The sequence below is a fragment of the Pristiophorus japonicus genome, chromosome 16 (assembly GCF_044704955.1).
Source record: "Pristiophorus japonicus isolate sPriJap1 chromosome 16, sPriJap1.hap1, whole genome shotgun sequence".
Taxonomy (NCBI): domain Eukaryota; kingdom Metazoa; phylum Chordata; class Chondrichthyes; family Pristiophoridae; genus Pristiophorus; species Pristiophorus japonicus.
In genome coordinates this window covers 117,367,923-117,512,101 of record NC_091992.1, presented here as the reverse complement: position 1 = coordinate 117,512,101, position 144,179 = coordinate 117,367,923, and the positions used below count along the sequence as shown (strand labels likewise).

Sequence of the window (144,179 nt, the reverse complement as noted above, 5' to 3'; positions counted from 1 at the left end):
ACGTAGTGTGTGTGGTTCCCTGCCCTCATGATCCAACAACCAGCAAGCCTCTCGACACTGAAGGGAAACCAGTGTCCGAAGACACCGAAGATAGAAGAAACAAACCACCAGACTGCAGAAGGCACAGTAGTGAGTATAATCTCTGGTCCCTGGAACTCCCAACTCAGTTCGGCCAGGAAAGGTGGGAGGTTGGGCATTGTACTGCTGAACTTGTGTAAAGATTTTCGTTGTGTCCGTTTATTGGGATTTAGGGGGATTGTTTTGTTGGTGTATTGCTGTTTGTTGAGATACACCTTGTCAAATAAATTGGAAGCCTAAGTTCCTCTTGGAATCACCTTGTTTCAGTTCTATTGTATTACATCTCCTGATCATGAGTCTTATGTCAGAACAGTGTAAGGGAAGCTAGGAGCGCCTCGAAAACGCTCAACTGTGTCACAGGCTAGGGAAGAAGAGGTTAGGAGTGTTTGACACTCACAGGTGCCTCACAGGCTAGGCATAAGCTGTGGGGACGCACGAGTCTCAAAACCCCCTTCATAAGCTGTGGACACAGTCTCTCCAGGGGTGCTCTTGCAGCACTCAGGGTACCTCAAAGGCCAGGCATAAGTTGTGAGGGCAGAAGCCCAGAGAGAGACACCCAAGGCACAACAACACTCCCTGAGAACCCCTTACACCGCCCTTCTTTTTCATTGGAATATATTTATGTTGAGCACTATGAAAGAGCTCCTTAAAAGTCCTCCACTGTTCCTCAATTGTGCCACCGTTTAGTCTTTGTTCCCAGTCTACTTTAGCAAACTCTGCCCTCATCCCACTGTAGTCCCCTTTGTTTAAGCATAGTACACTCGTTTGAGACACTACTTCCTCACCCTCAATCTGTATTACAAATTCAACCATACTGTGATCACTCATTTCGAGAGGATCTTTTACTAGGAGATCGTTTATTTTTCCTGTCTCATTACACAGGACCAGATCTAAGATTGCTTGCTCCCTTGTAGGTTCTGTAACATACTTTTCTAAGAAACAATCCCGTATGCATTCTATGAATTCCTTCTCCAGGCTACCCTGTGCGATTTGATTTGACCAATCGATATGTAGGTTAAAATCCCTCATGATTACTGCCGTTCCTTTTTCACATGCCTCTATTATTCCCTTGATTATTGTCCGCACCACCGTGAAGTTATTATTTAGGGGCCTATAAACTACGCCCACCAGTGACTTTTTCCCCTTACTATCTCTAATCTCCACCCACAATGATTCAACATTTTGCTCATTAGAGCCAATATCGTCTCTCACAACTGCCCTGATATCATCCTTTATTAACAGAGCTACCCCACCTCCTTTCCCTTCTTGTCTATCTTTCCGAATTGTCAGATACCCCTGTATGTTTAATTCCCAGTCTTGGCCACCCTGCAACCACGTTTCTGTAATGGCCACCAAATCATACCCATTTGTAATGATTTGTGCCGTCAACTCATTTACTTTATTTTGAATGCTGCGTGCGTTTAGGTAGAGTGTTTTAATACTAGTTTTTAAACCATGATTTTTAGTTTTGACCCCTCCTTCAGCCCCTTTATATTCATACATATTGTCCCTTCCTATCACCTTGTGGTTTACACTTACCCCAGTGCTACTCTGCTCTGTTGCCTCCTGCCTTTTGCATTCTTTCTTGGGGTCCTGTTCATCTGCGCTCTCACCCACTCTAACCAGCTCAGAGCCCTCTCCTGGGTTCTGAATACTCCTCGCATTGAGGCGCCGAGCTTTCATGCTTGCCTTTTTATTACACTTTGACCCTTTAGAATTTTGCTGTACAGTGGCCCTTTTTGTTTTTTGCCTTGGGTTTCTCTGCCCTCCACTTTTACTCATCTCCTTTCTGTCTTTTGCTTCTGTCTCCATTTTGTTTATCTCTGTCTCCCTGCATTGGTTACCATCCCCCTGCCATATTAGTTTAACTGCTACCCAACAGCATGAGCAAACACTCCCCCTAGGACATTGGTTCCGGTCCTGCCCAGGTGCAGACCGTCTGGTTTGTATTGGTCCCATCTCCCCCAGAACCGGTTCCAATGCCCCAGGAATTTGAATCCCTCCCTGCTGCACCACTGCTCAAGCCACGTATTCATCTGAGCTATCCTGCGATTCCTACTCTGAGTAGCACGTGGCACTGGTAGCAATCCCTAGATTACTACTTTTGAGGTCCTACTTTTTAATTTAGCTCTGAGCTCCTTAAATTCGTCTCGTAGGATCTCATCCCTTTTTTTACCTATGTCGTTGGTACCAATGTGCACCACGACAACTGGCTGTTCTCCCTCCCTTTTCAGAATGTCCTGCACCTGCTCCGAGACATCCTTGCACCAGGGAGGCAACATACCATCCTGGAGTCTCGGTTGCGGCCGCAGAAACGCCTATCTATTCCCCTTACAATTGAATTCCCTATCACTATCGCTCTCCCACTCTTTTTCCTGCCCTCCACGGTGCCATGAACTTGGCTGCTGCTGCCCTCCCCTGATGAGTTATCCCCCTCAACAGTACTCAATGCAGTGCATCTGTTTTGCAAAGGATGACCACAGGGGACCCCTGCACTACCTTCCTTGCACTGCTCTTCCTGTTGGTCTTCCATTCCCTATCTGGCTGTGGACCCTTCACCTGCGATAAGACCAACACGCTTCACGTGCTACTCACGTCATTCTCAGCATCGTGGATGCTCCAGAGTGAATCCACCCTCAGCTCCAAGTCTGCAACGCGGTCAGTCATGAGCTGGAGGCGGATATACTTCCCGCACACGTAGTCGTCAGGGACATGGTACAGGAGGAGCATATCACATGACCGAGCTCTCCTACCATGACTTAACCCTTAGATACGCTTAATTTGGCGACAACAATGTTAACAGGTTACTTACTGATATAAAAAAGAAAAAGAAAACAATGTTAACGGCTTACTTACTGATACAAAAAAGAAAAAGAAAAGCTACTCATCAATCACCAGCCAATCACTTACCCCTTTGGCTGTGACATCACCTTTTGATTTCTTTCTACTTCCTTTTTGCTTTTTCTCCGGCTGGAGCTGTACAAGCTGTAGGCCTCACCACGCACCCCGGACTCGCGCTACTCGAACTGCCGCTCCTCCTTCGACGTTGGCCCTTTATAGGCCTCACCACGCACCCCAGACTCGTGCTGCTCGAACTGCCGCTCCTCCTTCGACGTTGGCCCTTTATAGGCCTCTCCACGCACCCCGGACTCGTGCTGCTCGAACTGCCGCTCCTCCTCTGACGTTGGGCCTTTATAGGCCTCTCCACGCACCCCGGACTCGTGCTGCTCGAACTGCCGCTCCTCCTCTGACGTTGGCCCTTTATAGGCCTCTCCACGCACCCCGGACTCGTGCTCGAACTGCCGCTCCTCCTCTGACGTTGGCCCTTTATAGGCCTCTCCACGCACCCCGGACTCGTGCTCGAACTGCAGAATTGATCCTCTAAACTTTGGTAAAAGGTTTGTAGAGCTGTTGCTCCTGGGCACGGCCAAGGGGGCCAACAGCTGGTCCAGGCAGCAGGCGGTCGAGGGGGTCGTACAGCCCGACTGCCTGCCTCTCTTCCGCGGTTACATCCATGCCAGGGTATCCCTGGAGATGGAGCACATGCTATCCACCGGTACGCTCGTGGCCTTCAGCGAGAGGTGGGTGCCGGAGGGACTGGAGTGCATCATCAACCCCAATAACCACATTTTAATTTGAACCATGTCCAAATTTTAATTTGTTTAAGTTTGTCGGTTTTAGTGCCCCCCCCCCGCACCCCCCCCCCCTGCTTTTAGCCAGGGGGCACTTGTATAATTTGTGTTTTTCGTGCCCCCCGCAAAAAAAACAAGGGGGTACTTGAAAAGTTTTTGCAGTGTCCCACCCACCCCCGCACCCCACCCCCGCTCTTTAATCAGGGGGCACTTGATTAAAGTTTAGAACTAAAATAGTTGTGGAGCTGTTGCATTGTGAGTGGCTTAGCCAGTCACAAGATGTTCATAAGACTCAATAAAACCCCAATCAGTTGGGTCTAGGTCATCGACAATGAGGGATGCAGTTGTGAGCCTGGTAGATAATCTGGTAATGTGTAATATGATTGTTAAACCATTGTTCATAAACCAAGAACCATGTTCTTAATAGCAATGTTTTGCTTAAACAATTCTTAAACAAATAACCCATGAAGCAAATACATTACAAGTTTCATACGTTTAAATAGGTTTGTGATATGTCCTTACTTTACAAATAAATGCACACGAGGCTCATACTTGAGGGAAGGTCACTCTGTTGTCAGTTACCTTTATTACCAAGACCTCAAGTGATGAAGGTGGGTGGAGCTTCCCCTTTTATACCTGAAAGTCCAGGTTCGGAGTGTCTCCCACAAGTTCGCCCCCTGTGGTCAATGTTCTCAAGGTGCACAACTTAGGTCAGCTTATAAATGGGTTATAATGATAGTTGAATACATGACATCACCTCCCCCGCCAAAGTCTTATTGGGATCACAGGTTAAGTCTCTCTGGTGGTTTACGCTTCCTTGTAGAGGGCCTGAGTTGGGGCTCCGGTTGTTGGGCGCTGGCCTGAGTGTCTGCTGTTTGCGGTGCCTCAGGCCTGTCCGGACTGCCCACAGTGACTTGGCTCTCCTCCACTTGGTTCCGGTGTTCGGCCACCTGTGGTGGAGTAAACTCTACGTCGTGTTCTTCCTCTGCTTCTTCTATGGGGTTGCTGAACGCCCTTTTAGTTTGATCCACGTGTTTGCGGCAGATTTGTCCATTGGTAAGTTTAACAACCAAAACCCTATTCCCCTCTTTGGCAAACACAGTGCCTACAAGCCATTTGAGCCCTGCAGCGTAATTAAGGACAAAACCAGGGTCATTGACATCAATACATCACGCCCTTACATTCCTGTCATGGTAGTCACATTGTGACTGACGCCTGCTCTCAACGATTTCTTTCATAGTAGGGTGTATAAGGGATAACCTGGTTTTGAGCGTCCTTTTCATTAGCAGCTCTCGGGTGGAACCCCTGTGAACGAGTGTGGTCGGGATCTATTGGCCAACAGGAGGCATGATAAGCGGCTTTGTAGGGAACCCCCTTGGATTCTGGCATCCCCTGTTTGATTATCTGCATTGCTCGTTCCGCCTGGCCGTTTGAGGCCGGCTTGAATGGTGCCGTTCTGACATGATTGATTCCATTGCCTGCCATGAAGCCCTGGAATTCAGTGCTTGAGAAGCACGGGCCATTGTCGCTGACCAAGACATCCGGTAGACCATGGGCAGCGAACATTGCCCATAGACTTTCTACCGTGGCAGAGGATGTGCTTGAATTTACAATGGCACACTCAATCCATTTGGAGTAGGCGTCTACGACAACCAAAGACATTTTTCCCATGAAAGAACCTGCGTAGTCCACATGGATGCGTGACCATGGCTTGGCGGGCCAGGACCAGGGGCTAAGGGGGGCTTCCCTGGGTGCGTTGCCCAGCTGAGCACACATGTTGCACCTGCGAACACAAAGTTCCAGGTCTGCATCTATCCCTGGCCACCAAACGTGTGACCTGCCAATTGCCTTCATCATGACAATGCCTGGGTGCTCAATGTGAAGTTCTCTGATAAACACCTCTCTGCCCATCTGCGGCAGGCAATCGGCCTGAATCGAGAGTTCATCCTTGCGCCTATGAAACGGTTTAAATTCCTCAGGGCATGCCCCGTACGTGGCTACTCAGTCCCCATTCAGGACACATTTCTTAACTAAAGACAGTAGCGGGTCTTTAGTTGTCCAGACTTTAATCTGACGGGCTGTCACAGGTGAGCCTTCGCTTTCAAAAGCTTCAACAGCCAAGACCATCTCAGCATCATGCTCAGTTGCCCCCTCAGTGGTGGCTAGTGGGAGCCTGCTGAGTGCATCGGCACAGTTTTCAGTGCCCAGTCTGTGCCGAATTGTGTAGTTCTAGGCAGCTGACGTGAGTGCCCACCTCTGTATGTGGGCCGATGCATTCGCGTTTATAGCCTTGTTGTCAGCCAAAAGGGACATTAGGGGTTTGTGATCTGTCTCCAGCTCAAAACTCCTGCCAAACAGGTACTGGTGCATTTTTTTTACAGCATATACACATGCTAGCGCTTCCTTTTCTACCATCCCTTTCTGCCTGGGACAGACTTCTGGAGGCATAAACTACTGGCTGTAACTGACCATTGGCATTCACATGCTGCAACACACACCCGACCCCATAAGATGACGCATCGCACGTTAACAGAAGTTTCTTACATGGGTCATATAACGTTAACAGTTTGTTGGAGCCTAACAAATTGGGTGCTCTATCAAAAGCCCTTTCCTGGCTGTCCCCCCAGATCCAATCGCGACCTTTGCGTAGAAGCACGTGTAGTGGCTCTATCAGCGTGCTCAATTTGGGAAGAAAGTTACCAAAATAGTTCAGGAGCCCCAGGAATGAACACAGCTCCGTCGTGTTACGGGGTCTGGGTGCTCTCTGGATCGCTTCCGTTTTGGACGCAGTAGGTCTGATCCCGTCTGCTGCTACCCTCCTCTCCAGGAATTCTACCTCTGGAGCTAAGAAGATGCACTTCGCCTTTTTCAGTCGCAGCCCTACCCGGTCCAGACTGCGTAGCACCTCCTCCAGGTTGTGGAGGTGTTCTTCAGTATCGCGACCCGTGATGAGGATGTCGTCTTGAAAAACCACCGTCCCTGGAATCGACTTGAGGAGGCTTTCCATATTGCGCTGAAAGATCACAGCGGCCGAACGAATCCCAAATGGACATCTGTTGTACTCAAACAACCCCTTGTGTGTCGTGATGGTGGTCAGCTTCTTCGACTCACTCGCCAGCTCCTGGGTCATGTAAGCTGAGATCAGGTCCAATTTTGAAAAATTTTGCAACCGGACAGCGTCACAAAGAGGTCCTCCGTTCTCGGTAGCGGGTACTGGTCTTGGAGTGATACCCGATTGATGGTGGCCTTGTAATCGCCACATATCCTGACCGACCCATCCGACTTGAGCACCGGCACGATCGGGCTCGCCCAGTCACTGAATTCGACTGGCGAGATAATGCCTTCCCTCAGCAGGCGGTCCAATTCGCATTCTATCTTTTCCCGCATCACATACGGCACCGCTCTAGCCTTGTGGTGTACTGGCCTGGCATCCGGTTTATGTGGATCACTACTTTGGCCCCCATGCAAGTGCCGATGCCGGGTTGAAATAATGAGTCAAATTTGTCCAGGACCTGTGAGCGTGATATTCGCTCCACAGAAGAAATTGCATTGACATCGCCCCATTTCCAGTTCATGACAGCAAGCCAACTCCTCCCCAGTAGTGCGGAATCATCCTCTGAGACAATCCAGAGTGGCAACCTGTTCTCCGAATCTTTGTGGGTCACGACTACCGTGGCACTACCCAGCACCGGAATGATCTCCTTTGTTTATGTCCATAGCTGTGTGTCAATCGGCAATAATTTTGGCCTCCTGGCCTTGGATACCCACAACCTTTCGAACTGTTTGATACTCATCAGGGACTGGCTGGCCCCCGTATCTAGCTCCATTAATACTGGGATGCCATTGAGGAGCACTTTCATCATTATCGGTGGCGTCCTGGTATATGAGCTGTATATGTGCTCCACATGAACTCGCTGAACTTCAGCTTCCAGCGATTTCCCCCAGTATTCATTTGGCCTCGTAGGGCTTACATCGGGCCCATCCTCCTCGTACATCAACCTGGCTGCAGGCTTCCTGCACATACGTGCCAATTGACCGCTGACGTTGCAGTTTCTGCAGGAATATTGCTGATAGCTGCAAGCTCTGGCTGGGTGTTTGCCCCCACACCTCCAGCATGAGCTGGAAGCCCCGTTGTTGGAAACAAAAGGTCCATTACCAGTCGATCGTCTCTGACTGTCTCTGTGACTGTCCTTAAGCGCACTATTAACAGGTGTTGATGGCCCCATTACTGGCCGCATTGTCCATTGCGATGCCATGAATCGCCGTTCAGCTAGCCATTGTCTCTGTTGAATTCCCCCTTTGGGCTCGACTACATGCTGGGGCATGTCCGATTGCCCTTGTCTGCCTAGAGAACTGTGTGTCGCTTTAACAATGTTGACTCCCCCCTGGTCGTTTGTCAAATTTGAGCCAAGATTTTTGTCATACATCATTCTGGTTTCTTCCTCCCCTGAGATAAATGTCTGGGCTATCACAGCCGTCGCTTCCAAGGTCAAATCTTTGGTCTCAATCAGTTTCCTGAAAACCCCAGCGTGCCCGATGCCCTCAATAAAAAAAGTCTTGCAGCATCTCCGCTCTGCATGCATCTGGGAACTTACATAGGCTCGCCAGTCGCCGGAGATCTGCCACGAAGTCTGGAATGCTTTGCCCTTCTCGCCGTCGGTGCATGTAAAACCAGTGTCTCGCCATGTGCATGCTGCTCGCCGGTTTAAGGTGTTCCCCGATCAACTTACTGAGCTCTTTGAACATCTTGTCCGCCGGCTTCTCTGGCACTAGGAGGTCCTTCATCAGGGAGTACGTTCTGGATCCACAAACTGTCAGGAGATGAGCCCTGCGTTTGTATGACGAATCCTGTCCCAACCATTCCTTGGTGACAAAATTTGCTGTAGTCTCTCAATAAAGTCGTCCCAATCATCACCAACGCAGTACCTCTCTTCTGTGCTGCTAGTGGCCATGTTCGCGTGGTTTAAATCCCAGTTTATCATCGCCAATGATATGTCCTTACTATACAGTATAAATGCACACGAGGCCCATACTTGAGGGAAGGTCACTCTGTTGCCAGTTACCTTTATTACCAAGACCTCAAGTGATGAAGGTGGGTGGAGCTTCCCCATTTATACCTGAAAGTCCAGGTTAGGAGTGTCTCCCACAAGTTCACCCCCTGTGGTCAATGTTCTCAAGGTGTACAACTTAGGTCAGCTTATACATGGGTTACAATGATCGTTGAATACATGACAGTTTGCATTCTGTCTCACACCATTTAATCATAAATCACAGTCCTAGCATTTCCCTAATATTAGGAACTGTGGTCTGTCGAAGGAAAGTGTTCGATGGGCACGTAGGTTAAATTGCATGAGGAAATCTTAGATAACACTTTACCCTTGGAGGGAACATCCGGCTATTGAACTATAAATGCACATTAAATTAAAGTGGAAAACGGATCAGCTGGCATTCCGATCAAATGTGATCAGTATCCTCTGTTCGGAGTCGCACTTGACATTGTAGTTATCCATGGCACAGACTCCAAACAATGAAAAATTGAGCCCACCTCAGGCTATCAGATCATACATGCCAATGCCATTTCACACTGAAATCTGTCTTGATGACCACCTGCCCACAGACGACCAACATTTCCCAATAAATAAAGTAGTAATTCAAGCATTAGATCACCTGGTGTCAGCCCAAAGCTAAGCAATTTCCCCAAACAACACTCATTTGATGTAAGCAGCTTCATAAAACTTGAGAACATTTACTTGCATCATTTACTTGTCCCGTGTGAGTTGAAAATATACAAAACACTTGGATGTTTGTCTCCCTCTGTACTATCTTCCCCTGCAAATCAAAGAAATTAATAATTAATTTCTGCACAGGGCTGTGGTAATATTGCATTCATCCATGGGGAATAGCTTTGCAGTTGCGCACTGATAATGTAATAATTTCTTTGTGTATTCAACAAATACTATCAAGTAGGTTTCTGAAAATATGAATGTTAATGTCACATGTAATTTCTCAGTTGATGGTAGTCTGTTTGTAACAGTGCAAAGGACCTGGAAGTTCTCATTTTGCACGCCTAACTTCCCATACTGAAAATTCTCTGCAGCTTTCTAAATATGAGCATATTTTCGATTACATAATTTGCAAAAATGTCTTCCCATAATTTTTTTTCCAGCTGAATATTCTAAGTACCTTGGGGAAAATGTGCAGAAACAGTGGGGGTAATTTTAAACCCCCAAAACGGGTGGGATGTTAAAAAGTTAAAAATCTGAAATCGGCACACAACCCATCTCGAACTCACCCACTTCCGGAGGCGGCACAAGGGGCAGGCAACCAATCCGCTCACAGGAGGCGGGTCATGTGTAGAAACCTTTTAAGGCGGCTGTGTGCCTCGATTTAAACAGTTTTTCAATGTACAACCACAGTCGGACGGGTTTCCCAGGCCTGGGGAAACCCGGCAGGTAAAAGGAGGCGAGGAGGGCTGGCTCCAGAAGGTAAGTGTCTTTACAGCACTGCTTGTGGGCCAGGTGGAGCAGTAGTATTCCCTCCAGGTCCAACAAGCTTACCTGTACAACCACCCCGGACTCCAACCCTATGATCGGACCCCCCACCACCATTTGCTCCTCTTTGACCATGTTCTAATCCCCGACCACCATCTCCCTGCCCCTGCCCCCCACACACCACCGTGATCATACCCTGACATCATCATTTGCCCCCCCCAACCATGTTCTACCCCCTGACCACCTTCATCCCACCGCCCCCCACAAACTCTCCCACCACCCATCACCCCACCTCCCGCACCACTAGAGTCTCAACAGCGTTCCCTCCCGACCAGCTGCACCGCTGTGTCCTTCTGCTGCAGGCTTTCCTAGCTGACAGGCAATCAGCCTGTCAATCAAACTGGCTGTCTAGCGGGAATCCTGGTGAAAACAATTAAAAGGCATCCTTGCAGGACGTTTGGGAAACCCGAAATTCTGGGTTTCCAGTAACTTGCAGTACACTAGGATTGTAAAAGTCTTGTGAACACCCAAAGACCTTTTTCAGTTCTCAAAATATCTATTTTCATCTAACATCTGCCAAAATGACTCCATCAGATTTCAAGAGATGCATGTTGTTAAACAGAAAATAAAATCTACAAAGCTAAACAATTTTGCTAAATCATGGAATGAAAATTCTACAAACGTCAAATACCATCTAACTTGACCACTTGACATGGTTACATCTCACAGAAGATGGTTGTTCCTGATTTTGTGAAACAAACAACCAGGAAGAACAGTATAGTTGCCAGCACCGATTACTCATGTTGCCGTGCTGTTCCGCACGATGCCAGCTCTGATCATGTGAGTCACAATGGCACAAAAGACTCAGTTTTATGCTAGTCCCGCAGCAAATACGTCAGTCTGTTTTAAACTTGTGGATTTGAGCATGCCGTTTACTATCAAATCCTGCTCAACAAGATAAACAGGGAGAAAGGAATAGAGGGATATGTTGATGGGGTTCGATGAAGTAAGTGGGAGGAGGCTCGTATGGAGCATAAACACCGGCAAAGACCTGTTGAGCCGCGTGGCCTGTTTGTGTGCTGTAAATACTATGTAATCCACCATTAATTGAAGTCCAACCAATAAAATATGACTAGCACTTACTGTATTAGCATCTTCATGACAGATACAACATGACCCTTTGCCAGCATGCTCTTTGATGAATCATAGGTTCAAAATGATATTCATTGTTTAGGCTGCATCATTAATACAGAAATCATGTAAAACATGGCTTTGCAGCACGTTTATTGCATGGTTTCCAAGGACAATATTAGACAGAATATTTTCTATATATGTATCTTATTTAGTCAAAAAGAGCAGTTTGGGAATAGATAGGAGTGTACTCACTCCTACTTAGCTTCAGTACGCTTATAAAAAAAATACATCTCACATTGGTTAAGATTTACACACCTCCCTGTTAAAAACACAGCAATACACAATAAAATTAATGATGTAAGTTTGTAACACATTGAAAGCATTAAAAAGAGATGGTTTGAAATGATTGAAATCTTGGCTTAACTTCCCTGTGAGTGGGAGCCAAGCTTTTAAGCTTTTGCCATACACCCCTTCCTCTCAGCAAGCAGCTAAGATGGAGACCATACACCCTAATCCCATTAAATGTGCACCAGCTACTGTCCAAAAATGCTATACAGCTTCTCAGACAGGACCGAGTCTTTCCTTTTACAATGCATTGCTCATTTTTTGGCAGGAGGCCTTCAAAAGTGGTTAATGATTCAGCAACCTGCAGCTGTTTGAGAGCTGCTGCAATGGCATCATAGATTCAGATATTAAGTCGAAAGTATGCAGCTGGATGGAATAACAGTAAAGGAAGTGTACAGCTGCTGGGTGTACTGGAGTCTGCAATATAAAAAAGCAAACAACTGAGAAGTGTTTAATGATTCTGTCATGCTGGAAGACATTTCAAACTGGAATTTTCTGGAAAAGATAGGTGTAGGTTTTGCTGAGTTGGAACAATGTTGAAGAAACTATAAAGCAGCAACTCGGCCGTTCCGACCAACTGACGTCACGGCACAATGCCAAGCAAGACAAAGCAAAACAAGGCCGCGAGAAGCTTCTCTCTCCCACACAAACGCCAGCACACACATTCATCTTGCAATAACTTGCACGTAGCTTGCAGCATGTGCACAGTGCAGTAACAATGAACGAAAAATATGCTACAATGCAATGGAGTGGTACGAGTGATTTCCCCACATGCAAAATTCCTGATCTTTGTCAGGGCAGGTGCTACGAACAAACATATCACTCTATCTGCAGCATCCTCGTACTGACTCGCATCAGTTCACAAGAGGAAACATCGTTAATATTTCAAGGTTATTCATTCAATATTATAATGCAATGGTCCAGAATTTGGGGTCGGAGGCTTCCCGCAGGCGGATCCCTCCGACCGCAAAAATTTCTCCGAAAGTACCTGGTGATCCCCGGAGGTTCGGAGACTTGTGGTCCTGGGCCTCTACACGAAGGCTGGTGTAGAGGCACATGTATCCCAGGAGCGTAAGGGCTTCGTACGCATCACTGGGATCACATGGGCCGGCCCAACCGATCAGAGTAGGGTGATCCCCATTGATACATATGGTAATTCCGTGGAACCACCATAAATATGAATGGGAATACCCACAAAAACACACAAACACTGAAAATATATAAAAAAACATCATCACATATTTCAAAGTAATCAAAATGGAATTTAATTAATTACTTAAAACAAAAATTTAATTTTTTGAAAAATAAGTTTACATATTTTAAAAGGGTCTAAAAATAAACTTACCTTATGTAACAGGATTTTAAATGTTTAAATTATTTTTTTAATGTATTTTTCTGTAAGTCTTACGCTGATAAAAGCAGACCTTACGCCTGCTTTTATCAGTCGCAAGAATTTGAAGGGCATTTGCTGGGCAGGAGTTGGGTAAAGAGCCCAACTCTCCACCCGCGGAGGCCCTTTACCTTCACGTGCGTGCGATCTGTCGAGAGGATTCTTGACAGGTCGCAAGTTCCGGGTTTAGGCGCTTGCCTCGTACGCGCCCGTAGGTGCCGCAAATTCAGGCCCAATAATATAAAATAGGTCACCTGCCCCAACATCTCCTTATACGGCTCGGTTTCAAATTTTATTTTTTGATAGTGCTCCTGTGAATTTTATTTAATTAAAGGTGCTATATAAATGTCAGTTATTGTTGTTGCATGAATGGTCCAATGACACGCAAGGAGGAAACCTCTTTCTGGGGACGTTGGCAGAAAGTAAGTGGTTTAGATCTGAAATTAGATTTTGGATCATAAACTGTTTCCTAAGACTATGGGGTGGGGGGTGAATTTCCACCCATCAGCTCACTTGGCACACCATCCTCCAGTACTATGCTGGGTTCCAAATGAGCCAGGGAAACAGGAACTCCTGACGGAGGGAGACCCTGTCCCTGAATCCGGCCCCCTGATTACATTTGTCGTAAAGGGCGCGGAAAGGTTCTGCTCCTTAGAAGGCTTGCGGGAATATTCAGGAAACGGCGTTGACTTGGGGCAACTAGATCCTTTGAAGTTTTCCAGAGAGTTCCATCAGAATTACAGTGGGAGATTGGCGGAACTCACGCAAAAATTCAGAGCGAGATGAACAAGCCAGGCGTTGAAAATGTAGCTTCAAGGAAGCCATCAGAAAGGGATACTACACTTTTGAACTGACTTTGCATAGCGCAGTGCTCAACAAAAATATATTCCAGTGAAAAAGAAGGGCGGTAAGAGAAGGGATAACCAGCCGTGGATAACCAAGGAAATAAAGGAGAGTATCAAATTAAAAACCAATGCGTATAAGGTGGCCAAGGTTAGTGGGAAACTAGAAGATTGGAAAAATTTTAAACAACAGCAAAGAATGACTAAGAAAGCAATAAAGAAAGGAAAGATAGATTACGAAAGTAAACTTGCGCAAAACATAAAAACGGATAGTAAAAGCGTTTACAGATATATAAAACGGAAAAGAGTGACTAAAGTAAATGTTGGTCCCTTAGAAGATGAGAAGGGGGATTTAATAATGGGAAATGTGGAAATGGCTGAGACCTTAAACAATTATTTTGCTTCGGTCTTCACAGTGGAAGACACAAAAACCATGCCAAAAATTGCTGGTCACAGGAATGTGGGAAGGGAGGACCTTGAGACAATCACTATCACTAGCGGGGTAGTGCTGGACAAGCTAACGGATCTCAAGGTAGACAAGTCCCCTGGTCCTGATGAAATGCATCCCAGGGTATTAAAAGAGATGGCGGAAGTTATAGCAGATGCATTCGTTATAATCTACCAAAATTCTCTGGACTCTGGGGAGGTACCAGCGGATTGGAAAGCAGCTAATGTAACGCCTCTGTTTAAAAAAGGGGGCAGACAAAAGGCAGGTAACTATAGGCTGGTTAGTTTAACGTCTGTAGTGGGGAAAATGCTTGAAGCTATCATTAAGGAAGAAATAGCGGGACATCTAGATAGGGATAGTGCAATCAAGCAGACGCAGCATGGATTCATGAAGGGGAAATCATGTTTAACTAATTTACTGGAATTCTTTGAGGATATAACGAGCATGGTGGATAGAGGTGTACCGATGGATGTGGTGTATTTAGATTTTCAAAAGGCATTCGATAAGGTGCCACACAAAAGGTTACTGCAGAAGATAAAGGTATGCGGAGTCAGAGGAAATGTATTAGCATGGATAGAGAATTGGCTGGCTAACAGAAAGCAGAATGTCGGGATAAATGGGTCCTTTTCGGGTTGGAAATCGGTGGTTAGTGGTGTGCCACAGGGATCGGTGTTGGGACCACAACTGTTTACAATATACATAGATGACCTGGAAGAGGGGACAGAGTGTAGTGCAACAAAATTTGCAGATGACACAAAGATTAGTGGGAAAGCGGGTTGTGTAGAGGACAGAGAGAGGCTGCAAAGAGATTTAGATAGGTTAAACGAATGGGTTAAGATTTGGCAGATGGAATACAATGTCGGAAAGTGTGAGGTCATCCAACTTGGGAAAAAAAACAGTAAAAGGGAATATTATTTGAATGGGGAGAAATTACAACATGCTGCGGTGCAGAGGGACCTGGGGGTCCTTGTGCATGAATCCCAAAAAGTTAGTTTGCAGGTGCAGCAGGTAATCAGGAAGGCGAATGGAATGTTGGCCTTCATTGCGAGAGGGATGGAGTACAAAAGCAGGGAGGTCCTGCTGCAACTGTATCGGGTATTGGTGAGTCCGCACCTGGAGTACTGCGTGCAGTTTTGGTCACCTTACTTAAGGAAGGATATACTAGCTTTGGAGGGGGTACAGAGACGATTCACTAGGCTGATTCCGGAGATGGGGGGTTACCTTATGATGATAGATTGTGTAGACTGGGTCTTTACTCGTTGGAATTCAGAAGGATGAGGGGTGATCTTATAGAAACATTTAAAATAATGAAAGGGATAGACAAGATAGAGGCAGAGAGGTTGTTTCCACTGGTCGGGGAGACTAGAACTAGGGGGCACAGCCTCAAAATACGGGGGAACCAATTTAAAACCGAGTTGAGAAGGAATTTCTTCTCCCAGAGGGCTGTGAATCTGTGGAATTCTCTGCCCAAGGAAGCAGTTGAGGCTAGCTCATTGAATGTATTCATGTCACAGATAGATAGATTTTTAACCAATAAGGGAATTAAGGGTTACGGGGAGCGGGCGGGTAAGTGGAGCTGAGTCCACGGCCAGATCAGCCATGATCTTGTTGAATGGCGGAGCAGGCTCGAGGGGCTAGATGGCCTACTCCTGTTCCTAATTTTTATGTTCTTATGGATCCAAAATTCAGTACCTGGTATGAAGATTTATTACTGGACAAAAAAAAAACTTTTCATCGCTCTTTTAAACTTGTAACAGAAATGTACTAACTCTTCACTCACTTTAACTTTTGATTGTACTTGTAATTTTTTAAGGAGGGTGAAGGGCACTTGGAAAGATTGGCGTAGATTTTCATTTTTTACCTCTTTGGCTTTAAGCTTTGTCAGGGCAGAGCACAGAAAGGGGAATCCGCTGGGAAGGATCACAAAATGATCACTAAACCTACTGGATGCTTTCTTCCATTGATTTCAATAGAAGGAAACTGAGGTGGGCCTGTTACTGGAGTGCCATCCTCCCTGCCAAATTTTCCATTCCCCATTCCGCCCAGGCGATTTACCCCATTGTATTTGTCAATTATGTGCCTTGTTGTGCAAACACAATCTGTTTTTTTTAAACTCTAAGGATAGTATGATGTTGTGATATGGAACATTTTCAATTGATGTCATGATGCCTTACACTGGTTTTCTGCATAGGTGCATGGGAGCACCACCACCTGCAAGTTCCCCTCCAAGTCACACACCATCCTGACTTGGAAGTATATCACCGTTCCTTCATCGTCGCTGGATCAACATCCTGGAACTCCCTCCCGAACAGCACTGTGGGAGCATCTTCACCACACGGACTGCAGCGGTTCAAGGCGGCTCACCACCACCTTCTCGCTGGCAATTAAGGATGGGCAATAAATGCTGGCCTTGCCAGCGATGCCCACATCGCAGGAATTAACAAAAGAAATACTACTCCTGTGGTGTATGTAGCACACAAATCACTGACTCCACACAGTCTGGTGTAAGTCTAACTGCTGTGACCTTCGTCCTTTATTGTTCAGCTCCAAAGTGCCTCCCAGGTGTGGGGGTCACCCTTATATAGTCCTTCTTACAGGTACTACCAGGGTTTCCCACCGCAGCGCCCTCTGTGGTGTGGCATAGTACTTACAATACATTTAAGGTACTGGGACGATACACACATCATTACATAACATCACCTTCCCCCCCCACCTGGACGCAGGACAATGATACACATATCATTACATAACATCACACTTGTCCAACGGAAGGCAGGTAGGCATAGACAGTGCGTTAGTATGGTACATATTATCTGGTACATTAACTGGTTATTGACTGGTAACGGAACCTTGATTTCCTTGTTAACCGTTATCATTAATTGTACTTCATCCATTATTTTACACAAATACAGTGGCCATTCAGCATAAAAAAAGTAATTCTTATTATAAATTCACTATCTCACATTAACATAGCTCATTTTAGACTCGCTCTGCCAAACAGAAGTCCTTTGTGGGGACCACCTCTTTGTAAGGCCCTTTTAAGACTCCCGGGTGCATTTCCTCTTTAAGGTGCCATCTTTGATGCAGGAGGATTCCACGAGGCTTCTCCTTGGGCGCCGCCATCTTTGATGCTCTGCAGCTCTGACACGATGCCGCCGCCATCTTCTTCTCCGCCGCTCCGAATGCCCTCCGCTCCCCTCCGGTGCCACCTGACTTGCCGCCTCTCCTGCGGCCGTCGAGGCCTCTCCAGCGGCCGCACTTGCCGCGTCCCCCGCGGCCTCCGTAGCGGCCTCCCCTGCGGCTGCCATGGCCGCCGACCGACGCTACCAGCTCCTCTGCGGGGCCTCTTCCTCTGCGGGGCCCTTCCGAACCGCCGGCCCCTGGATCTCTCAGCACCCCGCCCGCAGCGCCCCGCCGGCTCAACCCCCACCCCCCCCTTGGGCCCCTCTGTGCAGGACTGCTTGCCTGTGGGGGCTGGGGCTGCAGGGTCTCTGTGTGAGATTCGGGCCTGGGTCTTGCCTGTGGGGGCTGGGGCTGCAGGGTCTCTGTGTGAGGTCCGGGCCTGGGACTTGCCTGTGGGTGGATTGAGGCTGCAGGGTCTCTGTGTGAGGTCCGGGCCTGGGACTTGCCTGTGGGGGCTAGGGCTGCAGGGTCTCTGTGTGAGGTCCGGGCCTGGGACTTGCCTGTGGGTGGATTGAGGCTGCAGCTCCAGCTCGGTCGGCGCTGCTCTCTGGGGACCCGGGGCACGGCAGCACCCCGGGGAGCAGCAGCCTGTGGAGGAATGAAGTCTTCCCAGTTCTCACGGACTGTCCCCATCCACCTCCGGCCGAGGAGTGTCGGCCCATCGCCTGCAACAACCCACAAAGGTAAAGCGTGCGTCTCGTCCCGGTGGGATACCTGCACCATCGTTCTGCCGAGAACAGGTATTAGTTCCCTGGTGTAGGTACGCAGCTTCGCCGTGACCGGGACCAGCTTGGGTCGTGCAGCTGGGTTAATCCACAGTTTATCAAAAGTTCTCCGACTCATCAACGACGGACCCGAGCCCGTGTCCACTTCCATACTCACTGGGACTCCGTTGATTTTTCCTTCACTTATCACTGGGGGCGAATCGTCGGTGCACGTATACAGTCCAAGCATCTCATCTTCTTCTACCTGCTCCTCGCTGAACAGTGGATCATCCCCCATCTCCTCAGCCACGCGGTGAGTCCGATTTCTTTTACACATATGCTGAAGGTGGCCTTTAACGTGGCAGGTATTGCACGTGTACTCCGCAAACCTGCACCAGTGAGCCCCATGGTTTCCTCCACAGCGCCAGCATGGTGCTGCTTGATTGGCCCCCCTCGGCGGACTCTGAGCTCCAGGATCCCGAGGTCCGTGCTCTCTGCCCCGGGCAGAGCCACGTTCTGCAGTTTTGTCCGTGGTGGGCGCTATCCTGTGGACAGTGCCTGCCGGGTTCGAGACTGTGTGGATCATTTGCTTGGTGCTGCAAGTCGAGGTCATATATGCCCGGCTGATGGCGATGGCCTTTGTCAGAGTGACTGTGGGTTCCGTGGCCAGCAGCTTGTGAAGGAGGCCCTCGTGGCCAATCCCCATAACGAAAACGTCCCGCAAAGCCTCATCAAGGTGTGCCCCAAAATCACACGGCGCCGCGAGTCTCCTGAAGTCCGCAGCATATTTGGTGATATCCTGGCCCTCGGGTCTGCAGTGATGGTAAAATTGGTATCTGGCTGTGACGATGCTCTCCTTCGGTTTCAACTGGTCACGAATGAGTTCAGTCAGTGCCTCGTATGACTTGTCCCTGGCGCTCCCAGGTGCCAGCAAATCCCTGACGAGACAGTAAACCTCATCTCCACAACTGGAGAGCAATATCGCCTTACGCTTATCTCTCATTGCGTATGTGTCCTCCGTCAGGTCATTTGCTGTGAAGTAGTACTCGAGCCTTTCCGTAAAGGCCTCCCAATCATTGCCCACGGTAAAATCCTTTAGCGAGCCCAGAGTAGCCATGGTTGCGTGGAGTTCGTCCGCTTCCTCGTTGCCAATGTGGTGTATGTAGCACACAAATCACTGACTCCACACGGTCTGGTCTAAGTCCAACTGCTGTGACCTTCGTCCTTTATTGTTCAGCTCCAGAATGCCTCCCAGGTGTGGTGGTCACCCTTATATAGTCCTTGTTACAGGTACTACCAGGGTTTCCCACCGCAGCACCCTCTGTGGTGTGGCATAGTACTTACAATACATTTAAGATACTGGGACGATACACACATCATTACATAACAACTCCAGTACTAGGAATGCCTACTTCTATTTTCTCTTTGGAGCTGGGTTAGTGAATAGGAGAGTGATTTTCACTTTAACATTATGATGCTACTACCATAAATCTGACCCAAGTATTCGAGTATAATGTAGGCACAGGTACAGCTATTTCCGTTGCTGGGGACGAGCGATCAGTGACTACTGGAAGAAAGGAAATGAAAGAGTTAAATGAAGCAGGACTGATGTGCATATTAGTTGTACATACTGAAAGAATCATACGAACAGAATTTAGAATTAACCAGCCATATTGTAACAATCTCCTTTTTTAATCATTAATTGTATCCTGCTGTTGCAGCCCTCATTCTGAAATGACGTGGTTTTATTTGCCTTTTAACACATCCCAAAGTTTTTAAACGTGCACCTTAGCATCGGTGTTCTGTCAGTTTGATTTTAGTGTTTGCCCTTATACTCAGCGTAGTTGGTAGTATGATTCTATGTAACAATAAATCCTTTCCCTTTCTGCTACTCCAAACTTACAGAGTTTTCTTTCACCTGTGGGCAACAAATTACTTCCTTGTATCAGAAATTGCTTGAAGGTATATGAGTAAGCCTTCTGAGGCTTTGATCTGTATTGATCAGCTGCACTGGGAGTGCAGGATGAAAAGCAGGAAAAATTATTTATTTGGATTCACTTTACATTGAGCTTATAAATCGATTTCTCACAGTGTTTTCTCAATGGAGAAAGGTCAAAATGATAATGCAGAACTCAAAGAACATGAATTCTATGGCAATGCAAGAGAACATTTCCCTTTTCTAAGAATCATCATCAACAACAATTTATATTTATATAGTGCCTTTAACATAGTAAAATGGCGCTTCACCGGAGTATTATGAGATAAAAAATTTGACACCGAGTTGCATAAGGAGAAATTAGCGCAGGCGACCAAAAGCTTGGTCAAGGAGGTAGGTTTTAAGGAGCTTCTTGAGGTAGCAAGGCGGAAAGCTTCAGGCAGGGAATTCCAGAGCTTGGGGCTTAGGCAACAGAAGACACGGCCACCAATGGTTGAAAGATTATAATTAGGGATGCTCAAGAATTAGAGGAGCGCAGACATTTCGTGGGATTCAGGGGCTGCAGAAGACTACAGAGGTAGGGAGGAGCGCGGCCATGGAGGGATTTGAAAATGAAGCTGAGAATTCTGAAACCGAGCCAATGTACGTCAGCGAGCACAGGGGTGATGGGTGATTGGGCCTTGGTGCGAGTTCGGACACGAGCAGCCGAGCTTTGGATCACCTCCAGGTTACGTCGGGTAGAATGTGGGAGGCCAGCCAGGAGTACGTTGGAATAGTCAAGTCTAGAAGTAACAAAAGCATGGATGAGGGCTTCAGCAGTGGATAAGCTGAGGCAAGGGCAGAGACGAGTGATGTTACGAAGGTGGAAATGGACGATCTTACTTATGCTGCAGATATGCGGTGATCGAAAGCTCATTTCAAGGTCAAATATGACACCTAGGTTGCGAACAGTGTGGTTCAGCCTCAGACAGAAGTTGGGGAGAGGGATGGAGTCAGTGGCTAGGGAACGGAGTTTGTGGAGGGGACCGAAAACAATGGTTTCAGTCTTCCCAATATTCAATTCACGAACCTGATGACGAAAGATAAAATAATGCATTCTGATCCACTTTCATCGCACAGCACACCGACCCGAAACAAGCATGTACTTTAGTGGGACGCCAGCCGTGGGTTCATGAGGATATACCTGCTGTATATGAAACAGCTCAGTGACAGCAACACAAGACAAGCCCAATGTTAGGCGTCACATTGAGTTCATCTGCAGAAGAAATCTGCAATTAGGATTATAGCTCTTAAACCTATATTGATATTTTTCTGGTAATGACCTTGGGGTGAATGTTAACGTTTGGGCTCACCGGGAGCCGAGGGGGCGGGGGGGTAACCCAGTAGCATGCAGGAAACCTGGTAGTCCGGGTCTCCCCACACACTGTGGAGGTTTATCTCCACAGCGGTGTGTGATGTCACTGACAGTCACGTCACTCCCCACCCTCACTGGACAGGCTTGACCTCCAATCGGGTGGGAAGACTGGGGAAGAGGCCGCAGCCCCAAGTAGGAGGTCCGAGCCCCGACCCCGGGGCAGAGTCTGATCCCGGAAGGGGTGGGGGCGTTCAATCCTTAACCAGCGGGGGGCGGGGGGGTTCGATCCTGGGGACTGGGGAGGGGGGTTTGTATGGGGTGCGGGGGGCTGATGGTGAGGGAGCTTGGGGGGACAGGGAGGAAGCACTCGTGCTCCAGCAGGCCCAAAGGGATTTCTCCCCGAGACTGTCCTTGCCTTGCTGCAGCTGCCGGCCAGAGTTAAACCTGCAAAGCAAGACTTCCAGCCTTATTATCATATTTAAATGGGCAACCCGCCTCCTGGGAGCAGGTTCGCTGCCTGCCCTCTTCCCGTCTCTGTTAAAATCAGGAATTGGGTTGGAGGCAGGTTGGGGTCAAAATTCAGATTTATAACACTTTAACCTCCCGCCCGAGCCAAACACATCGTTTTTTGGGGTTAAAAATTCTCCTCTTGTTTCCACATGTTTACATGCACATCGGGAAATAGCGTCCATCACACCAAGTGTACAATTGCTTCACCTGTGCCTCACAGCGTAATCATGATGAAAAAGACTCTGGTTGTCTCTCTCCCCAAACAAATATATCACTTTTGAATGAAATCAGTACAGCTTTAAAATTAGCTGGTTGTACCCAAATAGCTTCCAATGATCAGACCTCAGCTCCATGTGTGGCCGTGTCTGCATGGCAAATATTTGAAACTGCCATTGCACATGTCATGTGTGTGTTTACTGAATGAAATTGGCCAAAATGGTCATCTTTGCTCCAAATATATTATTGAATATGCTGAATTGAGAACTGTAAATTAAACAAGAATAAAATGACATTGCCTGAAGATTTGGTTATTCGATCACGAATGAACTATTCTTATAATTATTGTGTGTATTTCTTGTTTAATTAGGAGAATTAAAGCAATTTTCTTTTTGATTGTTATATGCAAATTGATATATCCCAAAAATAAAGGTGGAAATTGCCTATAGTTGCCCACGTGTTGACCTCTAGGAATCATCATCATCATCATAGGCAGTCCCTCGAAATCGAGGAAGACTTGCCTCCACTCTAAAAGTGAGTTCTCAGGTGACTGTACTGTCCAATACGGGAACTACAGTCTCTGTCACAGGTGGGACAGACAGTCATTAGAGAAAATGGTGGGTGGAGAGTCTGGTTTGCCACATGCGCCTTCCGCTGTCTGCACTTGTTTTCTGCATGCTCTCGGAGACGAGACTCGAGGTGCTCAGCGCCCTCCCGGATGCTCTTCCTCCACTTAGGGCGGTCTTGGGCCAGGGATTTCCAGGTGTAGGTGGGGATGTTGCACTTAATCAAGGAGGCTTTGAGGGTGTCCTTGAAACGTTTCCTCTGCCCACCTGGGGCTCGCTTGCTGTGTGGAAGTTCCGAGTTCATTCAGCGCTTACTTTGGGAGTCTCGTGTCGGGGATGCGGACGATGTGGTCTGCCCAGCAGAGCTGGTCGAATGTGGTCAGTGCTTCGATGCTGGGGATGTTTGCCTGAGCAAGAACACTGACGTTGGTGCGTCTATCCTCCCAGTGGATTTGCAGGATCTTGCGGAGGCAGCGCTGGTGGTACTTCTCCAGCGATTTGAGGTGTCTACTGTATATGGTCCACGTCTCTGAGCCATACAGGAGGGCGGGTATCTCTACTGCCCTGTAGACCATAAGCTTGGTGCCAGATTTGAGGTCCTGGTCTTCAAACACTCTCTTCCTCAGGCGACTGAAGGCTGCGCTGGTGCACTGGAGGCGATGTTGGACCTCGTCGTCGATGTCTGCCCTTGCTGATAGTAGGCTCCCACGGAATGGAAAATGGTTGTTCAAGGCTGCGCCATGGATTTTGATGAATGGGGGGCAGTGCTGTGTGGCGGAGTCAGGTTGGTGGAGGACCTTTGTCTTACGGATGTTTAGTGTAAGGCCCGTGCTTTCATATGCCTCAGTGAAGGTGTTGACGATGGCTTGGAGTTCAGCCTCTGAATGTGCGCAGACGCAAGCATCTTGTTTATGTACTCAATGACTTTAGAAGCAACAGAAATGTTCAGTAAATTAGCTACTTAGCTACCAGCTAAGCGTTCAACTTCATAAAGTGAGCTGAAATTTCTAGCCTGGCTTTTAGGCAGATTCAAATGATGGTAAGATGTTCCTCCCTCCCCCCCCAACCTGTTTTAGGTGGGTACTTCCTACTCCCAATGGACTATGCACTAGAAAGAGTTACATGTTACAGATCTCCGCCCATTTTAGCACTTAGGATAGCCTGATTTATAGCCATAAATTGGATGGACCCAGTTGGAAAATGCAACAGGAAAAGCCAGGTGTGCTTTTCCCAACTGAAGTTTATTATCTGAAGGAATTGAGCAACTTGATAGCTCTGGTCCTGATGATTTCTGAAAGTCAATACTCCGCCATCTTGTATTTCCTTGGTAACATTACAGTACATAGGGTTGTGAATCTAAAACGGCCATTTCCCATGATCTGTTTTGGGCAAAACTATGGCAGGTGGAGTTCAATGTGTAAGACCATCCATTTTGGATCTACCAAAGACAAATTGGAATATTTTCTTCATGGAGAGAGACTTGGAGCTGTGGGGGAGCAAATGGATTTCGGTGTCTATGTACACATATCACTAAAAGCTAGTACATAGGTAAAAAGTGCAATCAAAAAGAATAATTGCATTTTGGCTTTTATCTCTAGGGGATTGGAATACAAAAGTGATGAAGTGATGCTTCAGTTGTACAGAGCTTTGGTCAGACCTCATCTGGAGTACTGCATTTATTTTTGAAATGGAAAGATATATTGGCCTTGGAGGGGGGTCACTGGAATGATATTGGGGCTTAGAAGATTAAATTATGATGAAAGGTTGCATAAACTTGGTTAATATTCCCTTGAGTTTAGAAAGTTGGAGGATGACTAATTGCAGTGTTCAAAGTGATAAAAGGATTCAATAGGTTAGATGCAGAGAAACTCTTTCCTCTGGTGTTGGAATTCAGAATAAGGGGAAATAATCTTAAAATTCGAGCGAGACGAGTTAGAAGTGAAATCAGAAAACATTTTTTCTCACAAAGGGTAGTTGAAATCTGGAACTCTCCCCCAACATGCTGTGATCGCTTAGTCAATTGAAATTTTCAAGATTGAAATTGATAGATTTTTGTGATATCAGGGTACCAAGGGATATGGAGAAAAGGCAGGTAAATGGTGTTGAGTACAGTTCAGCCATGAAATAATCGGCTGGCAACAGTGGGTATGGCAGCATCGTGGTTATGTTACTGAACTAGTAATCCAGGGGCCTGGAATAATGATCTGGAGACATGAGTTCAAATCCCAGACCATTCCCCTGTATTATGTCCCGGTTCAGTGCGTTCCCCTGGAGTTTATATCCTGGGCCATCCCCTGTATTATGTCCCATTTCAGTACATTCTTCTGGAATATGTATCCCGGATCATCCCCTGGCAGCAGAGGAATTTAAATTCAATTAAAAATAAAATCTGGAATTAAAAAATTGGGGGTCAAAATGTCGATGTTGTGGGCCTCCCGTTAGCGCCTCTGTGGACGCTAACAGGGCGCGAGCCTGTTTTTGCATGGGGGCGGAGCTACTGGCTCCTGCGAAATTGCATGGGAGTTAGCGGAGGCGCGAACATGGTAGCGCTGCACCCCGCTAGTAGTGCTCCGGGCCGCCGCGCTTGGTGATGTCATTGCCATGCGCAGCAATCCCTTCCCCATCCCCCCCCCCCCCCCCCGTGGCAGAAATTGACTAGCCCCCCCCCCCCCATGAGGCTGCCAAGGGCAATGTCAGCGCCAGCTCACGAACCAGGCCGACCTCAGCTCCCGGGACAGAAGTGAAGGGGAGGTGTTCTGCGCCGCCATCATGCAGCCCAGCACTCCGTATCAGTGCCAGGCTGCGGCCATGGCATCACGCAGACCTGTGCAGACAATCAAAGGGCCTGCAGAGTTCACAGCAACCCTCCCCTTTAACGGACGGAAAGGGCTGTCGAAATGCACTAGCGCTATGCAGAAATGCCGCGGAGCACTGCCAATCTGTGCCCCGGACACCACTCGAACAGGAAGTGGAGCGCGCGACTTTGCACTCCACTTCCTGTGAGGGGCGGTAACCCGAATTTCGCGGCCGGGCGTGATTTCCGCCCGGACTCGATTACCGCCCCCAAACGGGGCGCAGGGCAATTTTGGCACCCTAGTATCAGTAATGGTGACCATGAAACTACCTGATTGTCGTAAAAGTCCACCTGGTTCACTATTGTCCTTTAGGGAAAGAAATCTACCGCCCTTACACACTCTGGACTATATCTGACAATCGACCCACAGCAATGTGGTTGACTCTTAACTGCCCCTCTGAAATGGCCTAGCAAGCCACTCAGTTGTATTCAAGAAGGTGGCTGACCACCGCCTTCTCGAGGGCAATTAGGGATGAACAATAAATGCTTGCCTTGCCGGCATCCTCTGAATGAATTTAAAAAAAACAAGCTTGAGGGGCTGAATGGCCTACTTCTGTTCTTGTGTTCCCTTATTACTTCAGGTCAACTGTACGAGTAAAACAAGCATTTGGGCCAATCAGGAAACACATTACTGCAAGAAAAACTCTAAGAAAAAAGTTCTGATTGAAATATAATTCTAAAATTATTTGATTCAATACAGATCCTTTGAAAGAATAACGAAGATATATGCTCAACAGTGCGATATGAATACAGAACTATAGCCACCAGCTGATTGAGAGCACAGTTATTAACCACTTTGCAGCAAAAATGGCAAGCTTCATTTATACTCGTTCGCCTAATAACAAATAAGATAATTTGTATGGTGCATTATCAATTTAATAAAATGTCAGCTAATATTTATGAATCATGGTTGATGTATTTATTTTAAAATTGCAAATGATGACCCGTTCAGCTGAAAACCTTTAACCTATGAGATTGAATCCACACACTTTCAATTAGCACTCATACTTTGCAGGACTATAGAATAATAGAACTTTATAAGGGGGGGAAATTTGGCTGCTTTGCGCCTCCTGTAAGCGCCTGCAGGGGGCGGTAACGGGGCGCTAGGGGGTTACCGACCCGGTGCGGCAAATTCAGCGATGCCCGCGAATTTCCCTGCCAGTTTGGCGCTGATGCTAACACTTACCACCTCGGTCTCTAGCGCCCTGTTGATCGTGATGTCATCAAGTGCACAGCACCCCGTTACCGCCCCGGATGTGAAATTCGCTGCCGCCCCCTGCAGCATCGCCCGGCATCAACAATGGCAGCAAGAGGCGACGTTGTCACCTCGACTGGCCGCTCGGGGAGCGATAATTAAAGGCAGTGGTGTTCAGGTAGGCAAATTTTATTCTTCGCACCAGTCTGGTGCCTGCTGAAAGTTTTTGAAGTTTCATTGCTGCGCGATGTCTGAGCCCTCCACTCTCTGAGAGTGATTGGGGCTGTAATGGCAGTCGCGCAGGCCCTCTGGCCCCACAGAACTGAATACAAGAATGTTGCAAACCACCATTGGCCCTTCCTTTTAAGCGAGGGACGGAAGCTCTGATGCTGGTATCACTGCACTGCACATTGTTCAGCGCTCTGCCACTACCGCCCCTCTCACACACTTTAGCGCCCTCAGAGAAATGCTTAGCACTGAATTTAGGACTCCACTTCCCTCTTGGAGCGCTAATGCTGAAGGTCCCAGGGTTCAAAAAATGATTATCACCTGGCAATACTTTTTACAGATTTCAAAAGTTATCATCCCAAATGGGGTGCAATGGAATTTCTAACTCTTAATCTTAATCTACTTTAAAACTTAGCTTGGGTCTATTCAATCGGAAATATAGTCAAGACTATATTGAGATGGCAGAAACTCTGAACAAATATTTTGTATCAGTCTTTACGGTAGAGGACACTAACAACATTCCGACAGTGGATAGTCTAGGGGCTATAGGGGGAGAAGAACTTTACACAATCACAATCACTAAGGAGGTGGTACTCAGTAAGATAATGGGACTAAAGGCAGGTAAATCCCCTGGACCTGATGCCTTGCATCCTAAGGTCTTAAGAGAAGTAGCGGCAGGGATTGTGGATGCATTGGTTGTAATTTACCAAAATTCCATGGATTCTGGGGAGGTCCCAGCAGATTGGAAAACTGCAAATGTAACGCCCCTATTTAAAAAAGGAAACAGACAAAAAGCAGAAAACTATAGATCAGCTAACCTAACATCTGTGGTTGGGAAAATGTTGGAGTCCATTATTAAAGCAGCAGTAGCAGGACATTTGGAAAAGCAAAATTCGGTCAGGCAGAGTCAGCATGAATTTATGAAGGAGAAGTCATGTTTGACAAATTTTCTGGAGTTCTTTGAAGATGTAACAAACAGGGTGAATAAAGGGGAACCAGTGGATGTGGTGTATTTTGACTTCCAGAAGGCATTTGACAAGGTGCCACATAAAAGGTTACTGCACAAGATAAAAGTTCACGGGACTGGGGGTAATATATTAGCATGGATAGAGGATTGACTAACTAGCAGAAAAAGAGAGTAGGGATAAATGGTTCATTCTCGGGTTGGCAACCAGTAACTAGTGGGGTGCCGCAGGGATCAGTGCTGGAACCCCAACTATTTACAATCTATATAAACAACTTGGAAGAAGGGACTGAGTGTAACGGAGCCAAGTTTGCTGACGATACAAAGATGGGAGGAAAATCAATGTGTGAGAAGGACACAAAAAATCTGCAAAAGGACATAGACAGGCTAAGTGAGTGGGCAAAAATTTGGCAGATGGAGTAAAATGTTGGAAAGTGTGAGGTCATGCATTTGGCAGAAAAAAACAAAGAGTAAATTGTTATTTAAATGGAGCAAGATTGTAAAGTACTGCAGTACAGCGGGACCTGGGGGTACTTGTGCATGAAACACAAGAGGTTAGTATGCAGGTACAGCAATTGATCAGGAAGGCCAATGGTATCTTGGCCTTTATTGCAAAGGGGATGGAGTATAAAAGCAGGAAAGTCTTACAACAGCTATATAAGGTATTGGTGAGGCCACACCTGGAATACTGCGTGCAATTTTGTTTTCCATATTTATGAAAGGATATACTTGCTTTGGAGGCAGTTCAGAGAAGGTTCACTAGGTTGATTCCGGGGATGAGGGGGTTGATTTATGAGGAAAGGTTGAGTAGGTTGGGCCTCTACTCATTGGAATTCAGAAGAATGAGAGGTGATCTTATCGAAACGTATAAGATTATGAGGGGGCTTGACAAGCTGGATGCAAAGAGGATGTTTCCACTTATGTGGGAGACTAGAACTAGAGGGCACGATCTTAGAATAAGGGGCCGCCCATTTAAAACAGAGATGAGGAGAAATTTCTTCTCTCAGAGGGTTGTTAATCTGTGGAATTTGCTGCCTCAGAGAGCTGTGGAAGCTGGGACATTGAATAAATTTAAGACAGAGATAGACAGTTTCTTAAACGATAAGGGGATGTGGGGAGCGGTCGGGGAAGTGGAGCTGAGTCCATGATCAGATCAACCGTGATCTTATTAAATGGTGGAGCAGACTCGAGGGGCCGTATAGTCTACCCTTGCTCCTCCTTCTTATGTTCTAATGACTTACTTCTCACCTGACAAATGCTTCAATCGCTGAGCGGTTCCTGATTTTCTCGCTGCAGGAAGTGAGAGCCACCATGCAAGCCAGCTGCAGTTCTTCCAATAATTATCTTTACTTTCAGTTATTTCAAAGATGCGATTTGCTGTGACACGCTTCTAAAACATTTTTATGGAGCAGACTACGTTGGAACCTTGATCTTTTTTTAATATCCCTGCATTGGCTTCAGTTTATACGCTCCCTTTAAAAAAAATCTTTATGTTAGATTTTCAGATTTAATGCCAATTTTTTTTTTTAACCTGCAACAGGTAAAATAACAAGCTTTACTACTTAAAAAAATCTTTAAAAAGCATTTAGAAACGGTAAAGCTGTTTAACAGCGAGGGCGAGTTAAATATTTTTGTGGCCTTAAAATGGATGATTAGGTTCAGCTATGCTCTGAATTTGAATGTAAAAGGCATTCAAGTGAAGCAATGGCGTCCGGGAGGTAAAAGTGAACAGTGATGGCTGGAGAAGTCACTAGTAGCCAAAGACATATGGATCAAGAAGCAGTGATCTAATTGAACCTCCTGCCACCTCTGACCTTTCTACCAGCTGTTATAGTTTGAGTCGACTTGACTGTGCAAATTATCACCAATCAGAGCTGGACAAATGATGCTCCCTGGCTACCAGTTAAGAGTGTGGAAACACATTTCATCCTGAATAGTATTTTCTGTAGTAGGTGGATGATTTATGACAGTAATTTGGGCCTAGTTCGACAGCCTGGATGCCCAGCCGAACACCTGTGGTGAAGATTAAGTGCTAATCAGCAGCTCTGTGATGTGAAGCTCCATGGAACTGATGCACTCAGTTATTCCCTGGGGTACATTGCATCGACTGCATATTAAAAATGATTATGGTATAGTATTGCTGCAATGGCATCTGGAACGCACAAAACATTTTCTTAATCTGATGTGGCATTCAAGTGCTTAAAACTAAACTACTGCTGTACAGTTCCACAGAAAAATACATAAGAAAACTGAGTAAATAGTGGGTGAACAGTGGGACTGAATGGATAAGAGAGAACGTGAATATAAGGATAAAACGAAAGACCAGTCAGGCAGAAAATTAAATTAGCAAATTATTTTATTTATACATTACGTAAAGTGTTTTGACCAAACATTGCCACCTGTACTGACTTATGTATTGTTTTATGGACTTAATGAATAGGAACTTAGATAAAATAAATCTCTTAGCCAAGGAAAAGATGTGGGCACAGCACTTTGATACTTATCTTAAAGCAGATTATTCTAAGAAACAGTGTATAAAAGAAGGGGAAAATCAAACTATAAAAGATGGAATGAACCGAACGGGTATAGATTTACACGTTAAAAATATGATAAATGGGATCTTCAATGGAGGAAGAATGGAACCTAGTGAGAAATGCTTTTAATGTGAGAATGTAAGATGTTGCAGCCAGGTTGTAAAAGGCCAGAAAGTGTTAATGAAAATTCAATTTTTGTTTGCTTTCCGTAACTCTGTAACCCAATCTCTTTAATCCTCAAGGAACATTTTAGCATCCAACAGCTAACCCTGACAAGGTTAGCATTTTTCAGCTTCTTTCAAGATGACTTTTCGAATGATTTTTTTTTTCTTCCATGCTAAACCTCTGCAGTAAAGTTTATTTGTCTGGCTCTTTCCCCACCTCCGAATATATTATATACAATAACGTCTAAAGTGAGCTTCCGACAGAAAAAGCATGGGAACTCTGCTTTCTGCTTTCGGTCAATGTATCGAAATGCAGTGTGAATTCTCTTTTTCAGTACCCTGTACCAGGAATACTTTTAATTTTTCTTCAGGATGCATGCTGGATTACAGGAATCGGCTCCCAGAGACGTTTAATATTGACTTTTTGCAGCCTGGTACATCACACTGAGCTTTTGCCTGAAGCAACACCATGGTGGCCACCCCTGGCTCCAGCCAGACTCTTCACAACTGTTCCTTTGAAATACGTTTCATAACACAGTCGCTAATGCCCTTTGTCCATCACTTTCATTTGTCTCGTCTTTAAAGAGGCTATATCTCTTTCTGATGGGAGTGACGACGGGGAGGACTGCATGTCAAGTGTGACTCCCAAAGTACAAATATCGTTGCTTTTTAACGCTTTGTTTTGTTATTAAGAAATCTATTTCACCGGCCTTCTTCCCTTTTGACGGCCTCTTAGTCTCAACAGTCATCTAGGCTGGGATGGCAAAGAAACAAAGCAACGGAGGACTCCATGAATTGATACTTAAATCGCCCTGAAGGAGGTGCATTGGTGTGGGATGATACAACAGGCACCTGAGGTCTAATTTTCTAACCAGTGACTCGAGACTCGGGGCCTGAAATTGGTGGCCTTACCGCCGGCTGCCGCCGCGTTTTGCCGCCGCTCTCGTCAGATTCCTTCAGGCCGAGAGGGGGGTACCGCCGGGAACTGCCCGCTGACAGCCGCTGGCGGCCAAGTCGCGCAAGTGTCCTCCCGCCCGCCGAGCTGGCAGATTCCTCCGGGCGGGAGTCGGCGGGGGTCATGGGCAGCAGGGGAAAGGACCACTGCGTGGAGGCAGGTCTAACCCCGACGGTAAGCAAGAAGACCTGCAAGTAAAAGTTCGCGAACATCTTTAAATTTTTTTTTCCCAGCGATTTATCTGTATAGGGTCCCCTGATGGTGTTCCACTGTTTTTTTTTTTAAAGATTTTTATTTTTAGGTCTTCCCCCCCCCTCCGCGGACCCGACTCAATAGTCGGCGGCACTTTGGCGAGGATTGCATTTGCCGTCGAGATTAGGAGTTCCCGCCCACTGCCGCCCAGATTTACGGCGTAAGTCATTATTTTGCCGTCGGGCGGTACTGCCATCTCTTTTAGAGGAATCTTCCTGGCAAAGTACCACCCGGTCTCTCGGTGGCCATTGGCAGTCTTTTGGGCAGCACTTGGGCGGGCCTTGACTTTGACCAAGTTCGGGCCCATGGTTAGGCCCAAATTTGCAACAAGAATGTAATGGACTTTGTTCCACAAAAAATAATTACAGATCATTTACTATTTTCTTTGTTTTGCATTTATATTTTTAATCACAATTTATTGCTATTATTCCCTTCATCAGATCCCCTTCCCACACAGGATATGTGCATAACTGTCCCACTGAGAAAGCAAGTGGATAACCTGCTCCCAGGGTTCTACTACTGCCTCAGGAGGTAGAGTGAGAGCAACTAGAGTTGAATCAGTGTCCAACTGTCTCTTTCACTCAGTGAGAAAACATTTAGAACTTCACTCAGCGAGGAGAGCGGCTGATATGCATCTATTTAAATTTGGAGCCAAGACTGGATCTGGCTGCTCACCCAAATATTACTGATGAGGCCCAAGGCCCAATTTCAGGCTGGCTTTGGGCCTTCCGATTGCGGGTGTGTGTGGAATAAATTTCAGGTCTGAAAACAGGCCTAATATTGCACCCCCAAAGTGATAAACCACTCCAAATACCGAATATCAGAAATGTTTTTACATGGGTTCTGATCCTTCTTGCTTTTTGATATTCTCCTTTATTCCCATCCATTGCCCATCTGCGAGATGTCCTAGGCAACTTTTGGATTTAAAAAAATGTGAATCGCTAAAAATGAGCAATTTGCAACTTTGGTCAATTTCCAACCAGCATTTGCACATTCTCTGGTGGTAGAACAAGAATCTTTGTTTGGACAAGGTGGGGCTGAAATTCAAGGTCCAGATAAGGCCCATTATCGCCATTTTGTGGCGGTCATGTGGCGGAATCCAATGGCCGCCGATTTCTGGTCAAATGGCCGCCGCAAGCTAAATTAGGCAGGGTTTTTTTTCTGGTGATCCCCACTTCCGCCCCACCACTGCCGAGCGGCCATAAGTGCGTCATCAATGCGCACACTGCCGGGACCACCTACCTCCGTCCATATTCAGCCCGAAAAATCAAATCCCCGCCAAGCGGTGCCCCTGACAGCTTTTTCTGTCGGTGCACCTTTTCTTCTCACTGCGAGCCCTGGCTGCGCGGCTGCCATTAAAGGTAAGGGCCCACTGCCGCGGCCGCCATTTTTTTTTTTTTTTTGCAGCTCGACTTCCACGCCAGCCGGACAATTATGCCCCCGGGTTCGACCGGGCCGCCACAGGCAGCCTGGCACCCCCTCTTGGGTGCCAGGCCGCTGGCCGGCCGAAACCCTCCCTGGTGGTCCAGTGGCTGACCCTAAATATTCACCGATTATCTCCCCTTTAAAGCAGGGGAGTTACGTGGTGACACAGACGTGCAATGATGTCACCATCGCTCCGCCACTGAGTGACAGCGGCGGAGAATCTGTCCCGCCGCCACTTCCGCCCCTCACCAGCACTTACCGCCGCACTTCCACCCACATTATGGCCGGCTTCTGGTCCGCTCCAAAAAAAAGGACAAACAGGTGAAAATCGATTGAGAGCCCGCCTCACGGACCGACGGTAAAAACTTTTTAAAAATGGAATGTTCGTCCGCAGTGACTGCACACAGAACCAGAAAATTATAGATCTTTGTTACTGTGGTAAATTTCAGCAATTTAAATACTCCAAGTGTGTGTTATCTCATGATTCGAGTTTCCTGAATTTAATTTTAATTCAGTCATGGGATGTGGGCATCGCTGGCAAGGCCAGCATTTATTGCCCATCCCTAATTGCCCTTGAGAATTGCTCCTGAAACAACTGACTTGCTAGGCCATTTCAGAGGGCAGTTAAGAGTCAATCATATTGCTGTGGTCTGGAGTCACATATAGGCCAGACAAATTTCCTTCCCTCAAGGATAATAATGAACCAGACGAGTTTGTAACGATAATCCAGTAGTTTCATGGTCACCTTTACTGACAGTAGTTTTTTGTAAATTCAAGATTTACTGAATTAAATTTAAAGTCCACACTGCCTTTGTGGGATTTGAACCCGTGTATCTGCATCATTAGTCCAGGCCTGTGGATTGGTGTTCCAGTAAAATAACCACGATGCTACCAGACCCCATCTAAAATATGGAGCCCTGAACACCTTTGGGGAGACGAAACAATTCATTCAAGAATACCACCGTCCACATCCTTACCCACTCCAAGTCCTGAATTTCCATCATCCCAGTTTTGTGCCCTTTCAAATCAATGTCAAAATCTTTGTCCCTACTTGTGCAGCCTCCTTTAGTCCTGTGGCTGCACTCACACCCTTTGCTTCTCCGACACTGATCCGCGTCTTCTCCAGTCAGCTATTTCGGGGCCGCTCTTACATCCACTTTCAACCCTGGCACTCCCTCTGTCTTACTTTCTGCTTTCAAGAGCCGATTTAAAGACCTTTCTTTTCACTTACTCTTTTGGCCCCATTCTCTAATTCCATTTCTACTTGTTCTCTTTCTTGCTTAGTGTTCATATTCTTCACTGCTCCATAAATTACTCAGATTTCTTTCTGCTGAGACAAACATTATATGAATGTAAATTGTTAGAATTTTTATGCAACTCAACTTCCTTTGAAGCATTAAATATCATGGCATATGTGAATTATTGCTGATTCCTGGGATGTGGGAGGGGTAGGGGGGTTGTCCTCTGAGGAGAGAGTGAGTAGACTGGGCCTATATTCTCTAGAGTTTAGAAGATGAGAGGTGATCTCATTGAAACATGCAAAATGTTTACAGGGCCTGACAGGGTAGATGCAGGGAGGATGTTTCCTCTGGCTGGGGAGTCTAGAACCAGGGGTCACAGTCTCAGAATAAGCGATCGGCCATTTAGACTGACATGAGGAGAAATTTCTTCACTCAGGTGAATCTTTTGGAATTCTATACCCCAGAGGGTTGTGAAGGCTCAGTTGTTGAGTATATTCAAGACAGAGATCGATAGATTCTTTTATATTAAGGGAATCAAGGGATATGGGGATAGTGCAGGCATGGAGTTGAGATAGAAGATCAGCCATGATCTTATTGAATGGCGGAGCAGGCTCGAGGGGCCAACTGGCCGACTCCTAATCCTATTTCTTATGTTCTTATGTTATTTTTAACTTGCGATTGTGTTTCAGTCTGAGACGATGGAAGTATTATAATATGAACCACTACTCAATGACATCAAGTCGGAGACAATTGACGGAATTTCCTCAGGGCTTCTCCAGTTGTTCCGCTGTAACTTTGCGAAACTGGGGTTTCTGCCAAAGTTACAGCGCAGAGGAGGAGAAGACTTGAGGAAATTTCACGGCGAATGTGATCTCATATTACAATGATTGCTACTGCGGTTCAGAATAGAGATTTTGATTTCATTGACCACTTAGAGCAAGCTGTAAACAATTTGAGCTGTCTATTGTGACTCATCAGTGAGAATGAAGACTGCAACTCTGCTAACATTTTGTGTAGGGGTGACATGGTCACTGACTAATCCCAGTCATCTTATCAGGCACAGAGCAGAGGCTTTCCCTGAAGTGAGGAACTGCCTCGGAAGGAAAGTCTGGCGTCTCTCTATGAACCAGTGGAGGTGAATTACCCTGACCTTGTCTAGTGCAGCTCAAGGCGACTGTTCACATAAAGATATTAGGAGACACTTGGGAGTAAGCTATCTGGCTGTGATTTCTGCTGGTCAGTGGTGCATTGTACAGAAGACTTAATGGCCTAGAAATATGATGGTGCCATTTTTTGGGCCCTAAATGGGTGCCTATGCCTCCAATAAGATGAGCAGGAAGCATGCGCTCATTACGCGCCGCCCGCCTTATTGCTGTAGGCAAAAGAAATAGCATCCAGTGCCCTTGCCTGAAGCAGGTGTTAGGTCCTTTACATATTCAAAAGGGCTTAACATCTGTTTGAGGCCCTATCTGAAATATTGGGTTCAGGAAAACCGGGTCTACGCTGCCTATGGGGCTGCAGCAGGCCACAACTAACAAGGTAAGTGTTGCAAATAGAGCAAGAGTACACCTTCCAGCTCCACATTCAAACCCAATATTGCATGAGCCTTGGGCCTATCCAGTCAGGTGCACTGCAACCCATTTTTGAGCGCACTCAAACTTACATGCCGAGAAATGGGGAGGGGAGCTAATGGGACCACCAGCAGGCATATAAAGACTTGCATTTATATAGCGCCTTTCACGGTCACCGAATGTCTCAAAGCGTTTCACAGCCAATGAAATAGTTTTGGAGTGTGGGCACTGTTTTAATATAGGAAACACAGCAGCCAATTTGCACACAGCAAGCTCCCACAAACAACAACCTGATAATGACCAGATAACCTGTTTTGAGTGATGTTGATTGAGGGATCTTAGATCTGGTCCTGTGTAATGAGACACGAATAATAAATGATCTCAGAGTAAAAGATTCTCTAGGAATGAGTGATCACAGTATGGTTGAATTTGTAATACAGATTGAGGGTGAGGAAGTAGTGTCTCAAACAAGCGTACTATGCTTAAACAAAGGGGACTACAGTGGGATGAGGGCAGAGTTGGCTAAAGTAGACTGGAAACACAGACTAAACGGTGGCACAATTGAGGAACAGTGCAGGACTTTTAAGGAGCTCTTTCATAGTGCTCAACAAAAATATATTCCAATGAAAAAGAAGGGCGGTAAGAGAAGGGATAACCAGCCGTGGATAACCAAGGAAATAAAGGAGAGTATCAAATTAAAAACCAATGCGTATAAGGTGGCCAAGGTTAGTGGGAAAATAGAAGATTGGGAAAATTTTAAATGACAGCAAAGAATGACTAAGAAAGCAATAAAGAAAGGAAAGATAGATTACGAAGGTAAACTTGCGCAAAACATAAAAACGGATAGTAAAAGCTTTTACAGATATATAAAACGGAAATAGTGACTAAAGTAAATGTTGGTCCCTTAGAAGATGAGAAGGGGGATTTAATAATGGGAAATGTGGAAATGGCTGAGACCTTAAACAATTATTTTGCTTCGGTCTTCACAGTGGAAGACACAGAAACCATGCCAGAAATTGCTGTCACAGGAATGTGGGAAGGGAGGTCCTGGAGACAATCACTATCACTAGCGGGGTAGTGCTGGACAGGCTAATGGGACTCAAGGTAGACAAGTCCCCTGGTCCTGATGAAATGCATCCCATGGTATTAAAAGAGATAGCGGAAGTTATAGCAGATGCATTCGTTATAATCTACCAAAGTTCTCTGGACTCTGGGGAGGGACCAGCGGATTGGAAAGCAGCTAATGTAACGCCTCTGTTTAAAAAAGGGGGCAGACAAAAGGCAGGTACTATAGGCCGATAGTTTAACATCTGTAGTGGGGAAAATGCTTGAAACTATCATTAAGGAAGAAATAGCGGGACATCTCGATAGGAATAGTGCAATCAAGCAGATGCAGCATAGATTCATGAAGGGGAAATCATGTTTAACTAATTTACTGGAATTCTTTGAGGATATAACGAGCATGGTGGATAGAGGTGTACCGATGGATGTGGTGTATTTAGATTTTCAAAAGGCATTCGATAAGGTCCCACACAAAAGGTTACTGCAGAAGATAAAGGTCAGTGGAAATGTATTAGCATGGATAGAGAATTGGCTGGCTAACAGAAAGCAGAGAGTCGGGATAAATGGGTCCTTTTCGGGTTGGAAATCGGTGGTTAGTGGTGTGCCACAGGGATCGATGTTGGGACCACAACTGTTTACAATATACATAGATGACCTGGAAGAGGGGACAGAGTGTAGTGCAACAAAATTTGCAGATGACACAAAGATTAGTGGAAAAGCGGGTTGTGTAGAGGACACAGAGGGGCTGCAAAGAGATTTAGATAGGTTAAGCAATTGGGCTAAGGTTTGGCAGATGGAATACAATGTCGGAAAGTGTGAGATCATCCACCTTGGGAAAAAAAACATTAAAAGGGAATATTATTTGAATGGGGAGAAATTACAACATGCTGCGGTGCAGAGGGACCTGGGGGTCCTTGTGCATGAATCCCAAAAAGTTAGTTTGCAGGTGCAGCAGGTAATCAGGAAGGCGAATGGAATGTTGGCCTTCATTGCGAGAGGGATGGAGTACAAAAGCAGGGAGGTCCTTCTGCAACTGTGTAGGGTATTGGTGAGGCCGCACCTGGAGTACTGCGTGCAGTTTTGGTCACCTTACTTAAGGAAGGATATACTAGCTTTGGAGGGGGTACAGAGACGATTCACTAGGCTGATTCCGGAGATGAGGGGGTTACCTTATGATGATAGATTGAGTAGACTGGGTCTTTACTCGTTGGAGTTCAGAAGGATGAGGGGTGATCTTATAGAAACGTTTAAAATAATGAAAGGGATAGACAAGATAGAGGCAGAGAGGTTGTTTCCACTGGTCGGGGAGACTAGAACTAGGGGGCACAGCCTCAAGATATGGGGGAGCCAATTTAAAACCGAGTTGAGAAGGAATTTCTTCTCCCAGAGGGTTGTGAATCTGTGGAATTCTCTGCCCAAGGAAGCAGTTAAGGCTAGCTCATTGAATGTATTCAAGTCACAGATAGTTAGATTTTTAACCAGTAAGGGAATTAAGGGATACAGGGAGCGGGCGGGTAAGTGGAGCTGAGTCCACGGCCAGATCAGCCATGAATGGCCTACTCCTGTTCCTAATTCTTATGTTCTATGGATAAATATTGGCCAAGGACACCGAGGATAACTCCCCAGCTCTTCTTTGAAATAGTGCCATGGAATCTTTCACGTCCACCTGAGAGAGCAGATGGGGCCTCGGTTTAACATTTCATCCAAAAGATCTCCAACAATGCAGCACTCCCTCAGCACTTCTGTGGAGTGTCTGGGTAGATTTATGTGCTCCAGTCCCAGGAGTGGGACTTGAAACCACAACCTTCTGACTCAGAGGCAAGCATGCTACCCACTGAGCCACAACTGGCCATATATTCATACATGAATCATGATGACAGTAAAGCATCTCAACAACAATCTACATTTATCTTTAACACAGAAATCATCCCAATGCTCTTCATGGAGGCGTAATTGAAAAATGGAAGCTGAGCCAAAGAAGGAAATATTGGGAGAAATGACCAAAAGCTTGGTCAAAGAATAGGTTGGAATAATGGCCTGAAAGAAGTTTGGAGATAAAGAGGCAGAGGTGTTTAGGGAGGGAATTCCAGAGACCTCGGTCGGAAATTTAGCTATATTGCTGCTGATTTCAACTTTATTTTGAAGTACTTCGAGTTAACCTTTTTTTCTTTGCACCAGGCTGTCCGGATCAAGGATGAATAAGTTACAAATGCCAGCTTATACCAAGTGCTCCTAGCGTCCTCTCTGCAGGGAAGTCTGGCTTATTAGAAAGCCTCTCTTACTTGACTTGCATCACTGTGACACAACTCAGTGAACATACAAGGCAGAACAAATGGTGACAATTGGTGACAAATGAACTGCATGAACTCCTGTGTCACAGTAGCCATGGAAATGAAGCTCGAGTGAAGCCGAGAGATCAGCAAATGTCAATAAAATGAATGTTATGGCCAGAAAGGAGACAGAGCTCAGACTTCAGCTTAACAGCTATGCAAGCACAGGTGGCTTTTTTTCCTTTTGAGACTGGAAAAAAAATCAATAGAGGATAGTATAAATATTCAATTCTATACATGGTCATCGAAGTAGAATAAGGAGAAGGGGATCAATACTTAACCCTTCAAATACTGAACTTCCTTTACAGCCGCAAGCACGTGTTCAGGACTCTCGACCAACTGCATTGCCAAAAGTGCCATGAAATCCTGTCATGTGCGGACGGTTTGTACAGATAACAAGAATGCTCTGATCAAAACAATTATCTTATCCTTTTTCACCTGAAGTGTCCTACTGGGAGTACTTTTATCAGGCAACAGGGTAACTACCAACCACGTAGTGAAACATGACCATGGTTGAAAACAAGAAGTGGAAGGAACAAATCTAACAGCAACATCAATGTGCATTTCTGTAGCACACCTCATGTAGAGGGAGACTTCTCAAAGTGCTCTACCAGTGAGAGAGAAAACTGGTGGGTGCTGAGCAGGGAGGATAAAGGGAAAATGCAGAAGGTAATTAGGTGGGATAGGGTGGTGGGGAGTGGGTGAAGTCATGTTTGAAGATGAAGTAGGTTTCTAAAATGAGAGAGGGAGGTGGCGAGGTGGAGTGACCTAGGGATGGAGTTCCAGAGAGTACGGGCACAACGGCTGAAAGAGTAGCTTCCAATGGTGAAGCGGAGAGTGTCAGAATAGCAGAGGACGCATGCAGGGAAGATGGCTGGAGGAGATTACTCAGGTAGAGTGGGGCGAGGTCATGGAGGGGGTTGAAAACAAGAGAACGTTGAAAAAATTATGTGTACTATAAAACATAATAGTTAGCAGAATAATGTGCAACATAATCACAACAGTTGCAATAACTTTGTAAACTGGGCAGGCACTTGCAGTTTATAATATCATCCGAACCCCTTGCCTGAGTTACAGTTTAGCAACACACTCCACACTGGCTAATCACAACAGAAATGGCTACACCAGAACAAAGTCAAGGACAAACAAGAGACTTGTAAAGATTTATTTCGATCAGATTTGCATATATGTGGATTGCGCAAACTGTACACATAAGTACATATTGATAATGTATTAACATACTGATTAACCCGTAGATAACAATGTAGTTAGGCTGGAAAAGTACATCCATAACACATTAAGGAGTCTGAAGGAGCTAAGTGAAAGCAGACTTTTTTGGCCAGGTTTTGACTAGAATTTCTTTATATAGTGAAAGCTTTCATATAGCCTTATGAGATCTGCAAAAATAACACCAAATGATTCCATGTCTTAAAAATTCATTCATGGGATGTGGACGTCGCTGGCAAGGCCGGCATTTAGTGCCCGTGCCTAATTGCCCTTAAGAAGGGGGTGGTGAGCTGCCTTCTCGAACCACAGAGGGCAGTTAAGAGTCAACCCCAATGCTGTGGTTCTGGAGTTACATATAGGCTAGACCAGGTCAGGACAGCAGATTTCCTTCCTTAAAGGAAGGACATTAGTGAATCAGATGAGTTGTTAATTACAATCAGGTAGTTTCATGGTCACCATTACTGATATTAGCTTTTTATTCCAGATTTTATTTAATTAACTGAATTTAAATTCCACAGCTGCCATGATGAGATCTGAACTCATGTCTCTGGATTACTAGTCCAGTAACATAACCACTATGCTACTGTACCCATTTGAGATTACTATAGCTGTAAAAGTACATTGCATTGTTCTGTTGCTGATGCTGGCTGTGTTCATTCATGTCAGTGAATTAAAATGTCCTCGGCCAATACGATTCAAAATTATGATGAAGCTGTATCAGAAAGTATCATGAAATTTGAGAAAAGGTTTATGATATACCGCATAACCAGAAGCAGGTCGAACCAGCATTTCGTCTTACCAAAAGTAACTAAAGTGGAACCCAACACATTTGCAGTTACCTCTGAGAAATTAATCCAATGAGGATTAGCATGTTTAACATTCTTATGTAGTTCCAATTCCGATACAATCAACGGTCTGCTAAGATAAACTTTCCCTTTGCCAAAATCGAGGTGCAACTTTACAAGTTGATGCTCTAACTGGGTGCTTCACCCACTGGGGTGTCATACTGGAAATTCAGTCGTGCACAACCCATGATTTAGGGACCATTCTATTAAAAGCCCATTCTATGGGTGTAATCTTTACACCAGGAACTTGAGCACAGAATTATTTTTCCAGAGAATGAGATTTAGGTGAAGCTTCATTGCTACCCAACCTGAAATTTCATTTGTACCGATTTCAAATTGAATTGATATCACAAACATTTGTAGAACAAGTTGGCCCAAATATTTCTGTGGAGTCACCACCCGATCATCTCCAGTGTTCCTCAGGATTCCATCCCAAGCGTCCTCTTATTCCTCGTCTGCATTATTCGTAAGCGAGGGCTCAGCTGATATGACACGAGATTTATCAACACCACTGAGTCCACGAGTGTTACTGCGCTTTTTCAATTGCTTGTCGAACATCAAATCATGGATTAGCCAGAACCTTCTGTAGATGTTCAACATTGGCAAGGCAGAAGCCATTATGTTCTTCCTCATCCAGAAACTTACTTTCGTCTCTGATTCAATTCCCCTTATTTAATCTGAACCTGACAGTTTGAGCATCATCAGGATACATATGGAAGCTGACCCCATGCTTACAGATAATATCGCTGAGAGGCAGCATGCAGATAAACAATCAGAGGGGGCAAGGGATTGAACCCACAGGAAACACTAGGGATGATCTTGCAGTCATTTCTTATGTAGCGAATGCTAAATTTTAACAGTTTGTGGCCAAGCTGCGTAATACAGTGTTGAATGGCAATGGAGGGATCCAACGAGAAAGGGAGTAGAGAGGGAGGAGAAGCTGTTATGAATAGTTCCACCTGCAAAAGCATGCTTCATGTCAGCCATTTATAAAACAGTATATCAGCAACTGCAACCACACAGCCCAGAATGTCCTACACTAACAGCTTAAGAAGATAGCATGGTGGATGGGGGAAGAGGCATAAACTTCAATAGTGGGAAAAAGGGTTAGAATATAGAGCACAAACAATTGATAAAACTTAGTAATGTAAAACCTGTTACGTTGTCCAAATGAAATTTGATCTCATTAGTTTTTACACAGCAATTACTCTTGAATAATATAAATGAAGCCCATGGAATAAAAGAGGCAGTGCAGCACGGTTATGAAATTGGCTAAGTGACAGGAAACAGAGAGTAGTGGTGAACGCTTGTTTTTCGGACTAGAGGAAGGAACTAGGACCACTGTTTTTCTTGATGTATATTAATGAGTTGGACTTAGGAGTAGAGAGCACAATTTCAAAATTTACAGATGACACAAAACTCGGAAGTATAGTGAACAGGATAATGATAGGCTTCAAGAAGACATAGACAGGCTGGTGAAATGGGCGGACACATGGCAGATGAAATTTAATGCAGAAAAATGAGAAGTGATACATATTGGTCGGAAGAACGAGGAGAGGCAATATAAACTAAAGGGTACAATCCTAAAGTGGGTGCATGAACAGAGAGACCTAGGGGTATATGTGCACAAATCGTTGAAAGTGGCATGGCAGGTAGAGAAAGTGGTTACAAAAGCAGATGAGATCCTGGACTTCATAAATAGAGGAATAGAGTACAAAAGCAAGGAAGTTGTGATAAACCTTTATAAAACACTGGTTCGGTCTCAACTGGAGTATTGTGTCCAATTCTGGGCACCGCACTTTAGGAAGGATGTGAAGGTCTCAGAGAGGGTGCTGAAAAGATTTACAAGAATGATTCCAGGGATGAGAGACTTCAGGTACATGGATAGACTGGAGAAGCTGGGGTTGTTCGCCTTAGAGCAGAGAAGATTGAGAGGAGATTTGATAGAGGTGTTCAAAATCATGAGGGGTCTGGACAGAGTAGATAGAGAGAAACTGTTCCCATTGGCAGAAGGGTTGAAAACCAGAGGGGACAGATTTAAGGTGATTGGAAAAAGAACCAAAGGCAACATAAGGGAAAACTTTTTTACACAGCGAGTAGATGGATTTGGAATGCACTGGAGGCAGACTCAATCATGGCTTTCGTGAATTGGATAAGTACCTGAAGGAAAAAAATTTGCAGGGCTACGGGGAAAGTGTGGGGGACTGGGACTAGCTGAAGTGCTCTTGTAGAGAGCCGGCACGGGCTCGACAGGCTGAATGGCCTCCTTCTGTGCTGTAACCATTCTATGATTCTATGATTCTCTTGAGCATATCAGACTGTATCACACTATAATCATCAAGTGAGTTGCTGAGGACATCTGAGCCAGATTTGAAACAGGAATTCAGATACTTAATTCGTATTGGTTGAATTTGTAGTCTATTTACTTCAAAGCTGGTTTGAAACCAAATTAAGAGGTGGGGATTTTCTGCCAAAGTATCCTAACTCGAACCAAATCCCGTTATCCCATCACCCCTGCGCTCGCTGACTTATAATGATTCCCGATCTAGCAATGCCTCAAATATAAAATTCTCATCCTTGTGTTTAAATCCCTCCATGACTTCGCATCTACACCATAACCCTCTGAGAACTCTGCATTCCTCCAATTCTCACCTCTTGTGCATTCCAGATTTCCTTTGCCCCAACATTGGTGGCTGTGCCTTCAGCTGTATAAGCCCCAAGCTCTGGAATTCCCTGCCTAAACCTCGCCGTCTCTCTACGTATCTCTCCTCATTTAAGATGCTCCTTAAAACCTACCTCTTTGACCAAGCTTTTGGTCACCCTGTCATAAATATCTTTTTATGTGGCTCGGTCTCAAATTTTGTCTGATAATGCTCCTCTGAAGGCACGATGGGCTCAAGTTTCCCCAACCCCTTTTTCTGGTGCCCTCACCCGAGGTGCGGCGCTTTTGTCCGCCTCCAAGCACGCCGAAAATCTTCCTCCCGATTCTGGCTGCTCCTCAGCCTCTCCTCGGTGGTGGTGTAGCGTGGCCCAGTGGATTGGGGGTGGAGGTCCCAGCGCTGAAAACAGGCCGGGACCTCTGCACATGCGCGCTAGAGTCTGTACACATGTGCAGTAGCTTCTGGCAGGCCGAATCTGTGTGTGTGTGCTGCAGGCTGTGTGGGAGGGGCCCGAAGCACGCCGTCCCTTGCCCTGGCCGAATGGGCTCCCTCATCGGCGGCCTACTCTGTTCTCTAAGGTAGGACTTCTATTTTTATTTGTTATTTACTGATTGATTGATTGCTTATTACTTTGGTCTTGGTGCTTTAGGTGCAGGGTTCCTTCTATTTTTTTATTTGTTAATTAATTGCTTATTACTTTTTGTGTTTGGTGCAAGTGTACTGCTTTGTTTAGTGCTTGGTGCTTTAAATGTATTTATGCTACTTTAATGTTGTTGTGAAGGTGTTTAGTGCTTTTCAAGGTCCCCTTCCACCCCCGCCCCCCCCCACCACCACCATCTCTGGCTGCCTGCGCTGGTTTCTTAAGTCACCGTAAGGTTTTTCTGAACCTACAAGAGTGGCCACTTACGCTGGCCTAAGTTAGTTTGGAGTAACTTTTAGCTGGCTAAACTTGCTTAAATGGCCAAAACAGGCATAAGTGGCTAGTAACGCCCCTTTTTGAAAAAAAAACTAAACTTAAAAAAAAAACCTAACTAACTCACTTACACTGGCGCAAATTAAATGGCCAGAATTGCAACTAAAAAGATATTCCAGAAAAATCAAGTTGCTCCAAAAAAAACGGAGCAACTCCTGGGGAAATTTGGGCCCGATTGTCGTTTTTGAGATATATGTGTAAGTAAGACTGTACGGGGCCGAAATTGGTGGCCTTACTGCCCACTGCCGCCGGCCGCCATCGAGTTTAGTCGCCGCTCTCCCTTCAGTGACAGATTCCTCCAGGTCAATGTCTGACGGGAGGGGAGTACCGCCGGGAACCGCCTGCTGACGGCCTCTGGTGGCCAAGTTGCGTAAGTGACCTCCTGCCCGGCGAGCTGGCACATTGGTGCGGGTGGGAGTCGGCGGGAGTCGGCGGCAGCAGGGGGAAGGACCGCTACGTGGAGGCAGGTCTAACCACGATGGTAAGAAAGAAGAACTGCAAAAAAAAGGTTAGTGATCATTTTTTTATTTTATTTTTTTTCAGCGTTTTATCTGAATGGGGTTCCCTGAAGATATCATGGTGTTTTTTTTTATTGTGAATATTTTTATTTTTCAATGTTCTCCCCTCCCTGGGCCCGACTCAATCCTCTGTGTCACTTTGGCGAGAGATTGAGAACTCCTGTCAGCTGCCGTCATCAGCTGCTATTTGGCCGCTGGGTGGTACTGCCATTCCTTTTAGAGGGATCATCCTGGCAAAGTACTGCCCGGTCTCTCGGCGGCCATCGGCTGTTGTTTGGACGGCACGTGAGCGGGCCTTGGCTTCCACCAAGTTCGGGCCCGAGGTAACTTTACATCCTGAATCAATCCATAGATCCAGCAAACAACAGCAACCTGCACATATATTGTGCCTGAAATCCCGGTCTTCCCGGGTCGGTACGGGGTGTGTACGGACCCGGCGAGGCATCGCAAAAGCCAGTTTTCCGCGCGCAATGCGCATGCGCCGAAAACCGGCTTTTCCAATCTGTCAAGTTCTGGCTTGACAGATCGCACACATCTCGGCAGGTAGGACATTCGCGAGGGCGAGATTGTGCTATTTGCCCATCTCTTGCCCAGCGAATGTCCTTAAAACTCTTGCGCCTGGTAAAAGCAGGCGCGTAGCCTACTTTTACCAGCGTAAGAGTTGTAAAACATATAAAAATAAAATTTAAGAACATATTTTTATGTTAAAAACCCTGCCCTCTAAGGTAAGTTTATTTTAAACCCTAATGACAAAACTTTTTTAAAAATCAGAAAAATATATTTTTTTCTAACACATTTATTAATTTTAATTTAAATATGTGGGGTGTTTTTTCTATCTTTTATTTGTGTTTAGGTGTTTGGGGGGAGGGGGGGGTTCTTATTCATAATCCTACTTACGGTGTTCCCATTATTATGAATGAGAAAATACTTTACCTTGATTGGATGTCCAGGCCCACGTGACTCCAGCTCCAACTCCACGTACGTTCAGGCGTGCACGTGCTCTGATGCGCATGCAGAAGAGGCCTAAAACCCCAATCGCCGTTGGTAGCCCAGAACAGGGATTTCAGGGCCAACGTGTCTTTGTCATGCCAAAGCATCCTGAGGTGTTTAATCAACAATGCTGTTGGTTGGAGGAACGAGAAACAAAAGAGGAGTGTGGAGAAGAGTTAGAGGAAGTGAATAAAGGTAAGATTGAAGGGGCTAGGTTTTGAGAATATATATTAGAATATATATATTAGAAATTTGGGAAGCGATGCTAGGTGGTGGGCTTAAGGAAGTCACTTCCAAAGTGCTGAGGCATAATGACTTTGCCGCTGATGGTGGAGCAGAGGAGAGAAGGGGGAGGAACACATAGCAGGCCAAAGTCAAAAGAACAGAGCATGCAAGCTGGAATAAATTGCAGAGGCAGGACAATCGAGGCCATGAAGGGATTTATAAACAACAATGGGATTGGCTGTTGTGTGAGGAAGGCGAGTGATGCAAGGCTGTCTAACGAAAACTGTGAGAAGATGAATGATTAAGCTAAACTTCGGTAAGCAAAGTTCATCCAGTTCTTCTTATTGCTACATCATTAGATCTTCATTACTGTAATTGCTGGTAATTGTAAGTTGCTGATTGTAATTATAGAGTTCTCAGCAGTTAGCCTGCTAACTGTCATTAAAAAATCAAAGTATATATAACATATGTTTTAAATATACTCAAGTTTTTCTCTGCTCAAAGTGAACTGTTGATAGAATTATGGATAATGATGATGCCTGATGCTGCAGTAAGGCCCAACGTAATTTCAGGGTTTGGCATGAACAGTAGGGTAAAAGTTTAACAAGGTAGATCTAGATATATCGACAATATATTAAAAGTCCTGCATAAATTTCATACTTCCAATAAGCTTCCTCGTATATACTGTCACACTCTATCCATCACACTTCATCTTACCATCTGATTCATTGTGAGCAATGCCATAAAAGATCCAGCTGTATTCTGAAATTGGCACATCTATCATGCTCTTCAGATACCCATCGTACTTCAAAGAAAGAAAAGACTTACATAGAAACATAGAAAATAGGTACAGGAGTAGGCCATTCGGCCCTTCGAGCCTGCACCACCATTCAATAAGATCATGGCTGATCATTCCTTCAGTACCCTTTTCCTGCTTTCTCTCCATACCCCTTGATCCCTTTAGCCGTAAGGGCCATATTTAACTCCTTCTTGAATATATCCAATGAACTGGCATCAACAACTCTCTGCAGTAGGGAATTCCACAGGTTAACAGCTCTCTGAGTGAAGAAGTTTCTCCTCATTTCAGTCCTAAATGGCCTACCCTTTATCCTAAGACTGTGTCCCCTGGTTCTGGACTTCCCCATCATCAGGAACAGTCTTCCCGCATCTAACCTGTCCAGTCCCATCAAAATCTTGTAAGTTTCTATGAGATCCTCTCTCATCCTTCTAAACTCCAGTGTAAAAAGGCCCAGTTGATCCAATCTCTCCTCGTGTGTCAGTCCCGCCATCCCGGGAATCAACCTGGTGAACCTTCGCTGCACTCCCTCAAGAACAAGAACGTCCTTCCTCAGATTAGGAGACCAAAACTGAACACAATATTCCAGGTGAGGCCTCACCAAGGCCCTGTACAACTGCAGGAAAACCTCCCTGCTCCTATACTCAAATCCCCTAGCTATGAAGGCCAACATACCATTTGCCTTCCTCACCGCCTGCTGTACCTGCATGCCAACTTTCAATGACTGATTAACCATGACACCCAGGATTCGTTGCACCTCCCCCTTTCCTAATCTGCCGCCATTCAGATAATATTCTATCTTCGTGTTTTTGCCCCCAAAGTGGATAACCTCACATTTATCCACATTATACTGCATCTGCAATGTATTTGCCCACTCACCTAACCTGTCCAAGTCACCCTGCAGTCTTTTAGCGTCGCCCTCACAGCTCACACTGCCACCCAGTTTAGTGTCATCTGCAAACTTGGAGATATTACACTCAATTCCTTCATCTAAATCATTAATGTATATTGTAAAGAGCTGGGGTCCCAGCACTGAGCCCTGCGGTACTCCACTAGTCACTGCCTGCCATTCTGAAAAGGACCCGTTTATCCCGACTCTCTGCTTCCAGTTCTCTATCCACGTCAGTACATTACCCCCAATACCATGTGCTTTGATTTTGCACACCAATCTCTTGTATGGGACCTTGTCAAAAGCCTTTTCAAAGTCCAAATACACCACATCCACTGGTTCTCCCTTGTCCACTCTACTAATTACATCCTCAAGAAATTCTAGAAGATTTGTCAAGCATGATTTCCCTTTCATAAATCCATGCTGACTTGGACCAATCCTGTCACTGCTTTCCAAATGCGCTGCTATTTCATCTTTAATAATTGATTCCAAAATTTTCTCCACTACTGATGTCAGGCTAACCGGTCTATAATTACCCGTTTTCTCGCTCCCTCCTTTTTTAAAAAGTGGTGTTGCATTAGCTACCCTCCAGTCCATAGGAACTGATCCAGAGTCAATAGACTGTTGGAAAATGATCACCAATGCATCCACTACTTCTATGGCCACTTCCTTAAGTACTCTGGGATGCAGACTATCAGGCCCCAGGGACTTATTGCGTTTCTATCGTGTCTTTCACAACCACCAGACATCTCAAAGCACTTTACAGCCAATGAAGTGCTTTTGGAGTGTAGTCACTGTTGTAATGTGGGAAACACAGCAGCCAATTTGCGCACAACAAGCTCCCACAAACAGCAATGTGATAATGACCAGATAATCTGTTTTTGTTATGTTATTTGAGGGCTAAATATAGACCAGGACACCAGGGATAACTCCCCTGTTCTTCTTCGAAATAGTGCCCTGAAATCTTTTACGTCCACCTGAGAGAGCAGACGAGGCCTCAATTTAACATCTCATCTGAAAGATGGCACCTTCGACAATGCAGCACTCCCTCAGCACTGCACTGGGGTGTCAACCTTGATTTATGTGCTCAGGTCCCTGGAGTGGGACTTGAACCCACAATCTTCTGACTCAGAGACGAGTGTGCTACCCACTGAGCCATGATGTCATATGCTGTCCAATGCAAAGGGCTGCATTCGAATCACCTAATTCACTCAGATTTTACATTCATAAAACAGCGCTCCATTTCAATTGGAGAACTTTACAAATTGCCAGTCAAAGGTCAGAACAAAAAAAAAACAATTATTAAGCACAAAGCATTTCCCATAAAAACTAATCAACAATCACCAGTCAGCAATGTGTACCAATAAAAGAGCCAGAAACACAAGCAATCAAATTGCTCTAAATACCTTTTGCAAAATATTTTCAGTCACCATTTTTCCTTCTTCAGCATTTCAACTATAGGTTCAAGATAAAGTTTTAAATGAATGAAAACATGATAAAGTACATATTTCACAGTAATATATTATATATATGTATCAAATTATGTGCAATAAACTTATCTATAAAATTATCTTTTCTTTCTTTGAGCAGCTTCATTGATGTTTTTTACTTGGAGACCTCTGCCTCTTTCAAAGCTTGGGCTTGGCCTTAGCAGAGTAGATTTTCCTGTTCCTGTGTTTGGGTGTATTGGACCAATCGACATTGTGCACTGAGAAAATTGGGCCATGTTGTTTGCATCCAATGGCACAGGAGATCTGCTGGAAATACAATAACAATTGTACATCTAGCACATATTTCCTATGACTCACACTACACTTCCATTGCACACAGCCATAGCCAAAGATCTTCACAATGTTTGATTACGTACCCGAGTCTTCGAGTGAGATTTCGATGCACAACCTTCTGACTCAGAGGTGAGAGAGTTTAGGGGTATATGGCTTGTTACACAGCCTTGCCACGGAATCCATGGCCACGCCCCCTTCCAATGACCATAGCACGAGACCAAAAGGTGGGTAGAAGCACTCCATCATCATAAGAACATCATCAATCTGGAAAGAGGCCTGCACTGTACTCAGACCCAAATAGGTCTGTCAGCCCGAACTCCAATCATGCACAACAAAGTACCCCTAGGGCACTTGCCACAAGTGAAATCTGAACCTAAATGAGAAGGATATCATCAGCCTGGATCAGCTTCTCCATAAGGGGAAGATCTTGTCCTTCTAGCAGCTAATAAATACATTTAACCTCAGTCAACAGCTAGTTCCAGAGTGCACACTTCCTGTAGGGACAAATGACATTCCACAACTTCGAACAATAACCAGTCCCTCTGGAACGGCACATCCTGCACACAAAAGGCACACATAAACATAGAATTACTTAGAACGTTCATCACAGAAAAAAGCCATTTGGTCCAACTGGTCCCTGCTGGTATTTATGCTCCACACAAGCCTCCTTCCATCATACTTCATCTTACCCTATCACAATATCCCTGTATTCCTTTTGCCCTCAGGTACTTATCGAGCTTTCCTTTAACTGCATCTATGCTATTCATCTCAACTACTGCATGTGGTAGCAAAGTTCACATTCTAACCACTCGCTGGCTAAAGAAGTTTCTCCTGAATTCCTGATTGAATTTATTAGTGACAATCTTACATTTATGACTCTTAACTTTGGACTCCCCCCACAAGTGGAAACATTGGGGCTGAAATTCAGGGTCTCAGAAAGACCCGTTACTGCCCGTTTGCGACGGCCATGCATCGGAATCCCGTGGCCGCCGCTTTGTGATCAAATGCTCGCCCAGACCCAAATTCAGGTCGGGGATTTTTCGGCCTGGACCCGATTCTGCCCCGATGCTGATGACCGCCGCAAGCGCATCATCAGAACGCGCACCGCCATTCTCCCTCACCTGCAAAATTAACCGAGCGAAATTCAGCACAAAAAAATCGATGACCTGCCGGGCAGTGTCCCCGACAGCATTTCCTGTCTGAGGACCTTATCCGGGGTGCGTGCTGCCCGGCAGTGCGGTGGCCCTTCAAGGGGAGGGTCCATTGCTGCGGCCGCCATAATTTATTTTTGACGGCCGACTTTCCAATCGGCTGGCAAGATACTGCCCACGGGTTCGGCCAGGCCACCAACGGGCAGCCTGGCTGCCCCCTCTTGAGTTCCAGGTCACTGGCCCAGCCGAAACCCTCCCTGGTGGCTCAGTGGTCAAAGATAAAAAGTGACATATTCTCTCCCCTTTGACGGAGGGGAGAGAGCGTGGTGACGCACACGCGCTGTGACATCACCACCGTGCCACTGCTGATTGACAGCGGCGGAGTCCCGGTCCCGACCCAAATCCAACCCCTCAGCTTGCCTTCCTGTCGATCTCCCGCCCCCACATTGGCCGACTTCCGGTGGGACTTTGAAAAAATTTCAAAGTCCTGAAAATCGATCATGGCCTCATGGATCCCAGTGGTAAAAGCAGGTGAGAAACTCATAGGTGTGACAGCTTTCGTGCGTACCTGAGTTCTGGCCCCATCTTCTCTACCAAACCCCTTCATAATTTTAAAGGCCTCTGTCAGGTCACCATGCTCTTTTCTAGAGAAGAGCTCCAGTCTTTTGTGATAGTTATAACCTCTCAGTTCTGGTATAATTCTTGCAAATCTTTTTTGCACCTTCTTCAGTGCCTCTAAATCTTTTTTGTATTTATGGAGACCAGAACTGTGTAGTCTAACCAAGGATCTATACAAGTTTAACATAACTTCTCTGCTTTTCAATTCCATTCCTCGAAAAATGAACCCCAGTGCTTTGTTTGCATTTTTTAGGGACTTGTTAACCTGTGTTGTTACTTTTAATGATTTATGAATCTGTTCCCCTCAGTGCCTGTGCCCCTCTACCCCATTTAGATTCTTACTTTCCAAGAAATATGTGGCCTTCTTAATCCTCCAACCAAAATGTACCACCTCACACTTATAAACATATATCTGACATGTAAACTGTTTTCATCTCCACAGCAACAGACCACGCAACAGTCTAAAGTAAGTCTGGGAAAAGCAAAGAACAGAGAAAGAATGGAAGAAAACTATCACTTGAAGCAAATTATGTGATGTCACTGAACATACTACAATGCGCGGAAGATTCACAGTTTCCACCTCTCCATATTGGATGAATACTGGAGAGAATGTCGCCAAATTGGCACGCTCTTGCACAGTTTCATTTCCTGCCCCCAATCTAACCATTCTGGACAGCAATCCAGGACATTGCAAGCACTATGACCAACACTGAGATCTCTTCAGATCTACTGTCCTGTCTGCTGGCCCCGTCCCCAAGGATGCGAGGACCATCTCAAACTCACAGACCAGCACAACACTTGCTCCTCGTAGCAAGAAGATGTATCCCTCTGCCATGAAGAAAGTATGGGTCCAAGTTCCAACTTGCCTGGCACTGTCTGAAAGCAATGAGAACACAGCACACGAGATGTGCACGTGACCTTTGAGCAGACCATCATTACCATGGGAGGACAAGCTACAGGCACTGCTGGAGGTGTTCAAGTGGGTGAAGAAAGTGAGAGAAAGTCCTAGTGCTGCCTGACCCTTAAAGGCAGCAGTTTTGTAAAAGGAGCAGATTAAATGTAAGCTCCATGAGAGACTCAAAGGTTCTTCTAAATTACAAAGTCAATAGGGCAGGATTTTTATAGTGCCATCTTCTGATAAATTGTGCTAAATTTTCAATTTAATTTATGCCTGCCAGAAGCTTTGAGTTGCATGTCAGTGGTCCTCCTGTTATCTTAAAAGTTCCATCCCCTGTGACTAAGTTGATGTTGCTGTGCAAAGACCATTAGTGAAAATATAGGCCAATTCTTGTTAGGTGGTGTTCATGAAGCTGCAGCAACTATGCCTGCAACGCAGCATTTCAGAGATGTACGTATCATTTGCTATTCTCCTGTAACAGACCCTAAAACACATCATTATTGAAATACAGTACCTATTAAATAATGTGGTTACTCTTTATATCAAGCATCATCAATTTATCTCATAATCATAAAACTTTGTTATTTCGTTCAATTACAAGGATGAATAAAGACAATGGCATCCATTGAAACTCATCCCTCTGGTACCACAACTCCTAAAGCATCCAGCTGCATTTTGAATGTCCCTAATATTTTTGACTACTTCTTTTTCCCTTCTTCCCAACATTTACAGCAAAGTTACAGTGCCAAAGAACAATTTATAAAACAAAAAATATAATTTGAAATGTTTTGTTCTTGCAGTTTATAGTGATATCTGAGTCCCTTGATGGAATGATTAATCTCTAACTCGCACCTCAATTTCATTATAGAACATTATGTAAGCACTCCTACAGTCAAAATTCAAGCTGGACTTTCTGGTCTAAAATTTCTTCACTGACGCAATAACTGGTACGAATATGGCAGTGCAGGTTTGCCACCTGCCCAAAGTAACTGACGCTGACCCTGGTTAATTCTTCAAAGGCTGTGTCCATTTAAATATTCCAGTGGTATTGCCACCCACGCTTGAAAGCTCACCATTGGGGAAAGGGGAGAAGATACAGGAACTGACTAATGCTACTGCAGTATTCCAAAGGCTGTAGCAGCCTGAAGGACCAGACAGCAACCCAAGCTTAAACAACATTGTTGTCCCCACTGAAGAAGCAAACATCAAATCATTAGGGAATGTCCATTTGGCTTTTCTCTATCCATTCAAGTGCCTGCCGCCTGCTGTCCCAGCTTTCTTCGAGAATAGGAGCCTCAAGCTGCCCTCATTGTCTCTATGTTCACCTATCTGCAGATGCCTGTGGATGGGCACAGAGTACCTCTTACACGGCCTGAACAACCTCGCATCCTTTTTGTTGGCCTTCCTTTCCTTCCAGAGAGAGAGTGCTTCCATTAGAAATCCATTGGTGCCAGTCATGGTGTGAGGAAGGGCAGAAGCTAACCCAGATTTGGCATAAAGACTCAAGAGAACCTCAGTGCCAACAGAGGAAAATTGGGGACAAGAGTGGCTGAAAAACACTCAACTTAACCTAATCATGACCTTCCATATAATTACAACCCTGACTGCCTCTTTCACATGGGCATGATCACGATCTGACATCCTGTATCCTGGAACAGTGGGAAGTAGCATGAAGGATAGCCCCACCATCAATATTTAAATGAAGGGTCCATCCATTTGAGGCAAGTGCTTCAACATAAGAACATAAGAAATAGGAGCAGGTGTAGTCCATTTGGTCCCTCGAGCCTGCTCCGCCATTCAATAAGATCACGGCTGATCTGATCTTGGCCTCAACTCCACTTCCCTGCCCTCTCCCCATAACCCTTGACTCCCTTATTGTTCAGCCACTACTTGTCCAGCCCCTACAAACTACATGGACCACAATGTGGGATTCCCTGAATATATTTAAGGCTGAGATAGATAGATTTTTAGAGTCTAGGGGAATCATGGGATATGGAGATCGGGTGGGAAAGGTGGAGTTGAAATCAATGATCAGCCATGATCTTATTGAATGGCGGAGTAGACTCGAGGGGCTGAATGGCCTATTCCTTCTCCTATTTCTTATGTTCTTAAGTCCCAGTGGGACATTTTCTGCCAGCAACCATCAGCGGAAAATCCAGGTTATTTTCAATGAGAAGATATGCACATAAATACTTCACAGCCAATGAAGTAATATTGAAGTGTAGTCACTGTTGTAATGTAGGAAAACACGATGGAAACAAGTTCTAGACAGTCTCCACCAGCTACAGCAGAACACTTATATTTAGAAAGCTGTTTTCTTCTGAAATCAGATACACAGTAGCATACTTTGGTAAAATAAATGTTACATTTGGATTATTATTCTGTTTAAATTATGATTTCTGTGGCTTGAGTAGAAAAATGATCACTTTTCAGATATTTGTGGGACTTCAGCCCACTAACTAATTCATAGAAGGGATGATTCTGCGATCTAGCGCCTCCGGTGGGCAGAGGTGCCGACTGCACACCCGTGATTTCCCAAGATACCTTGCCCTGTGAGCGCTGCTCCCTGCTGGGAGCCTTTAAATCGATCCAAACAAAACTAAACGACTATTTTCAAATAATTAACATCAGTTGCATGCCACAAAAAGGTCTTAAGATATAGTAATCTTAGGACATGCACGCTTCTGATAGTGTCATCTATGGCTCAATGGGTAGCACTCTCACTCTGAGTCGAGAAGGTCATGGGTTCAAGCCCCACTTTGGAGACGAGCACATAATGCAGGCCGACATTTCAGTTCAGTACCGAGGGAGTACTGCACTGTCAGAGATGCTGCCTTTTGGATAAGACATTAAACCAAGGCCCCAAATGCCCTCGCAGGTGGATGCAAAAAAATCACACAGCACTATTTAAAGAAGAGCAGGGGAGTTCTCCCTGGTGTCCTGGTCAACAGTTATCCCTCAACCAACACCTAATACCGATGATCTGGCCATTTATTCCATTGCTGTTTGTGGGAGCTTGCTGTGTGTAAATTGGCTGATGTGTTTCCTACATTACAACGGTACCTACACTTCAAAAGTACTTCCTTGGCTGTAAAGCGTTTCCGACGTCCAAAGGTCATGAAAGGCGCTATATAAATGCAAGTTCTGTCTTTCTTTTTTAAGTGTCAGGAAATCGCAGGAAACTGTGGATAACAAAATCACGGGCTGTACACCAGTGATATCCCGAGATACACTCCCCGTGAGCGTTGCTCCTGATTGGAAGGCCTGAAATCGAATCGAAACAACGCACAACAACTTTACACTTTTTTTCAAATAATTAACAAAGTTTCATTCCACAAAAAGGTCTTTGCACCTGAACTTTCCTCTGCATGTTAGGACGGACAATATTCTGCGTGCTGAGCGCTAAAAGCATGAGAAAATTGGGAAAGTGGTCCACATGGATCAAGTTGAAGTATTTACCCGTTATGCTTGGATGAACAATTCTGTACAATGGTGGGGGGGGGGGGGGGCAACGGAAAGGGTTGTGGTGCATTGGAATCATATGTCTGCACCAGCTCTCCTGGAGTCAATTGTACATTCAAAGTAAGTTTGTAAACATCTCCAGAACACGACTTGTTCCAATACGGGGGTTGTACAATCTCGCTCGCACTGCTATGCTAAATGGTTTGGATTGGAAAGGGTTAAGGCCGCAGCTGCCTGCCTTTGTGCTGTAGAGTTATGTACAAAACTGTTCTCATTGCTGCATGAAGTCAGCTGTCATTATTACAATGGCTTGACGGCAGTTTGATATGCGCCACACTGAGAGCCTTAGCTGCTGACAGCCTGAAAGCCCCTTGATTAGGATTTGTCTTTCAATGCATGTGGGGTAAAAAAAAAAGAAAAAAAGAACAATGCTCAGTCGATTCACACAGTCAGCACCCATGTCCTTAACGACACTCCACTAAAACTTAGCATCCCAGAAAAACATGCTCCACTTATCTGAAGTGCTCCCGCCTGTAATTAATGAGAGCTGCTTTGTATCTTTTAATTTGGCTCACTAAATCTATCAATTGTGTAGCCAAATTTCTGTCTTTATTAACCAAGAATAATTTGTTCATCTTTATTGTTTATAGGACACGCAGCATTTGTGTTGTGTTTATTAATATGATTTTGAAGAAAAAGAATCGCCAAGCACCCCACTCCATTTGACGTCACCACAGCAAATTCATTCGACGAGTACAGCAGCGATGAGTGTTAAGCTGACCTCAGTTGTTCCATAAACATTTCTAACTTCACATGATAATTGTGTCACTCGTAATGTTCCTTTTAGGATTTTTTAAAACCAGTCACATAATATCTTATTTAACCTGCTTTAAAAAAAGTGAATTTTTTAGACCTGTGCATGCAGCCTGGGTGTTTGAATTAAATATGCTCTGAAATACTTAGCTGTACTTAAGGTTTCTTTTCTGAAGCCAATTATCACAGTATGGGATCATGAAAAATTAAAACATTTATCGCATTCTTTCAAATGCTGGTTAAAAGTGTCTCATTAATTAGGCAACTGTTTTTTTGTAGCTATTTATCTGTGGCGTCTGTGACTGAAATATATAAAAGGAGGTGCTGTTTCTGTCGCAGTGAAAATAAACTTTTAAAGGAATGCTAAGCGGGCTTATTTTTCCTTGTATCTTTAAAATCTGGTGAAGTACTCGATGAAGAAGGATACTGTGCCTTTAAATCTACAGTGAGCGATAAAGCAAAGTTTCCATTTTGCAGTTGAGTAGTTGCAACATAATTCCAGGGCAAGTGAACCTCATACCAGCTGTAGAATGTAAATGAGCCCTCTCTAAAAAACTAATATCTGAAAACAGAGCCCTAATCCCCATGGAATTGACCGTCATATGACATAGTGATTTAATCGCCTGCCACACCTCTCGTTCATGGGACAAAAGGATTTTACCCACAGGAGCACACTGAAAAGCAAATCAAGATGGGATCAGCTGTGCTCAAGCCACCACAGGTTCCACTGAGCAGTCTCCCGGGGGGTGTAGGACCTGATCGGCCGTGTGGGAAACCTGCGGCCCAGCCTTCTCACACATTGTTCCCCGATCCGTTAATGCCACAAAAGATATGTCGGCTATTGTGGCAGCAACAACTGAGACCCGAGTAGACGTTCATGGCTTTACTCAAGAGGGATGGACAGGACTGGGGGCTGATGCTTATCATTGAAAGGAATTTAATCCATTTCAGGCTTCTCATTAAACCGTGGCTGATCACTGACTACGGTGGTTAAATATCCACCATTTTCATCAACCGCTGATAGCTGAGAGCGACTAATGGCAGCCAGGGCTCGTCATCTTCAGCTATGTAGATTAGTGATTGTTACTGATTAACATGTGAGACCGGGAAGTCTAAAATAGCAGAGCAGGAGTGAAGAGAGATACTCACAGATGGAAGAGCAGTTAACCATTTCGCTTCCCAACTATTTTTTTTTACATAAAATGATTTTGATTTCTTCTTTGGAGAAGTGTTTAAATACATACGTTAACCCCTTAGGAGCTGCATAAGCCTTTTCTTGCACTGCAAACCAGTCTCAAAGCAGCACACTTGTGTCTGTTTATTTCAAGTTATACAGCTTCTTACTCATTCCAGTTGAATTATTTTTTTGGTTGAAATTTACAGAACCCTTGCCCTAGACAGTAAGTTCTGACCTTTCCAGGGCTGTGAGGAGGATATAGCAGGTGGTCAGCTTCCGCACCCCCCTCCCCCCCCGGCTCCCAGGCGAAAGATTGGAGGGGCAGGAACACGCACCTCTTCTTGTACACTTGGGACTCAATGGCTAGCTCATTTGTGCTATTGATAGCAGCTTTGGGGCCAGATAGTATATCTACCTTTTTAGCAAGAGAACAGCATAAAAATCTGAGGGTAAATTTTCAAAAACTCCACTCTCAGTATGCAGTGTTGGTCGATAGGAAACAAGGACTAAAACATTGGCTCACTCTAAAGGATAAATGAACAAAAAATGGGGGAACACCACAAAATAACAGCCGGCCTTCCACATCTAATTCTCCAACCAGTTCTCCTGTTGAGATTCCAAGATTTTAAAATTTGCCTCCTGTAGAGCATGAGAGAAATTATTTTTTTTAAATAAAAACAGATTCAGAGTTGAGACAATAGAAATAGTACCTCGTTTTAAGGACCTCGGTTACAATAGGCTTAAAGAGCTGCAGCTTTTTACTCTAGAAAAGCTATTAGACTTCAAGGACATTCCTCCTAATCTGAGGAAGAATGTTCTTGCTATTGAGGGAGTGCAGACTGATTCCTGGGATGGCTGGACTGACATATGAGGAGAGACTGGATCGACTGGGCCTGTATTCACTGGAATTTAGAGGGGATCTCATAGAAACATATAAAATTCTGACGGGACTGGACAGGTTAGATGCAGAAAGAATGTTTCCGATGTTGGGGAAGTCCAGAACCAGGGTACACAGTCTCACAGTCTAAGGATAAGAGGTAAGCCATTTAGAACTGAGATAAGGAGAAACTTCTTCACTCAGAGAGTTGTTAACCTGTGGAATTCCCCATCACAGAGAATTGTTGATGCCAGTTCATTGGATATATTCAAGAGGGAGTTCGATATGACCTTTATGGCTAAAGAGATCAAGGGGTATGGAGAGAAAGCAGGAAAGGGGTACAGAGGTGAAGGATCAGCCATGATCTTATTGAATGGTGGTGCAGGCTCGAAGGGCCGAATGGCCTACTCCTGCACCTATTTTCTATGATTGAGGTGTTTAAAATAATGAAAGGTTTAGATCGGTGCATGTCGATAGATCATTCAAACTAGATAGGTCAGGAATGACCAGGGACACAAGTTATTTCAGCACGGAGTTAGGGTCAGTGGTAGGTGATACTACTTTTGGCACTGGAACATGTTGACAGCACATACAATGAGTGCAGACTTGCTCCAACATTCAAAATGGAGCTAGATAAATTCCTGAGTGGCCAACATAGCAACAACAACCACCTACCTTTAAATAGCACCTTTAACGTAGTAAAATGCCTCGAGGTGCTTCACAGATTATGAAACAAAATTTGACACCGAGCCATCTAAGGGGATTATTAGGGAAGGTCAAGTAGGTTTTAAGGAGTGTCTTAAAGGAGGAAAGAGAGGGAGAGAGGCAAAGTGGTTTAGGGAGGGAGTTCAGAGCTTAGGGCCTTGGCAGCTGAAGACAGCTGAAGACTTGACCACCAATGGTGGAGCGATTAAAATCGTGAATGCACAAGAGGCTAGAATTGGAGGAGCGCAGATATCTCAGAGGGATGTAGAGCTGGAAGAGGTTACAGAGATAGGGAGGGGCAAAGCCATGGAGAGATTTGAAAACAAGGATGAGAATTTTAAAATCAAGCCATTGCTTAACTGGGAGCTTATGTAGGTCAGCGAGCACAGGGGTGATGGGTGAATGGGACTTGGTGCGAGTTAGGACACAGGCAGCAGAGTTTTGGAAGAGCTTCAGTTACGTAAATAAGCTGGGGTTGTTCTCCTTGGAGCAGAGAAGGTTGCGAGGAGATTTGGTAGAGGTGTTCAAAATCATAATGAGTCTAGACAGAGTAGATAGAGATAGATTGTTCCCATTGGCGGATAGGTTGAGAACCAGAGGACACAGATTTAAGGAGATTGGCAAAAGAACCAAAGGCAACATGCGGGAAAACATTTTTACGCAGCAAGTGATTAGAATCTGGAATGAACTGCCTGAAAGGGTGGTGGAGGCAGATTCAATCATGGCTTTCAAAAGGGAATTGGATAAGCACCTGAACGAAAAGAATTGTAGGGCTACGGGAAAGGGCGGGTGAGTGGGATTAGCTGAAGTATCTTGCAGAGTGCTGGCACTGGCTTGACTGGCCAAATGGCCTCCTTCTGTGCTGTAACTATTCTATGATTCTAGGTTTATGGAGAATGGGAGGCCGGCCAGGAGTGCGCTGGAATAGTCAAGTCTAGAGGGAGCAAGGGCACAGATGAGGGTTTCAGCAGCAGATGAGCTGAGGCAGGGGCGGAGTCCAGCAATGTTAAGGAGTTGGAAATAGACGGTCTTAATTTTGGCATGGACATGTGGTCGGAAGCTCATCTTGGGGTCAAATACGACACCAAGGTCGCAAACAGTCTCGTTCAGCCGCAGAGAGTTGCCAGAGAGAGGGGTGGAGTCGGTAGCTAGGGAATGGTGCTTGTGGCAGGGACCGAAGACAATGGCTTCCATCTTCCCAATATTTAGGTGGAGGAAATTTGTGCTCATCCAGTACTGGATGTTAGACAAGCAGTCTGATAACTTAAAGACAGTGGTGAGATCAAAAGAGATGGTGGTGAGGTAGAACTAGGTGTCATCTACATGTGGAAACTGATGCTGTGTTTTTGGATGATGTCGCCAAGGGGTAACATGTAGATGAGAAATAGGAGGGGGCCAAGGATAGATTCTTGGGGGTCACCAGAGATAACGGTGCGGGAGCAGGAAGAGAAGCCATCGCAGGTGATTCACTGGCTACGACTGGATAAATAAGAATGGAACCAGGCGAGTGCAGTCCCACCCAGCTGGATGATGGAGGAGGATGGAGTGGTCAACCGTGTCAAAGGCTGCAGACAGGTCGAGAAGGATGAGGAGGGATAGTTTACCACAGTCACAGTCACATAGGATGTCATTTATGACTTTGATAAGAGGCGTTTCGGTTCCGAGGTGGAAACTTGACTGGAGGGATTCAAATATGAAGTTCTGGGAAAGGTGGGCATGGGTTTGGAAAGCGACAGCATGTTTCAGGACTTGGGAGAGGAACGGGAGGTTGGAGTTGGGACTGCAGTAATTACACAGCGATAGTAGGTAGGGTAGGCATTAGGGGATGTGTCTCCCAGTCATATTAGTCTCCTGGAACCTGTCAAATTGCCTTCATGGGTCGGAGAGGAGTGTGCAGAATTTACACCATGACAGTATAAAATGTCTTTCTTCATACATTTATAAAAGTAAAACATTTTTGATGTTTTGTGAAAGAAAGAAGGTAAGTGCCTCAAACTTATTACATTTCTCTCTTCTATATTCCCACCCCGTGTCATGTATTCCTCTCTGGTTGAGAGGGTAAGCAGGCCAACCTTCCCCTACACTTCATAGCCACACTGTAACCTGCTACTAGAAAGTGCACAAAGGCAGCCAATATTAATTAGCCCGTTCTCTCTTTCGAGAAGTGATTCTGACTCTGCTCTGTGTTTCTCTGCTACCGAACTGCTAGCTTCAGAGCAGCAGAGGCACAGGCCTGAAACGGGTCTCCCTGACCATACCTTCGGTCAGGAAATGGTACATGGTGGAAGGGAGCTAAAGAGGAGATAGAACCATAGCCAAAAAAAATTGAATTCCTCTTTTAAGGTTTTGCATTCTTTGCTTAACTCTTTCTGAGCTGCCTTACCATTTTTGATCCAACTTGCCAAATAAGGAAAACGTTTAAACTTCTGTTTCAGGAATCCAAAATGTTCTCTTTCAGATGCCGACCGTCCAGCTATGCATTAACCAGATTTTATTTCTGAATTTCCACTTTCCTTGGATTTGTTCCTGTTGTGCTCTATGACGTTCAGTGCATGTTGGCGAACAATGCATTATTTATGGGACCCAGCTAATTGAACTCCACTAATATTCTACAAATTTCTTCCCCCAGTTACCGATACATAATTCCTTTGGATGGCCAACGTGTTGGGGAATATCTGGTCTGTCGAAGGGTTCTCAGACTCTGGGATAAGAAGCCCACCCACCTCCAAAAAGAGTATCACTAACATGCATTACTTTACATATGTTTTTCTCATCAGTGAATAGTTATTTTGCTAGTGAGTGTTTTAAGGTCTTGGCACACTTTAAAAAAACTCATTGTGGAGTGTTAACGACTGTGGTAAAGTTATTAAAGAATAGTATATGCTGTAGTTTTAAAATATCAAATGATCATTCAATAATGGGTCCCATAATTGTCAAACCTTTGGTTCATTAAACCAAATGTTTAAAGATATACCTCAGTAATTAACTCACTGATTTATTAAATTAGATGTTTAAAAACAGATTCCATTACTAATTAAATCTTTGAGTACTGAATGTTCCCAACACTTTACAGAATACAACTTTTATTGCCTAACAGCTACAAGAATTAAGTCAACAGAACTCTTAATGTAGGTTATTATAAAGTAGACAAAGCTGAAGCAATTCAATCTCAGGATATAACGTTTAATAAGAAGGGAACACACTATGACATGGGTCATAAAATCTGGCACAGGAATTGCTATTCGATCCTTGTATGAAGGCTGCCATTAAAGAAGCTTAAACACCAATGGTGCTTAAAGGGGCACAGTTGGCACCAAAAACTATTGACAAATTCTTTTTTGTTTGTTTGCCCAGACACTTGATAATGTATTTGGGCCACTGTCCTTGCAACATTACGCATTACTATATTGGTTGTTTGTGGTGTTATTGTGACAAAAATGATGCATGCCTGTTCTGGCTATGAAATTTTCAGTCTCTGGAGATGAAGGCAGTGTCTCTTTAAATAATATATATGTTACCATTATATAGTGAATTAAGTCTTTTCATTTCAAGATGCAAGCACAAGGTTTTATTTTTATCTACAATTCTACAATTTGGGTTGGTTACCAGCTATGCCTGGGGGAAAAACAGCAGCAAATTTCAGAACCTTGCAATTAAAAAAAATTAATTCATGGGATGTGGGTGTCACTGGCAGGGCCAGCAATTATTGCCCTTGAGAAAGTGGAAAGCCTTCTTGAACCGCTGCAGTATGCATTTTAACAGAATGCATGCATAATTAATATTTTCACCAAAAATAAATGGTTGGAGAAGAACAAGACTGAACTTATCCAGCAGATTTTGCTATGCTTGTATTCCCACTATAGCGATATTCTGATTTTATATGGAAACACTTATTTAATCCAAAACCCATCAAGAAAAACTGCTTGGGTCTCATGGCAACTATGAAGGAGTAGAAGAGATTGATGTGCACTTGTAGGGCCAGGAGGATGACAGCAGAATTTGTGTATTATAATTTGTTTATTTATTTATCCACTTCAACACAAAATAGTAACTTCACGTTCAATTTGCAACTTTACTAAGTATTGTGTTGCTCTATGAATATAAGAAGTGTTTTACAATAGCAAACATTCAGGCAACAAGCTGGATGCTAGAAATAAAATAGAATTGATCATCAATTTTAGTTATAAAACACATATTCGTTACACAAGAATGATTTGCAGTGTTCAGATTTATATAGTCAAGTTTAGTTGAGAGAGAGATACATGCACTTTAGAGAATGGATGTCAAATAGCTCACTATACATAAAAAAAAACAAATGATCTGGTCATTATCACATTGCTGTTTGTGGAAGCTTGCTTGTACGCAAATTGGCTGCCGCGTTTCCTACATTACAACAGTGACTACACTCCAAAAAAAATACTTCATTGGCTGTAAAGCGCTTTGAGACATCCGATGGTCATGAAAGGCACTGTATAAATCCAAATCTTAATTTCTTTATACTTATAAGTAGCCTTTTCTCCCAACAAAAGGAATGCAGGATTCATCGAATCTCTCCTTACCTTTAAGAGTAATTTGGAGAAATGCATTGACTCTGCCTTGGTTTCAGGAAAGAAAACTAGAACAGGAAAAGCAGGGTGACCCTGCACACCCATAGCATAAGAATTGCCAGACAAAGATATCTGCTGCCAGTCCCTCTCCCTTATTCCATCCCTGTCCGAAACCCCATGTCCAACTCCAATCCTGTGGGAGAATGTGTGTCAGAGATTTATTTAAGAAGATCTTTTGCTTGAATGGCTGATATTCTCCATTTCTGGATGGCCATGATGAAGAGTTTAACAGAATGCATAAACATTTGGCAGATTTATGGGGACCCATTCAGTCTGGAATACTGCTTGACACCATCTGCCCTTATTTTGCTGGCTCGGTGGAATTACTGCAGCCACAGCACACAACATGCCATTCACCAGGCTGAGTGTGAAAGTGAATTTATCTCTCTTCTGGAAATCTTCATATCCTTGATTTTCGTATGAGGAATAGCAATGAAATGGAGGGAAAAGTATGCTACAAAAATATGGCAGATCTTCTGAGGGCTACGCAGTAGATCGGCTCAAGAATGGTGAAAACATATTTCGAGCTTGCCAAAGCTTCTCTTCAATGCATTCCTCATGGACTGATGGGTCTCATTATATTCTTTTTATTACCAGTCACTGCCAGTGGTAAATTTTTAAAAGCCAGCAAATTGGAAATCTTGGGCTGTTGTTGACTTTGTATTACAACAGTGACTACACTTCAAAAGTACTTGATTGGCTGTAAAGCCCTTTGGGACATTGCGAGGTTGTGAAAAGCGCTATATAAATGCAGTCTCTTTCTTTCTTTCTTTGCTGCTACGGGCAAGGCAGTCAAACTACTGAGTGTCATTCTAAGTCCTCCTGCATGGCAGTAATGGATCAAATATCAATTAATACAAAGCCAACGGAAATCAATTCAAATAATGCCAAGTTTTAATGTTGAATGATTAAAGCCAAAATATCTTGTGCAACAGTACTAAGAACAATAGCCCTACACAATATGTTAATTGATTCAATAATACAGGCTGTATTGTTTACTGCGACACAAAGTATTAAAGGAAATGTACACGATGGAAACCATGATGCAAATATAATGTAGACCAAAAAAGAATAGAAACAAAACATATTGTTGTGCTCAGCTCAATTTGAAATCTGATATTTCCTTGCAGAACAAAAACCCATTCCAGTTTTCAGGAAAATCTAAGTTTGATGGAGAACTCATGCAGCTTTATTGAAACTTACATTTTTCACAAAGTACATTATCAGCTTTTGTGAAATTCAGTATGGATAGACATAATAAGCAGATTTCTTCCATGTAGATTTCTCTGAAGTTGACATTGCATGAATGAACTAACCTCATTGCAAACATTGTTTTGGTTTGGCCTAAATTAGCTTGATGCCAAAAGAAACAAAAGAAAAAGCCTTACATTTATATAACGCCTTTCACGACCACCGGATGCCTCAAAGCGCTTTACAGAGAATGAAGTACTTTTGGAGTGTCGGCACTGTCGTAATGTGGGAAATAGAGAACACAACTGTTAAAACTATAATCCAAATGAACTGGACCACAGGACTGATCCTAACTGGAGAAGATTGGGTTATACTCTTCCCTATATTATCATTCTCCTTGTAACTCCCAGTTGGTACACCATCCTTGGAGGTATCACCTAATTGACAATTCAGTGTCCATCACCATCTCCTTTTCATCTCCAACCATTTGACTCCACCAGCTAAACTTCAAACTAAAGATCAATACAAACATTCCAGCTCGTCTAATGATTATGATGCAGAAAATAGTGAACCCGCAAAACTTTTGATGCAATTCAAACTTTTGATAATACTTTGACACTAACTTGCTGTCAACAATATTTCGGTTTCTATGAACTTGCATCCTATAAGATTATGAGGGGGCTTGACAAGGTGGATGCAGAGAGGATGTTTCCACTGATAGGAGAGACTAGAACTAGAGGGCATAATCTTAGAATAAGGGGCTGCCCATTTAAAACTGAGATGAGAAGGAATTTCTTCTCTCAGAGGGTTGTAAATCTGTGGAATTCGCTGCCTCAGAAAGCTGTGGAAGCTGGGTCATTGAATAAATTTAAGACCGAGATAGACAGTTTCTTAACCGATAAGAGAATAAGGGGTTTTGGGGAGTGGGCAGGGAAGTGGACCTGAGTCCATGATCGGATCAGCCATGATTGTATTAAATGGCGGAGCAGGCTCGAGGGGCCGTATGGCCTATGCCTGCTTCTATTTCCTTTCTTATGTTCTTATGTATACATCCGCTAAACAGATACAGGAGAATCTGAAGTAACAATACAAGAGAAAGGTTGCCTTAGCTGCTAGATGTGTTTTTTTTCTGAGTTCAGGTTTGGACTCTCACCTCACCTTTGTACCCATCTTTCAGTGAAAGGTTTTAGGTACACAAGTCCTTTTTCTGTCTCAGGTACAGGATATTTGTCTTGTAATTTCAGATAAAGCTCCTTTCATGATCTATCGTAAGAACCGACTTTTTGTGTTTGAATAAGAAAGCATGATAACAAACAGTAACTTTCACAGGCATGTCAAGTTAAAACCACTTGAAGCACAATCAGGACAGGCTCGAGTAAAATTATCCTGAACAAAAAAAAAGCTCTAATATCAGACGAACACTGTGGAGTTTTGTTTGCTATTTGCCCACTGATTGTGCTTTAAATGAAGTCAAGTATTTTGTTAGCACAGCCACAGGAAGACACAGGTTTACTCAGTGTATTGGAGTGGAGAAGTGTTTCTATTAATGCAGCCAATCAGGTTAGCAAAAAAAATGGCAACAATAGTGCTGAATTACCCTTTAATAGGTGTGTAAATGTTAGCAATAATAATCAGTGCATCAATCCAACTGTTGGATGTGCAAGCAAGAATGCTGATGGAGGGAACGAGGGGTGGAAAGGCCAGTTTTATTGACAAGACTCTTCAGATTCTTGTAGATGCCATGAGGGAATCGAGAAATTATTGGTCATTAGAACAGTTCACCTAAGCGGAGTCCAGCACACAGGTTATCTATCTCCACAACCTGCACACTTGGAAACACATGCAAACAGAGGTATCTGATTTGAAGATGTGCCAAGGCAAGCAATGAGACTGATTGTCATTTGTATCACTCACTTCACATTGTTCATATTACAGCTATCAGGAAAGATTCAACAGGTTGGTGCATTTTGTTGAGGCAGAGAAGACTTCGAGAAGATCTGATCGAGGTCTTTAAAATGATAAGAACATAAGAACGTAAGAAATAGGAGCAGGAGTACTCCTGGAATACTGCGTGCAGTTTTGGTTTCCATATTTACGAAAGGATATATTTGCTTTGGAGGCAGTTCAGAGAAGATTCACTAGGTTGATTCCAGGGATGAGGGGGTTGACTTATGAGGAAAGGTTGAGTAGGTTGGGCCTCTACTCACTGGAATTCAGAAGAATGAGAGGTGATCTTATCGAAACGTATAAGATTATGAGGGGGCTTGACAAGGTGGAAGCTGAGAGGATGTTTCCACTGATGGGGGAGACTAGAACTAGAGGGCATGATCTTAGAATAAGGGGCTGCCCATTTAAAACAGATATGAGGAGAAATTTTTCTCTTAGAGGGTTGTAAATCTGTGGAATTCGCTGTCTCAGAGAGCTATGGAAGCTGGGACATTGAATACATTTAAGACAGAAATAGACAGATATGGCCTACTCCTGCTCCTATTTCTTATGTTCTTATGAGTAGGCCATTTGGCCCCTCGAGCCTGCTCCGCCATTTAGTAAAATCATGGCCGATCTGATCTTGGGCTCAGCTCCACTTCCCTGCCCGTTCCCCATAACCCATCGTTCAAAATTCTGTCTAGCTCTGCCTTAAATATACTCAATGACCCAGACTCCACAGCTCTCTGGGCAGAGAATTCCACAGATTTACGACCCTCAGAGGAGAAATTCCCCCTCATCTCAATTCTAAATGGGCGACCCCTTATTCTTAAACTATGCCCCCTAGTTCTAGTTCCCCCTACGAGTGGAAACTTTCACTCTGCATCTACCTTGCCGAGCCGCCTCAGTGTCTTACATGTTCCAATAAGATCACATCCCATTCTTCTAAACACCAATGAGTACAGGCCCAACCCGCTTAAATTATGAATGGTTCAGACAGGGTAGATGTGGAGAGAATGTTACCACGTGGGAGAATCCAAAGCTAGGGGACATTATTAGAAGATAGTTATTAATAAATCCAATAAGGATATAAGGACAAATTTCTTCACTCACAGAGTTGTTAGAATGTGTTACTACCACAGGACGTGGTTGAGGCAAATAGCTTTCTAAAGGAAACGAGACGCGTACATCAGAGAAAAGGGAATAGAAAGATATGCTGAAAGGCTGGGATGAGGTAGATGGAATGGAAGGAGACTCGTGTGGAGTGTAAACACTCTACCTGGACTGAAAGGCCTGTTTTTTGTGCTGTATATTGGTATAAGTGCTATGTATCGTATTTATCTTACATTGATTGCATTGATTGCAATACCGATCCAAAAGGATTCCAAGTGTCAAAAATGTTTACCTGCAGAGGTTTGCAGAATGTCATAGTTAACCCCAAATTAGTCAGTACTTTGCTGGAAGCACAAAAGAAAGTGCTGATCATATTTCTGAACTATTACAGCTGATTAGGAAAGGCAGACCTGCAAAAGCACTCACTCAAGTTTTCAATCCCCAGCTAGAAAAGGATTTTACATTTTACCAGAACTGATGATAAATGCTCGACTATGCAGCCTTAGCCTCTCTCTATAAAATGACATATCAACAAATGCATACTACTCTATTCTCTGCAGAGAGAGATGGATTTCAGCAGTTGCCACCATAACTCACCAGTTTCCACATGTACGCTGATGACACCCAGGTCTACCTCACCACCACCTCTCTCGACCCCTCACTGTCCCTAAATTGTCATACTGCTTGTCCAACATCCAACACTGGATGAGCAGAAATTTCCTCCAACTAAATATTGAGGAGACCGAAGCCATTGTCTTCAGAGCCTGTCACCAACTCTGTTCCCTAGCCACCGACTCCATCCCTCTCCCTGGCAACTGTCTGAGGCTAAAGCAAACTGCTTGCACCCTTGGTGTCGTTTTTGACTCCGAGATGACCTTCCGACCACATATCCGCGCCATCACTAAGCCTGCTTACTTCCACCTCTGGAACATTGCCTGACTCCACCCCTGCCTCAGCTCAGCTGCTGCTGAAACCTTAATTCATGCCTTTGTTACCTCTAGACTTGACTATTCCAATGCACTCCTGGCCGGCCTCCCATGTTCTACCCTCCGTAAACTTGAGGTCATCCAAAACTCGCACCAAGTTCCATTCACCCATTACCCCTCTGCTCACTGACCTACATTGTCTCCCGGTAAAGCAATGCCTCAATTTTAAAATTCTCATCCTTGTTTTCAAGTCCCTCTGTGCCCTCACCCCTCCCTATCTCGGTAATCTCCTCCAGTCCCACAACCCCCCCAAGATATCTGCGCTCTTCTAATTCTGGCCTCTTGAGCATCCCTGATTTCAATCCATCTACCATTGGTGGCCGTGCCTTCAGCTGCCAAGGACCTAAGCTCTAGAATTCCCTCCTTAAACCTCTCCGCATCTCTACCTCTATTTCCTCTTTAAGACGCTCCTTAAAACCTATCTCTATGCAGAAGCTTTTGGTCATTTGCCCTAATATCTCCTTTTATGGCTCGGTTTTAAATTTGTTTCATAATGCTGCTGTGTAGCGCCTTGGGATGTTTTACTACGTTAAAGACTCAATATAAGTACAAGTTGTTGTTGTTACAGTGGAAATATCTTACCTGCTACAAGAAGGCGTTATGGCAGTAGGGAGGTGCTGACATTTTTACTCTTGGTTTGCACAATGCTAATCGCATACATTCACTATTGCAATGGAATTCATTTTCAGCAGATTGAAAGCTGTGTTTATTCTTTATGACAATACATGGCATGTACTGTCATTGCAACAACAGTATGAATAACAATGCCCATGCTCTCATCTAAAAGCTAGTGCACAGGTGTAAAAAGTAAGCGAAAAGGCTACGCGATGTTGTGCTTTATCTCAAAGGGGTTAGAATACAAAGGGGAGGAAGTTATGCTTCAGTTGTGCAGAGTCTTTGTCAGACCCCATCTGGAGTTCTGTGTTCAGTTTTGGGCACTGCACCTCAGAAAGGACACATTGGCCTTCGAGTGGGTACAGTGCAGGTTCACCAGAATTATACCAATGCTGAAAGGGTTACCTTCTGAGGACAGGTTCCATACACTTGGATTGTATTCCCTTGAGTTTAGAAGTTTAAAGGGTGATCTAATTGAGATTTTTAAAATTATAAAAGGATTCGATGGAGTAGATACAGAGAAGCTATTTCTTATGTTCTGCTACGGAATCCAGAACATTCAGGAGTGAAATCAGGAAGCAGACAAAGGGTGGTGGAAATCTGGAATTCTCCTCCCCTGCTCCCCCCCAAAAATTGTGGAATCTGGGGGATCAAATTACATTTTCAAGACTGATATCAACAGAATTGTTATCAGGTAAGGGTATCAAGCGGTACAGAACAGAGGCGGGTAAATAGACGAAGTAAAGGTCAGCTCTGATCTAACTGAACAGGCTCGAGGGGCTGAATTCCTATGTTCATTATGTGTCATTTGCTTTTTTACAGAAAACCTACAAGTGGCGGAGTCAATGCTGTAGTACTAGTATGCACAGCTCAAACTAAGCCTCCCTGTTTATTCAAATTACCTCCCTGTATGAAGAATAAACCATTGCAACAGTGTCATCATTGGCTTTGAAAGAACAATTGTACTCAATCCAATTTGCAACCCGGTTTGAAGAGTGATTTTAAGGATCATGTGTATGTACCCTGCACAACAGGAGGGAAAAATAATTTTAAACAGCATTTTAAGTTTTATTCCTCCAAGACCGTTTGAAATGATTTTAACTAATAAAATAATGACCATTAAAAATGTCAGGAATTAGCATTGTGCCATAAAGGGTTGTACAGTAAGATCGCACTTGACCAAACTCAGGTGTGCTTAAACTAAAAGCAAAAAACTACAGATGCTGGAAGTCTGAAACAAGAACAGAAAATACCAGAGGTACTCAGCAGATCAGGCAGCATCTGTGGAGAGAAGCAGCCAAGTTAATGTTGCGAGTGTGGAGCCTTCTTCAAAACTGAAAAATAAGAGGCGGACAGGTGTATTAATACAATCAGATAAGGTTTAGATATATTCGACCGCCCGTTGTTTTGATGATATTAATACACTTGTTCACCTCTTGTTTTTCATATTTGAAGGGGCAGCACCCAGAGCATCAACTTGTGTTTCTGAAGATATTGCCTGATCTGCTGAGGGGCGACAACACTTTCTGTTTTGTTTCAGTGTACTGAAAATTCAGCTCTATCGAAGGCCCTCATGAGTAACAATGTCCATGTTTTAAAACATATTTATGAATTATATCATTGTAAATCCAATAAGTGAATCTGAAAAAGGAACCGAAGTTTAGCGTTACAGAATTTCAGGTCCACCAAACAAGTCCAGGCTCCGTTTCATCCAATGCAGTGGGGCTCTCACAATATAAAATTAGAATAGCAATATTCTCTTATATTGTTGGCGTGTTTTGACATAGTTCTTGTAGCATGTTCTTCTGAGTCCTTGAAGTGGATTTATAACTCGTTTTACATGCACCTATACCCATATTTTCTGTTGCTATTGTAATATAGAGCTCTCCTAGTGGTGCAACTGCTGATGTAAATACAATGGGCCCAAGTTTCCACACGATAAAAAACGGGCGCCCCTCCGAGCTGGGCGCCCGTTTTTCGCGCCTAAAACGGCGCCGGAAAAAAAACGCGCGATTCTGGAGCGCTTTGCAGCTCCTTGTCTGTTTGGCGCGGCGCCCGGGGGGGGCGGAGCCTACACTCGCGCCGATTTTGTAAGTGGGAGGGGGCGGGTACCATTTAAATTAGTTTTTTTCCTGCCAGCAACGCTGCGCGTGCGCGTTGGAGCGTTCGTGCACGCGCAGTGCGAAGGAAACATTGGCACTCGGCCATTTTTGTAGTTCTTTGCAGCTGTTTAATTTTTGAACATTTTTTAATAAAAGCACATTGCCATCAGCACATCAGCACTGAGGCTTCTTGCAGCCTTCTCACTGTCTCCTTCCCCCCCCCCCCCCCCCCGCGGGAACGAACGGCTGCCTCAACTTGTGAGGCTGACTGCAGCATTCTCCCTGGCTGAAGCACTTTCACACAGGTAGGAAGATGGTTTATTTAATCATTTCTTTGCTTATAAATGTTTATTCAGGTTGGATTTATTTGTATAATATTTGTAGAAGTATAAATAAGGATTTATTGTAGAATTTAATGACTTCCCTTCACCCCCCCTCCCCCTCACCTCGTTCTGGACGCCTAATTTGTAACCTGCGCCTGATTTTTTAATGTGTAGAACAGGTTTTTTCAGTTCTACAAAAATCTTCACTTGCTCCATTCTAAGTTAGTTTGGAGTACGTTTTCACTGTGGAAACTTTGAAATCAGGCGTCAGTGGCCGGACACACTCCCTTTTGAAGAAAAAATTCTGTTCCAAAGTAGAACTGTTCTACCTGACTAGAACTGCAGAAAAAAAAATGTGGAGAATTGCGATTTTTAAGATAGTCCGTTCTCCACCAGTTGCTCCTAAAAATCAGGCGCGAATCATGTGGAAACTTGGGCCCAATAAAAGGGTCATGTGACAAGTCACAGGATGACAAGTTCCTGTGCAGCCATCTTGTAGCCTGTATGTTTGTGATGTCGTAAAGAATATCTCACATTGGATCAACACTAAGGTGGGCTCAATATTGCCATCAATGGATGCAAGGCCTCGGTGTCTGGAAAATAATTCTGATTCTTCACAAGGGTTTTTGTCCATTAAGTGGCATGATCCAGTTCTTTCAATATTTAGATTTATTGTGTTCCAGTCCAGTCCAGGGTAGAAAATTTGGGTCAGATTTTTTTTATAAATGAAATAAAAGTTTGCTCCCATTTTCTGGCAAATAAACCAAAATAGGCTGGAATACTGCCCCACTGAGGAAACTCAAGTAATTTCCAAGGACTTTAAAAAAATGTATTTGGAACAATGCTAAAGTCAACGCAAAGTATATTTAACACTACTCTGTGATCTAATGTGGAAAACTGGGAGTAGACAGCAATTAGTTCCAGTTCTCCCTAAATTTATATGAAACAGCCATAGAAACATTAAGCCATATTCAGGCACCCAGTGGAAAGCGGCGTACAAGCAATGGCCACGTACCCTCTGGCACTGTGGTATGCTTACTGTTCAACAACTGTGTAAATTTGTACAAGGTCACATAAAATCAGTCAAAGAAATTCTGCTGAAAGGAGGTGAGACGCCAATTCATGGCACATTTAGAAACAATCTTGAAAGGCCAATCATTTCAGGCCCTGCATCCTCTATTCCCAGTAGAGCAACTATACAAGGGCATCCAGGGTCACACAGAGTGTCCGATGCAATAATGAATCTCTTGCTTCTGATTCTAATGTGAGCATTTGCATGGAAACTGGGTCAGCCTGTGGGAAAGGAGAATGAGAAGAATTAAAATAAAAACAGAAAATGTTGGAAATACTCAGCAGGTCAGGCAGCATCTGTGGAGAGAGAAACAGAGTTAACGTTTCAGGTCGATAACCCTTCGTCAGAACTGGAAAAAGTTAGTGATGTAAAAGGTTTTTAAGCAAGTGCAGGGGGGGAAAGTGGGGGGGGGGGGAAAGTGGGGGGGGGGGGTGGAGGAGGAAAGAACAAAAGGGAAGGTCTGTGATAGGATGGAAGGCAGAATAGATTAAGAGATAAAAGGGATGATGGTGCAAGGGAAAAGGAGATGGTAATGGGACAAGTTAAGAAAGAAAAGCTGAGACGAGATAGAGTGTGGTGTAAATGGAGAGGGCAGAATCGCCAACAGCTGCCATGGGAAAGATAGAAAAAAAACCAGGAAAAAAAAGAAAATAGGGACCGAGGTTCTGGTTTGAAATTATTGAACTCAATGTTGAATCCAGAAGGAGAATTGAGTTAGGTCATAGAATGAGCCAATGGCAGAAAGTTGTTTTACTCCTCCTACCCAGACAGATTAAAACAAACACAATGATGTAATTGGCCTGTCAGAAGAGGAATGATCAGCCCTCCCTTCTCACTCTGTTTATTTACATTTTTAATGCGTTATAAAGGAGGACCGCTGCTATTTTGAGAAGGAACTTGGAACAGGAAAGACACAGGTCACATGCATCATAATAATACCATGCACAGGCAATTAAATAATTGTGTGACACAATAATCTAGGATTTCATAGCGACACTTTTACAACCAAGTGGGTTACTAGGCCATTGAGAGCCACCACATGGGACTGGATTTGCGTGAAGGTCAGACTGGGCAGGGGTAGTAAGTTCACATCCCAGAAGGACATGAGGGAACCAATTAGGGTTTTATGACAATCCAGCAGCTTTTATGGTCAATGTTCCTGGTGCCAGCCCACTTTTTCCTAGATTTATTGAATTCAATTTCGCTTGCCATGGTGGGATTTGAACTCATGACCTTAGGTTGCTAGTCCAGTATTTAAATCATTGCACAGACATATCCTATGTTTTAACACAAATTATATCACAGTGACAAAAATTGCCACACTTGCAACACTTTTACAAACATTAGAAAATAGATTTGTCTATTACTTTTTAGGTTTAATAATGTGCCTTTAACTGTGAAAAGCCAATTCTGCTGACACTGAATTATTCCTTTTGTGTCTGTTTTGCTGCAACTGTATAAGGTATTGGTAAGGCCAGTGCAGTTTTGGTCACCTTACTTAAGGAAGGATATATTAGCTTTGGAGGGGGTACAGAGACGATTCACTAGGCTGATTCCGGAGATGAGGGGGTTACCTTATGATGATAGATTGAGTAGACTGGGTCTTTACTCGTTGGAGTTCAGAAGGATGAGGGGTGATCTTATAGAAACATTTAAAATAATGAAAGGGATAGACAAGATAGAGGCAGAGAGGTTGTTTCCACTGGTCGGGGAGACTAGAACTAGGGGGCACAGCCTCAAAATACGGGGGAGCCAATTTAAAACCGAGTTGAGAAGGAATTTCTTCTCCCAGAGGGTTGTGAATCTGTGGAATTCTCTGCCCAAGGAAGCAGTTGAGGCTAGCTCATTGAATGTATTCAAGTCACAGATAGATAGATTTTTTACCAATAAGGGAATTAAGGGTTACGGGGAGGGGGCAGGTAAGTGGAGCTGAGTCCACGGCCAGATCAGCCATGATCTTGTTGAATGGCGGAGCAGGCTCGAGGGGCTAGATGGCCTACTCCTGTTCCTAATTCTTATGTTAAGTACATTTAGATGATTGTATGCATACATGATCATTTCTGTCTATGACTAAAACCAGCTTTTTCTCTTCAAAGTATTACAATTTCCAGGACGCTTTTCAAAAGCTATGCACAGCTCTCTAGTCAAACAACTGGTATTGCCCAGGTGACTGACAGCGCAACTCGAATTCTGAAGACAGGGAGCATGTACTGGATGAGACAAGTTTCGTTATAAAATCACATCCAAAAATGACGGAGAGGAAAAGCCCCACTGATCCATCTAGCCTGTCCCATATAGTTATGATGCCCCAGTGAATCACAATACAGGCACTCCCCCACCCGCCCAGAGCCATGTAATCAACTGGGAGATGAATTAAATACATTATTCCAGCCTGAAACAGTTATCACATAAATTGCTCAGCTCATATCAGATTATGCTAATTAGGAACCAGTGATTTAAAGGTGTAGTGTTGTTATGTACATTGGCAAACTACTTGCTTAGTCATTTCAGGGTGGCACTTTGTGACTTAAGTATTGCTCAACAATTAAAGATGCACATGTGTGTCAATATTGCAAATGCTGAAGCTCGCCAAAAGAAAGCAGTACTGAAAAGATAATAGCAGTTCATTCCCACTGCAGATGATAGTTCCATATATATTCTAAAATTGATCAATCATTACTTAACTCCTCACTTTACCTAGTAAAGTGATGATAATCATTTAATTCTCAATTAAGTCAGACAGACAATGGGTTCTATTTCCCAAATAACGTGTTTTACTGTGTGCGAACGTCGTGTGTGTATAAGCTAAATGGTCCTTTATGCCACATTCTAATGCAGCAGTTACCCATTGAACATAAATAAAGTAACTGCAGTGAAGTAGCACAAAAAAAGTATTGTCGGGGAACATCCTCAAGCAGTGCACTACCAAAGGAAATGAAACCCCTACAATGGGAGCCCATTTCATGCTTAAAACATGCTTCCAGGAGGAATGGGCAAGACAATTTAGGAAAGAAAAGTAGATATGATGGAGCATGCCACCCCTCTCAGTCAAATCTCTCTGGGTAGAGTCAATCTGCTGTTGCAAATTCTGTTTTCAAAATTAGAAAATGTGCCTTGATGATTGAAAAACATATTATTTTTCCCCTGCAGGGTTATAGAAAGTTAAGATGAGGTCATTCATGTTGCTTCACGTTATTGAGACGTGGATGTTAATTCCTTGATAAGCCTCAGTATCAAAATTGTTTGGGCATGCCTCTCAATAATGAGGTTAAGAATGAACCATGATTCTACCTCGGGAAATGTATTGCACAAGCATACCGCTTGTGGTAAAATATTCATCTAGTTTGCTGGTGGTCAGTCGAGCTGCTGACTCATCAGGTTCGGTAATCCCATCAAAAAGTTATCAACCCCAAATCATGTAATCCTGAAGCAGCATATTTAACCCTTCTGCTGCTCCTGGCTCTGATTGCAGCGCATTTTATTATTAAGTTGCCCATAAAAGTTTGCTACGATGGAGATCAAAGCAGAAGATCACAAGGAAAAGTTCCTCATGATAAAACAGGTCTTGTAATTGGTCTTGTAATTTCCAAAATCCATTAGCCCAACTAACATTTGATGGCCTGGGATTTTGGAGCTGCTGTGAATTTTTTTTCTCTCCAGCGAACGTTCTCCCCTTCCCCTTTGATTGCCTTGACTCCTGTGTCAGCTGTGGCTCAGTGGGTAGCACTCTCGCCTCTGAGTCGTGAAGGTTGCGGGTTCAAGTCCCACTCCAAGAGTTTGAGCACATAAATCTAGGCTGACACTGCAATGCAGTACTGAGGGAGCGCTGCACTGTCAGAGGTGCTGTCTTTTGGATGAGATGTTAAACCAAGACCTTGTCTGCTCTGTCAGGTGGATGTAAAAGATCCCGATGTCATGTATGCAACCTTCATACAACTGTAACCTTCATGCAACCACACTGTACACTGTCTATATGTCCTGGAAGTGCACACCTTGACCACAGGGGGTAAACTTGTGGGAGACACTCCTCACCTGGGCACTCAGGTATTTAAAGGGAGGTCCCACGCAGGATCATCACTTCTTGTTCCTGGGAATAAAGAGAGGTCGCGCAGTGACCGTGTCTGCAGTACATGCCTCGTGTGATTCAGTAGCAAGGTGCAGGGACACCACATTTGGTGACGAGAAACGGGAATCACCGAACCACGAGGATGGCCAATGGTAGCACAGAGGAACGTTACAGTGTGGGTGAGGACTGGGACGACTTCGTTGAGAGACTCCAGCAGGGTTTCGTCATGAAGGAGCGGCAGCGGCTGACAAGCGGAAGGCGCATCTACTGACCAGCTGCGGCCCAAAGACGTATGCGCTGTTGAAAGACCTGCTCGCACTCGAGAAGCCGGCGGACAAGTCCTTCGAAGAGCTCAGCCAGCTGATCAGTGAGCATCTCAAACCGGTGAGTAGCGTACACACACCGGCATCGGGAGGGACAAAACGTCTCGGACTTCGTTGCGGTCCTGCGGCGCTTGGCCAGTCTCTGGAAGTTCACAGGCGCCTGCAGGGGGGAGATGTTAAGGGATTTCTTCATTGAGGGCATTAGTCATGCCGGGATTTTCAGGAAGCTCATAGAGACCAAGGACTTGACTTTAGAAGGGGCGGCATTGATAGCTCAGACCTTCATGGCAGGGGAAGAGGAGACCAAGCAAATTTACGCGTGCAGCTCTGGTTCCAACGTGGCGATGGACCAGGGAGTTAACATTGTGAACGCGGCTCAGGACCCCGCAGGCAGGCAAGGGCATTTTGAAACCGGCCAGGCAGCAACAAACGCTAGGGTGGGCCCGCAACAGGGACAATGGAAAGGGGATCGGCAATTCACGCCATCTCGAGGAACAATGCGTCCCGTGATGGGACCATTGACATCCACCATCAGAGCGCTTAGAAACAACCAAAGGGACAATCAGAGAGGAATGCCTGGTAACAGTCCTTTTGTTAACAACAACCTCAGCTCATGCTGGAGGTGTGGGGGTAGGCACACTGCGAAAAGCTGCAGGTTCCAGTAATTTATCTGTAGGAATTGCAACATCAGTGGACACTTGGCCAGAATGTGCAGGAAGGCTGTAGCGAGGCTAATCTATGAGACAGAGGAACCAGACGAGGGGTCTGCAATGCAGGATGATGCTTGGGGCAAAGCCATGGATGTTGAAGTTCAGCGAGTTCATGTGGCTGACGTCCACAGCTCATACACCAAAACGCCACCCATGATGATGAAAGTTTTACTGAATGGCATCCCGGTGCGCATGGAGCTGAACACAGGAACCAGCCAGTTCCTTATGAGCACCCAACAATTTGAGAGACTATGGCCACACAGAGCTCGCAGGCCAAAACTGAACACAGTGACATGCAGCTACGGACGTACACCAAAGAGATCATCCCAGTGCTAGGCAGTGCAAACTTGGTGGTAACACATAATGGGTCAGAGAACCGGCTGCCACTCTGGATTGTCCCAGGAAACGGCCCTGCACTTTTGGGGAGGAGCTGGCTAGCCGAGATGAACTGGAAATGGGGGGATGTGCACGCCATTTCATCTGTGGAGCGAAGCTCATGCTCACAGGTCCTACAGAAATTTGGGGCAATGTTTCAACCAGGTGTCAGGACTTTCAAGGGCACCAAAGTAGTGACACGCATCACCCCGGTCGCCAGACCAGTGCACCACAAAGCCAGAGCGATGCCGTATGTGATGCGTGAGAAAATTGAAAGTGAATTGGACAGGCTGCTCAGAGAGGGCATAATCTCGGCAGTTGAATTCAGTGACTGGGCAAGCCCCATCGGTCCTGTTCTCAAAGCGGATGGCTCGGTCAGGATTTGTGGCGACTACAAGGCCACCATCAACTGAGTGACACTACAGGACCAATACCCGCTTCCGAGAGCGGAGGACCTTTTTGCCATGCTGGCAGGTGGCAAGCTGTTCACCAAGTTGGACCTCACTTCGGCCTACATGACTCAGGAATTGGCTGAAGAATCCAAGCTTCTGACCACCATCACGACGCACAAGGGGCTATTTATTTACAAAGGTGTCCGTTTGGCATTCGTTTGGCGGCCGCTGTCTTTCAGAGGAACATGGAAAGCTTGCTCAAATCCATTCCTGGAATGATCGTATTCCAAGACAACATCCTAATAACGGGTCGAAACACCGAGGAACACCTCCAAAATGTGGGGGAGGTGCTACGCTGACTGGACCGGGTAGGCTTGCAGTTGAAAAAGCCCAAGTGTGTGTTTTTGGCCCCAGAGGTCAAGTTTTTGGGCAGGTGAGTTGCCGCAGATGGGATTTGGCCCACCGAAGCTAAAACGGAGGTGATCCGCCGGGCGCCCAGGCCCGGCAACACATCGGAGTTGCGATCATTCCTGGGACTTTTGAACTATTTCGGGAACTTTCTGCCAAACTTAAGCACACTGTTGGAGCCGTTACACATGCTCTTGCGTAAAGGTTGTGAATGGTTTTGGGGGGACGGTCAAGAATGGGCTTTCAATATAGCGCGGAACCTCCTTTGTTCTAACAAGCTGTTGAGCTTGTACGACCTCTGTAAAAAACTGGTTTTAACGTGTGATGCATCATCCTACGGGGTTGGGTGCGTGTTGCAGCAGAGTAATGATGATGGCCGATTCCAACTGGTGGCTTATGCCTCCGGGTCACTCTCTCAGGCAGAGCGTGGATACGGCATGGTCAAAAAGGAAGCACTCGCTTGTGTTTATGGTGTGAAAAAGATGCACCAATACCTTTTCGGTAGGCGGTTCGAGCTAGTAACGGACCACAAACCGTTAACATCCCTGTTGTCTGACAGCAAGGCTGTCAATGCCAATGCGTCAGCTCGCATACAGCGATGGGCTCTCACGCTGGCTGTGTATGACTACACCATACAGCACCGGCCAGGCACCGAGAATTGCACTGACACGCTCAGCAGGCTCCCACTGGCCACCACTGAGGGGGTGTCGGAGCAAAGCACTGAGATGGTCATGGCTGTTGAGGCTTTTGACACTGAAGGCTCCCCCATCACAGCCCGCCAGATCAAAATCTGGACCAACAGGGACCCCCCTCCTGTCCATGATAAAGAAATGTGTTCCGACTGGGGATTGGGCGCCCGCACACGGGGCGTGCCCCGAGGAGGTCAGACCATTTCACAGACGGATGGATGAGCTCTCCATCCAAGCCGACTGCCTGCTATGGGGCAGCCGGGTAGTCATGCCCCAGAAAGGAAGGGAAGCGTTCATCAGGGAACTCCACAGCGAGCACCCAGGCATCGTGCTAATGAAGGCTATTGCCCGGTCACATGTATGGTGGCCAGGAATTGACTCAGACCTGGAACACTGGGTTCGCAGGTGCACAACGTGTGCCCAGCTGGGCAATGGCCCCAGGGAGGCCCCCCTCAGTCCGTTACCCTGGTCCACCAGGCCATGGTCATGCATTCACGTAGACTACACAGGCCCGTTCATGGGAAAAATGTTTCTGATCGTTGTCGATGCATACTCGAAATGGATCGAGTGCATCATATTAAACTGGTGCACGACATCCATCACAGTGGAGAGTCTGCGCACGGTTTTCGCGACCCACGGCTTGCCGGACATCCTGGTTAGCGACAATGGCCCATGCTTCACCAGCCATGAATTCCAGGAGCTTATGTCGGGTAATGGCATCAAACACATCCGGACAGCGCCGTTCAAGCCGGCTTCCAATGGCCAGGCGGAACGTGCGGTCCAAGTCATAAAACAGGGCATGCTCCGTATCCAAGGACCCTCCCTTCAGCACCGCCTATCGCGCCTCCTGCTGACCTACAGGTCTCGCCCGCATTCGCTCACGGGAGTCCCGCCAGCGGAACTACTCATGAAATGCACGCTTAAAACGCGGCTGTCCCTCATTCATCCAGCCCTGGCAGACATTGTTAAGGGCAAGCCCCAGTCCCAAACCGAGTGCCATGATCAGAACGCAAGGGGAGGTGTATAGAAATTGATGACCCGGTATTTGTTCTTAACCATGCTTTGGGACCCAAGTGGCTTGAGGGCACCATAATTGGCAAAGAGGGGAATAGGGTCATAGTGGTCAGACTCAACAATGGGCAGATATGCTGAAAACACTTGGACCAAGTAAAGAAAAGGTTCAGCATAGACACTGAGGAACCTGAGGAAGAGCATGAGATGTTACCCACATCACTGCCAGTGGACAAGCAACAAGGACATTCACCAACATGCACAGTCCCTGTGGCCAGCCCTGACAGGCCGGAATCACCTCAGGTGACAGAGATGCATGCCAAGGCTCAGCCACCAGAGCCCCAACTGCGGCGCTCCACGAGAGAGTGTCGACCGCCTGAAAGACTTAACCTTTTACACAAAAAGATGTGAGGGGGGAGGTGATGTCATGTATGCAACCTTCATACAACTGTAACCTTCATGTAACTGTAACCTTCATGCAACCACACTGTACACTGTATATATGTCCTGGAAGTGCACACCTTGACCACAGGGGGTGAACTTGTGGGAGACACTCCTCACCTGGGCACTCAGGTATTTAAAGGGAGGTCCCACACAGGGTCATCACTTCTTGGTCCTGGGAATAAAGAGAGGTCACGCAGTGACCCTGTCTGCAATACATGCCTCGTGTGATTCAGTTGCAAGGTGCAGGGACACCACACCCATGGCACTATTTCAAAAAAGAGCAGTGGAGTTATCCCGGTGTCCTGGCCAATATTTATCCCTCAATCAACATAACAAAACAGATTATCACATTGTTTGTGGGAGTTTGCTGTGTGCAAATTGCCTGCCATTTTTCCTACATTACATCAGTGACTACACTTCAAAAGTACTTCATTGGCTGTAAAACACTTTGAGACATCTGGTGGTCGGGAAAGTCGCCATATGAATGCAAGTCTTTGTTTCTATCCTTGTTGCAGTACACAACCATGGATGACAGTTGCTCTCCAGCACATCAATTATATGAGCATCATTTATTCGCAAGCTCAGGGTGACAACCACTGAAGGCATCACTGCTGGCTTTCTGCCCTGGGTAATTGGTTGACAATCAGGAATTGGAACCACTGGCTGACTTTTGCCCTCTGTAACTCAGAGATAATGAAGTCAATTGGAGCAACACAACTGTTCCCTGACTGAGATAAGCCAACTCAGTACAGACCAGGAATCAGTCCTCGGGCCTTCTTATCTGTGTGACATCTTGCCTTTACCAAATGAACAATTGGGAAAACCTAAGTGAACTTCTATCCATGTCTGTGATTCATTAAAAAGCTGAGCTGAGCCAATAAAATTGTTGCTTCATTTATGTTTCTCTTTTAAAAATAAACCATATTGCCATCCAGCAAACAGATATTGTTCTTGTGTACATCAATAGAGTATTTGACCATGATGGACAGTACAGATAAGTTGACTTGTTGTGCAACAACACCAACATGCATGGACTTTCCGACTGGACGGCAATCAGCAGCAAGAACTCTGCTGATTTTTATCCCCGTAGCCCGTGTAAGATGAGCCAAATTTTAGCCCTTGCTTAAATCAATTAGCTCACCACAGATGAGAGATCAAACCAGGTCGGGAATCGCTCACAGCAGTATGGCTGGGCACCGCATCACTTACCCACTCGCTCATCTGAGGGAAACCCTAATTCATTTTTATTTGTTCGCCAGTATTTCATGCAAAACAACATGTGAAGGAACAGCATGTGATGAGTAAGATTAGACAAGCTCCATTCAATTGCACTCTTTTGTTGTATTATTCCACCATGGTCGCAAATTTCTGTGCGTTTCCTTCACACATTTCCCGTATCATGCAATTAAACACCCATTAAAAACACCTCACATCCACATCAGCGTCAGGGCAGCAGTCTCAGATTTGAACACATCTTGTATTAAACTCAGGTTGGTTGCATGTTCTGGCAGAAAATAATTAGGTTTATGTTATAGTATTGGCCCTTGGTCCAAACAGCTGCCTTGCCAAGTGCATGCTGCAACAAGTTAACTAGACCACATGAAAAGAGGGTCTTCAAAAAAACTTGAACTCACTAATGACAGATAGCACAGTAAACTGCAGAACGCCATGGTTAGCTCTTGCGTTAGTACAAAAAAAATCTTTTGAAGTTCATCTGGCTCACATTACAACTGTTTCAAACAATTAGCAAAGTAAAACTTTAAACCATGTGATATAACTGGTATTTACATGTTAATAGAAGTCTTCCTGTATGGTATTAATACACTAATGAGTGTGAGTTTGGTTAAATAACATTTAAGAAAAAAACAAAGTTTTGGACTTAACCATTTGTACACTAAACTTTGCCGGAGTGTGTTAATAGCTCAAATGACCTAACAATTACCATACGTTCTTGGACATTGAACAACTGGGCCAGCAATATCTGTTGCTAAGCTACTCCAAAGAGGCTATAATAATTAAGCCTGCATGTTTGGTCATAATGCTTTTATTTTTCAGAGTCCCTGTAGCTCCAAAAAGTCAGGGAGTCCAAATGTATTTCATAGAAAATTATACAGTCGGATCCCCCCCACATTCAGGAGCTTCAGGGATTCTGAGAAGAATGCACTTTGTGCAAAATATCCAGCCCAAACAATAATGATACAATTAAATCATGTCTAATTTCTGATATGGCAGTGCAGAAAGAAAGAATATGGCAAATTTCACGTCCTTAGAACATCCCAAAGTGCTTTACAGCCAATGAATGATTGTTGCAGTAGAGTCACTGTTGTCATGTGGGCACCCATTTGCACACAGCAAGGTCCCACAAACGGCTATGAGATAAATGACCAGTCAATCTGTGTTGGTGGTGTTGGTTGATGGATGAATGTTGATTCCGGACACTACGAGAACTCCTCGCTATTCTTCACAAAAAAAAAAGGTCCTGAGATGTTTTACATGCACCTGAAAAGGCGGATAGGGCTTTGGTTTAGCTCACATCCAAAAGAGAGCACCTCCAATAGTGTAGCATATTCTCTATACTGCGCTGAAATATCAGCCTAGATTATATGAAGTGGGGCTTCAACCCATGGCCTTCTGACTCAGAGGTAAGCGTGCTTACCACTAAACCTTTAATTTAATTATATTATGTATATATTTCCTACATTACATCAGTGACTACACTTCAAAAGTACTTCACTGGCTGTAAAGCGTTTTGGGATGGCCAGTGGTCGTGAAAGGCGCTATATAAATGCAAGTCTTTACATACATATATAGATATACAGACTACAACATACACAGGCCTGCTGTAGTGCTGAATACATAGATCACTAAAAAAAGTTTTCTATAAGATCTGAAAAACAAATTAATTCACATGATTTTCAAAACGAGACAACTAAAATAACCGATGTTGGATTCTGCTTTATTGATTTAAACCTCGCTCAGTAGATTCCTGATGCTAATCTTCATGCAAAATGCTCCCTCACAGTCTACAGTATGCATTATTATAACTGTTGTAATCTAAAGAGTAGATGTGCGTGACCTGACCCTGGTCCCTGGGTGCAGAAGCGATATCTTGTCATTAGTATGCATTACACATTGTGCTAATGACTCTTCATTTGTTCTCAAGCCTGATCTGCCCCATAAATCTCTGAAGGAAAGAAAGTACAACAAAGGGGCCGCGGGGACTTCAGCTCGCATTCAGCTAACGACACCAACATTTTCTTGAGTCACATTCGGGCAAAGTTTTCATCTTCCACTTGTTTTAAAGGGACAGTGCAACTTTCTTGATACGCCTTGACTTTTCTTTGAATGCAAAAAGCTATTTGGAGTTTCAAAAACATGCCCGTGTGATCATGTTCTTTCTATGCAAAAGGGATTCAATGCAGTTGTTTGTGCTGAGTTAGAGAAACGCACTCAAAAACTGCAGTCTTTTTTATTTAGTATTCTGTGAATGACTTACTTTTCCCAAACATTATTACATTTTTGTATTTGTTGCACGTAGTAATGCCATGCTTTGATTTGTGAATATTTTAAGCAGAATCACATGCCCTACAAAGGTTATTTGTACCTGATAGTACAGAGGTAAGGATAGAGTGGATGTGTGGAATACAGTGCTGAGACACCTTGAGTAGATTCCCTCTCAGCCACAGTTGATGCATGTCCAAGGAAGACCACGGAATGAAGAGAACATTTGGAAAGAAAATTTACTCCTATTGAAATAAGTATATACAATTATATAGGACAATTGTTCTGTCTCTTGATTGGTGATTGAACATTTTTATGTTTTTTTCCCATTAGTGCCAGTGCATTCAGATATAAACTATCTTAACCAGTCTTAAGGTACTAACAAAGCAGCCTGATGCTAACTGTGATGCATTCCTCTAACTATCTCCCCACTTTGTTCACTTGGGGGAGCTGGACAGTCAAGGCTCGGTAATGCCTCAAAGGCATTTATACTTGTAGCAGGACAGAATGGAGAAACCAGTCTTTCATCTAACAACATGAAAATTGACAAAACCCATGTTAAGTATGACACACATATTAGAGCGACAAGCACCAACAGAATAGGATTCCATCGGGTTCGAATTTCAGTATCGTCTGGAAAAGATGGCCCTTACTGAACCTGTACTGGGGTTACCATGACAATAGTGGAGGTGTCTGACTGGTTAATGCACCTGGTTAGTGATCAAGAATGTGTGGAGCTAAATAGCCATCATGGGAAGAATAGAAATGGGATTATAATCTGATATTTTATCTCATTTCTATTCCTATTATATTCGTTTGCCTCCATGCATCATCCTTCATCAGCTAAAAGAGAGGATTAAACAGCCAGAGTTCTCCACGACTGATTATAATGATCCCACCACCTGTGTCATAGCATTTTCCTTGTTAAGCAAAATAGTCAAGTGCCAATTTTTTCCACGGATGGTCTCTTCCACTGAAGCTGCACAGAACTGTCAAAAATAACTGCGTTTCTGAGTAGACCATCAAAACTGCAACCAAAGAACTGTGAAGCCAGCATTTCAATTGCTAAACTACTTGGATGGCAAAGGATCTACTGTTAAAATAGGGCCTACGGAGCCATTTCTGTGAAATTGTGCTCCACCTCTATAGTTGATGGCTCAACAAACAGGTTATAGACCTGCTGACATAATGTGATTTATGGACAGTCGAATAATAATTTTAAACAGTATTACTTATCATATACCAGGTTTATTTATTTTCATGATGAGTCAGTTTTCTCTTTTCCCCTGCTCTGGTGAAGGCCTTCATTCCTGGCTGGGGTAGAGTTCCACAGGAATCAGTCACCCTCTTGCCAAAGTGGCCACTGCTGACGTGTGAGCCGTGACAGAGAGTATCTATAATACAGACGGCAGCACCGCTAACCCTAAACTTGTCTCACTCGATTTGCACACATGTGCGTTTCCAACAAGGTTCGATGGAAAGTCATCAGAATTTGGAAGCTTGGCTGCTGTTTATAGAGGTCAGTGAGATCACTTAGAGCACCCAACCTGCTCTTCCACAGCAATCACTCAATCCAAGACAGCCCTTCCTGGTCTCAGTGTTTCAGCCATCCAATGGATAAATTAGCTGACCCAAGGAATGAGTCACTGAGATTATTTCTCACTGAAAGTGTACAGATAGTGATGGTACAGATAATTAGAACATGGCTTCAGCAGATCACTGACTCGATCATACTGGACGCCTGCAAAAAGCAATGTGGCTGCTTTCTAATCAGTTTCTACAGGAAGTAGTGCTTCCAGAATTAAACTGGGGATGTATTTAATAACTGTTTCCTGCTGTTATGTTGGCAAGTTAATATAGCAAATATTAAAGGCAATTATCAGTGACAGGCAGTGTCACCATTTACATTTTTGATCACTGTGCATGTGAGAATGTCATCAATTCACTACAATTAACTTCTGCGGTGTTCTGAATAGTATGAATGATTTATTTTAGAGTTTGAGTTTAACAATGTAAAACACTAGTCCTACAAAACATTATAAAAACTCCCCAAACTCTCAAATATGTGTTCCTCTAAATCATTGTTACAAATTACACCTTTGATTCTCGCAAAAAGTTTTTATGTGCTTTAAAAATGGCAGCCTTCCTTGCTGTAGCAGTTGTCCATGTTTTTGTAATCATTCCTGATTACTATCGTAAAAATGTACTGGGAACTTTGTGAGAAGGTTGTGGTGCAGACTGGAACAGATTAAAAGCTGAAATTGTTGTTGTTTTATCATTCAATGCAGTCGACAAAAGCACATGAAAGAAAACCACTGTAAAATTGGCTTCCGGGTTTTTTGTCTGCTTGTCCATAGCCAACTGCACTTGGAGTTTTTCCAAGTTAAGAAATCAGAAAACACTTCCAAGTTGCAGTAGCCCTTTTGTTTGGGTTTCCTATTTCAGCTGTATTTCAGACTCGTAGGAAATTATTAGCGGGTGTTCACAAAAAATAGACCGAAAAAACGAACGCATTATAAAAAAACTCACATGTACCTCGTTGGGGTTTGCGTTCACATGGAAAATCAAAAAGCTATTTATCGCCGCGACCAGAAAACGCACGATGTGATAGACCTATCCCAAAGGTGTTGTCTCACCATGGGGTACAGTTCCACAGGCACTGGCCGCCCTCCAGTACTGGGCCCAAGCAGCCATTCTTCATGTGTCAGCCCAGACAATGAGTGGCAACAAGGTATTTGACAATGGGAACCAATACAGCTGAGCCTGTTTGCGTCTTGAGCTGACATCTGAACATACTTTCAGCAGGGGTAGCAGAATAGCGATCAGGCGTGGGAATTCTGGCCTATAGTTCCCCACCCTAGCTCTAGTCCAGAGGGTCTGAGGCAAATTGCAGCACCCCAACTGCTGTTTCAGCTGAAATCAGCTAACACAGCATAGGCCGGAAACCAAATCTGGAACCTACTGTTCTGTATGGCTCAGTTGCACAGTAGATTATAACCTTACCAAATGAGCCATTAAGGCACCTTGTGTTTTGTTTGTTAAGAAGATGAGGTAACCACATTCCTTCCTTTTCAGCTTTTGGGTTGATAGATTGATAGGAATCCCCGACAAGCTCCAGTATGCTGACAAGTACACCACGTAGAATTCATGTTGTGCAAATGCAATTTGGAACCCGTAAACTGACTCTATAATCCTTAGAGAGGCTAGACTACTATTATTGGCCCTGAAGTTGTGGTCAGAGGTGCACCTCCAGGGTATAATGAAGGAATTATTATCCCAAACTTCAAACTATCGAGTCTGATGACATAAACTATAAGGACACAGCTCAAGTGGTTTTTGAACATCAGCAGCATTTGGAAATGAATTACAACCAAACTCCCTCTACAGAATGCTACAACATGACTGACATTTCAATTGAAAAAAATTAAATCATTAGCTTATATTTTCTTCTGGCCCATAAGAAAACCCCCCAAAAATAATGGCCCTGAAACAGCAGTGTTTATGACAGGCCATCTACACAGGCTACAAAAAAGTAATCGCTGGTGCAGAGTTGGGTTATTTGGCACAGGGCCTGTTTGCATCAGCGTAAGAGGATATTTTAGCTATTAATTAAACATTTTCATATCGTTAATTATGCACATACACGCTATGAAATGAGTTTATGCAAATATTGGCCCAGATTACAGTTTTAATGATGTCCAAAATTATTCTCAAAATATTTAATTTTTTAGTAAGAAGGTAATTACGAATCAAATTCCAATGCTGTAAATTGTAATTAGATTAGATTTCAGGATTCCAATGCATCTCATTAGGGGGTTCTCTTCGGAAATGATTAAAATGCTTTGCAATTGGAGGGCCAGGCCAACGTGATCCCAGGTACGTTTCTGAACCACCTGGGTCCCTGGGATCTGTGGGACATCCCGCTATCCTCTGCCTCAAGGCCTGAGACCGCAACTTTTCGCATCCTGGCCGCCAGCAGATAGGTTTGTAATTCTTTCACGGGTTGGTGGCTTACTCCGGACGTACGCCTCTGACCACAACTTCAGAGCCAATAATTCCACGCTTACCTTCGTGGCCATCTTAGTTAAAGTTAAAGTAGCATTGGATTGGCACCAGCAGACTCCAACTTTTCAATGCCTGCCTGGGGTGAGGCAGGTGCCCGCGAGAATGGTGCGTGGTGTGAGGTTGGCGCAGATGGGGTGAGCTAAATGCTGACCCAATTCTAACCCCATGCACGCCTCTTCCCCACTGGGCGAAGGAGGGTTAAAATCGGGCCTAGTGACAGCCAATCCCATTCTCAGGTGAATATGAGCCCGTGGGGAAATGTGTCCTCAGATAAAAAGCTTTGTTTCGGATGAAATATCTCCGAGGAGTTACAGTTTAACCACACTGTCAGGGTAATGAAAGGGAAATGCATCACATCTCACCAGGGTTCTGCCTGGCCTTGGAATGCTTGATTCTGTCACTTGGTTAAAAAGCACAAGAGTACTCGAGTCTCCGCTAACCCTCACTGATATTAACATCAGCACACAAGATCGTAAAGAAACAGAACTGTCTTGATATGGATATTTCTGCCAGAGGGATAACCAAGCTGAGGAAAACCGAGTTCTAAACGCATGCATTTTAATCAGAGACCATGGTAATGATTTCTTTGTGCGGGTTTAAATGAAATGACAGGCATGACCTCATTCTGAGGTTGTCTACTGCAATTCTATTCTAGGTGAGGGTTTTATTAAAATGCAATGAATACATGCTGAGATATCTGTGCGGCAGACCGTAAAATATCCATTTTGGCAGCTTTATATGTTCATCTTTTATCTTGAATTATACTATATTAAGTCTAATCCTTCCCATTAAAAACATTCATTATATAGGAGTTATTTAAGATCGCAAAGGATATTGTTGGAATTAACCCTTCCAAAACCAATTCATTAGTTAATGTTTAGATTGCATTCGCTGATTAATCAACTACTTATTTTGTGACTAAATGTCTCCAGGCAGTTAACCATAAACAGCCCAAATAGAGCTAGGTTTCCACAGATCTGTGAACGTCATACAGTTTCTTATGAACAGCCAATAAATCAAACTAATAGGTACTGTAAATGGTTGCACGCCTAGTTTATTTTGAGAGAATTCCCATAGGGTAAAAAGATTAAAAAAGTATTCTGGATTGTGAACATATATAAAAATAGGTGTGTGTGAATGTGCTTGGGCAGTTACGTGAATCATAGGACTTGCAATATCGTAAACTATGAGAGCAGGACTTGGAACTTAGAATAATTGGTTAACCCCAGAATTTGTCGAAAGATTTTACAACTTATTTCTCTTTTGCTTCCATCGGTTCAGGAAAGGTTGTGTCTGTGTGCTATTTGTAGGGGAGTTGTAAATGTATTCTTTATAAAAACGCATGGACAATTTTGCTCATGGAGGAAATCTTTACTCTTGCTGAGCTGAGCTCTCGGCTGAACCTTGTCAGTTATCTGCCAGCCTTCTAAGAGTGCAGCATGGAAGTGAGACATTCCATCTCGGGAGAGGAAAAACTGAGACTGCCTTACTCACCCCACTTGCACCTCAGGTCAACCAATCGTGGAGTGGAACTGGTGATTTCGGCAGCCAAAACCAAGTTGCCTTCCTGACTGGAAGATGACTGTGCTGGTGAGTGGCCAATGAGGGCTAAAAATGGAAAGAACATTTACAATTTTGAAACCTGAAATCTTTTCTGAGCAATTATAATATATTACACAATCAACTGGAGGTCCAAGGAACATACACAAAAGGCTGTACCTTTGGATAGGTTTCAGACGTTGGATATTATTGGTATTGTACCCTACACTAACAATATAGTTGCAGTGCAAGGATTGATCATATATTTAACATATAGATTGGTGTATAATTCTAAAGCAGTTGCTAGCTATTTGAATCAAAGAGAAACGGTGTCGTCTTAGGGGTGACCTCAACAATTTTATCATTTGAGCAAAACATCTTTTGGCAAACAAAGTACTCTTTGAAAAGAGTGTTTAACCAGGATTAGCAATCTTCACATTAACAAAACAAAACCATTTCTGCAAACTAAGTTTAAATCTACAGTTGTTCATGCTGGTGGGGAGATGAAATACATTGATAGACTCTCATGCCGGCTCTGTGATCTCAATGAGATGCCCCTAAGAACAAAGGTATTCATTTCTTATCGTAAGATAATGTACGTTTCTTGCAGTCAGTGTCACCAGCAGTTCAGAACAACTTGTCAATCTCTGGATGTTGCACAATCATTACACAAGTTTGTTTTTTCTGCATGCAGTGATTTCTATCTAGCTGAATAATGAATGAATGAACCAGGAGCCTGGGGATGTTTTCAGTGTCACCGTCAGTGCATCCTGCTTTCTGTAACACCCACCAGAATCTGCACGTGGCACGTACGTGATGTCATTGTGCCAGGAGGACTGCAACTGAGTGCTCGACTGTGGCAGGAGCTTCTGAATTCCGAGCGCTCGCTATTTGTGTATGTGTACAACAACAACAACAAGTATTTATATAGCGCCTTTAAAGTAGTGAAACGACCCAAAACGCTTCACAGGAGTATTATGAGATTAAAAATTTGACACCGAGCCGCATAAGTAGAAATTAGCGCAGGTGACCAAACGTTTGGTCAAAGAGATAGGTTTTAAGGAGCGTCTTGAAGGAGGAAAGATAGGTAGTAAGGAGGAAAGATAGGTAGTGAGGCGGAAAGGTTTAGGCAGGGAGTTCCAGAGCTTAGGGCCGAGGCAACAGAAGGCACGGCCACCAATGGTTGAGCGATTATAATCAGGGATGCTCAAGAGGGCAGAATTAGAGGAGCGCAGACATCTCGGGGGGTTGTGGGGCTGGAGGAGATTTTACAGAGATAGGGAGGGGCGAGGCCATGGGGGGATTTGAAAACAAGGAGGTGAATTTTGAAATCGAGGCGTTGCTTAACTGAAAGAAAATGTAGGTCAGCGAGCACAGGGGTGAAGGGTGAGTGGGACTTGGTGCAAGTTAGGACACGGGCTGAAGAGTTTTGGATCACCGCTGGTTTACGTAGGGTAGAATGTGGGAATGTGTAGGTGATAATCTATATGTGATAAGATATGTGCATACGAAGGGCCTGGTTCAATACCTCAGACACACTAAAGCTTCTCCAAAAATAGCCAGGAGTGAATCAGCTGTCACTTTTCTTAGTTAATTTTATTAATGGGTTGAATAATTGACTATTTGACCTGAGAGGGGTCAAATATTCAGCTTCAACAAATTGCTATTCATGACAGCACTGCGTGTCACAAACAAGCGGTGACTCCAAAAGCACACTCCCACTTATTTCATTGTTATTCAGAAAGCTGGTGCCTAAAATATGACCAGTAAAGACGAACTTTATTTTGGCTATTGGTTAGATTTTGTTGTTAGCTTTGCCTGAAGCTTCAGATTTACAATCACAATTATTACGAACTTCCTGCTGATTCACGTGAAAATTACCTGTGTAAACAGTGCTCAAGTATTTACTTCAGTTTATATCAACAATCAAAAAATTCTTCCACCCTTGGATTCTCAGTTTAAAGACAGCTGAAAATTGAAAGATTCCCAAGTAGTGTAAAGGGCCCAATGTGAATCTCTTGCCATTTTAAGCAGAAGGAAAAACATTGCACATTAGTCAGGCTGTTTAAGACTGTCGAAAGCATGAACTGGATCACAGCACAAAAAATTGTGAAATGCATTCAATTTGGACCTTACCTATGTAATGTATTTGTTTCATGGGTTCTTTGCTTAAGAATTCATAGCAACACATTGCTACTAAGAACTAGTTGGTTTATTAGCAAAAGGTTTATGGGTTATGGAGAGCAGGCAGGGAAGTGGAGCTGAGCCCATGATCAGATCAGCAGGCTCGAGGGGCCAAATTACCTAATCCTGCACCTATTTCTTATGTTCTTATGTTTAACAATCGTACTACACATTACTAGTTCATCCACCAGGCTCACAACCACCTCCTCATCATGGAACCCCTGAATCCAACTGGCTGGGGTTTTATTGAGTATTGTGAACATCGCATGACTGGATAAGCCACTCCCAACTCAACAGCTCTACAACTATTTTTGTTGTGATCTGTTAAAACATAAATCGTTAACTCAAATGCCCCCAGATTAAGGGGTGGGGGGGGGACACTAAAACAGAAACTTTCAAACAAGTGCCCCCTTGTTTTTTTTTGAGGGCACCAACACACAAATTGTACAAGTGTCCCTTGGCTAAAAGAGGGAGGCACTAAAACCGACACAATAAACAAATTACATTTTGGACAGTAAATCAAATTAAAATTTGGTTGCCGGGGGTGATGATGCACTCCAGTCCCTCGGGCAACCACCTCTCGCGGAAGGCCACGAGCGTATCGGTGGACACCGCGTGCTCCATCTCCAGAGACACCCTGGCTTGGATGTAACCACGGAAAAGAGGCAGGCAGTCGGGCTGAACAACCCCCTCGACTGCTCGCTGCCTGGACCGGCTGATGGTCCCCTTGGCCATGCCCAGGAGCAGTCCTACGAGGAGGCCTTCCGATCTGCCCACGCTCCTCCACACAGGGTGCCCAAAGATCAGGAGTGTGGGACTGAAGTGCAACCAGAATTTGAGGAGCAGGCCCTTCAAATATTGGAAGAGGGGCTGCAACCTCGCACATTCAATAACAACGTGGAACACGGACTCTTCCAGACCGCAGAAATTGCAGGCGGCCTGGGAGCCCATGAACCGGCTTAAAAACTTATTGCACAGGACTGCTCTGTGCAACACCCTCCAGGCCAAGTCCCCAATATCAACAGCTTTACAAACCTGTGAGCACACGGTACAATGCATAACTCTAACTATGTAACCTTGCAATGTAAGCAAGGCTTTATAGCAGGACCTTTCAGAGCGGAATAATGAATACATCTTTAGATATTTCCATGGGGGAGGGGGAAATTCAACTTTCGTTTGGCACGGGCACAAAGTTGTTGGAGCAGCTGCACCACACACCCAAAGTGGGCATCGGGGGGCCTGAACCACTTTGGGGCTTATTATAATACCGTCAGTGAGCTGCGGGTGACAAACGAGCGTCTTGCTGCAGCTCACTATTGTGGGATGTTGGGCCTGCGGGGGGGTGGGAGTCAAACATCAGCTGGCAGTAGAGCCACAGTATTTTTGTGAGGCCAGGAGGAGCCCCATAGAAATTCTCCCTTCCCAAAAAGTCTGCGGCTTTTCTTGAGTGGACACCAGCAATCCCGTAAAGGACCCCTGGTTAGGGCACCCACTGCCTGGTACAAATATGCGGAGTGTGCGGGGAGCAAACTTTATCCAGTGAAAATTGCTAAAAGGGATCCTGTGACCAGCATAAGACCCCCCAATAAGCATTTTTAAGCAGCTTTATGCCTGAAATAGGCAGGCGCGCTGCGCCACCATTTACAGGTCCGTTTGAAAATTGCATCAGGCAGGCATTAGGCATCAATGGAGCTAGAAATGAACAGATGGCGGTTGAAAATCGTCCCCGTGGTTTTTTTTTCTCTTTCAGCCATAAACCTGTGCTATATTTACATCAGAATGCCATTGTTGAATAATTTCCATGCTGTTCCAAAATATCAGTATATTGAGATACATAAGGGTACTGCCAGGAACTTTAAATTGATTCTGGCACTGACAAATGTTTAAGCTGGGCCCAACATTATGGATTATTTTTGTGAAAGAATCCACATTTTTGGCAAAAAAAAATCCACTAAAACGGTGTTGTCCATCAGTAGTGGAACGTCTTGCCAAATGACTTCACTGCCTGTTGGTAGCAGCGCTGGAAAATGATAGGCTCATTCCACCTTCATAATTCTCCACGGGCCTTTAGTGTCTGCAGCTATTCAGGCATAACATGTACAGTACACACCAAATAAAGGTTGACAACTTATTCACGTTTGGTACTGTTGACTTGTCTCAGCATCAAGTCCCATATATGTCTGCTAGAAACTGGATAAAATCACATGAAAAGAGGGCCTGATATTTGAGACAGGTATAAAACATTTTGGTGATGCAGGAGCTGGTGTTCATTTATCTCATATCTCAGACATGTAGCCATATAAGTGACCTTTATCTTTCTATAGCATTGTTTCATGCCTCTTACACAAACCTTATATGGTTTCTAAATCAACCTGGTCAGGTGTAGCAAACATAGAAACATAGAAACATAGAAAATAGGGCAGGAGTTGGCCATTCGGTCCTTCGAGCCGGCACCACCATTCAATAAGATCATGACTGATCATTCACCTCAGTACCCCTTTCCTGCTTTCTCTCCATAACCCCTTGATCCCTTTAGTCGTAAGGGCCATGTCTAACTCCCTCTTGAATATATCCAACGAACTGGCATCAACAACTCTCTGCGGTAGTGAATTCCACAGGTTCATAATTCTCTGAGTGAAGAAGTTTCTCTTCATCTCAGTCCTAAATGGCTTACCCCCTATCCTTAGACTGTGACCCCTGATGCAGGTGCGATACAGATTAATATTATTTTTCTTGCAGTGAATACTCTGGGGCCATCAAAAAATCATAGCTTTTACTTTGATGGATGATGCATGTTTGCTGCACCTGATCAGATGATGTTTTGGAGGTTATCAATCACTGGGTGCTCTCTCATCAGGAGGGTCAATTTCCCGTGAACTCTTGGAGCATGGGCATCCATTTTGTCACGAGTTGTGGGAGGGCCGATAAGCTTGGCATCCATTCCTTGGTAATGTAGAGAGACTTACCCAAGCAGCCTCTCTCGAACAGTTAATATTTGAAAGTGGCATCGTGAACCTATATAAATGTCAAGGAGTCTGAATGGTAATGCGCCAGGAAGTGCATAATTAAAGATAATGGCCCTGAACTCACAGTCCCTATGGGTGTGTACATGATGCGCACGCACCTGTAGGGACCTCGCGAGTTCCGGGTTTAGGCATGCGAAGCGCAAGCGCCTAAACCCATAACTTGCGATCGGTCAAGAATCTTCTTGACAGATCCCACGCATCCGGAAGTAAAGGGCCTCCGTGGGCGGAGAGTGGGGCTCTTTGCCCAACTTCTGCCCAGCGAATGCCCGTGAAATTCTTACGACTGATAAAAAGCATTTATCAGCTCAAGACTTTTAAAGGACAGAAAAATAAATGTTTTCAATAATTTAAAGATTTAAAATCCTGTTAAATTAGATGAGTTTATTTTTAGATCCTTTAAAGCATGTAAATGTATTTTTCAAAAAATTACATTTTAATAAAAGTTTTAGATAATTCATTAAATTCTATTTTGATTAATTTTAAACATGTGGTGTTTTAAAACATTTTTATTTTAAGTGTTTGTCTATTTTGGAGGTATTCTCCTTCATACTTATGGTGATTCCGTATAAACAGAACTCACCACAGGTACGAATGGGAATACCCCCACTGACATGTTAAAGTTTTGGAAGACAATTCCTCTGAATCTAATATTATAGGGCCCAATTTTGGCCATGACTTGCATCAATTTTTTTGGAGTAAGTTGGTTTATCTGATGTAAGTTTAAAAAAAAAACATTTTCCCCAATAAACTTGCTCCAGAGTAACTTAGTTAGGTACGATTTTTTTTCCCGTTTTTTTTTCAAAGCGGTGTGTTCCCAGACACTTACGCCAGTTTTGGCCATTTATGCCACTTTGGCCAGCTAACACTTACACCAAATCGACTTAGGTCAGCGTATGTGGCAAGCTCTGAAAAACTTTGCGGGCAGTTAAGAAATCGGCGCAGGTAAGTAAGTAAGGACCTGCACCCAAACACCACGCAGCAAACATTCTAAATAAAAGTTAAAATAACTAAATAAAAATAAAGAACTCAGGTAAACAATTGATTAACAATTAAATATTTGAAGTAAATCCTACCTTGGGCCGGGGAAGGCAGCGGGCCGGCCTGTACGGGAGGCCATTTGGCGTGGGATAGGGGCGGCTGGCAAAGACGCATTGGGAGGCTGGGGAGGAGTGGGGGGGGGGGGGGCGAAAGGCTGGGCTTGGCGGCATCGGGGGACGGCATCGGGAGGGGGGGGAGGGAGAGGAAAGGCTGAGCTCGGCGGCATCTCGGGTAGGGTTCTGGCAGCCTGGGCTGCACTCAGACGCGGGCAACCATTCGGCCACGGCTAGGGGCGGCGAGCATCGGGTCCTGCTGACAGCTTGCAAGACATGCTGGGAAAACGAGGAGAATGCGCGCAGACTCCACTGTGCATGCGACAGCTGTCAGCAGTGTTTTCAGCACAAGGCTGTAGCTCCATCCCCCCACTCCACCATGGACGCCGTGCCAGGATCCGGGACACTCGGCAGAGGGGCCAGGATACTAAGTACGTTTTTTGCGCCCTTTCTAGTGCACAAAGTCGGCGCATAAAGGGTCAGTGCGCCGAAAAAACGGGTTGGCCAAAATTGGGCCTATAGTCCGTTATCTTAATAGGCGAGGAATCAGAAGGAAGTATTGGCCCACGTGATCCCTGGGACGCCTACGATGCACATGCGTCCCTGGAATATACAGGCCGCTATGCAGGCCTTCGTGTAGTAGCCCAGGACCACAAGTCTCCGAACCTCCCGGACCACCAGTTAAATTCGTAAAACTATTTCAGGTTGGAGGCATCCGCCCGCGGGAAGCCTCCGACCCCAAACTCTGGGCCAATCCTTCCTTCTGGTTCCTCGCCTATTAAGATAACGGAATATAATATTAGATTAATAGCAAATGTCTTCCAAAACTTTAACATGTCAGTGGTAACGCTCTCACCTACAAGTCAGAAGGTCATAGGTTCAAGTCCCACTCCAGAGATATGAGCACATGATCCAGGGTGACACTTTAGTGCAGTGCTGTACTGCCGGAGGTGCCGGCCTTTGGATGAGATGTTAAACCAAAGCCACATCTGCCCTTTCACATGGATTTAAAAGATCGCACAACACTAATCAAAGAAGAACAAGGAATTTCTCCGGGTGACCTGGCCAATATTTATCACTTAACCAGCACTACTAAAACAGATTATCTATGTCCATAGTGGCTGTCACATTGCCTTCATTATATGATAATAACCAGATGATCTGGTTTAGTGATGCTGATTAAGGGATAAATATTAACCAGGACATCAGGGATAACTCCTCTGCTCTTCTTTAACGTCCACCTGAGAGCGCAGACGGGGCCTCGGTTTAACATCCCATCCAAAAGACGGTACCTCTGACAATGCAACACATCCTCAGTACTGCACTGGAGTGTCAACCTAGATTTCTGTGCTCAAGTCTCAACAACCTTCTGACTCAAGAGGTGAGAGTGCCACCCACTGAGCCATGGCTGGCAATTTACCAGAAAAAATATTCAAGCTGTAAGTTATAATTGAAAGACATTTCACACTCACATTTTCCAAGGGCGTCACACATCAAACCACTGCAACACAAATATGGTCCCAACTGTGACATCAAGGATGGATTTTATGTTGGCCACATGCCAGCCATCAGGGCCCTCCTGTACTTTAGGAAATGCACCAGTGTGTTTACATTGGGCGGCCATGTCATGCTATTCAATGGGAAAGAAGATGAAAGTGCTGACTGCATCAGTCACCTGTCAGATACACTTGTGAGAAGCACATTCGCGGATACTGCAGTGCCAGCTGGCAACAAGCCACAGGCATAACAGCTGAGGGAGGTGGTGACCTTGACAACCCCCGGGAGTACCATCCCCATGTTGCAACTTGGCCCTTGCTGCAACTGGCTCTGTGCTGATCCAGGGGAAACTGAGAGAGTTGTCCTCAGTCATTGGCCAATATATGTGCCAAAATCTGCAATTGTGCCCCATTGCTTGCTGATCGTCCTGGCGTGCATTTTATTCGATCACCTCAACTATGAAATACTGCATTTGAGATACTTTAAAAACAAATGTTAAAAATGTCCACCCAAAATTTCTCAGCAATAAAGATTGGTAATAAAAAAGGTCTAAGAAGAAAAACACAGTACAAAAAAGTTACTGTGAATATAAATGCAAGTTGTTGTTGTTGGTTGGTGTTAAGCTTCTCGAATGTTGTTGCAGTTTCACTCATCCAGGCCAGAATTCTAACACATTCCTGCCTTGATTCTTAAAAATGGTGCACAGTTCAGGAGGTGAGTCACTCGTAACATAGTACCAAGCCTCTGCTCTGGTCTTATAGTCATGGTGCTAATATGGCTGGTCCCGTTAACCTTCTGGTTAATGGCTGTAATGTATTTGCTTCATGGGTTCTTTGCTTAAGAGTTCGTAGCCACACATTGCTATTAAGAACTTGTTGGTTTAGTAACGAAGGTTTAACAATCACGCTACACATTCAGTTCATCCACTAGGCTCACAACTGCATATCTCATCGTGGATGACCGAGACCCAAATGACTTGGGTTTTATTGAGTCTTGTGAACATCACGTGACTGGCAAAGCCATTCACAATGCAACAGCTCCACAAACCTGTGAGTATGCTCACAGGTCCATACAACACACAATGGTGAACCCCAGGATGTTGATGGTGGGGGAACTCAGCGATGATGGTACGGTTGAAGGTCAGGCCTTTTCCTGTTAAAGATGGTCATTGCCTGGCGCTTAAGCGGTGCAAGTGTCATCTGACACTTGTTAGTACAGCAACTTGAGACATTTGCAAATTAAAAAGAGCACTGATTTAATCTTTCACCGTGTCCCCCAAGTCTTCATGATACAGATCTATGCAACGTATGAAACTAAAACCCTTGCACACCCCTGATGTGGCAGGGGTGGGGGGGTTTAAAGTTACTAAAAATCTTCATATGATACATGCCCAAACTTCATCAGCGAGAGATCTTATTAGAAATGACTAGCCTTTATCAATAGGTTCACAATCCCCATGGTGAATTGTTGCAGTATTCTGACAAATTACTAAAGCAGCACATTTTTTTTTAATTGAATAAAATATGGCAGAAGGATATGAGCAGTTCATCTGGAGGTGGGTCTCAGCCTTATTATGACTCACTTATCTAAATCTGCAGTGTTGGCAGGTATGTAAGTAGTACCCTCATAAACTGCCAAAATCTAGGCAGACATCAATTATCCGCAATGGAAAAAATAAAACCATACTGAAGTGATTTATAGGCGACAACTAGCAACTTAATTTGACTGAAAACTCAGGGAGCTACGTGCTGCAAATCATTTCTAAACAGGTCTGGGCAATTGGTGTTGAAGTCATTTCATCACACCCCGCCTTAGGGGGAGAATAGAAGAACAGGTAGAGACAGAATAAAAGCTGTTTAGGAGTGCAGGAAAAAGCAGGAAAATGAACGGCAGGGGAAATGGCAACAACTTTCATCTGTATTAATAATGTTTCTATCAAAAGAGATTTAAATTTATCTTAAACAAATGCTGTATTAACACTAGCATTTCCACACCTAGGCGACCTTATTCTTTACTGACGAAGAGAAGCAAAAAGGTAAATGCCTAATTTAATAGAGGAGCATAAGTCCTTTTCAATCGCAATCCTAACTGATAAAGATTAACAGTTAGTTTCAGTCAGGAAGAATTTTCTGTCAGTTTGTTTCAGTCCAGTCTTTCAAATGCATGATTCCATCTACAACTAATGACAAACACACAGTAATAAAGACGGGCAAAAATAGTTCAGTGCTGCCTAGGGGCTTGGCTGGTTAAGACAGTGACTAGCTGAGACATACAGACCAAGGGCTTGATCTCGAGTTTGTGTTGGGTTATTTGATAACAGCTGGGTTTGCAGTAGGGGCACTACCATTGACTTCAGCTTCCCAGGTTAGAGAGGAGAATATCTGCCAGGTTTCCCACTCCTGATTCACCATCTGCAGGTGTATGGAAATTGGGGTGAGGACCAGATCCAGCTCTGATACCCTCCTTCCCCCAGTCAAATCGTCTATACTAACAGCCTTTGCACACATTTTAAGAATGCCACATTGGTGCGTTACTGGAGGGTGATCTGCATTTGTGGAACAGAGACCCAGTAAGGTGTCAATGTCTTCAGGGGATGACAGGAGCAAAATTGGTAGAAAAGGGAGAAAGAAAAAAGGTTGTGCTTTTGGGATAAGTACTGAACTGTATCTTTTACACTTATGGGAGTAAATTTTCATCCACTGCATGGGTGATAATCTGGTGGAGCATCCATAAGAACATAAGAAATAGAAGCAAGAGTAGGCCATACAGCCTCTCGAGCCTGCACTACCATTCAATGAGAGCATGGCTGAACTTCTACATCAGCTCCACTTTCTCGCTCTATCCCTTGAATCTCCTAATGCCCAAACATCTATCAAGCTCAGTCTTGAATATATTCAATGACTGAGCATCCATGGTCCTCTGGGGTAGAGAATTCCAAATATTCACAACCCTCTGAGTGAAGAAATTTCTTCTCATCTCAATCCTAAATAGCTGACCTCTTATCCTGAGACTATTACCCCTAGTTTTACACTCTCCAGCCAGGGGAAACAGCATCTACCCTGTCAAACCACCTAAGAATTTTATACGTTTCAATGACATCACCTCTCATTCTTCTAAACTACAGAGAATATAGCCCATTTTACTCAATCTGTCCTGATGGGGCAGCCCTCTCATCCCAGAAATCAATCTAGTGAATATTCATTGCACTACCGCTAAGACAACTATATCCTTCCTTAGGGAAGGAGACCAAAACTATACACAATACTCCAGGTATGGTTGAACATACCACATGCCTTCCTAACTGCTTGCTGTACCTGCATTTGAACATTCCATGATTGATGTACAAGGACACCTAAATCGTTCTGAACACCAACATTTGCGAGTCTCTCACCTTAAAAAAAAATTCTGCTTTTCTATTCTTTCTACGAAAGTGGCTAATTTCACACTTGCCCATATTATACTCCATCTGCCACCTTCTTGCCCAATCACTCAACCAGTCTATATATTTTGCAATCTCTCCGTCCTCCTCACAGCTTACTTTCCCACCTAGCTTTGTATCATCGGCAAACTTGGATATATTACACTCGGTTCCCCCATCTAAGCCACTGATATAGATTGTAAATAGCTGAGGACTAAGCACTGATCCATGCAACACTCCACTAGTTACACCCTGCCATCCCAAAAATAACCTGTTTATTCCTACTCTCTGGTTTCTGTCCGTTAACCTATCCTCAATCCGTACTAATATATTACCTCCAATCCATTGAGCCCTATTCTTGTGCAACAACCTTTTTTTTGCGGCACCTTATCAAATGCCTTCTGAAAATCCAAATATACTACATCCACCCTTATCTACCCTGCTAGTTACACCCTCAAAAAACTCTATTCGGTTTATCAAACATGATTTCCCTTTCATAAAACTATGTTGACTCTGCCTAATCATAGTGTGATTTTCCAAGTGCCCTGTTGTCCTTAATAATCAATTTTAGCATTTTTCTTCCTACTGATGTTAGGCTAACTGGCCTATAGTTCCCTGATTTTTATTTCTCTCCTTTCTTGAACAGCGAGAGTCCACTTGCTACCTTCCAATCCACAGGGTCTGTTCTAGAATCTAGGGTAATCTGGTGGAGCACCCATGATAGAACCCTTTTGCTTTTCGTTCCATTGATTTTAATGGTTTAAAAATCAGACGGGTTCGATAGTGGGTGGGGGATCCAGTCTGCCAGATGGCCACCATGCAGTTCAGACAAAAATTTACTCCATGCAGTCAACCAGAAAAACATTCATCATACATGTATGCAACTCATATAAACTCATATAAATCACGGCACCGAAAAATTCACGTTGAGTGCAATTTCTACACAGGATTTTATCCCATTATATAACATAAACATAAGAACATAAGAACAAAAGAATTAGGAACAGGAGTAGGCCATCTAGCCCCTCAAGCCTGCTCCGCCATTCAACAAGATCATGGCTGATCTGGCCGTGGATTCAGCTCCACTTACCCGCCCGCTCCCCATAACCCTTAATTCACTTATTGGTTAAAAATCTATCTATCTGTGATTTGAATACATTCAATGAGCTAGCCTCAACTGCTTCCTTGGGCAGAGAATTCCACAGATTCACAACCCTCTGGGAGAAGAAATTCCTTCTCAACTCGGTTTTAAATTGGCTCCCCCGTATTTTGAGGCTGTGCCCCCTAGTTCTAGTCTCCCCGACCAGTGGAAACAACCTCTCTGCCTCTATCTTGTCTATCCCTTTCATTATTTTAAATGTTTCTATAAGATCACCCCTCATCCTTCTGAACTCCAACGAGTAAAGTCCCAGTCTACTCAATCTATCATCATAAGGTAACTTCCTCATCTCCAACGGTCAGATTCTATTGTAGGAAAATAGTAACTTAAAATTCCTGTCAAAATATTATGTTAATCTACTTGAGCAAAGGTGTAGGGAGAATTGATAAGAGTACATTTAAACTACAACTTTAATGTCACTGTAAGTGGCTCACACTTCTCAGCAATGCTAAAGCTGCAGGTACACACATCCTGAGTCAGGTCTGACCTGGAAGAGAAATGGTGTGAGGGAGATGCCTCACACTGCTTGGGCTTGACACCACACGGAGGATAGCTCCAGTGCAGCATCCAACTAGGTTTACAAGGTTCTCAGGGGTCTCTTGGTTACGCACACTGAGTTCTCTCTTGGGCAGGAGAACTGGAACTCCAGCCAATGCGACTGACTGTTAGCTACAGTATAAATGCAGCCTGGGACTTAAACAGCCTGATGTAATTGGTAAAAATTGCAAGTGGTTGTTCTTCCTCCTCCATCAAAAATAAGTAATGCTATCAGCATCTATTTGGATTATGGCTGTGAATCAGAACACTTCTGACACTGAAAAATTTAGTACTGGTCAGGATGAAGAGAAAGTTGGAATGAGATGCACTACGGATCCCTCTTGCACAACCTCTTGCCACTGGTTATAGAGTGGCATTGAGAAAGAAATGATCGTAGCACGACCACCCTCGTAGCCTGGCAATGAAGCAGGGGAAGGAGGAAAAGATTTGAGGAATACGATAAAAAAAGAGGTGGACACCAAGATCGGTAATAAAGTGGAAGACTTCAGCTGATCTGCTAAAACTCTGACCCATAGTCACTTCTGGCCTTGTTGAGGAGAAGCTCTATCCCCACTGAAAGACTGTGGTTTATCTCAGCGTCTGAAGCAAACAAGATTACACAAAACATTAATCTACATTCTGAAAATCCAGAAACGTTTGTTAGGACAAGGCCTTAAGAAGGATGTGTCCCTCCGTACCTCGTGATTCACAGACTGATTCACAGTCTTGGCTCTTCACCTTGACTGGTTTTGTATTTTTAGTCAATGCCAGATTGGAATCTTTCAACTTCTTGTTCATGTTAGTTGGTCAAGTTTCAGAACCTTCCACTAGTTGATTAATGGAGAAACTATCAAGAAATAAATTATATGGCTAAAGTGACTGAAGTCACAAGAATGATAGGTATCTTGTTTGGCAGAAAATTGCGTGATGGGTGACTGGATTGCACAGTGGGTCCAAGTATTGGGCCGTCATTTGTGGCCCATATGGGCGCGTAGGAGGTCTGCATGCACCCATAGGGGCCACGGAAGTTCCGAGTTTAGGCATGCACAGCACATGCACTAAAACCCGGAACATACAAACTGTCAAGAATCCAACAGATCTGTGGGCGGAGAGTTGGAGTGAATGCCTGTGAAATTCTTATGCCTGTAAGAGTTTTTAAAAACAGAAAAGTAACATTTTATCAATAATTTATACACTTAAAATCCTGTGAAATAAGGCAAGTTTATTTGTAGCCCCTTTAAAACATGTAAATTTATTTTTCAAAAAGTTAAATATTGTTTAAAATATTTAATTAAATGCCATTTTAATTAAATTTAAATATGTGATAGTTTTAAAATAATGTATTTGATGTCTAGATGTATTTTTTGCGGTATTCCCATTCGTGCTTATGGAGTTTGCGTACAAAAGGAATCCCCATAAGTATGAATGGGGATTCCCTTCTGCCATTCGTTGGGCCAGCCCACATGATCCGAGGAGTGCTTGCGAACCGCAGATGCCCCTGAGATACGTGGGCCTCTTCCCGCGTGTGCCCGGAGAGGCCCAGGATCGCGAGTTTCCGTACCTCATGGACCAGCAGGTACGCGGGCATTTTATTTGCAGATCGGAGGCATTTCCCCACGGGAAGCCTCCGTACCACAAATTCAGGGCCACTGTCATTTCACCTCTGGGATCCACAGTAATCGAGTAGAAGTCTCTTCTCTCTCTATCACCTTAAAAGCTTCTGAGTAAAAGGGTTTGAGCAGCATTAGCCCAGTTGATAGCAAGTTCACTGCATGAAATTATCTACTTTCAGCGAATTTAGCAATCCCACTCAGGGAGGCCACAGGCATAGCTAGTGTGCAACTGGAATGCTGTTTCGATCTTGGGGATTAAGACTCATTGTTGGGAAACAGTAGATAAAGCTTTTATTCTGCACCTGTGCTACACATAACTTCAGAATGCCAGTCACTGACATTGGACACTAGAGGGGAGGATTTTTCAGAGTCTGCCACTGATGCACTGGATCACCTGGGTGCAGCAAAAGTCAGAAAATTGAGAGGGTCAGAGCACACAGCCTTAAAGCACCTTGCCTGGTTTCCCTCCATTCATTTAAATGGAAGAAAAATTAGGCAGCTTCCTTCAAAAGGCGTGCTCTCCTAACCTCCCGATTTTCTGATATTTGCAGCACTCTAGTGCCTGGGTGCAGGCCCAGGAAAATCTCCCCTTGGATGTAAAAAAGTGGATAAGATTGGCATCCCCCACTTTAACATGGGCAAAAACAGAGAAATAATTCGGCCAAAAACATATTAACGTTTATTCCAACTGGTAACAAGATATCTCTTACTGTGACTGATAGGTCAACAACAACAACAACAACAAAAACTTGTATTTATATCGTGCCTTTAACATAGTAAAATGTCTCAAGGCACTTCACAAGACTGCTATCATACAAAACTTTGACACCGAGCCACATAAGAAGTTGTTACGGCAAATGACCAAAAGCTTGGTCAAAGAGGTTGATTTTAAGAAGCGTCTTAAAGGAGGAAAGAGAGGTAGAGAGGTGGAGAGATTTAGGGAGGGAGTTCTAGAGCTTAGGGCTAAGGCAGCTGAAGGCATGGTCACCAATGGTCGAGCGATTATAATCAAGGATGCTGAAGAGGGCAGAAATTGAAGAGCGCAGACATCGCGGAGGGTTGTGAGGCTGAAGGAGGTTACAGAGATAGGGAGGGGCGAGGCCACGGAGGGATTTGTAAACAAGGATGAGAATTATGAAATCGAGATGTTGCATAACCAGGAGCCCATGTAGGTCAGCGAGCACAGGGGTGATGAGTGAACAGGACTTGGTGTGAGTTAGGATGCAGGCAGCTGAGTTTTGGATGACCTCAAGTTTACGTAGGGTAGAATGTGGGAAGCCAGCCGGGAGTACGTTGGGAGTAGTCAAATCTAGAGGTAACAAAGGCATGGATCAGAGTGGACGAGCTGAGGCAGCGGCAGAAACACTCCGCATTGCCAAATGCTGCACTTATACTGGAGGTCCTCTTCCTGAATGCATGTGCATTGTAAAGTTACAAACAAGGACTACTTTCTTTGCTGCTCCATTCCCCAATGGTTGGAGATGCTTCCCGAAGCCATCTACTTTGACTACATGCACTGGCCTCAACAATGGTTATTCACATTTGCCAATTGCCTTTTACTTTGGAAGCACTGGTTACACCAAACCACAAGAATTATTGGGCCATGAATCAAAGGTATAAAGTACACAAGAATTTTCCATGTCTGTTAAGTTAACTCGCGTACGGACAGCATCCAATGGATTATATTTATTACATGGGAATGTTTTGCTAACACAACTATTGATTGGTCATGCATTCCATAGTATTTATTTAACATAAGCAACTCTATTAATGGAACATTTTGTCTGCCATAAGGACATATTGGCCCACAAATCCCGGTCAGCTGCTTCCCGCAGGCGATCGGGTAAAACAGTTAAAAAAGATGCGCACTTACCTGTTCCTGCTGCGCCCACGCGAGTTCCCGGTCCTGAGGCCTCCACTGACTGCGCATCGCAGTGCGTGCACGTCTGGACATGCACCGGGCTGGAGCTGCAGTCACATGGCTCTGGGCAGCCAATCAAGGTAAAGTATATTCTCATTCATAATAATGGGAACTTCGTAAGTTGGAGTTCCCATTATTATCAATGAGAAACCCTCTCCCAAACACACAAAACTCTAATTAAAAAAAATGGAAAAAATACACCACATTTTTTTATTAATTTAAATTAAAGTTATTTATGTACTAAAAAAGATATATATTTTTCAATTTAAAAAAAAAAAAATTTAAATTATGGTTTAAAATAAACTTACCATAGTGGGGAGAATTTTTAACAATAAAATGTGTTTTTTAAATGTTATTTTATAATGTTTTTGTGTATTTTAAAACTCTTACGCCTGTAAAAGTAGGCTATGCACCTGCGTTTATCAGGCGCAAGAGTTTTGAGGACATTTGCTGAGCAAGATATGGGTAAATAATGCAATCTTGCCCGTGCAAATGTCCGCACTCCCGATATACGGAGGATCTGTAAAGCTCCAGCTTGACAGATCGGAAAAGCCGTTTTTCAGCGCATGCGCATTGTGTGCTGAAAACTGGCTTTTGCGATGCCTTCCCAGGTCCGTACTAACTCTGTACGGACCCGGGAGGCCGGAATTTCTCGGCCATTGTTACTAAAAGTCTTCTTCATTTCTAAATTTTTGCTTTGAACCAGCTATAAAATTAACTAAATGTCGGCATGTTTTAATACTGAGAAGAAAAAAAGGTTTCAGTGAAAAAAACAACTTTTCAGATTGCCTGAGGCTAAGATTTGCAAGAATGTAGACCATAATACTTCATCTCATATTCCCTAAAGCTCTTGTCGCCCAGTTGTTGACATGACGACGTTTATATAAGCCTGTCCTCACTATGAACTGTGGTCTTGAACTTCACAAAGAAGCTCATCTCCTTCTGGGACAGGTAATTGTTATGAAGACAAATGCTGTTTTGTTCAGGTGAAAAACGATCTCTTTTGCTACAGGAAGTTTTTTGAAAGGGGAATTAAAACCACAAAAAAACCCTCAAGGAAAAATAGACAGCACCTCCACGTCTGAGTGTTAATTTCAAACTCGTGAAAGATTCCGAGATGATAGCAATCCGGTTTGTCCCCCAGAAAAACTTGTTTCAAAGTCAAGGTGATCTTTCCCCATGGTTCAGTGAGTGTATATGCTAAGTTTGCAACTGAATCATACCGAGCAGAAAGCGATTGAATTGCTAATATGTACTGAGTTAGCTGACCTCAGGCAGAGTATCGGCATACATGCTAAAATTGGCCTCTGAATCGAAAGGGTGAGGAAGTGGGGGGTGGGGGGATGTCAGTTTGTGCTTCTGGTCAGTAGCCTGTGCCTCTTGCAGATTGTTTGGTTGAGCCTAAGTGAACAGCCATGGATGGCAGTCAGATATACAGGCAGAACATCACAGGAACGTGTTGACCAAACAATGCAAAATAGATAAACATGAATTCATTTCCATAGAGTCTTACAGCACAGAAGGCCCTACATTCGGCCCATCGTGCCTGTGCTGAGAGGTAATTGCATTTACGTAGGCATATGTGACAGCCACTCTACATCAGCTACATCCTACAAATAACTACTCTGCTCTTGGGTGCTATTGGTTGAGTGCGCAATATTAGCCTGGACTCCAGGGAAACTGTGCTCTTCTTCAAACAATGCCATGAGATTTTTAAACACCCACCTGAATCACTGCAACAGTCAGATGGTATCTCTACTTGATGTCTCATTTGAAGGACAGCACCTCTGACATTATATCACTCCATCCTGCAGCACTGCAACTGTAATTTCTCATGGTTGACTGCTGGGTTCATACAAAGTGATGGTCTATACTGCACCTGGAGCCTTAAGTGATAAAGTTCAAAATATTGTAACTACCCCTCTAGTTAATGTAGCTACCAAGATTTGCCACTAGACGGCTGGTAAATTCGCAATACAGTACATCTATGGTATTTATTGATTCGGCTTACGACAAAAGCTCAAACAGAACTATTTACATTATCCTACTTGTGAACTAATGAAGGTATGCTTCGAGTCTGGTGAACCCAATTTCAAGGAATTTACAAACCTGATGCTGCAAATCGTTGGCGTGTGGATTGCTAGCGAGCCATTTGTGAAGCCCATGTTGAAAGTTGCTGTACATTTCTGTATTTGAAACTTCCACCAAATTCTGACAATTACAAAGTCATGGGAAACCTAGAATGAAAATAAAGTACAGTTTATTATTTTCATAATTATTCCACAAAAGTGAATCTCCTATCTGCAGAATAAAACTGTTGTGTGTTTTGCTCAATATATAAATAATAAACATATGAAAATGAGTGAAATGTGAGTGTCAGGTTTCTAAAATTATAAAAACCATGTTACGTTAATTTTTAATTAAAATGAATGAACTGTGCATGGATTTAACAACAGAAAGTATCACATATTTGGCTTATGCTGTTGATTTAAAGTGTGGGGTGGTTGATTTGTGATCTCTGATTTGTATTTCCTTGGTTACTACAACATTTGTCTTGTAACCAGATCATTTATTTTTAATCTTCCCAAACTGAATTTTTCACTTTAAGTTTGCATTTTAATAGTCATTTTAAACCACGTACAAAGAGGAAAATCTGCAGATTATCTCTCTTATGAGTAAGATCTGTACAAACATGCTCATGCTTTTGGTATACGTGAGTTATTTGGTCTTTCTGACAGAGAAGATAATCTGTATTTTTACAGCACTGCTCAACATACCCGATTCATTATCCACTTGTGCGGCCAAATGTCTTCATTGACAAACCAATGACTTAGGTCCATTGTGCAGAACATCATCAAGATTGAAATGAGTGAAAGATGAGGTAAAGAAATAAGGATTAGCTAGGCACCAAGCTTTGGTTTTCAAAGCCCAAGGATTGTAGGAGGAAGGAAAGACTGAGGAAGGTAAAACATTGCACAGCTTTGATGTCCTCAGAAAGAATAAGTTAAGGGAAGGAGACTGCAAAAATGTAAAGAGGAGGAAGAGCATGAAGTATAAACATGCTTACAACTAATCAGATACGTCATTTTTGCAGTGAAAATGCAACATTTTCTGGAAAAGCATGACCCCAAACCTGCCTGAAAATATGCCACCAATTTTGTGTCTTCAACACTGGGATTTCTCTCTTCAGACTTCCATGTTTTTCAACGAAGAGGAGAGGGAAGAGCAGAAACCGGGAGAACCTGGGAATAGCATTTTGGGATGAGGAAAAAGAGTGCCAACATTAACTGGATGGTGGGGGCCGGGGGAGAGTATGAGCATGAACTGGAGAGAGACGAGTGCCACTTGAACTGGAGAGGAAAGATTGCGAACGTGAATGGAGACGGGGGTAAGAATAATGCCAGTTTGAATGAAAAGGTGGAAGAAAGCAAGCTCGAGGGGGCGAAGAGAAAGAGCTTGAATTGAAGAGGCCGCGGAAGAAAGCTAGCTTGTATGGTAGGCGGAAGAATGGCAGGTTAAATTGAAAGGGGGCTTGGAAGCAGAGGAGAGTGTCAGCATGATGAACTAAGAGGAGGAGTGTCTCTGTGAAAAGTTGGGGAATTGGAGGGGGTAGTGTGTTAACTGGGAATAGAGTACCACTGTCAGCTGGGATAAGGGCTGATACAGGAGAGTGACTGGTGAGCTGATTTTTGAAGAAGTTGAAAATCCAAATGTCACTGCATTTTTAGTTTTTTTTCAAGATTAAAAAATCTACCAATTGTAAAAAGTGTATAAAATGATCCAGAATGCAAAACTTTAACCTAAAAATTCTAAATTGTCCAGCAGAGCACCTGGACCACCTGGAAATGCACCAATTTTGTGCTTGCAACATTTATATTTCTCCACTCAGGCTTTCAATCACAATTTGTTTTTCTCCCCGATACAAGTGAAGGAATGTTTATACCTCCAGCTTGAGTTACAAGCCTGCACAACTATTTGTTTTCACATGTCATAGGGTTATAATCAGGGCCTCACTTGAGCGGCAAGCTTTTTGGGGGGTGTTAGCTATTTTTTCTGAAGCTATTGGTTCGTCTTTGCTAGTTTTCTAGGTCACCAAATATGCATAACTTTCAAGATGATGGATAATTTAAGAGTTAACAGCAGCCCGATCATTTGGACCAGTGGTTTATAATTCGAGCGGGCTGTTTTCAATCCCCATGTTGCAGAGTAAAGTCTTTACAAATCTTTGCAAATGCTTCTCATTGTCTTGGCTCCCTAAAGTGAATCTCTTTATATCAACCAGTCACAATTCATCTCCAGACCATTCCAGACAAGTGATATTTGATACAAGCATAGAATTCCAGTATACTAAAAGACTTCCCATTCATCTCTTTTGTTTAAGAATCCTGATCCAAGCACAGAGCTCTGGAGTACAAAATGCTCATCCAAGCACAAAATGATTCCCAACTGTCCAGTTTTCCATGCACAGGTCACCAAATAAGTTCAGTTCATTGCCAAATCTCGATTATGCACAGTGGAATATTTTCTAAGTTTATTCACTTTGTGTGAACTATCTGTTTCAGTTTTGTGCTTCTTGTTGCTTTAAAAAAAATATTAAACCGAGTCACCAAATGATTGAATTGAAAGGGACAAGTTTACGATATTTAGTTGCCCATTTCTTTTTTCCTCTGAAGAATTTCTGGGCTTGTTAATGTGAGAGCTGTTAATGTTGGAAGTCGCTTGGAAGAAATTTTAACCTCCCCCCCCCCACCCCGCACCATCACTGGGCAGGAGGGATTTGTGGGAGGGGCGTAAATCAGGCATAGTTTCAGAATAAGGGGTCGCCCATTTAAAACGAAAATGAGGAGGAATTTTTTCTCTGAGGGTCGTGAATGTTTGGAATTCTCTACCACAGAGAACTGTGGAGGCTGGGTCATTGAATATATTTAAGATGAAGGTAGACAGATTTTTGAAGGATAAGGGAGTCAAGGGTTATGGGGAGCGGGCAGGGAAGTGGAGTTGAGGCCAAGATCAGATCAGCCATGATCTTATTGAATGGTGGAGCAGGCTCAAGGGACCAAATGGCCTACTCCTTCTCCTATTTCTTATATTCTTATGTTCAGGCATTGAATTACCCACCCAAGGTCACTCTGTTCCCACCTGGTGTCGGGTTCTCTTCACTGACTTTCAAGTTGGGCAAGACTCCCGCAACAAGCAGGTAGGGGCCTAATTTAAATATAAAACTTACGATCCGCTTATGTCATTCGGGCCACAGCAGTATTTCTATTACAACTCGTAGGGAGGAAGGGGGGGACCTAGCTAATGACAAACCCACTAGCGAAACCCACTGGGAGGCAGCAGCATGGTCAGAAGAGGCCAAGTTATGTTTTTTAATTTTTGGACAGATTCCTTGGGGCCAAGAGGAGCAGGAGAGCTCTTCCGGGCACTGCAAGTATTCCTTGGGACTCCCCTGCCATGATCGTTCCTCTCCATCTTCGACCTTCATCAGCTCTGCACCAAACTCACACCATTTATTCCTTCTTTCAGTATGAAAATGAAGTTTCTCGGGGCTGGATTTTCGGTTTGTTGCTGCCTCTGTTTTCGCCCCGGAGGGCGGCAATGGCGGCGGAAAGCATTTCCGGGCAGACGGCCAGCTTCCAACGCCCTGCCGGGACATTCGGTGCCAGGTTTGCAGGGGTACGGAGCAGTACTGACCGGGAGAGGCGACGCCACTGGTTGCGACACCGGCTTGAAATTTGAAACTCACCTGATCCGTAGCGCCTCGTAGCGTGCCCGAGTGGAACCACCCGTGAAAGCTGGCGGTCCAAGCTGTAGCTCTCTTGGGGCTCTCTAAGGACGGCTGTTTAGTTCTCTCAGCCGGCCTAGTGCCCTAAAAGAGGTGTGGGACACTTCTGTGATGGTGGGGTCCTCAGGAGGAGGTCAATATGGATTGTCCACCCAGCACTTCAGGCTGAAGATGGTTGCAAATGCTTCAGCCTTGTCTTTTGCACTTGCGTGCTGGGCTCCGCCATCGTTGAGGATGGGGATATTCATGGAGCCTCCTCCTCCCGTTAATTGTTTAATTGTCCACCACCATTCACAACTGGATGTGGCAGGACTGCAGAGCTTTGATCTAATCCGTTAATTGTGGGATCACTTACCTCTGTTTATCGCATGCTGCTTCCGCTGCTTAATATTTGCCCTGTCTCTGACAGTCCCACATGAGACACTATTTCAAGTGTTTGTACACACCTCTGATGTCACCAAACCATCCAACTATATCTGAATTGGATTTAGATAGTCACACTCACTGGACAACTGGACAAGGCATAGTTATAAAACGTAGAGGTTTAGGGGTTTTATTCCTTCATAGAATAAATCCAGACAGACAAGTAATGGGTAACTTTGCCCAATTTTAATCTTCCTTGTGGAACATAGTAGAAAAAACTCAAGTTAGCTTCTCAAATGACACAAAACCATTTCCTTAAACCTCTGATTGGCCGCACTCCCTAAGCAACATGATAAAGGCGGTTTCCCAGAATTGGGTGACTCCCTCTTAGCTAATTTGCTTATTGAATTTTCTGCCCAGGGACAAGTGGTTACACCTTTTGTTGTCTGGTAATTTAAAGAAACAATACACAATGTGGGCTCAGTTTCACTAAGCTTTTGACAAGCTTACATTTAGAAATTATGATTTTTCAATCCTGGAAAATATCTGCACTGCGATCGATGAGCTGTGAGCACAAAGCTAGCACGCAGTGCACTGAGCTGCCTGCCTTGGCCTTGCACTGGCAGCTCACCTGAACGTTGCTGTTGGAAAATCTGGCTCTCAGCTCAAATTTAAAAGGAGCTGCCAACTTAAAAGTAAACGGCTGCAAATATTCTAGTAAAGGTTCAATGTGAACTTTAAATATTCCTCAGCCTTTGCCACGTCTGGGCACGGAGGGGGTGTGGGCAGAGAAGATATGCCAGGCAAAAATTAAGGGCGTTGAAACCCGAAGTTGTTGGGAAGCACTTTATGGGTAGAGGTCCAGCGAGTGCGATCTCTGATATAAAAACAGAAAATGCTGAAAATCTCAGCAGGTCAGGCAGCATCTGTGGAGAGAGAAACAGAGTTAACGTCTCAGGTCGATGACCCTTCGTCAGAACTGGCGAATATTAGAAATGAACAGATTCTTATGGAGCACTGAAAGGGGGAGGGGAGGAAAGGACAAAAGGGAGAGTCTGTGATAGGGTGGAAGGCAGGAGAGATTAGAGAGACAAAAGCGATGATGGGTTGTATTAGAGTGTGATCTCTGCCCTGACTTCCACTACTTCCAGTGGGATGAACTACATACAGATCTTCATTTTGGTGAATTTCCAGACGCCCCATTCGAAACCTGTCCGTTCCAAAATCAAACAGCCAGCAACCCAATCCCCCTCGCCTGTGGCCTTCAGCAGGTCTGAATGCAGAACCTTGCCAGCTCTGGGTCGTACGTGAGTCTCTGTGCATAGCTCACTCGAGCTTTTATGTGTGAGTAAGAAAGTTGATAAACAAACGTAAAGATAGTTTTTTAAAAGTAACATTTTTTCTACTTTGCACCAAGCTGCTCCAGGTTGGCCACACCACAAGCCAGATGAAAAGGGGGTTCTCCCTTTTATTACTACAGCATGTCATATATATGTAAATCCATCGTAGGAGAGAATCACTCTGTCCGTTCTCTTTCTATGTGATTTAAAAAAAATCTTCATTATTATTTTATCCTCATGTCCTTTCTGAGTGCGATTGACAAATACTCCCAACTAATTCAAACTGCCAAAAAAATCTTTACATTCCGGTCATGTCCGGTGAGAAATAATTCCGAAAAGTCCAAACTCAATTCCAGTTTAATCGTGCGATCTCCTGTACGCAGTTTCCCAGCCACAAGCCACCCAAAGCATTTCATTGTGGCCGACTGAAATGCTTTCTCACTGACATTTTTGCTTTGTTTCTCAGTGATGGCGTGCCAGAAGAAAACTGCAAACCAAGGTTTGGCCAGAATAGGCAACAGAGGTCATGGCTTAGAAATCCGATTGTGCAGCACCCGTTTTTCCGGGGCGATAAACAGGCACTGCCGATACGGCGTGCGGGTGCTCATACCACGCCAGAAGTGCTTTGTAGCCATATTGATTAGGGGGCCCTGAAATGTATTTGCTCCATGGGTTCTTTGCTTAAGAATTCATAGCAACACATTGCTATTAAGAACTAATTGGTTTATTAGCAACAGGTTTAACAATCACACTACACATTGCCAGTTCATCCATCAGGCTCACAAACGCGTGCCTCATCGTGGATCCCCTGAACCCAACTAGCCGGGGTTTTTTTGAGTCTTGTAAACATCAAGTGACTGGCTAAGCCACTCCCAACTCAACAGCTCTACAAACCTGTGAGCATACTCACGGGCCCATTGCATGTGAAAATCAACGGTCTAATGCCTCTCTGAGGCCACTCTGTGAAATGTGTTTCTCAGCCAGCAGCTGAACCGACTAACTTTGCATCTTCTCTGCGACCGATGGGCTGTCTCTGGGACCTCAACTTGCGCTCGCAGCTCTCCAGTATTATCTCAAAGAGGCCAGCGACCAATTTGTCATGGTTCTGCCGCTGGCCTCACTGGACGCATGGATCGTACCCCTGATTCAGGCTCATTCCAATCTATTGGCCCAAATCTTATAAATGGTGGGATAATAGCATGCCACATCTGTATAAAAGTACTTTGCCTCCAATTTAACGGATGAGCATTTAAAACATACGGGTTAAATAGAAAAGTAGATTCATACAAACATCTTAAATGTTCATTCGCTACTGGAGCATAGCATAATTTCTGGCCTCATCAGTTTATTCACTGAGGAGCCGGGAACCTGTCACTGTGTGAGGCAGCTTGCTATAACATCCAGAACTATACATCATCATTATGTCCTCTCCCTGCCTTGAAGAGATTTTCAGGTAAGCACAGAACTGATAAGGTCACATCTCTAACTTGCAATCTGAAAATGATGCGGCAGCAAATGCTGTCACCTCAAGCTGAACAATCTATCAGTTAAATGAGACAGGACCTTGTGAAGAAATCTAATTGATTTTAACAAGATACGAGAGCTAGCTCCAACCAGGACAACCTGTATATCGATGTTCTTCACCTGAGTATTTACACAAGTATTTTCATTCATAATTCTACCGACATCATTGACTGATTAAGTTTGGAAAAAATATGATTTATATGTAAATCTAAAGCAAACATTTCACTGCTCATGTCATTCCAAATAAAAGCTGCTTTTCAAATGCAAGTTTATTTGACTCATAAAAAGCAAAGTGATTACTTATTGCACATACGGTGCTACAATATGTTACAAATAAATGGAAGGTCGAGAGCTGCCTGACAGTCCCTTTCAGTAAGCACTGTTAGTAGTATTCAGAGATGCACAAATGGGATTAATTTTCTGTCCAATTCCATTATCCATCAGAAAATAATGTACACTTTATAGTTTTAAAATTCTAGATTATGAATATTTTCTTTATACTCTACCTTTGGTGCCAGGACATGAACAAAATGGTTGGTGTGCAGGTGCTAAAAGTGCAGTGCAACATAAGGGCATACAAATTGCTGGAAGAGAAAGGGCCAAGGACCATCTAGTTCACCTTCTATCATCCTGGTAGTCGCATGAGACAGTGATACTGGAATTGTTGTCTAATCATAGCAATCAGTCTATCCATTAGCCTACAACAGACCCAGACATGAGGTGAGGAAACCCTGTGGTGGAAGGTTTGGGGAACCACAGGTCCACAGTCACCTGCTTCTCCCGAGCACATGATATTCACCTTAGGTCATGTCTCAATTTACTCATTTACTATAACCGAAAATACTATTTTGGGATTTGCATTTGAATGAATCAATACGATCTGCTTCCACCGTCTCCCTTGGGAGTCTGCTCCATAGATTTACAACTCGCTCACTGAAATGTTTCCGCAGCCTAGTTTTGAATTTACCACCTTATCCTTTGGTTGCACTGTTCTGGACAAGCTTGTCATGGTCTAGATTATCTAGTGCTTTTTAGAAACCGAAAAACAGCAATCACAACCATCTTCTCAACCTTCTCTTTTCCAGTAAGAATATGCCCAATTTACATAATTGCTTCTCATCATCCAATTCGCCAGTCCCTCAATCATTTAAAGGATTACATAAGATTACATCGGACATACAGCATAGAAACAGGCCATTCAGCCCAACCAGTCCATGCTGGCGTTATTGCTCCACTTGAGCCTCCTCCCATCTTTCCTAATCTAAATCTATCAGCGTAACACTCCATTCCCTTCTCCCTCATATGCTTGTCCAGCCTCCCCTTAAATGCATTCTGATTGCATTCTGCTGGTGCTGTGTAATGAGACAGGATTAATAAATGACCTCCGAGTAAAGGATCCTCTAGGAATGAGTGACCATAACATGGTTGAATTTCAAACTCAGTTGGAGGGTGAGAAAGTTGGATCTCAAACCAGTGTCCTCAGCTTAAATAAAGGAGACTACAAAGGTATGACGGCAGCATTGGCTAAAGTGGACTGGGTAAATAGATTAAAGTATGAGACGGTTGATGAGCAGTGGCAGACATTTAAGGAGATATTTCATGACTCACAACAAAAATATATCCCAATGAGAAGGGATAACCATCCGTGGCTAACTTAGGAAATAAGGGATGGCATCAAATTGAAAACAAGGGCATACAATATGGCCAATACTAGTAGGAGGCCAGAGGATTGGCAAACTTTTAAAAGCCAGCAAAGAACGACTAAAAAAATGCTAAAGAGAGGGAAGATAGATTATGAAAGTAAACTAGCAAGAAATATAATAAAAACAGTTAGTAAGAGTTTCTACAGGTACATAAAAAGGAAAAGAGTGGCTCAAGTAAAGTGGCTAGAGGATGAGACTGGGGAATTAATAATGGCGAACAGGGAAATGGCAGAGACATTGAACAAATATTTTGTATCGGTCTTCACGGTAGAAGACACTAAAAACATCCCAATAGTGTATAATCAAGGGGCTATAGGGATGGAGGAACTTAATACGATCACTATCACTAATGAAGTAGTACTCAGTAAAATAATGGGACTAAAGGCAGACAAGTCCCCTGGACCTGATGGCTTACAACCTAGGGTCTTAAAAGTAGTGGCTGCAGAGACAATGGATGCATTGGTTGTAATGTACCAAAATTCCCTGGATTTTGGGGCGATCCCAGCGGATTGGAAAACCGCAAATGTAACGCCCCTATTTAAAAAAGGAAGCAGACAAAAAGCAGGATAGTATAGACAAGTTAGCCTAACATCTGTCGTTCGGAAAATGTTGGAGTCCAATATTAAGGAAGCAGTAACGGGACATTTGGAAAAGCATAATTTAATCACGCAGAGTCAGCACGGTTTTATGAAAGGGAAATCATGTTTGCCAAATTTGCTGGAGTTCTTTGAGGATGTAACAAGCAGGGTGGATAAGGGGGAACCAGTGGGTGTGGTGTATTTGGATTTCCAGAAGGCATTTGATAAAAGGTTACTGCACAAGATAAAAGTTCATGGGGTTAAGGGTAATATATTAGCATGGATTAAGGATTGGCTAACAAACAGAAAGCAGAGAGTCAGGATAAATGGGTCATTTTCCAGTTGCCAATTAGTAACTAGTGGGGTGCCGCAAGGATCGGTGCTGGGGCCTCAACTATTTACAATCTATATTAATGACTTGGATGAAGGGACCGAATGTAATGTAGCCAAGTTTTCTGATGATACAAAGATGGGTGGGAAAGCAAATTGTGAGAACACAAAAAATCTACAAAGCGATATAGACATGCTAAATGAGTGGGCAAAAATTTGGCCAATAGAGTATAATGTGGGAAAATGTGAGGTTATCCACTTTGGCAGAAAAAAATAAAAAAGCAAATTATAATTTAAATGGAGAAAAATTGCAAAGTGCTGTAGTACAGAGGAACCTGGGGGTCCTTGTGCATGAAATACAAAAAGTTAGTTTGCAGGTACAGCAAGTAATCAGGAAGGTAAATGGAATGTTGGCCTTTATTGCAAGGGGGACAGAGTATAAAAGCAGAGAAGTCCTACTACAACTGTACAGGGTATTGGTGAGGCCACACCTGGAGTACTGCGTGCAGTTTTGCTCTCTGTATTTAAGGAAGAATATATTTGCATTGGAGGCTGTTCAGAGAAGGTTCACTAGGTTGATTCCGGAGATGTGGGGATTGACTTATGAAGATAGGTTGAGTAGGTTGAGCCGATACTTATTGGAGTTCAGAAGAATTAGAGGTGGTCTTATCGAAACCTATAAGACAATGAGGGGGCTTGACAAGGTGGATGCAGAGAGGATATTTCCACTCATAGGGGAAACTAAAACTCGGGGACATAGACTCAGAATAAGGGGCCGCCCATTTAAAGCTGAGATGAGGAGGAATTTCTTCTCTCAGAGGGTTGTAAATCTATGGAATTCACTGCCCCAGAGAGATGTGGAGGCTGGGTCATTGAATATATTTAAGGTGGAGATAGACAGATTTTTGAGCGATACGGGAATAAAGGCTTATGGGGAGCAGGCAGGGAAGTGGAGCTGAGTCCATGACCAGATCAGCCATGACCTTATTAAATGGCGGAGCAGACTCGAGGGGCCAAGTGGCCCACACCTGCTCCTATTTCTTATGTTTTTATGTTCTTATGATTGCTCACTTCAGTATCCTTTCAATAGCTGCAATATCCTTTTTGTCGTTTGGTGGCCAGAACTGAGCACAGTATTCTAAGTGCAGTCGCATCAAAGATTTATAAAGAGAATGGATTGCCTTATTATATGAGGTCAACATTAACCTTTCAATACATCCCAACATATTTTTAATACGTCCCAACAGTGACTTGCTTTACTCACTGCCACCAAGCTTTGTTGAGGTAGCTTCATTTTATTATCAAACAGCACCCCAAGATCTCTTTCATTTTCTATGCACATTATTTTCTTTCCATATCTAAGAGTAATTGTCCCTTCCTTAACTTTTTGGACCCCGGTGAAATACATTGCTCTACATTGAATTTCACCTGCCACCTACTTGCCTAATTCCCAAGTACATTCAAATCCTCCTGTAGCTTATAAGAACATAAGAAATAGGAGCAGGAGTAGACCTTACCTCCCCTTGTGCCTGCTCTACCATTTAACAAGATCATAGCTGATAATTGACCTCAACTCCACTTTCCCGCCCAATTTCCATATCCCTTGATTCCCCTAAACTCCAAAAATCTATCTATCTCAGCCTTGAATATATTCAGAGACTCAGCATCCACAGTCCTCGGGCAGGGAATTCCTATCCCCTGAGTGAAGAAATTCCTCCTCCATTAGTCTACAACTATCATGTTCAGTGTTGGAGTCTACCACTTTCATTTGCTTTGTATCGTCCGCAAACTTAGCCATTGTGCTTGCGACTCCGAGCTCCAGATCTTTAAAGATATTGAATAAAAGAGAAAAGAAGGTAAAAATATAAAAGAGGTCCCAAAGCAGGCCGCTGTGGGACACCATTGGTAACATTCTCGCAGACTGCTGACAATCCCTGTAACACCACCTTCTGGATTCCATTTATCAATGAATTATGTATCCATTGTAAAATATTTCCATTGACTTCCGCTTTCTTTATTTTCAGGACCAACCTTTCCAAAGAAACTGTATCAAAGGCCTTACTGAAATCTAAGTACACCACATCCACTGACTTACTGCTATTATACTCCTTTGTCACACCCTCAAAGAAAACCAGTAAGTTAGATTGACAAGATCTCCCCTTCATGAACCCATATTGGCTATCCTTTATGATTTTATTTCCATCCAGATTCTCCATGATCTTATCTTTAATAAGGGCTTCCATAACTTTAGCCACAATGGACATCAACCTCACTGGTCTAGAGTTTCCTGGGTCACTTTTGCTCCCTTTTATAAAAATTGGATTAACATCTGGCTTGCTTCAGTCCCCAAGCTCTTCTCCAGTATTCAGTGATTTCGGTAAGATTTGTGCCAGAGTTCCTGCAGTTTCCTCCCTTATTTCCTGAAGGATTCTCAGATGCATCTTTTCAGGCCTGTGAGATTAATTTACCTTAAGGTTACACAGCTGTTCGGCAACAACGCTGGTCGTAATGTGAATAGTGTTACAACTTACCTCAACAACACCCTCTGGTTCCCTCTCCTGATCAAATAATTTATCAGTCTCCTCCTTGGTAAAGACTGAGGCAAAAACAAACTTACATAGCTCTTTTGCAGTCTGTGTAACATCAGTTGTCATCCCCTCACCAATGCCACTTTCAGTGGTTCCACTACATCCTCATTTTTCTTTTGTTCCTAATATAACTAAAAAAAAAAATTATCCATCACTTCTCTTTCCATATTCAATTCTAGAAGGGGCCGAAATTGGTGAAGGTCCCTGCCCGCCGAGGTACCTGATGGTACTTTGGGTGGAGCTTTCGTCAAAAAGGTCCTTGAAAGGGTGGCGGGTGGCAAAAGAGGGACTTACACCACCAATCTGGGCAGCAGCGGGCGGGAGCTCCCAATCTCGGCGGCAAAGGCGCTTGCCGCCCAAGTGCCGCCGAGGATGGAGTCGGGCCTACGGAGGGTCAAAGACCCCAAAAGGAAAGTCATCATAAAACAAAAAAAAACCATCGGAACACCTTCAGGGGACCCCATCCAGGTAAGTCGCTGCAAAGAAAAAATTTTAAAAATGTTTACTAACCTTTTTTTTCAGCTCTTCATCTCTTCATACTCACCGTCAGGGATAGAGCAGCCTCCAGCCAGTGGTCCTTCCCCGTTCTGGCGCCGACTGCCGCCCGCATCAATATGGCATCTCGGTGGGCAGGAGGTTAGTTGCACCACTCGGCTGTCCACTGACGCCAGTGGGCGGTTCCCAGCGGTTCTCCCCTCCCGCCTGCTCCACACCAAATGGAAAGTGGCACTGGGCTAAAGTTCAAGAGGAATGTCGGCGCCAGTGGGTGGCAGTGGGCGGTAAGGCCATCAATATCGGGCCCTAGATTTTTCTTTGCCATTTTGATGCCTGTTTTGACACTCCTGGCATGCCTTTTGGTAGTGAATCCATCTTAATTTTATGCCATTGTCCTTCATGGTCTTAAATTCCCTATATCAGTTGCATGGTAGTCCCGTTGAGTCAGGCAGAAGTGCCTTTAAGCTTGATGCCTTTGCTGTGAATGGGTCCACATTGATCCATTGCATTCGGAATCACCTCCTTGAAGGAATTCCATAGCTCCCTTCACTCTGCTAGCCACATTCAAACATTCCAAGCCGACTTTGACAAGACATCCCGAGTTCATAAAATGATCCTCTTTAAATTTGGCAATTTTGTTTGAGTAACACTTGAAACACTGCCAGTATGGGCTTGTATTGGTGAAAATTGCACTGTGGCAAATGATTAAAATCCATCTAAAATAGGTTTGTTAAATCATACGATTGCTCAGGATGGAGTTTGCTATTCACTGAAACGTCGTTCATCTTTTGAGAAGTCAGTTTTCAAACAGGAAATAAGTCAGTCTGGAGCAGGCAGCGTGAGGTGATGGTGGGCAATTAGAATTAGCAGGAAAAAACCCTGAGGCAGAAAAAAAAAACAAGCAGAATTGACAGGCTACAGCGTATCCTGAATCAAGTATTTATTAATAATTACAGTTTACTGCAAGTGTCATTTCAAAAAAATGCACTGACAGAAAAACGTACTAGTATTTTAAACATCTACACGCCCAAACTGTAATCTGTTAATTGCAAATTGATTGCTTTTCTGATACGATACAAAAGTTATTTGAGATTATTTACATTGGTAATGGAGGGCTACACCATTAGTTGCATTAGCCTGATCCCTCAAACAGGCAAATTTGCCAGATGAAAGGAAATGTATTAAAAATAGACTCGTGCATCCACTTATCTTCAAGAATGTGATTTGTCGTAGTCAGAGATGTTCTGACCAAGATTAACTGGCATTTATGGCTAGAAATTCGCCTCGGGCGATGGTGCAAACAGGCGGTATCGGATTGTCCACCCGTTATACGCAGCGCCTGATATTCAGTTGCATTTGCTCCACTGCCCGAGAGGAATTTCGAGGCCTATGTCTCCAAAGTTGTACTACATTTGTGCTAAAGCAAAGGTCTTGCACTGATGAAAAGTGTTAGATATAATTTGGCTGAGCGGTCATGTTTAGGCAAGAAGCTTGAGGCCATATCCAGGTGGTAGGCTCCCACCACTTCAGCCGCACACCTGCTGCCGTACAACCGGACATGCCAGGAATTTTGAAAACCTATTTTTAATTTTATTTAACTGATAGCAGACTGCTCCTAACATTAAAATTCATCTGGCAGTGAGTGGAGCTCTCCGGCATGCACAGGGCAGCAAAGTGACCTTGGAGCTGGCACTATAACTCAGCTTTGCCTGCCCACATCCAGTACTGGTCTGAATACCATAACTGTATTACTAGATTTGTTCATTAAGTAACATGATCTAATTTCAACAAACATCGAGGTCTAGAAATTCTATAAAGTGAGTTGCTCCGCTTTTTACACCAATGGAAAATAGGTTGCCTCAACAATCATGTAGTGCGACTTTTTAGTGGGATCTCAATGCATTATGCAAATAAGCTGACCAACGGAGTTGATATTGATGCAAAACCTGTGCAAAACGGGAGTAATGTGCTTGGCTGCATGGAAATTAGATTAGCATTTAAAATGCGAGTTCCGGTTAAAATCTGTAGCCACAAATTGGTTCAAACCACATCCACTGGTTCCCCCTTATCCACCCTGCTTGTTGCATCCTTAAAAAACTCCAGCAAATTTGTCAAACATGATTTCCTTTTCATAAAGCTATGCTGACTCTGCTTGATTGAATTATGCTTTTCCATAAGGGGTCCATCACCAGCTTTAGACCTCGAGCAGAAATTGAATAGTGATGAGTGGAGTTCAGGATTCTTCAACATCCACCAACAAAAGGACACTTTTCTTTCATAAAAAATGTCAAAATATGTTCCCCTGGAGCCAAGAGGACTAGGCGTGCTTCCTCAACTCCACCGCACTCTTGATTTGCCGCACCAAGGGCATCCCCAGCCTTAAACAACTCATGACCCTTGAAGAGAAGGACATGAAGCTCAGAGTGAGGCACTTTGCTCTTGCCGAGGGAGATGATGAGGTTCGGAAAATAATTCCAGTGCCATGTTGGTGACTGAACACCTGCACTGTCGCTGTGGCAACCCTGTGAAGCATTCTACATGGCCACAAGCCTCTACCCCTTTCGCTTTCCCTTTAATCCCAAGCAGATATCTTTAACCAATTCTTGGCTTCTGCACTCCTTTCGTGAAAATCCACCAAAGCAACTTGGGGGCACAGGAGGAAAAGAAAGAAAAGGAAGACTTGCATTTAAATAACACCTTTCATGACCACCGGACGTCTCAAAGTGCTTTACAGCCGATGAAGTACTCAGTGGGAGGAGGGAAACTATGATGATAATGATGATGATGACGAGGAATGCGTGAAGGACAATTACTTCCTTGTGAACTATGATGAAGATGATGAGAAAAACAAGGAGGATGTTGTTGATGAGGGAGATGAAAGAGATTAATTTGGACTCAAGCCCACCCATGAGTTCCTGCAACAGCCTCTGCCTTGTGTTCCTCTGCTCCAACCTCCTCCAACTCACCCGTCTGTATCACTTGCTTCGCCATTCCCCTGTCTGAGCTTGGCTACTTTCGCCTGGGGAGGAATTCGATGAGGTCACTGAGGAAGAGGCACTGAGTGCTCATTCTCAGAGGATGAGGGGGGCAGTGGAGTGGGGAATGGGTGGCGATGTGCCACCTCGCCAGCGAAGTCTGAGGAGAAGGCGGCCAATGGCTTCGGAGTCAGGCGATTCAGAACCCTTGGCTATTCACTTGAAAAGAAATTCAATGAACATCATACGTACATGCAGGCTCGGAGGTGAATTTCGGAAAATGTGTGGCAACTGACAGGGGTGAAGTTCAAGTCTCTTGCTCTCATTTGCGGCAACATTTGAGAAACATCTTTGTTGCAGACATCAATGGAGCAGTGGCAGATCCCCTCCAAAGAAGCAGCCAAGGTTCAGCTGGTGCCTCTACCTCAAAAGGAAGCACAGGCTCCAGCACTGGTGACACAAGGGAAAAGATGGTGCATCACCATGCATACTGGCTTCCAGACCATGCAATGGATGATGTTCTCTCTGGTGACTAGCATTAGACCAACCATTCTGCTGATCAGTAGGGCCACAAATCCAGGGCCCAGTGGAATGGCAATGACTGGGATTGACGTGCCCGGTACTGCCATCTCTCAGAACAGCCGCACACGTACCCCTAACCACCCCCCCTCCCCTTCCCCCACTCCCCCCGCAATGGTCACACACTGTCAGAAGCAGTGAGAAGCAAATCCAAGTCCCTGTAGGTACAATGTCACACAAAAAAACATTGCCGCAAAAATTTGTTCCCAGCGGCAGAAATCACGACTGAAACTTGCCACAGTCCGCAGCATCACAAACTCACCAGTCTCATTTGTCTCCTGACAATGGCTGAGCCTCAGAATTCACACTCAAAGTTACCCCGAGTGTCAAAGCAGGAGACTCAGAGCTGCAGTGCCACTGGCTGTCAGACAAGGCAGGAAAGTAGAGTTGAGGTAGAAGATCCGCCATGATCTTATTGAATAGCGGAGCAGGCTGGAGGGGCCGAATGGCCTACTCCTGCTCCTATTTCTTATGTTCTTCTGGCCCTCATTATATTTTATGTAAATGAGCTCACTTGGGAAGGGCCAAAAAGCTCAAGGGAATTCAGGAGGATCAATGTTGAGGTGGAAACCCAATGCAAACGGCTTAGGCCCCATTTTGCTGGCAGAAAAATTTTACTTGCCGTGATTATATGTTGAAATCACGCTGAAAATAGTATGAAATCTCCAGGCCCAGGTCTTAAGTTACACTGTTACACCGTTACACCCTCTGCCTAAAGCAAACACAGATGATTGTGACAGTACCCATTCAGCATCGTACCTGAAGACTAACCTGTAGACTTCAAAAAGAATGCGGTGATTATGCAGGTTGCTAGTTGTATATTTTGGGTGATCACACAAACTTAAACACATTTATATAGCACCTTTCACAACCCCGGAACAGCCCAAAGCACTTTCCAATCAATGAAGTACTTTTGAAGTGTAGTCACTGCTGTAATGCAGGAAATGCGTCAGCTAATGTACACACAAGAAGGTCGCACAAACAGCAATGAGATAATGACCAGATAATCTGTTTTAGTGATGTTTTAGTTGTTTTTCGGCCGGCACAGACACGATCGGCCGAATGGCCTCCTTCTGTGCCATAAGTCCATTATTCTATCCTATGATGTTGATTGAGGGATAAATATTGGCCAAGACACCAAGGTGAACTCCCCTGCTCTTCCTTGAATAGTGTCATGAGATCTATTACATCCACCTGAGAGGACAGACGGAACCTCGGTTTAACGTCTCATCTGAAAGGCAGCACCTCAGACAGCGCAGCACTCCCTCAGTACTGCACTGCAGTGCCAGCCCAGATTATGTGCTGAAGTCTCTTGAGTGGGACTTGAATCCACAAACTTCTGGCTCAGATGGGGAGTGTGCTATCACTGAGGCAACTGAAATCTTGTTGCTATTGTATTTACATTCCTTATAATGGCTCTTAACATTGTGTCTGTACTGGATCCTACAATATGCAGGCTTGTCCCTCATCATTACTTCCTAGTTAATTATGTCTGCTTTCCTGACATCCAACATAATGGGGCCGAATTTCAGGTACGCCAGAAAGCTGCCACACCTGTGAGTTTCCGACCTGCTTTTACCGCTGGGATCCATGAGGCAGCTGTATGATCGATTTTCAGAACTTTGAGTCCCACCGGAAGTCGGTCATAGTGGAGGCGGGAGATCGACAGGAAGTCAGGCTGAGTGGCTGAATTTTGGTCGGGACCGGGACTCCGCCGCTGTCAATCAGTGGTGGAGTAGTGGTGATGTCACAGCACGCTCTCTCCCCTCCCAAGAGGGGGTGCCAGGCTGCCCATTGGCGGCCCGGCCGAACCCGTGGGCATTATCTTGCTGGCCGATCGGGAAGTCGGCCGGCAAAAAGAAATACATGGCAGGCGTGGCAGTGGGCCCTCCCCTTGAAGGGCCACCGCACCGCCGGGCCGCACTCACCCCGGATAAGGTGCGCCGACAGAAACGCTGTCGAGGGCACCGCGTGGCAGGAGATCGATTTTTTGGGGTGAATTTCGGGCAGTTTATTTTGCAGGTGAGGGAGAGCGGCAGTGCGCGTTCTGATGACACGCTTGCGGTGGTCATCATCATCGCGGCGGAATCGGGTCCAAGCCGAAAAATCGCCGACCTGAATTTGGGTCGGGGTGGGGGATTTGAGGATAAAGCGGCGGCCACGCGATTCCGACGCATGGCCGCCACAAACGGGCAGCAACGGGTCTTTCTGAGACCCTGAAGTTCGGCCCTGATGCATCGTCACTCTTGCCATGTTTCTTAATAAGAAAAAAAAAGTATCAATTGAAATCACAAGCTTTTTTAGCTGAGAGCATAAGCGCTAATGGTGTTATAATAACCAGACCCATCAAATCTCATTCATTTGGGTTTAAAACTGTGAGCTCTTTCAATATATCTCAACCTTAAAAAGAAACATACTTCTGAATGATTAATATCTTGTCTCGTTCTTTTGGATCCTAAGGGCTTTGGGATATCCTGAGGTCATGAAAGACACGATGGGTCAATAACCAGAGGACACAGATTCAAGATTATTTGTAGAAGAACCAGAGTGGAGATGAGGAGAATTTGTTTTACGCAGGAAGTTGTTATGATCTGAAATACACTGTCTGAAAGGGTGGTGGAAGCAGTTTTAATAGTAACTTTCGAAAGAGAATTGGATATATACTCAAAAAGGAAACATTTGTAAGGCTATGGAGAAAAAGCAACCAAGTGGGACGAATGGGATATCTCTTAATAAGAGCGGGCATAGGTATGATGGGCTGAATGGCCCCCTTCTGTGCTGTGAGTTTCCATTAACCTAGAAATGCAAGTTCTTTCTTTTTCATCCTTTTAAATGTCACTAACATTTCCCCAATGTTGACAGCCCTGCAGCCAAAGTTACCCAAAATTCCTCTGCACGTATCATGACCTGCGCTAAGTCCCATCATTAATCACTTCTGACTTTGCTGACCTAGATTGGCTTTCAGCCCCCACCAAGACCGAAATTTAAAATGTACTTCTCCGTTTTCAATTTGTCCTTGGCATCACCCTGCTATATTACTGCAGCCTCTTCCAGCACCATATTCTGCCACCCCCCACCTCCTCGAACATTATGCTCCTCTGACTCCAGGCACTTGTGCACCCCTCCCTTTACCCCACCATTGGTGACACATCTGTCAACTGTCTGGAATTCCCTCACCGTCGGGTGTGGTAGCATGTCAGGCACGGTATGATAGTGGTGATGTCACTGGACTAGTAATCGAGAGGCCTGGACTAATGATCCAGAGACATGAGTTCAAATCCCACCACGGCAGCTGGGGACTTTACATTCAGTTTAAAAAAAAATAAGCTACTATTAGTAATGGTGACCATGGACTCAATTTTCCCCAATGCCATTTTTTGGCGTATTGCCAGAGTTACACCCATTTTTCTTGGCCCCAATGACTCCAAAAAAAAAGTAGCAAGTTTCCCCGTTCTATTTTTTTAAATTGGTGCCGCACAGCCTGTGCTGCAGCTTCGGGGGGTGGAGCCGAATGTCTGTGCCGAAAAAATGATCCCCTCCCCGCCTTCTGCGCATGTGTGAAAAAAAAAAGTACATTTTTGACGTGATTCCTATGAGCACGCATGCCCAGAGGCTGGGGATTCCAGTGGGGTGCAGCGAGGCACACCTAGGGCCCCATCATCCCAGGCTGGGGATTCCAGTGGGGTGCAGCGAGGTACACCCAGGGCCCCACCCTCCGAGGCTGTGGGTCCCAGTAGAGTGCAGCGAGGCACACCCAGGGTGAGGAAGGGAAGGAGAGTTCGGCAGTGCTCTCCTGAGGTACAGGATCTAACAGATGTGGTTCAGATGATGGCAATGAGTGCGGAGAGCATTGACCTTACCCGATCACTCCTGGACACCATCAGTGGGGTGGGTGATGAGGTATCGGGACTGTCGGGAGAAGTAACAACACTCTCACGAGAAATGGGACCACTGTCCGGGAACATGAGGGAGGGAATGTCTCAGTCAGCGGAAATAATGTCAGTGAACATGAGGGAGGGAATGTCGCAGGTAGCTGATGCGCTCTCAGTGAACATGAGGGAGGGAATGTTTGAGGTAGTTGAAACACTGCTGCTCAACATGAGGGAGGGAATGTTTGAGGTAGTTGACACACTGCTGCTCAACATGAGGGAGGGAATGTTTGAGGTAGTTGACACACTGCTGCTCAACATGAGGGAGGGAATGTTTGAGGTAGTTGACACACTGCTACTCAACATGAGGGAGGGAATGTTGCAGGTAGCTGAGACAGTGTCGGCGAACATGAGAGGAGGAATGTTGGAGTTAGCTGCTGCAATAAGGAAACACGCCAAGAGCCACTCCCATTCCAATCCCCAGGCCAGTCTCTGAAGAGGCCCAAGCCGGGCCCTCCACATTACTGCCTGCCCCGTGCCCCCATCAAGAAATGCCCATTACCCGAGATGTTCGAAAGAATAAGCTTGGTAAAAACCCAAGAAACGCTGCGCCACCGTTTGCGGGCAGGGGTGGAGTCACCAAGACAAAGCACAGTGGGTGGTCTTAGAATAAGGTGGAGGAGAGATGGGTGCAGCCTTTCTTTGCTGCTGTTGTTGTTGATGTCATTACTGTTGGAACTGTTCTCAAATTAAAAGTGTCTTGTAAGTTTTGTAAATTTATAAGTTTAAAAGTTTGTAAGTGGTCTTAAAGTTTGTAAGTGATCTTAACTGAAAACTTTAAAGTTTGATACAAGAATATTTTTATTAAAGTTAAGGTAAGTACAAATAAATGTTTGTTAAACTTTTGAATAAAATATATTTTACATTATAACTGAATCATTTACATTATTTGTTCCACTATTAACACAACTTTTTGAAGTAAACAAGAATCATTTCCATCATTTGTTCCATTAACACAACACAACATTATGGAACAGGTCCAAACAGTAAACATAGTCTATGTGGAATAGTTGCCGCTGAGCCTTCAGGCAGCAAAGCATTCACGGATGAGCTGCTGGCGCAAGGCTCGAGCAATGGTTAAAGGGACACGACGGCCCGCCCTCCTCCGCCGTCGTGCTCCGGGTTCAGGAAGTTGCATGGCTTCCTCGTCCTCCTCCTTGTCATCTGCATCTTCCTCATCATCATCAGCCATTCTCACCACAGGTGGATCTTCTACTACCTGCTGCTGTTGTCTCATGATAGCTAAGTTATGCAGCATGCAGCACACAACAGTGAACTGACCGACAATCTCAGGGGAGTATTGCACGTAGCCTCTGGAATGGTCCAGGCTTCAGAAATGCTGTTTCAAGATGCCAATGGTCCTCTCTATTACGCTGCGTGTCGCAATTTGCGACATGTTGTATACCCGGTCAGTCACCATCCGGGTTACACGTAGGGGCATCATGAGCCAGCTGGCGAGACCGTACCCTTTGTCTCCCAGCAGCCTGCTCTGCCCTTCTCGCTGCTGCTGAAACATGGCAGATATAGCGGTCTCATGTAGGATGAATGCATCATGGGTGCTCCCAGGGTATCTTGCATCAACTGACATGATGCGATGCATGTCGTCACACACGAGCTGCACAATTATGGAATAGAGGCCTTTTCTGTTCCTGTACATCTCGGAATCCTCCAAAGGTGCTCACAAGGCAATGTGGATACAATCAATGCAGCCCTGTACCTTTGGCAAGCCAGCAATTCTGGAGAAGCCCACAGACCTTTCATGCATTGCCTGGGTGGTCATGGGGAACTTTATGTATTCATTCCTCCGGGCATATAGTGCAGCAGTCAACTGCCAAATGCAGATATGTGTAGCATGTTGAGAAATGGAGCACAGATCCCCAGTTGTGGCCTGGAATGATCCAGATGCATAGAATGAAAGTGCAGCTGTAACCTTCACTTCAACTGATGCTTCTAGGGTGCAAGTCTGCTTTTACTAACTCACAGGTCTCAGTTACAACTTCTTTGCGGAAATGCAGCCTTCTGACACAGTCTGCATCACGCAGGTGCAGGTACGAATGCCTGTCTCGATATACTCAACGTGGGTAAGGCCTCCTGCCCAGCCCCCTACATGTTCTGAGGTTCCTCATGCGATGACATCGAATCAATTGTCTCCTCCACAGCACAGTCATGCAGAAGGCATGGCATTGTCAATATTGCCCCCATGAATAAATGGTGCTTTTGCAAGAAACTCAAAACGGTAGGCAAGACAAGGTTCTTTGTTTTCTCTCTCTCCCCAAGGTCAACGCCCTAGTATGGACCACACCGAGGTCTAAGCAGGCACAATGATCGGGAACCGCTCCCCTCCCCCCCCCCCCACCCCCCACCCCCAGTCCCCCCGGCTTCATTTGATGCATAGTGTAAGGCTTCTCAAGTCTTCCATTCACCTTCCACAGTCCCCCACTACCCTCACGGGCTTCTTTTCAAGCCGAGCCCCGAGCCCCTGTGTCCGGGCGAGGAACCGATTCTGCCGGCCGACACTCCGACCCTCGAGCCCGGTTTGGAGATGTTTGGTGGTGGCGTGTCAATTTTTAAAAAATCAAAACTTAAAGAAATCCACTAATCTTCCATTTCCTGTGTTTGATTATGCATATTTATATGTTCTTGACTCCCTCCAAAACTTCGTCAAAAAACAATGGCGTCTTTCTGTGCCGATTTTTTAATGTGCGCTGGTTTTCCTTAAGTGCCAAGAAGGTTTTTCGGGAGTGGTCACATACGCCATCCTCGGAGAAATGTAAATTGGCCAAACTTGTACAATTGTGAAAGACTGGCGCAGACATCAAGACGCAAAAAAAAACTTACCGAAAAAAATTGTAACCAGCTGAGTTACGCTGGTGCAGAAACATTGGGGAAACATCGATTTTTAAAGTTAGAGCAAAAAAAGCGGTGCACGCCAAAAAAAAAGCGCAAATCACTGGGGAAAATTGAGCCTCATGAAACTACTGGATTGTCGTAAAAACTCTTCTGGTTCACTAATATCCTTTAGGGAAGGAAATCTGCCGTCCTTACCTGGTCTGGCCTATATGTGACTCCAGACCCACAGCAATATGGTTGACTCAGAAGTGCCCTCTGAAAGTAAGCCACTCAGTTGTACCAAACTGCTGCAAAGAATTAACAAACAGTTCTGAAATAGCATAGGCGGCTCACCACCACCTTCTCAAGGTCAATTAAGGATGGGCAATAAATGCTGGCCTTGCCAGCGATGCCCACATCCCATGAACAAATTTGTTTTTTTAAATTCCCAGCCATTTCTTTCTCCTCCTTTTTCTCATGTTTGACAAATTTGCTGGAAACCTTTGAGGATGTAACGAACAGGGTGGATAAAGGGGAACCAGTGGATGTGGTGTATTTGGACTTCCAGAAGGCACTTGACAAGGTGCCACATAAAAGGTTTCTACACAAGATAAAAGTTCATGGGGTTGGGGGTAATATATTAGCATGGATAGAGGATTGGCTAACTAACAGAAAACAGAGAGTCGGGATAAATGGTTCATTCTCTGGTTTGCAACCAGTAACTAATGGGGTCCCCCCGCAGGGATCAGTGCTGGGACCCCAACTATTTACAATCTATATTAACGACTTGCAAGAAGGGACTGAGTGTGACATAGCCAAGTTTGCTGACGATACAAAGATGGGAGGAAAAGCAATGTGTGAGGAGTACACAAAAAATCTGCAAAAGGACATAGACAGGCTAAGTGAGTGGGCAAAAATTTGGCAGATGGAGTATAATGTTGGAAAGTGTGAGGTCATGCACTTTGGCAGAAAAAAATCAAAGAGCAAACTATTATTTAAATGGAGAAAGATTGCAAAGTGCCACAATACAGTGAGACCTGGGACTTGTGCATGAAACGCAAAAGGATAGTATGCAGGTACAGCAAGTGATCAGGAAGGCCAATGGTATCTTGGCCTTTATTGCAAAGGGGATGGAGTATAAAAGCATGGAAGTCTTGCTACAGCTATATAAGGTATTGGTGAGGCCACACCTGGAATACTGTGTGCAGTTTTGGTTTCCATATTTACGAAAGGATATACTTGCTTTGGAGGCAGTTCAGAGAAGGTTCACTAGCTTGATTCCGGGGATGAGGGGGTTGACTTATGAGGAAAGGTTGAGAAGGTTGTGATATGTCCTTACTATACAGTATAAATGCACACGAGGCCCATACTTGAGAGAAAGTCACTGTGACCAGTTACGTTTATTACCAAGAACTCAAGAGAGAGACGATGGGTGGAGCTTTCCCTTTTACACCGGCAAAGTCCAGGTTAGGAGTGTCTCCCACAAGTTCGCCCCCTGTGGTCAGTGTTCTCAAGGTGTACAACTTCGGTCAGCTTTTTCATGGGTTACAATGACAGTTGAATACATGACATCACCTCCCCCCAGAGTCTTATTGGGATCACAGGTTAAGTCTCTCTGATGGTTTACGCTCCCTTGTAGAGCGCCTGAGTTGGGGCTCCGGTTGTTGGGCACTGGCCTGAGTGTCTGCTGATTGCGGTGCCTCAGGCCTGTCCAGACTGTCCACAGTGACTGGGCTCTCCTCCACTTGGTTCTGGTGTTCAGTCACCTGTGGTGGAGTCAATTCTACATCGTGTTCTTCCTCTGCTTCTTCTATGGGGTTGCTGAACATCCTTTTAGTTTGATCCACGTGTTTGCGGCAGATTTGTCCATTGGTAAGTTTAATTACCAAAACCCTATTCCCCTCTTTGGCAATCACAGTGCCTGCGAGCCATTTGGGCCCTGCAGCGTAATTAAGGACAAAAACAGGGTCATTGACATCAATACATCGCACCCTCGCATTCCTGTCATGGTCGTCACATTGTGACTGACGTCTGCTCTCAACAATTTCTTTCATAGTGGGGTGTATAAGGGATAACCTGGTTTTGAGCATCCTTTTCATTAGCAGCTCTGCGGGTGGAACCCGTGAGTGAGTGTGGTCGGGATCTGTTGGCCAACAGGAGGCGTGATAAGCGGCTTTGTAGGGAACCCCCTTGGATTCTGGGCATCCCCTGTTTGATTATCTGCCCGTTTGAGGTCGGCTTGAACGGTGCCGTTCTGACATGGTTGATTCCATTGCCTGCCATGAAGTCCTGGAATTCAGTGCTTGTGAATTGTCATTGTCGCTGACCAAGACATCCGGTAGACCATGGGTGGCGAACATTGCCCGTAGACTTTCTACCGTGGCAGAGGATGCGCTTGAATTTAAAATGTCACACTCGATCCATTTGGAGTAGGCGTCTACTACAACCAAAAACACTTTTCCCATGAAAGGTCCTGCGTAGTCCACATGGATGCGTGACCATGGCTTGGCGGGCCAGGGGCTAAGGGGGGCTTCCCCGGGTGCGTTGCCCAGTTGAGCACATGTGTTGCACCAGCGAACACAAAGTTCCAGGTCTGCATCTATCCCTGGCCACCAAAAGTGTGACCTGGCAATTGCCTTCATCATGATAATGTCCGGGTGCTCATTGTGAAGTTCTCTGATAAACACCTCTCTGCCCTTCTGGGGCATGACTACTCGGTTTCCCCACAGGGATAGGCAATCGACCTGAATCGAAAGTTCATCCTTGCGCCTATGAAACAATTTAAACTCCTCAGGGCATGCTCCGTACGTGGCTGTCCGGTCCCCATTCAGGGCACATTTCTTAATTAAAGACAGTAGCGGGTCTTTAATTGTCCAGACTTGAATCTGATGGGCTGACACAGGTGAGCCTTCGCTTTTGAAAGCTTCAACAGCCATGACCATCTCAGCTTCATGCTGAATTGCCCCCTCAGTGGTGGCTAGTGGGAGCCTGCTGAGTGCATCGGCGCAGTTTTCAGTGCCCAGTCTGTGCCGAATTGTGTAATCAAAGGCGGCTAACGTAAATGCCCACCTCTGTATGCGGGCCGATGCATTTGCATTTATGGCCTTGTTGTCGCCAAAAGGGACATTAGGGGTTTGTGATCTGTCTCCAGCTCAAATTTCCTGCCAAACAGGTACTGGTGCATTTTTTTTACTGCATATACACATGCTAGCGCTTCTTTTTCGACCATCCCGTAGCCCCTTTCTGCCTGGGACAGACTTTTGGAGGCATAAGCTCCCGGCTGTAACTGACCATTGGCATTTATATGTTGCAACACACACCCGAGCGCATAGGACGACGCATCGCACGTTTAAACTAGTTTCTTACATGGGTCATATAACGTTAACAGTTTGTTGGAGCATAACAAATTGCGAGCTCTATCAAATGCCCTTTCCTGGCTGTCCCCCTAGACCCAATCGCGACCTTTGCGTAGGAACACGTGTAGCGGCTGTAACAGCGTGCTCAATTTGGGAAGAAAGTTGCCAAAATAGTCCAGGAATGAACGCAGCTCCGTCGTGTTACAGGGTCTGGGTGCTCTCTGGATCGCTTCTGTTTTGGCTGCTACCCTCATCCCCAAGAATTCTACCTCTGGAGCTAAGAAGACGCACTTCGCCTTTTTCAGTCGCAGCCCTACCCGGTCCAGTCTGCAGAGCACCTCCTCCAGGTTGTGGAGGTGTTCTTCAGTATTGCATCCCGTGATGAGGATGTTGTCTTGAAAAACCACGGTCCTTGTGTGTCATGATGGTGGTCAGCTTCTTCGACTCACTCACCAGCTCCTGGGTCATGTAAGCTGAGGTCAGGTCCAATTTTGAAAAAGGTTTGCCACCGGATAGCGTCGCAAAGAGGTCCTCCGCTCTCGGTAGCGGGTACTGGTCTTGGAGTGACACCCGATTGATGGTGGCCTTGTAGTCGCCACATATCCTGACCGACCCATCCGCCTTGAGCACCGGCACGATTGGGCTCGCCCAGTCACGGAATTCGACTGGTGAAATGATGCCTTCCCTCATCAGGCGGTCCAATTCGCATTCTATCTTTTCCCGCATCACGTACGGCACCGCTCTGGCCTTGTGGTGTACTGGCCTGGCGTCCGGGTTTATGTGAATCACTACCTTGGTCCCCATGAAAGTGCCGATGCCGGGTTGAAATAATGAGTCAAATTTGTCCAGGACCTGTGAGCATGATACTCGCACCACAGAAGAAATTGCATTGACATCGCTCCATTTCCAGTTCATGACAGCAAGCCAACTCCTCCCCAGTAGTGCGGGACCATCCCCCGAGACAATCCAGAGTGGCAACCTGTTCTCTGAATCTTTGTGGGTCACAATTACCGTGGCGCTGCCTAGCACCGGAATGATCTCCTTTGTATATGTCCGTAGCTGTGCGTCAATCGGCAATAATTTTGGCCTCCTGGCCTTGGACACCCACAACCTTTCGAACTGTTTGATACTCATCAGGAACTGGCTGGCCCCCGTGTCTAGCTCCATTAATACTGGGATGCCATTGAGGAGCACTTTCATCATTATCGCTGGCGTCCTGGTATATGAGCTGTATATGTGCTCCAGAGGAACTCGCTGAATTTCAGCTTCCAGCGATTTTCCCCAGTATTCATTTGGCCTCGTAGGGCTTACATTGGGCCCGTCCTCCTCGTACATCAACCTGGCTGCAGACTTCCTGCACATTGGTGCCAAGTGACCACTGACGTTGCAGTTTCTGCAGGTATATTGCTGATACCTGCAAGCTCTAGCTGGGTATTTGCCTCCACACCTCCAGCATGAGCTGAAGGCCCCATTGTTGGAAACAGAAGGTCCATTACCAGTCGATCATCTCTGACTGTCTCTGTAACTGTCCTTAAGCGCACCATTAACAGATGTTGATGGCCCCATTACTGGCCACATTGTCCATTGCGAAGGCATGAATCGCCGTTCAGCTAGCCATTTTCTCTGTTGAATTCCCCCTTTGGGTTCGACTACATGCTGGGGCATGTCCGATTGCCCTTGTCTGCCTAGAGAACAATGTTGACTCCCTGGTCGTTTGCCGCATTTGAGCCAAGATTTTTGCCATAAATCATTCTGGTCTCTTCCTCCCCTGAGATAATTGTCTGGGCTATCAGAGCCGCCGCTTCCAAGGTCAAGTCTTTGGTCTCAATCAGTTTCCTGAAAACCCCAGCATGCCCAATGCCCTCAATAAAAAAGTCTCGCAGCATCTCCGCTCTGCATGCATCTGGGAACTTACATAGGTTCGCCAGTCGCCGGAGATCCGCCACGAAGTCTGGAACACTTTGCCCTTCTCGCTGCCGGTGCATGTAAAACCAGTGTCTTGCCATGTGCATGCTGCTCGCTGGTTTAAGGTGTTCCCCGATCAACTTACTGAGCTCTTAGAATGTCTTGTCCGCCAGCTTCTCTGGCGCTAGAAGGTTCTTCATCAGGAAGTACGTTCTGGATCCACAAACTGTCAGGAGCCCTGCGCTTGTCGGCCGAATCCTGTCCCAACCATTCCTTCATGACAAAACTTTGCTGTAGTCTCTCAATAAAGTCGTCCCAATCATCACCAACACAGTACCTCTCTTCTGTGCTGCTGTGGCCATGCTCGCGTGGTTTAAATCCCAGTTTCTCGTCACCAATAATATGTCCTTACTATACAGTATAAATGCACATGAGGCCCATACTTGAGAAAGTCACTCTGTGATCAGTTACCTTTATTACCAAGAACTCAAGAGAGAGACGGTGGGTGGAGCTTCCCCTTTTATACTGGAAAAGTCCAGGTTAGGAGTGTCTTCCACAAGTTCGCCCCCTGTGGCCAGTGTTCTCAAGGTGTACAACTTAGGTCAGCTTATACATGGGTTACAATGGCAGTTGAATACATGACAGGTTGGGCCTCTACTCATTGGAATTCAGAAGAATGAGAGGTGATCTTATCGAAACGTATAAGATTATGAGGGGGCTTGACAAGGTGGATGCAAAGAGGATGTTTCCACTGATGGGGGAGACTAGACCTAGAAGATATGATCTTAGAATAAGGGGCCGCCCATTTAAAACAGAGACAAGGAGAATTTTTTTTTCTTTGGGGGTTGTAAATCTATGGAATTCGCTGCCTCAGAGAGCTGTGGAAGCTGGGACATTATTTCTATTTTAAATTTATTCAGACAGTTTCTTAAACTAGAAGAGGATAACAGGTTATGGGGGGCAGGCGGGGAAGTGGAGCTGAGTCCATGATCAGATCAGCCATGATCTTATTGAATGGCGGAGCAGGCTCCAGGGGCCGTATGGCCAACTCCTGTTCCTATTTCTTATGTTCTTATGTGAACTCCTTAGAACCCATCTCTTCCACCAAGCTTCTCGTAATCTCTCCTTTATTGATTCTATGCCCATTTTCGGACGTTTACTTTGTTAGAGCACTATATAAATTGAGGCTGCTGTTGTTGGTAAAAGCAAAAAATATCTATATTTCTAGTCTCAACATAAACTCTGTATTTAAGACCTGCAACATGATGGTGCATCAAGTTTGACTGAATAGATCCGTCAAGCATAGAAATGGAAATCAATGAGAATCGGATGGTTATCGCATGTCAGCTATGTTCTGCAGACCATAAGGTGTTAGCTATGTGAATAGTTGTAGTTTCACAAAATCTGAAGGAATTGACTAATCCACAGAAAAACTGCGATGCAGTCTATATAGCAGTAAGTAATAATAGATGGCCATCTACACTGTATTGGGCAATTAATAATAGGCATACAATCTTCAAATTCCCAGTACAGCAATTTTGGAGGTCTTCTTTGAAAATCAGCTCCAGCTTCAGCTACTGTTTGAGGTGCTATTTGGAACTTGTAATAGTTGCTATTGAGGCAAGAATGGAATGTTTTCATCACTACTGCGAAGCTGCAAGAGGAATGAGTTGACATCACAGAAGAGCATCTTATGAAGGTATCATCATTGAAATTTCAGTAAATAGTTTTCATCGAAACATAGAAACATAGAAAATAGGAGCAGTAGGAGATCATTCGACCCTTCGAGTCTGCACCGCCATTCAATATGATCATGGCTGATCTTCTATCTCAGCACCCCATATTCCCGCTTTCTATCCATATCCCTTGATGCCTTTTGTGTCTAGAAATCTATCTATCTCCTCCTTAAATATATTCAGTGGCTTAGCCTCCACATACTTCTGTGGTAGAGAATTCTACAGGTTCACCACCCTCTGAGTGAAGAAATTTCTTCTCATCTCAGTCCTAAATTTCCTACCCCGTATCCTGAGACTGTGACCCCTTGTTCTAGACTTCCCAGCCAGGGGAAACATCCTCCCTGCATCCAGTCTATCCAACCCAATCAGAATTGTATACGTTTCAATGAGATCCCCCCTCATTCTTCTAACTCCAGTGAATACAGGCCTAGTCGACCCAATCTCTCCTCATACGACAGTCCTGCCATCCCAGGAATCAGTTTCGACCAACTTGTTCACTATAATTTTTACTAACTAACAAGTAACTAACTAACAAGTAACGAGAAGGGAGATACCCTACAATAGACTGCTCAGTTGGCATGATAACATACAAGAGTAACACCCAATGGGGGTGAAATTACACAAACTCATCACAAAGGCTGAGCACATTTCTATGTATTTTGTTCATTTGCTATATTAACAGAGCTGCAATACGTTAATATTTAATTCTCCACATGGTTACCAGAAATCTATGCCAGGTAGAGGCCGGTTCTGTCGTTGAAAGAAGTTGCAAATGAATGCCAGTTATGAGCTCTTGTGACACAAGTAAATGCATGATATATACTTGCTCTAGGTCGTTCCAAACCTTTTTTCTGCTGAGAACTTATGACATTATTAATGTAAAACATTTAACAAAATTATTCCTCCACATAGTAATATTGGATTTTTAGTTATCAAGGTAAAGAGATAATAACATTCGATAAAGAAGCATGTCCCATATGTTTTACATCTAATGCCAGTATTAAGTACTTCCATGTCAGGATTAGCGCAGGGCAAAGAGAATGTGAAATCTGCCTACTATATTGCAACAATCTTCTTAAATGTCAAACCCATATGAGCACTCAAACTACACCAGTGTGACATTTGTATTCCGTACAATATCTGTCCTTATGGCATGTTTGAGCTGCACTGCTCGTCTAGTGTCAGTTTTTGTCACTTTAGCAATAGTTTTGTTTATTGGGAGCTGGTGTGAGACTGTGCAAACTCATTTCATTTTGCTTCTTTGACAGGCAAATGGCCATCTCTTATTGCCGTTCTCTAAACTGGGTTTAGATTCTAGAGGTGAAGGATTTGCAATCTGCTGTGTCGCTCAGATTGTGTCAGGAATACAGTATATGAAAACAAATGTCAAATCTCATTATACAGCAAGTAAAACTGAGTGCTTAATTTTAAACTTTTCAATGAATATGTTCGTTACTCTGATAGAATTACTGATTTTACAGCCTGTCATCAGTTGAGCTCGAATGGTCAACATTTCTGAAACAATGTTGTATCTTTCTGATAGTTTCTGCATTATAATTTCTATTCAGCTCTGAACCTGGTCGGCTTTTACTGAGACACTGCAATTACGTGTTGGCAGGGATGCCATATCAAAGCACACAAGCGATCGACAATGTGCAGAAGAGAATGCATGCACCAAGATTGTTTACACAAAGGATTAAAGTCAACACTGTGCCAGCATCAATGATCTTTAAATCAATGCCGATACTGCCCCACATTTAACATGCATAAGTGAAAGACAAACATATCCTCGCCATCTGACCCCAACAACAGAACGAGACTTCACTGCCGGGACCTGTGGGAGATAAGTTTATGCTGAGGCGGCCCTAATGTAAAGCTGAGAAGGTTCAGTGCTCAGAACACCTGGATCACAGCATCATTGCCATGGTTACTATCATCCCCTTCCCAGCATGCCTGCGGAGCTTATCTCATCTTCCAGGATTGAGACTATTCCCCCTCAGGTAATGTGAAGCAAGTCAGTCAAGACAAGCCGAGGCAGATTAATGTAGTGTCGCTGGTTTGTGTTATCCCTGTGAAAGATTTGTGCTGATCCCGCTGTCTGATTAGATGGGAATTCTGTCTTATCAACTTGATCTCGAAAAGTACATCCTGATTTCATAATACGAGATTGTTGTGTCGAGGTTCAGTAGGTCATGTTCTGGCAACTGCCCATTAATATTTATATCCTGAATACACCATTTTATAGTCTGAATACACACATTCATTGGTTTTCAGACATATTGTTTTACAAGAATAATGCATTTCCTGCTTTACAAAAATGAAAATTACAGGTAGATTTTGTTTCACAAGTCAAAATTCTTGATGTTCAGCGAACTCAATTTTTCAACCATTTATGCCTCTCAGCCAAACATCTCCTCGTTTCTTCTGAAAGTAGGAGTATGTATAGGTGAAAGGTCCTGGTTTAAGATTAGCCAAAGGGTTTCTTTTTAATTTTAATCGCTGATTTCACCAAAGATTGCGACCACCTAGCAGCACTCAGGGCATTATTTTCACAGTAATTCCCTTCTGCTGCACATTTTTTTTCTCTATTATTCACTCGTTTTCTCTTTCCTCTCCAAAGTCATTGAACATGTGCTTGTCTCCCCCATTCATGTCCATCGTTCCTGCAACTCCATGTTTTGGATCTCTCCAATAATGTGGCCGTTCCTGCCACGTTGCTAAAACAGCGGTAATCATCATCAAGAATGACATCCTCTGTGACTATGACCATGCTGCACTATTCCTCCTCATCCTCGTCAACCTCTTTGCAGCCTTTGACACAGTCGACCACACCATCCTCCCCCTCTGTGGTGCAGTTCAGTGGGACTGCCCTAGCTTGGTTCCATTGTTACCAAACCAATCGCAGCCAGAGCCTCGCCAGCAATGGATTCTCTTCTCAACCCCACACAATGACCTCTGATGGCCCTGAGGATGTATCCCTAACCCCCTGCTCTTCTTCATCAACATGCTGCCCCTCACCAACAGTCGTGCAAGGACATGAGGTCAGCTTCCATATGTACGCTGACGACACCCAGCTCTGCCTGCACCATTTCCCTGGACCCCACCACTACCTCTGTGCCGTTAGACTGCTTTTCCGAGTCCTGGATGAACTGCAAATGCCTCCAGTTAAACCTACCAGAAACACCATACTCAAAGCCTCCGTGATAAAGTGCAACATCCCAAACCAACACCTGGGAGTCCCTGGCCAAAGACCAACCTAAATGGAGGAAGAGCATCTGGGAGGGCGCTGAGCACCTCGAGTCGCCGAGAGCATGCAGAAATCAAGTGCAGGTGGCGGAAGGAGCGTGCGGCAAACCAGACTCCCCACCCACCCTTTCCTCCAACGACTGTCTGTCCCACCTGCGACAGAGGCTGTAATTCCCGAATTGGACTATTCAGTCACCTGAGAACTCACGTTTAGAGTGGAAGCAAGTCTTCCTCGACTTCGAGGGATTGCTTATGATGATGATGACTCGCCACCCACATCTATCCCCCCTCCCCGGCTGCTGTCTCAGGTTGAAGCTAATTATTCACAATCAGGTTGCGTTTCGAACTCCATATCTTCCCCCAGCACAAAGACAGCCTGGTTCCACCTTTGTAACGCTGCCTGCTTCTGTCCTTGCCTCAGCTGATCTGCTGCTGAAACTTTCATCCATGCCTTGTCACCTCTTGACTCGACTATTCCAATGCTTTCCTGACTGGCTCCTATCCTCCACAACCTTCGGCTCTTCCAAAACTCTGCTGCTAGTATTCTATCCCCGCCAAGTCCCTCTCACCCACCACTCCTATCCTTACTGGCCTACACTGACTGCCAAACCCCCAATGCCTAAACTTCATAATTCTCATCTACGTGTTTAAATCTCTTTATGGTCTCAGCCACCCCCCTCCCCCCCCCCTATCTCTGTAACCTTGGTCCAGCCCTACAATTACCCCAGGCCCGTTCCTCTGACTCTGGCCTTTGCCCCTCCCTTTGCCCACTGTTAGCGACCATGTCTTCAGCCGTCCAAGC

The 144,179-nt window shown here is 44.5% G+C and overlaps 1 long non-coding RNA gene across 1 annotated transcript; it reads right to left on the bottom strand.

Moving 5' to 3' along the window:
• Window positions 1–50,411: 50,411 nt before the first annotated feature.
• On the bottom strand, window positions 50,412–110,347 carry LOC139226766 (uncharacterized). The gene is made up of 3 exons (XR_011587311.1): window positions 110,226–110,347; window positions 91,626–91,739; window positions 50,412–50,481 (listed from the first exon to the last, which is right to left on the bottom strand). It is a non-coding gene; the product is annotated as an uncharacterized lncRNA (long non-coding RNA).
• Between the last annotated feature and the right edge of the window lie 33,832 nt (window positions 110,348–144,179).